The sequence below is a fragment of the Lepisma saccharinum genome, chromosome 1 (assembly GCF_977018435.1).
Source record: "Lepisma saccharinum chromosome 1, izLepSacc3.1, whole genome shotgun sequence".
Taxonomy (NCBI): domain Eukaryota; kingdom Metazoa; phylum Arthropoda; class Insecta; order Zygentoma; family Lepismatidae; genus Lepisma; species Lepisma saccharinum.
The window spans coordinates 107229468-107331082 of record NC_139229.1 but is presented as its reverse complement, the minus strand read 5'-3'; the positions used below and the strand labels follow the sequence as shown (position 1 = coordinate 107331082).

General features: G+C 38.8%; 2 protein-coding genes across 4 annotated transcripts; one reads left to right on the top strand and one right to left on the bottom strand.

The window, feature by feature from the left end:
- Window positions 1-6324: 6324 nt before the first annotated feature.
- On the bottom strand, window positions 6325-43456 carry LOC145999142 (peptidyl-prolyl cis-trans isomerase D-like). Of its 2 annotated transcripts, XR_014443371.1 has the most exons (9): window positions 43249-43456; window positions 42756-42893; window positions 32645-32751; window positions 29617-29805; window positions 26538-26669; window positions 24761-24876; window positions 22598-22733; window positions 8920-9235; window positions 6325-7485 (listed from the first exon to the last, which is right to left on the bottom strand). XR_014443371.1 is itself a non-coding variant. In XM_083136080.1 (8 exons), the coding sequence occupies exons 1-8, from the start codon at window positions 43319-43321 to the stop codon at window positions 9017-9019; spliced, it is 1110 nt and encodes a 369-aa protein (XP_082992206.1). In that variant the 5' UTR covers window positions 43322-43456; the 3' UTR covers window positions 8781-9016. The 2 variants fall into 2 exon arrangements, 1 of the variants encoding a protein (XP_082992206.1); XM_083136080.1 differs by lacking the exon at window positions 6325-7485 and having other exon boundaries at window positions 8781-9235.
- An 18480-nt stretch (window positions 43457-61936) lies between these two features.
- On the top strand, window positions 61937-101331 carry LOC145999131 (AN1-type zinc finger protein 2A-like). 2 transcript variants are annotated; one of them, XR_014443370.1, is made up of 7 exons: window positions 61937-62181; window positions 65607-65649; window positions 66011-66194; window positions 67743-67894; window positions 71841-72012; window positions 73043-73176; window positions 94779-94889. XR_014443370.1 is itself a non-coding variant. In XM_083136068.1 (6 exons), the coding sequence occupies exons 1-6, from the start codon at window positions 62127-62129 to the stop codon at window positions 94995-94997; spliced, it is 825 nt and encodes a 274-aa protein (XP_082992194.1). In that variant the 5' UTR covers window positions 61937-62126; the 3' UTR covers window positions 94998-101331. The 2 variants fall into 2 exon arrangements, 1 of the variants encoding a protein (XP_082992194.1); XM_083136068.1 differs by lacking the exon at window positions 73043-73176 and having other exon boundaries at window positions 94779-101331.
- Window positions 101332-101615: the final 284 nt, after the last annotated feature.

Genomic DNA, 101615 nt, shown 5'->3' with positions numbered 1-101615 from the left:
TTTTCAAATATGCGCTCTAACGCATCAATGACGCATTTCCGGACCCATGTTCACATAATATTTTTTCATCGTCTCCATGAGAGGAATATGTTCCCCAAGTATTGACATATATTTATGTTACACCCTGTATGGAGACGAATATGTTCCCCAAGTATTGACATATATTTATGTTACACCCTGTATATGTCCTGTCTGTAAATACTCAGGCAGATAGATATCTGCTTGCTGTGCGCATGTCTTAAAATGTATAGTAAATTTGGTCTAGGTAATTCTTTTGCACTGTTATTCAAAATACAATGCTGCATCAAATGTTCAAAAAGGAGGCTGCAAATGAAATCCATATCCTTTGTTTCCACATTATAGGTCGATAATCAACAGTCTTGGTCACAAAGGCAACTCAATGACTAAAGTTTCTGTGGTGGTACATATTAGAGAAGCATCTTATATGTAAATGATACACAAGGGTTTTCTTATCTATTACAATGTTGGAGAAATACTTAAACTTATGCTACAAACAGTGTTTTATGTGAAAGGGGATGCAGATCTCCACAGCTGGTAATATTTAGACGAAGCATTCCCCCACCTGTCTCAATCTCACCTTGCTAAACCATAGGAGAATCACCCCAGCTACCCTTAAGGTTCAATAACATCCCCTTCACCTTTAAGGCAAAGTGTGACAGTTTCGCACCAGGCATGCACTTATTTCAGTATCATCAGAATGAACACTGCTACTAAAATAACAGTGAACAACAGAGTATGAATTCCTCCCCATGTAGCAAGTGGAAGCATCCTTTTAAAGTTGATTATTAAGCTGGATACGATGTTTGAAAAATATGATGAATAAGAATATTCAGAATCACATATCTTATCAGGGTGTCTACCAAAATAACAAATCCAAAATTCTTGACTTTTTCATGACTTTTTCTTGACCTTTCTCTTAACATTATTTAATCAGCCCCTGCTTAGGTATAATTGCAAATTAAGGAACATAGATATTTTTATTCACAAAGCTGGTTAAGATGAAAACTGAAGCTCTACTTTAACAGGAATTTTAGATTTGCTTTAACCCATCCGCTTACCTAGTCGTCGAATCGGCGGCCTGACTGGACGTTCGCTTCCCATACCTAGTCGTCGAATCGACGGGTTCCCGATTTTCATCACGTAGTTCCTTTTTCATTCAATAGATGGCAGAGGTTGTACGATCTTTCAAATCTATGACGTGTATGTTTGTGCTGCTAAGTTTTTCATACCATTTCAAGCGTGTTTTGTTCAGTAGTTTCTCATGTAAACAAACCTTCATTTGTTACGTCTTGCAAACATGTTGCATAAGAATGTTGTAGATGATTCTGCGATTGAAAAGTTGCTTTTCGATAGCGATGAATAGGAAAATGTGGATTTTGGAAGGGGAGATGAATACCGGGGTTCATTTTATGTTATTGAAATTGAAGAATGTAGTGAAAGTGAGGTAGAGGTGGCAGTGGCAGGAAAAATATAAAAGGTTGAGGAATGGAAATGGAATGCAAAGATGTGTGTGATCAAATTTATTAGGTGAGTTTCTAATTATCTTTCAAGTAAACTGCATATGTGCATACTTATTACTATACTTCCACTTCAATATATAAAATTTTTACGTAAATTGCTTGGATAGTTTAAACAATATTTGACATCTTGTCTTGCTGTGCAACCTTCACGGGAGATAGCCAAATTTAAATGGTATTTCATGGCAAAAAAATTGGCATTTAAATGGTAAGCGGATGGGTTAATTATTAATGCATGTAAAAATTAATGCTTCAGATTTCATCCTAGAGAATGGCCACATTTCATTACTTCATATTTTTACAAAACTTAACACATACAAGAATGTAATGCTTAAGAAACAATGTCAACATATCCTAACCACAACTAAATATAATTTTTAATTTCCAAATATTAAATTTTATCAAATCCCAGTACAGGTATATAACAATGAAAACTCACTATACTGTAAAAAAAACAGCAAAAATTCTTAACCACAAGCATAATTTCTTGACTTTCTTGACCTACCCGTTGATTTCTTGACAGTTAGACATCCTGCTTATGGAGAGAGAAAAAAATGCAAAATTCAACTTCAAGTTATGCTAATCAAATGGAAGTTTCAACTTTCCTGCCTGCTAATCAAAACTTTAAGTTTTCCTCTTTTCATTCATGTGTTTTTTCTGTGACATCCAAAGTGTGATATTCCCAAAAGAAGAGAACAAGTAAAATAATATTCCCTTAAGCGTAATGCTAAGTTTTTCCTCCTAATACCACCATCCAGCAAACACCCTGTCTTTCTCCAGCTCCAGCTCACCATGGGGAAAGGTCAGTGGGGGAGGAGCAGTTTAGTTAGGGTCCTCGCGTCTGGCTGGACACAAACTGTTCCTCTACACATCAACTGCTAATATGTTATTGAGGTCTGGCATATTGGTAGATTATTGAGAATTGAAAAATTTGTGCACTAAGGTAGGTAAAAAAAAAATCACACTTTATTGTAATAAATGGTTACAATGGAACTGGGTGCAATGTCAATTTAACAGGTCTGGTAACACAGTACATGGTAACAACATATTCAAAATGTTCAACATGAAGTCTTTATGAAGTTTAAGAGACAAAACTTACAAAAATTCCAGACTCTCATATTGAAAATGCACACACAAACAAAATAAATGCTAAAAAATATCAACCTTTGTCTCTTAAAAATATCTATGCAGGTTATGTTACAAAATAAATACACACATGACATAATCACATAATAAACAAATCAGTCTTTAAATTTGCACCTTGCTTTATGGAAGGTCAGAATAAATCAGACCAGTCTATACAGAAAACATCCTCTGGTGGCACAGCTAAGTAGTTCTCTCAGGGGTACAAATACTGTAACAAAAATGCAGAACATACTCCTTCATTTTGGTGTTGGTTCATAGGTAAAAGCGAATGATATCACTTTTAACACCAATTATGCATTATGTTTTGGTTCAATGATAAAATGAATTAAAGAAAAGTATAATAGTTATACCATAATTCTCAAATAGATTATTTTACATCTTCTTCATAAATTTACAATTGGGGAATTAAAGCCCCGTTAAAGTGTAAACTATATGATTTTGAAACAGCTGTAACATTTCAATTCTCCTATGATGAGGAATAGATGAAATCCATAAAGGGTACAGGAGATTACAGTTTTAAATTTCAACATATTGTAATCATAATGTAGGTGCTTACAAAATAGAAGTATGTAGGATAAATGTAAATTAAAAATAAATATGTTCCTACACCATCAGAACTGACCGAAAAATGATACCAAAGCAAACACTTACACCAGATAATTTTATTTTAAAAGAATGTTTTCGTGTGCTTCGTACCTACAGGCAAGGAAATGGAGAGTAGAAAGATATGTGGAGTCTCATTGGTAAACCTGCATTAGATACCCAACGACAAATACGGAAAGAATACCTTGCATAATTTAAAGATTTCCAGGTGCAAATATCCAAAATATTCCAGACTTTCTTTCAATTTTTACGTTGTTTTATTATGACTTATATCCTGCAATTTGGCAGTGTGATCTAAGGTATCAGGTATTGGGCTCGGCCTATGGAACGTGTGGAGGTTTGTCTCTCCTGGGGTTAGGTTTAACAACTTTTCTCCTGAGATTTTGGCCAGTGTATGGGACCAGTGGCCACCCACCATTGTGAGGAAGTTGGGAGCTGTGAATATGTAGTGTATGTAACTGGTCATGGAAAACCTACGACTGGGGGTTCTTCGTGCTGACCACATGTCACCCTCACAACTGGTTGGATGATCTCTCACCTCTGGTAGGAGTGAGGCAGGCAGTCAGTAGGCCATGTTCCTCAAGGGCCGTTGCGCCACGAGTTGTGTTACATTATGTTTATTATGACTTATAACAGATTGCCAAACTCCACGTTGCATACAGTTACTTCCCAGATTCATACGTAAATACATGACGAGCTACCAAGATAATTTCTAGCTTCATAAAAATTGTAACATACATAATGAAATTGAAATAGACAAGACTGAAGGAGCAATCAAATTAATTTATGCCATGTTAAACTCATATATGCTAGACCATTAGCTTTAGAAAAGTAGATATTTTCGCATTTGCTAGTATCCAAGATATCAACGGATCACTCTAGATCATTTGTTTCTCATAGCTTGACATGCAGGACACTCAAAGTTAATTTGAGCTCCTCTGGTAGTTAGTAACATGTGATAGTTGGTATGGATGGAATATGAGGGTATTTCTTAGCTTTTCTGATAACTTCCCTGAGTTTAGTTATTTTTATTTGTACATGCACGAGACTGAGAATGATTTTAGTGTAATGTAGGTTTACTGTTACTTTTGCATCCCAAAATTGCAGGTTCAAGAAACAGTCAACAGTTTCTTTCAAGATCACTGCAAGCACCTGCAGCATGTAGGCAAACATAAAATATCTGAAAATATCCTCACAAGCTACCAGCAGCACATGATTGATGGTTTTGTAATCCTTGCGACAAACTGAATGAATTATATTTAAGGGCTGATAAAAAATACTGTATTTGTAAGAACAGACTGGTTAAAACTGCTGCCTTAGCAGTGAATTCATAATACAGTGGACCGACTATTTTTAATTCAAACTTGGAAAATTCGAATTATTTGGTAATTCGAAAAGAAGTTTATTCCCCCTTTAAAGTCATATTCAAACCAATGTTAACATTCATATGTAATTTCGAACCTTTTATTTGGGTAATTCAAAGGCAACTATCCAGAGACAGTCCTAGCCCAGGTTTTGTGTGCAGTTTTTCATCCTTGAACCTCCCTACTAGCCAATGAGTTGTGAAGTCATCTTATGTGCCCTCAGTTATCACTTACGATTAATTTGGGTATGTTGTTCCCAACGTCAAAGCCTGGTACATAAAGCTTTCGAAATGGTTGAAAATTGAAGATTTATTGAATTTCAAGCAAATGTTGGTGATGGTTTGTTTCAGGCAAGAAATGAAATTTAAGATTTTGTTGACTGGGTGAAAAAAAAAAAATCACAAACTTCTTTGAGAACAGGTAGCTAATGTTCTTACACACGTATGTAATTTTGTGTGTTAGTACAGTGTACTTACTAAATGTGTTTCCCATTTAACTGGTAGCTTAATTACTATTGTGAAAGGAATTGTTTTTTGATTGCACTGTAGGACCATGCACAAAATATGGCAATTTTTATGGGAAGGACCAATGCATGTTCATTATGTTTGCATTGATTTTCTTAAATAATGCATGTTTTTGTTAATTCGAAATTTTTGTGGGTATTCTTGGAGTTTGAATTAAAGAGTCCACTATATAACCCTCAATTGACAAAAATTCTCACTTTTTCGCAGTTAGTAGGCACCTGGTTTCTCAAACACATCGTACTTTGGATATAAAGTTTCTAAACTTTATTTTCAGTCATGTGCTATTATGTAATTGAACACTTTCTTTTGAATTCCATTAGTTTACGAAGGCAATTAAACTCTAGACCCTTGAATCGTAGTTGAGCACAAACACCTGATGGTTTCCAAATGGGAATTTCAGGCAATACAAGTTGCAAATGCTGACCTTCCTGACACCATAATAATTGAGGAGTTGAATTTACAATTGAACTTGACGTGATGACAACTGAACTGAACTTGAAGTGATGCAAAATCTTGCAACTCTTAGCTAGGAAGTCTTCTTCATGGTGGAGAAGTCAAGGCAAAGATCTAAGGTTTGAATCCTGGATAAGGTATTGTTTGTCTCATCGTCACAATTAACAGACACGAGAAAGAAAGAAAAAAAAAGAAAAAGAAAGGTACCAAATATCAATCCTATCCCTAATCGGAAGACTTGTGTTTCAAGCAAGATGAGTCTACAGCTCACAGAGCCTGTGAGAATGTGACTACTGTGAGCAAACTGTTTTAAATTTCACAGTTTGGAGTTGCAAATTAAGCATACACTCTTAGGAACATTCTACTTCACTTTCTTTGGGACTACTTAAAAAATATTTTGTACACTAGAAAACACATTGTCGAACAATATCAAATACTGAATAACACAAGAAAATGAAAGCATACCAGAGAATATGCACAGGAGACAGTGTTGTGCTTTCAGAATCGATGCCAGCAGTGTATGTAGACCATTAGAAAGATGTATTGTTGTAGAAGAATTAAAAATATATAAGAGCCTATAAGTCTTCCTTGTTTGTACACTAGAATACTGAATTGGACCACTTTCGCTCAAAAATAGTCGAACGAATCTCTCAGGCTCGAGCATAATTCGCTCGAATATATAGATTATTGTCAATGGGACAATAATCGTACAAATATATGTGTAAAGTTTCAGCCCATAATTATCTATTCATTTTCATGTATTGCTATGTGTTGTAAAGATGGACTAAATTAAAATTACATTTTAACATGAAGATGATGACTATGTTCACTTCAGTTTCAATTTCACTGCATCTTTTACTTCACGATCCATGTTTGAAGGGCCAATACCACAGAAAAATTACGGTTACACGTGAACTACTGGGTTTCGAGCATATACTGATTACTGATTGTTTGAATGTTCGAGCATTATTCGCTCGAGCGAAGAAACTGTCCATTCCGTTAGCCATCTAGTGTCATCCATGCAAACTATTAGACGATCGAGCAACAATGCCTTGATGCAGCACTCTATTGTACACCATTTGTACAGCATAAAATATTCATTAATAGCACATGTGCTATTTTATTTTGTAAACCATCAGGTGGCACCGCACATTAACAGTTTTGTTCTCGCAGCAATACTTTAGGAGGCACTGTACAAGACAGCTTGGTACCATTACTTTTTCAGTTTATTAGAATACTGTATTCTACCATTACTTTGTACAACAAAAGAAAAACAAACACATGTCAACTTGACAGACACATTACAAAATATAAACATGTATCAAACCTAACTGGCAGTGATAATGTATTCCCATTTCTTATACTTATCTGCTACTATTTTTATATTACACTAACTAGCAACAACTACAGGATCTCATCTTCCAAAGAGACGTCAGTAAATGTATGCACACACTTATCATATCTTCACATACACGAAAGTTTAACAATATGTAATAACTACTTTGATAGTGCTAATTACACAAAAAAATAAGTTCTACCAACTGTCCACCCCAACAATATCGGAATGAAATATGGAAAGACGTTGCTATAAATTATTTGCATAAAATATATATGCATATAACTATACCATCATATATTCATATCTAGCTGAAAACTTCTATTCCACACATACACCTCAATGAACGCAATTCAGTTGCACACTAACATGCTCCTATACTCTGGCCAACACTTGTACACCACGCAGGTTTGGTTCTATATAGGTAGGAAGAATCTCTGTCACGTCACTCAGTTCATACAAGTCACTCTACATGCTACACACTTGGGTCACAAGGAGATGCAACACATTTCTCTGGGTACCTGAAAATGTTTTATAAAAAGACAATACAATTGTTATGTTATTCTTTGAACATTACTAACAATAAATTATTTGTTTTAAGTCCATAGGCTAATTGGGACTGAACCTTAATCACTGCATGCCTGACCAGGTATCAAACTGAAGACTCTTTGATTACAAGGTGAAGACATTACCACTATGCCACTGTTGAGGTCCTTATGTGTATGTTGTTGTTCAATGATATTCAAGTTCTTCTTGAGACTTACTTTTATTAGCATTATGAATTCTTCTATACACCTACATCTAAAGGTTAATAAATATATGTAACTAGGGCCTTCCCGATGGCCCAGTGGTAGCGTTGTCGCCTTGTAATCAAGGGGTCCTGGGTTCGATACCTGGTGGAGGAACATAGTGGTTCGGATCCCATTTTAAACTGTAGGTCCAGTCCCGATTAGCCTTACAGTGCATAAAGTGGACTTAAACACCAACTCAATTAATTAACTCAATATATGCAACTAGATGCTTCATTTAAGAGCTCCCATGTAGCTGAACAGTTAATACTACTGGCTTTAATAAAAACAATCCCAGGTTCGATTCCAGCTGGTAGGTCTAAATTATCAGAGTTAGCCCAGAATTGTGGTCTCACAAGCCACGTAACATGAGACTTAATGCAATGACCCAATTAAAATCTGCTTTAAAGGACTTGGTCCCTCAAAGTCACGTTGAAGTTTACTTTAGAAGGTTCTGATATATCGTGCCTTTGGAATAAGGTGAAGGTAAAAAAAGGTAAAGCTATGCCATGAAGGCACATAAGGTTGATTTAAGCCATACCGGAGGTGATGTGATCAGCATCACACTCCGGTCACCTTTACCACCTCCTCTCCACCAGGTAAGAGGCTGGGTGAGCCCCAGAGCAACTTTATGCTGGAACACTGCCAGAAAAACTTTGACCTAAGATCGTCTAGCCTGGGAATCAAACCTAGGCCTCTCATGTTCATTTCAGTTTTGCTTTAAATCCACTTTATGCACAGAAAGGCTAATCGAGACTGAACCTACAGTTTAAAGTGGGATTAAAACCATTATGTGTCTTTACCTGGTATCGAACCAGGTACCCCTTGATTACAAGGCAACAACATTATCAGTATGCCATCAGGGAGACCCTGGCTCTCCCATGTGGCAGTCAGATGTCTTACGTATTTAAAAAAAAAAGGTGTACATCAAATTTACTTTCAATTATTGTATCAAAAAAGTAATAACATGAAGATTTAACTCATAGCCTATTTATATAAATATTGGATCAATAAAATAATTTGGAAATGTCTCTATACAATGCCAAATCCATGTAATAAATCAGTACCAGCTGACAAAATTTTAAAAACCTTGTTACATATCTTATCTGTTAAGGAAAAATCTAAAGTGATGTACACAGATAAGGTAAAAAGAAAAGGAAGACTTACCACTACACACCCACACATCAAACAGCAGATTCATTCAACAAGTAGACTTTATAAAAAACAAACGATGGATTAGTCTGTCACTAACATGCATGTTTTGTTAATTGAACATCTTCTGGTAGCGCTTCTTCTCAATGACCAAATAATCCTTGCATGCTTTCTTAACGGACTCTATTTCTGATATAATGGACTTGTCGTTTGGGGCTAGAGATAGAGCCGTCTCTAGATCCTTCAAAGCTAGTTCGTATTCATTTAGACCAAAATTTGCTTGGCCTCTTCTGTACATTGCTTTGGCACAATTGTCTTTAATCTGTAGAGCCTGGAAAAGGTATTCAAACACAAGAAAATGCCATTATGAAGTGAAATTGTCAAAAATAGAGCCACAGAATGTAATATAATTATAGAAATACAAATAAATACTAAGTACAAAGATTTAAACTCATTCATATTATCTTCAACTTTCTTTTATGTGCCTCAAATTGTGCTTCAACCCAGTTAGTGAATGCAAATGTTCCCAGTGGGTAGTTGATTGTAATATTAAGTAAAGAAATCGACAAATGTCACTTAACACAAGACTATATTTGCCACTTAACACTAGTTTACTAGTTTACAGAGGGCGGGGCCTGTCAGGCCCACCACCTATATTTTTTTGATTTCTCAACTGTGATAATTTTTAAAAAAAATGAAAGTAAATTACATTGTTCCCTAGGGTGATTCCAATATTTCTGTATTACTTCTGTTCATAAAAACATAAATATAATGTAAATAGAAGGCAAAATGCACTAGATTGGCATATCAGTTGCCATCTTTGAATGTGTCTTATTCGAGACATTCATGCCAGTACAATTTGTTGGTAATTTTGTAACTACACCTCTACAAACAAAAAAAAACATTAAAGAAAAAATATTATGTTTTTTGAGAGTTTTAATGAATGGTAAAATATGTGTGTAACACTGATGCATTAATTGATTATTATGTATTTCTGATTAATAATGATAATATTTTTATAATTATTATAATTAATACATAACTGCACATATATTATTAAAAAAAGAAGCAGTGATTCAACATGGTTTCTTGAACTTTAATGATAAAAAAGTGTCACCCTGTGAGGACCCCTCAGGTAAGTATGTTTCTCATATGGCATAGGTAAGCTAGGGTTAACTACAATCACCATAGTAAACAGTAACAATACAAAAGAAAGGTTCAACATTGAATAAAGTTTGTACACTTCGCAACATCTTATTTGACTGCCCTGAAAAATTTCAGTCCGGAATTCGTAAATTTGGCAGCACAGCGCTTCAGAGCCAACTAAGAGTAGCCAACTTTGCAACATTTCTTCTTCCTGAATGAAAACGCTCTTGTATTTTTTTTTTCATTCTTTCACATTCCATCAAGTAAAGATACCCTAAAGCAGTAATAAAATATATGAGTAGACAAAAAACTGTTAAGTGGAAATACGAATGTTGAAAATATTTCAAGATTCTTCATTCTGAATTTGAAAATAGGAAAATGTATGTGCATTGTGAAACACTGAACAGGTTCTCATCCACCTGGAAAGAATTGCGGTCACATTTGAATGCAAGAAGGCAAATTTATGATGATTTTATGCAAAATGTTTAGTAAAGATACCTTGCACAACACCAAACGATTCTGCAAAGTGTGTCTTTTCCTTGGTTCTTGGCGAAAAATGGTTCGAAACTCTGGCACAATGTTTCTTCAACTGAGATTAACGTGTTTTACTGAGCTTTCTGTTAGTTATCTCCTGGTGTAGTTGGTTAGATGACAACACTTTCATTTTTTTACTGTTTTCGTCAAGATCGAAATATCGTAGGTTCAAATCCCACCCTTTCCTTATTATTTTTTCCTTTTTATTTACCGAGTACGAATTGTTATAATAATGTAATATAATATTATATGATATTACTGTAAATATTTATGCGATGCAAGCTCAGTGGCGGCGATTGGGTTTCAAAACTGATGGGGGGAGGGGGGAGGGGGAGGGCAAGGACAGTTTCTTTCCCTTGGTAGATAATGTTTAGCATAGTGCTGGGTCATCTGCCCCTCCGCACTCCATAATCGTCGCCACTGTGCATGCCTCAAGTAATGCTTCTATTAATGTATTTAATCTTTCAGTGATTGGCAGGATTTTAGAAAATACTTTTCCTTTCATTCAGCTGTTATAACCTAACACATATTAAGAACTTACATGTCAACTTTCTGCATCCGGAAATGCCGGACATAAATCGCATAAATATTAACGGAAATATATAAGAAGCGTAGATAAGCTTTCTCGTCCAAAGCCGTTTACTTCCCGACAAAGATTTTGCAAAGAAATAGGTTCGAACCCATGACCTTCCATTCCATAAGCAAACGATCCCCCTACACCACACAGTTCACGTTATTTTATGCACTCAGTTCGGATCCCACTTTAAACTGTAAGTCTAGTCCTGATTAGCCTTACTATGCATAAAGTTGACTTAAAACACCAAATCAACCAATTCATCTCCTTTCAGAGTGGGCCTTCTATGATACTGTAGTCGGCCAGCATCCGAAAATACAGTTCTGTTTCGCGAACACCAGAGTGTAATTGCATTTAATTTTGTGACTAATTTTACTTTAAAACTACAGATTAAAGCGATAATAGTGTTCAGAAAAAAACCTCAAAGCAGATCTTCACACAAAGAATTTTAATCCATTGCCAAACATTTCAGTTAAGAATAATATTATGCTTTTCCATTGACCGTATTTTTGAATCATGGTGAATTTGCTAAAAGGACCATGTCAAGAAATCTAAATATGTAAGTTTTACTAGTACATGCATTTAAAATGCACGAAACAACAGGGGAGGAGAAAAATAAACCTAAAAAATAAGTAAAAATGTAACAAAAACTGTTAAAAATACTGACAAATAAACTAAAAGCCAAAAAAAGGCCGAAAAATGAAAAAAATGTAAAATAGAAAGTGTTTTCCGGCTCTAACTGAAGGGAAACGGACACGATATCAGGTTTAGCATTGTTTTTAAGGGTCAGAAAAAAAGTTGATTTTTCATCAACTTCCGGACTCTAATTAGTAATTATGACCATTGAAAATGTTGGAGGTAGCTTACTTAAAATTTTCTTGCTGAGGGATCGTATCGTCCTATATCTCCACTTCATAATGAAGAAAAATATCAAGTTCATATTTCGAAAATGATTTGGAGTTTTCCACCACGAAAATATGTTTTTCATAGTTTGAAGTTCTTTAGTATTATCTTTCAAGGTTTCCATTGTTTTAATTTCACACATATTTTATATTTCATACGTTCCTCTCTCTTTTCATACAGTCTTTGGAAAAAAGCTGAAGTTTCTTGTCAAACGGGGTCTGGTTCAAATGACTCCTTTTCCTACTTTAAACAAACAACAAAATACTTCGTAACGAAACGAATGCTTGGTCAAAACACGGAATTTTTACACAATTTACAAAATATGACAAAACGCCAATAGACATGTTCATCATTTTTCCCTTTCAGCGTTTCTCGATTTTATCTGAATTCGTTTCCTCATGAAAATTGCCATGAGGAAATTTTAGATATGACATTATTTGTGAATTGGTTTCTTCAAACTGGTAGCAAATTTTAACATGAGCTACCTGGAGAAGAGGCAGCATGCTTGATTCTTACGAGGGAGGTTGTAGGTTCGATTCTCCCCCTAGGCAGGATTTTTTTCAGGAGTATATCGTTGGGTGTAAAGTTTATCCACCGTGCTAAGAAGTTAACATTGGTCTCTATTTCACGAGAGGAAAGGAAATAGTAAGAGAAAGTTATTTCGATGATAGGAGGAAGTCACATGCCACGTGGAATGCGCACAATCAAGTTAAATACAGCTAAGTCTGTAATGGTGGTATCGAATATTGCAAAGTTAGTGCGGAAAGTTTGATACTCGTACTTTCTGTTCAAAGAAGACAAACATTTTAGATACATAGCAGTGACGAATTAACGATCATTATGAGGTTTTGAATTTTTTGTTTGTCACTCACTATATAATGTAGCGTGACGTCGGGTAAGGTACGGGATCGAGTCACGCCGGGACGTAGCTCAGATAAATACTATAGGTCTTAAGTTTGACTTGGCTAACCACCTCTACCCTTAAGGAGGCTGATGAAGGATTGTTGGGAGCCTGTGTTGTTGAACGCTACTCACCCCTTGCTGTTGGTCTGGCCCTGGGCTTCTGGCGTCAGCGACGGTGACAGGTGTCCGCTGGAGAGATCGAAGATGACGATAAGAGACGGCAGGCAATTCGGCGACTTGTTTTATTCTTGCAGATTCTTCGGTTGGCTTAATCCGGACTGCTTATGGACTTCTCGCTTGTTGCCGCCTCGTAGTGTCGCGATCTCTCAGCAGGCCGTCGTCCTCTTCTCGTCGATCAGTTTGGTGGTGATATTGGAGCGAAGTGAGAGATCGATTTACTGTCTCCAGCGGTTTTATACATTGGATTTGAGTCATAGGTTGGTGGACTTTGTACCTCCACTGTGCACCTGGGGTATCCCTGGATGCAGATGGAAATTTACAGTGGAGGTGCACTCACCGCTGGCGAGGGCCGTTGCCTTGCTGAGTGTGCAGAGCCGAGTGGAAAATTCTGGTTGCTCGGCTCTGCATCCGGTGGAATGTGGGGTGAATGAGCGTTCAACTTGCGAGCTTCAGAGCGATGTTTGAGGCAAATTAATGTTTCGACTTTTATGCTCCCAATTCCTTCATCATTCCCCTGGCCAAGATGTATCCACTGTGAGTGGTTACGAAGCAGAGTAGAGATGGTTATGTAGAGTATATTTGGAAATAATAATTGAAAGTACATTGAGTAAAGAAAAATAAAAACCCTGTATATAATAATGTGGAAAAATAAAATAAAATAAAAAAAAAAGTTGAAGCTGTCGGCATAGCTGTACTGCATGGGTCTGGCTGCATGTTCAGCTGGAATGCTGACCGCTGGTGGTATGCTGAGTTGCAGGCTGCCTGTGGTCTGCTGGCTACATGTTTATGTGCTTGCTGCAGGATGGCGGCATGGTGTCTGGCTGGCTGCATGATGTCTGCATCGTGTGCTGCAATAAGATATCTGCTGGCTGGCCGGCTGCATGATGTCTGCTGCAATAGGAAGGCTCCTGGCTGGCTGGCTGCATGATGTCTGCATCAGGATGTCTGCAATAGAATATGTGCTGGGTGCCTGGCTGTATGATGTCTGCTGCAATGGGAAGGCTCCTGGCTGGCTGGCTGCATGATGTCTGCATGGTGTCTGGCTGGCTGCAATAGGATGCCTGCTGGCTGGCTGGCTGCATGATGTCTGCATGATGAGCCGCATGAGGACTGCATGATGTCTGCAATAAGATGTCAGCTGGTTGGCTGGCTGTATGATGTCTGCAATAGAATATGAGCAGGGTGCCTGGCTGTATGATGTCTGCATGGTGTCTGGCTGGCTGCAATAGGATGCCTGCTGGCTGGCTGGCTGCATGATGTCTGCATGATGAGCCGCATGAGGACTGCATGATGTCTGCAATAGATGGCTGCTGGCTGGCTGCTTGTACAGCTGCTCCAGGATGACTGCTGCGCCATGATAATTCCTCGCTGACCGACTGCTGGGTGACTGGCTCTATGCGGAACTGCCGAAGAGAAGCTTGAGAACGCCGTGAGTGTAGTATGGCCAGATGGTGACGTTGTGCAAGGGGGAGCCGACAAGCGTAGGGAAGGGGAAGTTATAATAAAAGGTGTTCGCCTAAGTGCGGAAGAGTAAAGGTTGGAGTCGAAGGTGACATAAGTGAAATGACAGGGGTGGGTAGACAGTAGCCATCATCGAAGGTGATACGTGTGGGAAGAGGAGGAGCTAAGCGAGTGGGAGTTGTAAGTTGACGAAGAGTGGGAGGGGGAGGTGGGGAATGTGCGGGACGTTGAGATATAGCAGCTACAGAAATAGGAGAACTAATAATAGGGACAGAACATGTCTTAGGAGGAGATGGGGTTCGCCGGTGACAACATGAACAGCAAGAAGTGTGACGTTTTAGACGTAAGTACATGTAGGTAATGCAAATACAGAGAAGCAGCAGAGCTATGAAAATTAAGAAGAGATAGGTGGTTGTATGAGCAGGAGATTTTACAAGGTCATGAGGGGTAAGTGCACGAGCCTTAGAAGTAAAACATAAGAAAAGGGGAATGTGGAGAAGTTTAAATTGGTATATGACACCTAGAGTGAGACATGTGAGCCAGACAAAAATTATAATGATAGGAAAATCCGCATGTCTGTAAAGTGGAGTTATAGGAGGGATGTCAAGAACTTTATATTGGGAGAGGTTAAGGTGAGGGATATGAAATGTCCATTGTTTATGATAAAGAGCCGTTGCATTCACAAGGGGGGAAATCTTATAATGGGTGTCGAGTAGAAAATTGGGATTGTTGGTCCAGGCAGCAGGAAGGATATGAATTGTTCGGTGGATGGTTGAATGATCGAAACCACAAGGAAAGATAGCATGAATTTTGATATCAGGGGTGATAAGTACATCTGTACGAAAAGCCACGTGTAACAATACTGCACCGGGTTCGTGAAAAGTGGTAAGATTATAATGTAAAGTGGAGCCATTAGCATAAAAAAAGGTGATGGTAGGAGGAGGATTAATTATTGCATAAACATTCAAATCTAATTTGACCACATCAGTGAGGTGGGATTCGTGACATGTGTAGGTACACCCATTCATCGTATCAGCCACGGTTGTTGCTTGAATCAATTTGGAAAAACAGAAATTGAGCCCATCGTGTCTTCCTGTGTGAGAAGGCAGAAGGCACAATTTCTTTCTGTGTATGGACCTGACAATTTTCAAGGTCTGTACCGCTAATAGTGACAACATTATGAGAATCATCAATGGCGATATACGATGGATTATGCGACACTACGCATGTTAAATTTTGATATGAAAAGGGGACAGGGATTGCTAAATAAAGTTTATATTTCTTCTGAGTGGAAGTGATAGGCACCTTCAACTCAATATTGACAGCATCAGCAGAAATTCTGCATTGGGACAGTGGTATCTGATAATACATGTCAATAAGGGTGAGAGGAATCGCTATATCAAATCCAGTAGGAAGAATATTTTTTTGAATCTTTTTCAAGTCTCGGTGCAGTGTTGCTTTAGATACTACATGTTCAGAGAGAAAATGATGTTTACAATTGTTAATGGTATTCTCATATTCAAAAAGGGTGAAAATTTGGCTAAGCTGTAAGGTTAGGGTCATAAATTCGATGAGATATGCCTGTGCTTGATGCGCATCTTTGATTGTTAAATTTTTGAGTTTATTAATTAATGCTGCCTGATTTCTAGCCAAACTATCAGAGTGGTTAGCATATTCAGTAAAAACATCCTCAATCTGATGTTGGAAAGAGTGAATTTCACCAGTTAAATTTTGATAGAAAATATGATTAGCTTGCAGTTGTAGTTTAATGTTAGATATCGTTTGTTTTACTTCATGAGCATTTTGGAATAAGGGTTCTAGTTGCTTAGTAGTGGCAAAATCACAGCAATAGTTAGCAATGCTACTTATAAAGCCAAGGAGTGCACGTTTTTGTCTAACTACGGAAGTGTTGGGAGTGGGTCTTGTGAAGAGGGAAAGGTGTGAAAAAAGGTGTGAATGAAAATTTTGGAGTTGGACCGCAAGTTTACATTGGTTGGAATCTTCGTCGCCTTTGTTGCACATGGCATTATGTAGTGTTGATGGGAAGTGCTGGGGTTTAGGCATTTCTAATTTCACATTATAGTAGATGGGGATGGTATAATGATAAGGGATGGTTCCTGGTAGTTCTTTCAGATAAATTCCCGAGATGATTTTCACATGTTCAGTCGCCGTGGTGACCGAAAAAATGAGGGAAAAAAGGGAAAGTAGTAACATTACTGCCATTGTCGGTAGTGAACCCTGAAAGGGACAAAGATACAAATTTAAAACTGAGTTTGCATAAAAAAAAATATGTATTAAGCATGAGATTTGTGATGAAAAAAATGTTTTCCGAGTTAGCTACTCAAATAAAAAGGTAAAAGAGCACTAATGATAAATTTGAAAAGAGAAGGAATAACAAGCTGTAATGCAAGAGATTCTCGAGACTGAATAGTTTATAATATAAACTTCTGCATTTTTATTTGTTTGTATTTTATTACCATTTGTTTACGTTTTGCGCTCCGCGATGTATTTGCTCGAGCCGAGGCGATTGCTACATCGTCAGCTGTGCGAGATTCGTCTACGGGTAGGTCGCGCATGCGCAGATACTTGTGCGAGTTTTTTTTTTTTTTTTACCATCTGCTTGCTGCAGACAGGAAAAAAAAATCGCGTTGTCTCAAGCGAGTGGAAAATTCACGTACTCAACCAGTAGTCAGTTGAGAGACTACGTTCCTGATTGGCCGTTTTTACTTTCTACTTCTATATTATTATTTTGTGGAATATTAAAAGTTTATTTTAGTCTTCGAACTTGCTTTTAAAGTTAATTCCCGACTCTTTTATGTGTACAGTATTTGAGGAGGAGGGAACAGGAAGAAGAGGGTACTATGTGAATCAAACTGTCGGAACTTCCGTTTTTACATGTGCTCGTTGTTGTGTGCGGCTTGGTGAAAAAATCGCGTTGCGAAGAAAAAAAAATGCGAAAATACAAGTATTATATTGACATGTGGGTGCGAAAAGAATATTTATAAAGTGTGAATGGACTGTGCAACGGTGAAAAATTGAATATTTAAGTGACAGACTCGTCCGAGTCAAGGTGCCTTGTTTTCAAACGGTGAATCGTGATAGCATCAGTTTTCAGTTTGCCACGACCATCGGTGTATTCCACCAAATAGGAATTGGCGTCGTTTTGTGAAATTATTTTCCCTTGAAATTTGTAGGAAGAGGAAAATGCCTTGGGTACGTGGGGATGAGGGGTAGTGTCCAAAATATACACTAATTGTCCAGGGGAGTAGGTTGTTTGTTGTGTCTTTTTGTCGGCACATTGTTTTTGCTGCTCAAATCGCTTTGCTAAATGTTTGTGTGCTAGTTCTCGAGCGGCTTGGAGTTGTTCTATTCTGTGTTCATTGGAGTGGATAGTGGTGTTGGGATTAGTAGGGAGAACAGCATCTGCAATTAACCTAGGGTGTTGTCCAAATAGCAAAAAATAGGGGGAGTTGTTCATGCCAAGATGTGTACTTACATTGTGGGCATGGGTCGCGCTAGCCAAAAGTTCATGCCATTTACCTTGTTTTTGTACCACATAAGTTTTCATGATGGATTTCAAGTAGTGAAAAGATGATTCGACGACACCATTTCTGAAGTGGGCAGCAGTATCAACAAATTTTAATGTGACACCAGTAATTTTGGATAATTCCTGTATTAATTTGCTACAGTTCGGGGAGCTCCTGTCAAGCATAATCGTCTCTGGAAGACCAAAAATGAGAAAAACATGCGAGACAAGGGCGTTAGCTATTGAGTTGGCATCATGGTTGGGAAGGGTTGTAGTTATGGCAAATCTGGTACAATTGTCAACAACGGATAGAAAATATTTGTGTCCTGTGTCAGAGGTTGAAGTCAGTGGTCCACACACGTCAATATGCCCCGCACCTCCACCATGTAGCGTGACGTCGGGTAAGGTACGGGATCGAGTCACGCCGGGACGTAGCTCAGATAAATACTATAGGTCTTAAGTTTGACTTGGCTAACCACCTCTACCCTTAAGGAGGCTGATGAAGGATTGTTGGGAGCCTGTGTTGTTGAACGCTACTCACCCCTTGCTGTTGGTCTGGCCCTGGGCTTCTGGCGTCGGCGACGGTGACAGGTGTCCGCTGGAGAGATCGAAGATGACGATAAGAGACGGCAGGCAATTCGGCGACTTGTTTTATTCTTGCAGATTCTTCGGTTGGCTTAATCCGGACTGCTTATGGACTTCTCGCTTGTTGCCGCCTCGTAGTGTCGCGATCTCTCAGCAGGCCGTCGTCCTCTTCTCGTCGATCAGTTTGGTGGTGATATTGGAGCGAAGTGAGAGATCGATTTACTGTCTCCAGCGGTTTTATACATTGGATTTGAGTCATAGGTTGGTGGACTTTGTACCTCCACTGTGCACCTGGGGTATCCCTGGATGCAGATGGAAATTTACAGTGGAGGTGCACTCACCGCTGGCGAGGGCCGTTGCCTTGCTGAGTGTGCAGAGCCGAGTGGAAAATTCTGGTTGCTCGGCTCTGCATCCGGTGGAATGTGGGGTGAATGAGCGTTCAACTTGCGAGCTTCAGAGCGATGTTTGAGGCAAATTAATGTTTCGACTTTTATGCTCCCAATTCCTTCATCAATAAATACTTATTAGTAGTTTCTTATCGAATCGGCCTTCGTTTCAATAAAAATTTATTTATGTTAATTAGCGATTTACTATTAGTTTTAGACGCATATGGTAAGATGGTGGTGAGGGGATTGACAAAAGTCATTACGAAGGAACGGACATAAAATTACCAATCTTAGCAATTTGAACTCCTTAAACGCTCTCCTTCGTTACAGTACTGCACTATGTTACTACTTAACATAACTGTATATCTTTTTTTAGTATATCGAAATCAAGTAATCAATATTATAGGTGTCAGTGAAAAGCAAACAATACATAACTTAAATAACATTACATTTTGCATCCTGAATACATATATGTGATTTGTGTGTTAACACAACATATGAACAATAACTAAAAAGAAAAGTTTTAACTTTAAATCCTGGTAATCTCCAACTTCTAAGGGGAAATATGCGCAGAAGGGACGTCCCTCAAGTGTGCATCGGATTCATTTTGTAAATATTCTAATATCAACGGTATCTGTTCAGCAAACAAAAAAAAAAAAAAAAAAAAAAAAGAAAGAGGAGAGGGTGGGATTTGAACCCGCGACCTTTCACGTTTGATGAAAAATAATAATAGCAGCGATATACCCTTAAAAACTTGTTGACGTTTATACAAAAATCCCACCTTCCTGTGTTTCAAGCACATTTTCTTGACATGTCGTGTAAAATATATGTTTTTGAGAACTGGTCGATATTATGCAAGGTATTGTAAATAAAATGTCGTATAAACTACTCACAAATTTGCTTCTTTCTGCACAAACTTGATGGCAATTTCCTCCAGGTGGAGAAAAACTCTAGTCAGTGTTTCAAACCCCCCAAATTTCAAGTCGAGCAAGCAGAATCGTAAATATCCTTCAAGGTTCTTTTTCCAATTTATTATTTCAGTTTGATTGTGTATTATAATAGCGGTTTATAGTTTCTAAGTTCATGGAAAGTGTTAAATTGAAAACCTGTCACCGCAGCGTTTTTCGTCTAGTGGAAGGACCTACTCAAAGTTGGCTACTCTCACCTGGAGCCGAAGTGCAATGTTGCTAAGTTTACGATTTCAGGACTTAGACTTCTTTCTGGGCGGTCAAATAAGATGTTGCGAAGTGTACAATAGAATTTTTAATTCTTTTTGGATTATCCAAAGAAAATAGCAATATACCGTATATATATAACTGCAAAATGCATTTCATTTAAAAGACTGTTGCATGAATATTTTTTTAATTACAGCAGGTTTCAATGTTAATTCAATCCTAATGTTAATAGCAAATCTTGAATAACACATACATGCGCCTGTAACTTCATTCCTCAAAATTTTGGATAATTATAAATCTGTCCCATTCCTAATGTAAATTATCTCCCAGCAACAAGTTGGTTCAGAAAAAGTAATGTACAGGGTGTATCAGTCGCTCTCAGCCTCTGATTTTTGCTAATAAAAATCGAAGTTTTTGTCATAATGTAATGAAATTTGCTATGGAAATACCTTGGTGTATGAGAAGCAAGGTGACATCATTGGAGATGACACCACAGTCTTCCTAGTCCTTGTGTGGGCATGTGCATACATCTGGGTGATTCTGCCGTTAAATGCCAAAACGGAGTCCATAAAGGCATGACGGAGACAATTTATTGCACAATTTGGGGTCCGGAAACCAGGTGCAAAGTCTTCCATTCAATATTTGGTAAAGAAATTGGGAACAACGGGAACGTTGTTGGATGTGTAGCCTCATCAAAGAAGTTATTGCGTAGACTGTCACAGCAGGAAATGGGAGTTTTCCACAAGCACATGTTAACGAGCTGTCAAAAAAGCAAAGCTGTATGCATATCGTGTTACTGCTGTGCAACAATTACAACCTCCCGACATGGTGAAATGAGTCAATTAAGAGACCACTTCCAACATGATGTCACCATGCTTCTAATACACGAAGGTATGTCCGTAGCAAATTTCATTACTTTATGACCAATACAGTTTGGTCCAAAAAAATATACCCACCTGAAGGTTTTTTGAAAGCACATGAGAATGAAAACTAACCTAATTCTATTGAAAACAAGGACACAGTATTTTATTGTTATTTTATTATTGGATTGAAACATCTTATTATACACTAAGTTTTATAACATATCAGATAGGGGGTGCTTGAGGGGGCACGGAAGAAAATTAAGGGGTGTGCCATGAGGTACGTAGGAGATGTTATGACTATAATAGCACCACTGTTGAGCGACTTTTACCCTTAGCGGTTTCCCCCATTTATGAAAGGCTGAGTGTGTGTCCCAGATTGACTTATGTAGGGATATACAGGGTCATCCGTTTGGGATGTCAGAAAAGTAAAACGCTATTAACTAGAAACTATGAACATTTATTGGTTGTAAACGGTACATACATGTGTAGGAGAGTCGGGAGTTTATGTCACACTCGAAAATTTGGCATACCACACGACACACTGAGCACGTTGTTGTGGTGTAACGACAATCTTCACTTCACTCTGTATCAACACTGAACACTGAGCGTGCACGTACCGCCTCTATACATGCCATCTGCTGATTGCACTATGAACTACTGCTGCGTTGTCTCGCGGAAGTCATTGTTGCAAACTCTCATCTTTGCCATGTACATTACCGCAAATTGCATCGATACATATACATTAACATAAAAGCTACAGCGTTATACTTTTCTGACATCCCAAACAGATGACCCTGTAGATGGGAAAATTCCCACCTAAGATTAAAGACCCCGAGAGTCGAACCCAGGATCCTGTCTTGTGGTCACATGCTCTTATAGAACACAAAATGTTGTGACAAATTTCACAAATATTGAAAAATATAATGGATAGTAGAAGAAGATAATTGATGATAGAAAAATACTACCTTGTTTTCAATAGAATTAGGTTAGTTTTCATTCTCATGTGCTTTCAATAAAATCTTTGGGTAGGGATATTTTTTTGGACCAAACTGTGGTTTGATTTTTATCAGCGAAAATCAGCAGCCAAGAGCAAGTGAAACACCCTGTATATCCATTCCAAAAACCTAGTAAGTGTAAAAACACTTTTCCTGATTTTTTCACAATTTCCAGGAAAGTAGAAACCCTCAACATTATAGTGAATAATGTTTTTTTCCAATACAGCACATATGACAGTTTGTTATGTCACATGTTGATGTAATTTAAACCAATTCGAACCTGCATTTTTCGGTTCAATTTCTGCAAACAATATTAATAGCGTAAGACAATATTTGAATATCTCCATTAAAAAAAAAATATTTGTACCAAGAGCTTTTAATTCTGTTCTCACTTGGTGAACCTTAAAAAATTGAAGATAGCAAGCTAAAAAAATATGAAAAAATACAAAACAAACTACTCACCTTATTACACAAGTCAAACGCTTCACGATACTGTTGGAACTTCAGTTTCACAGCTGCCAAATTGAGAAGGCATGAGAACTTCACGTCATTTATGTCGTTGGAACTAAAATTTTCTGCTTGTTCCAAGGAATGAAACCTGCATAAAAAAGTGTACAATACAGAAAAATAACTAAGGAGAAATTGTTTTGTATTTTTCTTATTTGCTATTTGCAATAATGAGCATAAGCAATGGTTAGATAAAATTGATGAAGAGAGACTCATAAAACACACATGACTCAAACCCAGAAACTTCGGTAGTGAGATCAAAAGTTGATCACTTCATGTGCTCAGCCAAGTTAGCACAAGGAAATGGAAAGGAAAAATATTGAAAATAATTGCAAAACATGCAGTTACATAATACACCAGTATAATTTTACTGACTGTGAGTGATTGAAGTCAACATGAATGATCCTTGTCTTGACTCAGTTAAGTTTGGGTGTTGGGAGTTGAGGTAGATAAATCTGACACAAGAATTACATAATTTTCCAATAAACTTGTATAAACAGGGGTGGAAACTGGTCAAGTGGTCAAACTTATTGATTCAACTGACCAAAATAACAAAACATCTGGCCAAATACTACCTACTCATATCAATAATTTGTCATCCTACAAGTAAAAGTGGGATTTTATTTTTTTAACAATTATTATCTGGCCTCCACCTTCCTCATAATCAGACACTGCAATATTTTTATTAATGATAAGACAATGTTTTCACTATTGTACAAAATTATGTAGGCGATGAAACAATTATTTTAAAGAAATAGCACGTGGTAAATATTGAAAGGCAAAACATATGTTGTCTTTATATGAAGTTTGTATTTGTTTTTTTTACTGAAAACAATATTATTAATAAACTATTTTTTGTCTATAGCTTTCTGCACTTTCTTTCTTACTCTCTTCTTCCATTGCTTTCTCCACTCCTTCTATCATGAGCTGTGCTTTGCTGACTCCCACCATGTCTTTCCTCAGCAGCCTTCTGCTGCACTTAGCAACATTTGAGCAGTCATCCTCCTATCCAGTTCTTGTCTCAGCTTCTCCAGTTTTGTTTCCTTCCATTTCATACTATTCCCTTCATCAGGTTTCCTAATTCACCTGCCTTCTCTTTTCAGTCACTTCATTTGGCCCTTGCCTCTTGTATTCAATACCACACTGTTCACGGTAATGAACATTAGCTGCTCCTGCCATCTGTAAGAGCTCAGGTGTGATATTAACAAGGTATACCTTTATCTCATATACATGGTATAAAATAACATAGTGAAAACATGGTCGTCAGACAGTAACATTCGTGGAATGTCTATCGGTGCAGGTATGAGTCTCGCAACTCAAAGATGATGAGAGAGGGGTTTTCCATCACTGCCAGGGTGAATGCAATGCAATTGCGAAATGCGACAGGACAAAAAGGGCTGGCAGTGATTGGAAAAGGGTCAGATCACTTTGAGAGGAGAGCTGAAGATCTTGAGAGAGAGAAGGTTCGAGAGACTGCATGCCCAAACATGGTAAGTCCAATCTTCCCTTGTGTCTGCAATTCTCAATCACTAAGGTTATGGGTCTATAAACATATTCCATTTTTGTTATTTAATCTGGTCAGGTGTGTACCTCAACGCAGTCCTTTTGGGGGACATGAGCAAGCGAGTGCCAAGCCATTACAGCTACGACACGCATTAGAAATTTTCAGAAAGCTGATATTCAAGAAATGCTCTCATTACTGACAGGAAAAAATGGTAAAATAAATACGTCATAGCTTTAGTCGAACTGAAAAAAATCATCATCTCACTGGATAGTCATAATGGAGTTACAAAATCACATATTGCAGTTGAGCAAACAAAAAATACTAAATTTAGTGGCCATTTTTCACGTCTGTATAAAATTGCTGCTGCATCATCATCTCTTGATTTTTCTATTCATAAAATTCCTATTCACCTTGTTGCTGAACATATTGGTAAGTTGAAGAATTTTCAGTTTGACAGCGGTTACAAATGTACAAAGTGAAAACATTAATTATGGCAACAAAATGAAAACATGTTAATCCATACAGTAAGATCAAGTATATCAATTCAAATCCATCAGGAATGTATGGTATATTAATAATTATACCATTTACTACAAGTAACTGGCCATACTTACCACTTGATATATCGTAATGCCTTTTTATATTTGCGATTTGCATTAATAAAGTCTCCTTTGGCAAAGTAGATGTTTCCAGAATTTTTTATGTTGATAATAATGTTTCTTAAATTATCCTGGAAAAAGAATACAATTTTTTCAGCTACAATATAATTTAAATAATGTTCAAATTCTCTGTTCTTGGAAGTGATAAGCTTGACTTGATTTAATGCTACTTATGTGTCCTAACCTTTATTGGATGATAGCCTCTATCACAAATTGGATGATGCAATTTGAGATTGGAAAATTAAGAAAAAATTAGGGCCGAGCCAACATCAATTTGAATTTTAAAATTTCGGGTACATCAGCACTTAGGCTATTTTGTACCCGCCACATTATACAGGGTCCAGCCCCTTACCAGAACTAAAATAACTGTAATGCTGTGTATCTAAAAATCTTAAAACATTCTGACTTTGGTTAAAAGCTGAGGTTGTAAAGAGGCACTTAGTACAAACAAGGACAAAACACACACAGTCCAAAGAAGATTCTACCGGCCGTAGGTCCCGATGCCAGAGCCTTGTTAGTCTGCAAAATGCAGTCCAGGGTGTACTATGTGTAAGTAAGGTTGACAATTGGGTGTACTACGTGGAAGGATCATCCCTTACACCCCGCCAATATCAATGTATTGCGATCATTTGGTATTTAATCACCAATACTGGTTAATGTTTTTGTGGAGTCAGCATGCCCTGTGGAGACCACAAAAAAGGCAGGTGGCACTTCAATGGAAATTATGTCGAACGCATAATTTTCATTATGGATTACGTGATCAAATAATTATCTCATGTGACATTATATGTTTGCTTGAAATGGTATAGTTCCAATGAAAACATATATAAACAATAATAACCGTGACATGGCACGACAGCCCGTGAGCCAGGGCCTACTTACTAACACCCTGCCTCACTCCACCTGCCGAGGTGGGAGTTCATCCAACCAGTTATGGGGTGGCATGTGGTCAGCACAACGAACCCCCAGTAGTTGTTGTAGGTTTTCATAACTGGGTTACGCTACTCATTTTGTAGCTCCCCAATATCCTCATGACCGTGGGTGGCCACCAGTTCCATACAAAGTTGAAACCTCAGGAGAAAAGTTGTTACGCTTTCCCCAGGAGACTCGAACCTGCGTACGTCCCGTAGCCAGAGACCAAAGCATGATACAGACAGCACGGCCGCGGTGCGGGACTGAAATAAAAACATGTATGTCAAATTTTATAAACATTCTGAACTACTTTAAAGCAGCGGTAGCTCAGTCTTTAGGGCATCTGGCTACCATCGAAGAGGCAAGTGTTCAATCCCTGACAGGGGAGAACCAGGATTATTTCCACCCATTCAAGCAGCTCCGGCATCCACCCAGAATCATATAAAGTGGATACCTGAAGGAAACTCCTGGGGGATAAAGATGGTCAGGGGTATAGTGATCACATCACCCCCACCTTTTGCCATAATTAAGAAAGTGTGGGATCCTAACTCCACACCCCCTTTTTGCCTTCATAGCATAGTGCAAAGCACAGGGGAGCACTTTACTTTTACATTAAACTGGTTTAATTTCAAAGTAGTGGCATTGCTATCAGTGAGGACTGATATGAGTATTTGAATTGGTATTGTGACATAGTGGTATCAACTCAACCGTAGAATATATGTAAATTAAGATTTACACTTCTGATGTTAGCATTATGCTTTACAGCGAATGAGGATTCTATTTTTCAATGTTCAACAAATATAGTGTTAAAAATATTTACCTCATTAAGTTGCTTTGTTTGGAAGTCTGCATCTTCTGGCCATGGAGGATAAACATCTTCTGTTCCATCACTTTCACAAATGCCCCAATCCCCATCAGGCTGCAGCTGGCCACAGTCTTCAATGACACAGGGCTGCAATATAACTATCATATTACATCTATATTTGAAAACTAATAAAAACTATGTATAAAATAAGTAACTCAACTGTAAACTTAGTCATTAATTCTTATTTGACTTGAATTTTGTTTTAAGTACACTTTATGCACACACAGACTAAGTGTGACTGGACCTACAGTTTTAAGTAGGAACCGAAGCACTATGAACCTTCACCAGGGATTGAACCCAGCATGCCTTAAGTGAAGGTGACAATGTTACCATTGGGGAAGGCAGGTCAAGCTTCTGAAATAATGTTAATGTTTAAAATACTGTTCGTAATAAATCTTGTGCTCTTCACTTCACCAGCGCATTTGTAAAATGCATATGTACAACTATGATAAATAAATGGCAAATCATTTTATCTTCTAGTGTGCCCTTTTCTTCATACAGGGCCACCAGTCTATTGGACACATTAGTTGAAGGTTATCACATTTCACTTATACTAAAGATGATTGATAAAAATTAAATAAAACATGCTGAAATATCATACTGAAACGTACAAGCATGTGTGACTGAAATTTACCCAGGCAGTGTTTCTATAGCCCTGCTAAGCACAACTAACGAAGTCTCACAGTTCATTCAAGTTCCTGCCGTTGGAAGAGTACACTGGAAAGGATGGCCTCAGACTCTCATTGAAAATGATAAAAAAATATATTTCAAATTCGATTGGGTAATTTTTACCCATACATGCATCATTATGGGTTAAGTGAAAATCATCCAGTTTTGTCATATTTTCTACCACCAAAATTCCTTACCAGAAAAGGAATCTTCAACTTTGGTTCAGGTGCTACGAGAAGTGCCTATCACAGATAATGGTGGATATATCAAAGTTGAAGATATCAAAATCCTGAAGTTGCAGTTAATTGCCTTCCTCTTAGTTTTAGTAGTCACATATCATTATTCAAGAACTTTCACAAGGAGGTGACTCTTTCGTAATTTAGAAAAAATCAACATTATATTTTTATTTTTAAAATAACTTTATACATATTTATATAATCAACTTCGAAGCCCTGAACACAAGCAAAGAGGGACTGCTGGCAAAACTGAACCCAACAGACTGAGGTTGCCATCTGGGAAGGGGCTTTGCAAAAATTCACGGGATTCTTGCAGTCTACAAAACTAGATTACAGACTATTCATACTGAAGATAGTTTTCACAAAAAACCTAAGTGTCAGCTCAGCAGTCAGGAGTTTTAGTGGTCAACATCTCAAGCACCAACGTTCCCAGCCATCCAAAGAAACTAAAAATTACAATACAAAAAAAAAAAAACAAAAAAAAAACTACATGGTAAGCTTCACAAATTCAACAACTACAATACAGCTGCAATTTTAATCCCTGTTTATTCTAAAGCTCATATGCATACACAATAGTACCCACAATTTTCATCAAATGGGGGGGGGGGTCATTATGACTGGAAAGGGAGCTTATCTTATGTCTTCTTAATAGAGCAGCCAGTCCTGTCTTTAGCCATTTTCCCTGGACCTGATGTTATTTTTGTTTTAGAAATGCTGGACTAAAGATATAAATGGGGCAAAATGCACCAACCCTTCATTGGGCATGTCACATTTATTCTGTCAAAAAAGTACCAGGAATTGTTAAATAAAACGCACAATTTTCATTTATTCATCAATATTTATTTTGTCTCCTTCAAAGTAAGCCCCACTTGATACAACACACAAATGCATGCATTTTTTCCAGTCTTGGAAACACTTTTTATAGGCGCCTTCAGCTCCTCCCACGAATTTTGCTTTATGGCTTCAATCGAGTCAAAACGGGTACCCTGGAGAGGCAATTTTAGTTTTGGGAACATAAAGAAGTCACACAGGGCCAGATCTAGTGAATACGGTGGTTGATCGATGGCATTTACTGTGTTTTTGGCCTTAAATTCGGTCACAACTGTCGCTCTATGTGATGGCACATTATCGTCGTGTAAAATCCATGAATTGTTCTTTCACAAATCTGACCGTTTCTGACAGATTTTCTCATGCAAACGCTTCAATACGGCCAATTGTATTCTTTACTGTCCCTCTGGAACGAATTCATGATGCACCAAACCATGAATATCGAAGAAAACAATGAGCATCACCTTGATTTTTGACCATCTTTGACGTGTTTTTTTTGGTTTCGGCTAGTCTTTTGTCCTCCATTCTGATGACTGTTGACTTGTTTGCATGTCAAACTCGTAGACCCATGTCTTGTCACCAGTTATGATGCATTCCATGAATGTGGGATCAGTATTGGTGCGATCCAGCATGTCTAAAGAGACCTGCTCACGGTACTGTTTTTGAAGAAAATGCAGCTTTTTTGGAACAAGCCGTGCAGTGACGCGTCTCATGCCCAAAATATCCACCAAAATCGAACGAACAGACTCATGAGAGATGTTAAGGTCACTAGCTCTCTCTCTTAAGCTGGAATGGCGATTATCAAGCACAATTTCCTTCACTCTTTCGATGTTTTCATCACTTGAAGAGGTCGAAGGTCGTCCAGAACGAGGCATGTCTTTGAAGATTTCTCGGTCCTCCTTGAATGCTTTGTACCACTCGTAAGCCTGCGTTTTTGATAACACTGATTCACCATAAGTCTTTTCTAACATTTTTAGCAAGTCAGCACACGAAATTCCATTTGCAACACAAAATTTAAGGCAAACTCTTTGTTCAATAATTTCGTTCATTGTAAAAATCGGGATACACTACTGAAGTGGACTGATTCAACCAGCTGCTGTAAACAAACTGGTTGACAGATCGCACTCATGTTTGGCATAGTAATTAAGTACAGTGCTACCAACTTACAGAAAAAAAATATTTTTAAAAAATCATTGGCGAGGGCCTTTTAAATTACAAATTCCCGGCACTTTTTTGACAGAAGGTATGCCCTCTATGTGAATTCCCAAAATTTCAGTGAATATGTAAAACTTTTTACTTACCACAACTGGGCAGTCTTTCTCGGTCTTCACCTTCCCGACATCAATTACCACACCAAGGCCTTTTCTTACTTTACCAAAGACAACATGGCGACCATCCAGGTGTGGACAGGGCACTGTTGTGATAAAAAATTGAGAGTTGTTGGTATTGGGCCCTGAATTAGCCATACTCAGCAATCCACCAGTGTCATGCTGAAAATAGATTTTACTTTTTAAAAACAGTTCATCGTTGCACGACAATAATAATGATTGTAATAACACCATCAATTTGATCAGTTATTTTTGTCTTTCCTTGAAAGAAATGTTGATGACTTGCAAACAAATTACAAATTCTTAATGATCAAGCATAATAAATGTAAGAGGGCTATTTTTTTTTTCAACCTCCAATGGTGCCGCCAGAAGGCCCGTGAAGCGCTAGGAAGCGGGGTGTCCCGCAGTGTGATTGGCATCCCCCCTGCACCACCACTGCCAAGGCTAACGCTTCAGTTGAAGCTGAGCGACAGGCATGTAGAGATGTCTGCTACAATCGACTCTCCCGCCAAGTGTGAGGTGCGTAGTGTGATACAATTTCTACAGACATAGGGGCACAATGCATCGAAAATTCACCATCGAATGAGCTGTGTGCTGGAGTGGCATGCTGTCTTCGGGCATTGTCTTGCTTCATGACAATGCCCAACCGCATGTTGCTGCATCAACCCAAGACCCTCTTCAACAAATCCACTGTGAAGTGTTTGATCATCCTCCCTATATCCCAGACCTGGTACTGTGACTTCCCATCTTTTCCAGGCGATGAAGAAGTGATTGGGAGGATGGTGCTTCCACACCAATGCAGAGCTTCGGAATACCTGGCTCAACAGACACGTGGCACTTTTCTTTGCAGAGGGTATTTATTGGAAAGCTGGTGCATTGGTACGATAAATGTCTGATCTTCTTGGTGATTATGTTGAAAAGTAGACTATACGTGTACGTAACTTTTGTAAATAAACCCATTTTGCTATTCACTGTGGATATGATTTCATGCCCTATTGGAGGTTGAAAAAAATATCCCTCATAAGAACATACAGATGTGCCAGTTGTGGCTCAGACCATATCTTAGTTAAAGCCACTCTAAGATGCCATATAGTGAAAGCTAGAGCAGATGGTGTTTCTAAATCTCAAAAACTCAGCATTGATAAACTTCAAGATGAAGAGACAAGTAAACAATTCAGATCATCATTATCAGCCAAACTACAGATCGAAGATCACCCTACAGAAGACATAGAGGATAAATGGGAGTCAATGAAGAATAAGGTCAAGACAGTAGCTAAGTTCTTGGAACAGGCATTAGGAAGAAGAAAAAAAAATGGTTTGATGAAGATTGCAAGGAAATCGTTGAATTGAGAAATAAAGCATACCATGCATGTTTGAGTCGACAAACAAGAATGAAAAAGCATGAACTAGATAGATGGAATAAAGAGGTACATACAATATGCCTGAAAAAGAAAAGGAAGTATATAACAGAAAATAATTAATATTGGAGAACAATTTAAGTCCAACAATATATATATGGCATATAAAGAAGTAAGATCAATCAAAGAAGGATTTAAAACCAGAACAAACTGTTGTAAAGATAAGGATGGGCTACTTCTGGGAGATAAGGAAACAATCAAACGTAGATGGAAAGAGTATTTCTCTAGACTACTAAATCCAACACAGTCAGTGAATGCCCACAAAGAAACTAGCAGGAAAAATGAAGACAGCAGAGCTATGGAAAAATGGAGGGATCAAACTCAGAGAGACACTGTTTCAATTGATAACAGAAGTACAGAATTGATAAGAAATGCCTAAGGACTGGCAGAGAAACATAATTTGTCCAATATACAAAAAATGGGGACAAATTGGAATGTAACAACTATAGGGGTATTTCACTCTTATGCACACCATATAAAATATTCACATCAATAATAAGGAGATTGGAACCATATGCAGAAATAATCATAGGAGAATACCAGATATACCAGAATAACAAATATCGGAGAAGTCTTGGGAAGGAAACATAGATGTCTTCCAAATCTTCGTTGACTTCCAGCAAGTTTATTACTCCATAGATAGAGATATGATAGGCCATATCATGAGAGAATTCCTAATACCAGAGAAGTTAGTCAGATTGGTAGAACTGACAATGAAGAGTACCTTTGCCACTGTATGCATCCAAGCAGAATTGGGAGGCTTCCTTGAAGTAAAGGAAGGGCTGAAGCAAGGAGATGGACTGGCCCCACTCATTTTCAACTTGGTGTTGGAATACGTTATCAGCCAGCTACAAATTGATACCATAGGCACTCTACAATACAAATCTACACAAAGAGTTGGATATGCAGACAATATTAAAATCATGGGTAGATCACTAAGAAGAGTAAAGGAAGTCTTTAAGGACCTGAATGAGGAAGGCAAGAAAGTTGGACTAAAAATAAACGAGAATAAGACAAAGATATTAATCCAGTCAAGGAAAAGAAAAAAACTGTGAACAGAACATGGTAATAGGAAACTGTTATACAAAACACTCATTCGTAGTATTGTAGTATATGGATGCGAAGCATGGACTCTTACAGAACAAGCTGCTAACAAACTCGACTCATTTGAGCGTAAAACCCTCCGAAGGATCTTTGGCCCTATTCACTAACAAGGAGTGTGGAGAATTATATATAATGACAAAAATTTACAAACTTTGTAAGGAAGTACCTCTCTCCATATGCATAAGAATAAAAAGACTAAACAGGGCTAGCCATGTAGCTAGGATGAGCACTGGATCCCGAAGAAGATGCTGGGAGGAAACATGGGAGGAAGAAGACCTGCAGGAAGACCAAGGATCAGATGGGAGGGTAGTATCCAGAAAGATGCAGACTCCATGCAGAAACTGGAGAAGAGTAGCCCAAGACGGGACATTCTGGAGAAGAAAGTTGGGAAGGCCATGGTCCGAAAACAAGCCGAGGCACCATAGGTAACAGAGAACTTTTGAAGATTGTATCAAGTGTCAAATACTATTAACACCCACCTGAAGTTTGAAACTTTCATCTTCAAATGTTGTGCCGTAAATGCTTTCACCTCCTGTGCCATCAAAATTAATTACATCTCCTCCTTGGATCATGAATTGTGGAATTGCTGTAATAACATATAACTAGTTATTTGAGGAAAAACAAGGAATAATAAAGCCAAGAAGTAATTACACTTATTGGGTAATTCAGCTCAAGAAAGTAGAAAAGCACAAAAGAATATTTATACAATGAAAAGAATTGAAGGCTATTAGATTCCTACTTTTCACACAATTTTCACCAGTGATATTTTAACCCTGCATTAGGTATACAATTTTTCTGTGACATACTTAAGGGTCATTCCACGTGAAAGCACCTGGAGCAGGTTGCTTCAGTCACAGATTGAATAAGTTGGAAATGCATTACTATGTTGTTTATCCACTTTAATTTCACAGAAATTGTACTAAGATCACAGTTTTTGTCCAGAATGCATATGGGTCAGTCCATACCGAATGGTTCAGCACTGGTTGTTTGGCCATTTTTAAAATTTTCAATATTTTTGTTGTTCTAACCCAGTGGCGGCTCGTGGTGATCCAAAGTGGAGGGGCGATAGCTCACAAATTCGCTCTATTGATTTGCTTTATTTTACTTCGCCTTTTGTGCCACTTTTGGCTAATTTGCGAAGATGGGGATGAGTGATATGATGAAATTGATGAATGGACACTCACAAAATCTATGCCCAGGCCGGGATCCCTAGCGTCGTAGCACGATGTGCTAACCACTCCACCACGGGGGCCGGCACAAATTTGCTCTACTAGTAATGCGAGTTTAAATGATGAATTTCGTATAACAGCCAACGTGCTAAGAAATTTATACGTTTGTGTTTACCGAATATCATGTTTTACACGTTTTAAATTAATAATTATTTAACAGTAATGCGAAGAAGATGGAAGAAGAAATAGAATTCTAAGAGATTTAGTCGTTTAACAGAAGAAGGGATATTAATTTTTACACAACTTGATAAGCACAATGACGAATATTTACGTACATTGATCGTGAAAATTCCTAGTAAAAAGTTACACAGAAAATGTCTCCTGTCCAACATGACTAATTGATATGTGAAATAGGGCACCAAAATAAATATCTCACTGGAAAGGTGATATCTGCTTTACCAGAAGCTCTAAAGTAAAAACTTCAAACTTACCAGAAATCTTCAGACATGCTTGTAACTGAAATTCATCCTTCTGTCCTTCAACGCGAAATTTGCAAGTGAACTCACGACCTCCCTTCTTTGACACTTGTTCTAGATTCAAATTCGGACTAGATTTTTTGTTTATTTTTTCATCCAGAGTTCTGACTTCTGGTAGGAAAACTTCGCACCAACAATTTCTCCACACTGTTCATCGCGACAAATGCACAACTACCGAAAAAGCTTCACTTCACTTTTCCATGAAAAAGGAAGAGTCCTTTTAATGCTTCGGGGTTGCCAGATAATTTTGCCAAATTTTAAGAAATTTGTAGTTTACAGGTTCCTGTAGCGACTCTTGGTGAGTTTAAATGACGAGTTTTAATTTATTTAACATCCGCCTTGAAAAGAAATTGGAGAACTTTGTCACATTATCAGGAATTTTTTCAAATGTGCTAATCAAAACATGTATTTAAAAAAATCTACATGATGTACTCCACATCATTGTAATCCAAATGTACTTTTCACTAAATTCAGAAAAAATACAACGCATATAGCTACACGATAATTTTGCGTGTAACAAGAATCTATAGCCGACTTCCGTGGCTAGCATACGGGATTACAAAGCCAGGGCTCCTGGGTTCGAATCCCGGCATGGGTATGTGTGTTCTTTGTGAGTGCCCCTCCATCAATTTCATTATACCATCATCACTCATCCTCATCGTCGTGATTACCGAAAAGTAGCAAAAAGCGACGATAAATAACAAAAATCTGTACTTTTTCAGTTAGCGACATTTTCTTTCCTCGTTGGAAATTGCGTTATTTATTGCTCTACTCTTGTCATAAATGAATAAGATTATGGAATACAGAATATTTTTTTTCAACGGTTGGTAATTTTCTTTCTTACGTTAACTTCATTGCTTCTGGCAACTCTTCATTGTTTACCGTTCTCCGAAGAGAGAGCCAGTTTTGCCTAGGGGGTAGGTTTCGGACGACAAACCCTCCGTCCTCCCAGCCACAGATCCCACGCGTGTTATTCCCTCAGTTCCTCGCCTTTTACCCCTCGCGACCGCGCCTGAGAATGCTCTACGTCTCGTAAAGTGGGAGGACGGCACCCCGCCAGATTTCTCTCGAAGTTCCGTATTCGCCCGCACGGTGGCGTGCAAACTTCGCAATTGTCGCGGAAGAATGAATACAGAACCGACTAACCAACGATCTATAAGCAATGGAATATTTGCAATTCAGACAATGTAAAAGCTAACATATAAATGTTAATGTAATGTTTGTTGACTTGCGGTTGCACACGGCAGTGCGGCGTCCGTATCGTCCTTATGACCGGCCGCCCCTGTTCTAACCCCTATGGGTAGTCCAAAGCAGGCATTATTTTTTTCTAAAACCATAATCACAATATTCCACATAGTTTCCAAGATATGACATGTTTTGTGTCATATGGTATGTTGATTCGTCCACCCAATTTCTGAAAATCATCAAGTTTTCAAAAAATTGTAACTTTCAAAATATTTGTTGGACAAATCTAATATTATATATTTATCATATTGGACCAAGTACATATTAGTAAACAAAAATTGGAAGCAAATCCGTGACTATGAAGCAACCTACTCTGGATGATTTCACGTCGAATGACCCTTAGACACATTGTCACCCAACCCTTTAACTGTCTTTAAAATATGAAATACATTGTGAAGCATACTGCACTTTTGTGTAAGTGAACACACTTTCTTTATCTTTGTTCTGAGCTCAGCCTCATTGTTCTGCTGCACTTCTAAGCAATGAAATATAAAGTTAACATCAGTTGCATGCTTGGGTGGCGGTTGTCAACCATACACCTAAATACAACTATAGCAGTGTCATGTTCAACTTCTGACCAGTGGTCACTTTCACGTTGAATTTTGTCACTTACACACACATTCTTGTCTCCTTCATTAACCAGCATCTGCACAACATCTGATTCTGCTGTACACTGTGTTTTGTCATTTTTCTTGTTACATATTTAGGGATGATATATACTCTTTGCTTGCTTCGACTAGATTCGACTGCAGGTGGCGTATATATTCACCCAGACGTTAAGAACATAACAATCACATTAGGTGAGATTATGCTAGCTGTAGTAAAAAAAAAAAAAAACAGTAGCAGAAGATTAAGACAAAAAGAAGAAGAAACCGAATATAAGTTAGACATAAGTTGTCTGCTCTCGTGTGGTGTAGAGTTCATGCATAAGAGAAAACTGAAATGTGGCTCAAAAATTATGTTTGTGTGATGCAGACATTGAGATGCACTCGTTTCAAAAACTTCCACACCAGAAACATTTATTCTGCATGAGCCTGAAGTACATACATGCCGACATGCTATGTATTATGGCATTTTTTCGTAGTATAACTGTATTTGCATATTGTATTATTTAAATCTGTTATGATACATGAAAGCAAGTCTATAAAAAAAACTGCATAAAAGAAGAACGAAGGCAAATACTGCTTTTATTTCACTTAATTTTGTTCAACAGAATTCTGCTAAAAATCCTAGTAAAGAACATTCCACACTTAAGGGATTGTATCACATCGTTAGAAGTGCAGCAGAACTACGCAGCTGAGCTTAGAACAAAGACAAAGAAATAACATTCAGCTACACAACAGCATGCATGCGCAGTACAGTCCAGTGTTGCATTTTTGCAAATGAATATCGATGGGAACCAAGTCATACATGTACCTAACGGGGGGTTTATCAATTTTGGAAATTAACATGTTGGATAGAATAACGTAAATGGATGTGTGAAAGCCAATACTGGCAATGTTACCAATCCCTGAAGATACCAACATGTTAATATTTTATCTATATAACATTACTCATAGTAATTTGTATCAACTTACGTTTAGTTCATCTAAAAAAATATTCATTATTGTGTGTTATTTTCTTCCTCTTGGTTTATTCGTAACAATAAGAAATAAGGATCTAATGAAATATATGAATGACACAAACACAAGATACACCCATGCCACACCTATGGTATGGAGCTTTACACTGGCCACTTTTGTTGTGGAGGCCATTTTACTGCCATGCATGTAAAATATTCTTAGATTCATTCAGTGGCGACTATAAGGGGAGAGCCGCCGTGTCATGGCACTACCCTCATAAGAAATGCATGCCTCGCCAATTCTTCAATTAATACACTTAGTGTTTACAGACAATGAGATTCGAATCTTGCAGTCAGCCAACCTCATCGCGAGCTGTTTTGCACCTTCGCAAGGCAACGGTCCGAGAGTTGGCCAAACCTAGTTGACACATGTACAGAGGATTGAACAAGTCTCAGCGGGGAACATGTTGTAGTGGTAGGTAGAAACCAACCGAGCCCATTTTCGCTTGGCACATAAAGAAACTTTTGCAGTGTTGATATATTGCCACCTTTAGAGATAAGTCACTAAATATGACTGATTTGTAAGACCCATTGGGGAAGTAATTTGTGAGAAAGATATTATCTACTTTTCTGCCTACTTTTGGAAAAACAAACATAATATCTTTCCGAAGTTATAAGTTATAAGGGCCATCCAGAGTTTTTGTTTTGTTTTTGTTCCTTAAGAAAATATATATCCCTTCCTCTCACCTATTCTCCCCTATGCACATATGTTGCAACTTGACGACGAAAATATATATTGCAAAAGAAATTGTGGAAATGTCAAAGGAAACTTGCATCACCATAGAATTTTTTTACTTTTATATTTTTTAAAAAATACACAGAAAATATATAATTATACATGTATGAATTTTGCTTGCAGATAGAATTCAATTTGTTGCATTTCAATTTTTAGATCCACATTTGATCCACACTAGTTTTAGAACTAATCATATTTTAGTTGTTCATAACACTGGTTGTTGATGTGCCTTGTTGGTGTGAAGGAATTAGAAACAAAGCAAAGCGACAATTCAGTGTTCAACTTGGCGTCTGTAATTGTGCTTTTAGGGAAGTCTCCTGTAGCATATAAAAGATAGGATAGTGAGTGAAGATGAATTGGATTAGCACGTTATTACTTATTTCCTACATAGTTTTCCAAGTTGTGAAACGATGATAAATTAAAAGTTAAACATCTTGACCAGTGGTGCAACCACAAGGAGGGGGTGGGCATTGTGCTGTTGTTTTCTCAATTTTTTGATTACATTGGCACAACCCATCATAGCAACCGCCGCCTACCACTGGATTCATTATGTCCGAGTAGAAAAATGTAATTTTGCAGCAAAACATATTTGGTTTATAATTTCTAATACAGAATGAAAATTTCTATTTTTTAACATAAATCACAGGAAACCAGAGTTATGAATACGAGGGCCACTATTTATATTTTGAGCCTTGGCAACACTGATTGAAGTTAGGCGCGATTTGACGTTTGCACGGAATCGTCTGGCATTATTGACCATAACGTACTTCAAATGTTTTGTCAATAGCTTCATTTGTGTTGTTTATGTTGCCTTGGAGATTGCGCGACAACAATAAAATGGAATTAACTCGTGAACATTTTCGTGCGATGATTTTTTACGTTTTCGACGTGGATTATCAAGACAAGAGTGCATCGATCAACTTACTTCCACATTTGGCGATGAAGCTCCATCCTTTGCCACTGTGAAATGCTGGTATAACGAATTTAATCGTGGCTGCCATTCGCTCACCGACGAGATTTGCAAAGGTCGTCCAAAATCAGTTGTTGTTCAAGAAAACATTGATGCTGTGCAAAACCTAATACTGCAAGATCGTCATGTGACATACTGTAAGATTGAGGCAACCATAGGCATTAGTTCCACCAGCATATATAAAATATTACATGATCATTTAGCTGTGAGAAAGGTATGTTCTCGTTGGATCCCACACAATTTGACAAAAACTCAAAAAGACGCTTGTGTCAATTGGTGCAAACAAATGCTCAATAAATACAATTGTGGTGCTTCAAAAGACGTATATAAGATTGTAACAGGTGACGAATCATGGATATATGCATATGAGCCAGAACGTAAACAGCAGTCGACTGTATGGGTGTTTCAAGATGAACCCAATACAACAAAAGTTGTTCGCGCTCAAAGCACATCGAAACAAATGGTCGCCTGTTTTTTTTCGGGAAAACTGGTCATGTGGCAACTGTGCCTTTAGAGGAACGTAGAAAGGTCAACTCTGAATGGTACACAACGATTTGTTTGCCAGAGGTCTTCAGTCAAATACGGAAAACAAACAAACGCCGTCGGATCATTCTTCATCAAGACAATGCCAGCTGTCACACATCTCGTCTAACAACCGACTTTATGAACAGTCAAAAAATCGAATTGATGGGTCATCTGCCGTACAGTCCTGATTTGGCACCCAATGACTTCTTCTTGTTCCCGAATGTCAAGAATAAATTGCGTGGACAACGATTTTCGTCGGCGGAAGACGTCGTTGATGCGTTCAAACACCATATTATGGAGGTGTCTCAAGAAGATTGGAAAAACTGCTTTGACAAATGGTTCGAACGAATGCAAAAGTGTATTGACCATAAAGGAGAATACTTCGAAAAATAATAAAGCAGTTTTCAATGCCAAATTCCTGTTTTTTCATTGTTAGGCTCAAAATATAAATAGTGACCCTCGTAGTGTATGTTACAAACATCACATGCTACCCAGATTCTCACACGACATCAGCTAACACAGGTACTTAACTGAGCATGTATTTGTTCTTTTAAAAGCAGCAAAGGAGACAGATTTGGAACGTAGAACACAGAAAATTAAATACATGATTTAGGTCGAAAGTGAAAAGCAAGTGTCAGAGAATAATCAAATGGTGTTTCTAAATACCACGGAAGGTATTTTTTTAACCTCTACGGCTATGAAACTTAAGTTTTTTTGATATTGAAGTTCCTTACGTATGTAGAGTCTAAATGGCTTTATCAGGGTTATCTACACATTTTCTTTCTCTTGTTATGATAGACTTGTGCAATTGGATAATTTGCAATATGTTATTTGTATGACATATTGGTGGGTTGGAGATTTCAGACATTGGAAATGTTTTGTGTGACAATGTTATCTTGAGGAACATAGTTCACATTTCTCTTCGTAACTGCAGCCCAGAATAGGGGAGGGTTGTATTTTCTGAACGACTTGTGGGATGGGATAATTTTGCAACTTCTTATTTGTATGACGGTACGGAAAGGGGAGGGTAGTATTCTGTGGAAAAGGACAAGAAAGACTTTTGACATATGACTTACTTCTCTCTTGACCTGCAATTCAGCCTGCACTTGGGATAAAGAGGTAAGTTACCTTTTGAGGTTTAATTTCAGCCTTATTTCAGTAACAGTATGGTATAGTGAAAACACATTTCACTTGTATATTTACTAATTATTTACATTTGTACTTACCTGTTATGCATAGCGGAACATTTTTGAACGTGGGATTTTGCTTTTCTATCTGAAAAAAGGGTAATTTTTCACATTACAAGTATTTACTGTTCGTTGTTAATTTGCTTTCGTTACACACAATATGGCGGGCAACTCACGTTGTCTATAGTCAGCTGATATGCAGTGTTTCCAAATTTATTAACTGAAAAATGCCGCACAAACTATTCACAGAAGGTTTTTAAGCGAAAATTAATCCACAAACCATTCACGGAAGGTTAGGTTAGGCAAACGTAGAAAATTAAATTTGATAAAAAAAGCCCGCTCACACATCAACTTGTAAAACAACCGCATGGTTGCAACACTAACAGGGGGTTACATAATGGAATGCACGGAACATTTAATTCACATAGTCTACGATAATGGTGGCAAGAGCTATCGTGCATCGGAGATACATTAATGTCGAAAAAACATGATTTACCGGCCGAATAAATTGAACGAAGGGAGAAAACACTTCCACGAGCTTCCAAAAGTCTACAGAAACTCATTTCCGTAAGTAGTCTCTTGTAAATTTGAAGAAATGTGTTTTCACTATACCATACTGTTACCAGTTCCTGAATGTAGATTTGATCCATTTTAATGTGAATGCGTTTTGTTTTCTGCGAAAATCTCTGTCCGACACGCTGTTTCTGCTCCCGCCATTTGCTTTTTGCATGAGAGTGCAATGTTCCGTGTGTTAAGACGATGCAACCCTGTAGCCAGTGTTTCAGCCTCGCAGTGTTTTCACTAGAACCACCTGTCGAGTTCGGAACAAGCTATTTTTCCAGAATGGATGTCACTTATCGCACAACATTGTAGCAACATTGTGTTCGGACGTCACAGGAGAGAGCTGTTTTTACAATTTTTCTTTGTATTTATGCTAATGGAACCTAACCTAACAGGCCTAACCTAACCATGTAGGCATTCCTCGTCTGACGTCAATATTCAAGGTTGCAAGATTGTTGTGCGTAAAGGAAGAGAATTAACGAATTACGAAAGAAAGATGGTTCCGACCCAAATGGTTGTCACTTATCGCACAACACTGTAGCAACATTGTGTTCTGACGTCACAGGAGAGACCTTTTTCATGTTAGGCAATACAAGCTAACGCGTCTCTTAGCGAAAATAATAATTTTTCTTTGTATCTATGCTAATGGAACCTAATCCAACAGGCCTAACCTAACCACGTAGGCATTCCTCGTCTGACGTCAATATTCAAGGTTGCAAGATGGTTGTGCGTAAAGGAAGAGCATTAACAAATTTCGAAAGAAAGATGGTTCCGACCCGAACGGGTGTCACTTATCGCACAACACTCTAGCAACATTGTGTTCTGACGTCACAGGAGAGACCTTTTTCATGTTAGGCAATACAAAGGTAACGCGTCTCTTAGCGAAAATATTATTTTTTCTTTGTATTAATGCTAATGGAACCTAACCTAACAGGCCTAACCTAACCACGTAGGCATTCCTCGTCTGACGTCAATATTCAAGGTTGCAAGAGTGTTGTGCGTAAAGGAAGAGCATTAACGAATTGCGAAAGAAAGATGCTTCCGAATTGCTGTGTATGGACAATGAACGTGGTAAATCGCAAGGTTATTTTACAAGTTCTACACGTAAATGCGACGTATTAGCATAATTTCAAATAGGGGCACGAAAGTAGATATTTTCCGGTGAACGAGGTTGCACCACTGCATAAATCGACAAAACACTCTCAGAACGCCCCCTAAACCAGTATGCTATCACGGCCATAATGTGTTACAGATTCGAAACAACAAGTAACAGTAAGTACTCGTAAATAGAGAAAATAAACATTATCTTAGTTAGAAATGCATTATTTCGCCTTAAGAAATGTTCCGCAACACGTTAGCAATGTAAAGAAGTCCGAAATATATGATTTGTAGGTGTTTCACCCATACGATAATAGTACCCAGGAACTTCCAAAACGCTCAAGAAAATGATTTCCGTAAGTACTTTCTCCTGTAAATTTGAAGGAATCCGTTTTACCCATACGATAATGTTACCAATTTGAACACAGCAACCACCTAAAAAAAAAAAAAAAAAAAAGGTAAAGTGCTCCCCTGTGCGTAGCACCACGCCATGAAGGCGTATAGGGGGTGTGGGGGTAACCACCTTGCAACTTCAAACGGCTGTACAGTTGTAAATACTTATGGTACTTGTTTACTATCCTTCGGACACATTTATTTATTTTTACAGAAGAAACTACTTACCGTAATAAGTTCCTGTAGCATTGTCGAACATCGGGAAGGGGTTTTGTGTGATGTGGGAATGTTTCATAGCTGAAATTTATGTTGTTCGTTGAAAATTAATTCTCCGACGGAGAATAGCTAGACCCACGAACCATTGGCGCGTGGATAGGTTAGTTCTGTTCTACATTCAAATATAGAGCGTTTTAAAAGTAACGCAATCCAAAGTTTGATCGCCTGCAACATGAAAACCTTAAGAGATATTTTCACTGGGTTTTCTCCATTATTTTTTTAACCCAAGATACTTCATGACCAATACATGAAATGCATGATAAAATAGCTTACCTCTATGAAAAACACATCCTTTGTAGTGAAGAGGTTTACCCAGTGACCCAGTACCTTTCTCTCCAGTGCAAAGTGCACGGAAGTTTTCACACGTCTTGGGAGCCACATCTGCAAACAATTCTAATACGACACGACCAACTGGAAAGAATAAAAATCACAGACTATGTAACTAAATACTAATAATCCCTGAAAAATTCTCAGTAGATGGAGAATTGTTTAAGAACAGGTTGCATGAAACTAGAGTGTCAAAGAAACCGCACTTGTGATTGCACGTTATTCTATAATAGTTTAGTTTCAAGAAAACAACAACTACCAATTGCAGTGACTGATATAATGATTCAAGCAAACATTTTCTGGGAAACAGAAGCTTGTCTAGTCAGCATGAACAATAGGATCTGAACGAATGTGACTATTTAAAACGTAAAGATTGTTTTTGGCATTCCATTCATTTGCCTGTATCTTACTGGCAGCACTAAAAATAGTTAAAACTTACTTTTCTCTTCTCCTACACGAATATCTAAATAAACTATAGGATTATCCTTTCCTTTCTCTTCTACGGCATCCATTGTATACAACGGATATGACGTAAAAAATCAATTTTCTGACATCATGGAATGCTTCTGGTCCGTTAAATAGTTGCTATACTGTTGAGACGCTATGCTACATTTCTTCAACCTTACGAGGCTTTTGTGCTTTAGCCATTGCTGAATACTGAATCTGAATGACTGATGGGCAGAATCGTTTAGTAAGTTGATCCGGATCACGCAGATCGGGTCACGAAAATGATCCGTTCATTCGACTCGGTCATTTCGTTCATCTCGATCACGGTTCCCACCACGGACCGACGGTTCCCTTGTGAACGAGTGTGCTTTTGGAGCTTAGAGGATCTCTCGGTCAGCGTGAACGAAAGATCCGCATCTCAAAACAAACGAAAGAGACTCTGAGCTGATAGGCAAATCTTTCACAGGTAGTCGGAAAGAGGAGAGGAAGGAAAGAAGTACCTGAAGGAAACAGCTTTGATTATTTAACTACAGAGGAAATACATTTATCTTTTTGCTTTTGTTGGGAACCGACAGTTACAACATTGGAAATATTTATTGGTCTCTGTCAGTGACGTGCAGTGACGTCGACACTTGGGGTAGCAGTCAGTGGCGTGCTCAAGGGGGGGGGGGTGTTGTGGGTCACACCCCTCCTCCCTTTAGGGCCAGTATTCCTACAAAAAAGAAGAATGTCAATAACAGAAAAAGATTGCAAAATTATGAATGAGTACTAGAATAAAGTACACGTAACCCCCACCCACATTTGAAAATAAAAAAACTATTTGATTTGACTCTAAGCCAGAGATCCTGGGTTCGAATCTCGGATTGGCCATTTGTGTTCTTTGTGTGTGTCCCTTCATCAATTTTGTCGTACCAAAGGTGGCGGAAAAGCGAAGTAAAATAAACCAAATTGAGCAATCAATCAATGATTTGATTTCATTTTTGTTACTTAGCGTCGCTTTTTTGTCACATTTGGTTAATTGCGAAGATACGATGAAATTGATGAAGGGACGAGCACAGGGAACGCAATGCCTGGTTCGGGGTTCGAACCCGGAAATCCTGGTGTCGTAGCGCGCTGTGATAACCGCTCCCCCACGCTTGGTTGATTTGGTGACAGGTAACAAAACACAACACACTTTTTTGTAGTTTATTCAATTATATTCATTTGACTTTTTGAGTTCTGAGATACATTTTTATTCCAAATTACTTCATTATTCACTGCAACACATAGGACAAGAATGCGCACTCATCACGGGTTCGAATCCTGGCCTGGATTGTTCATATGAGGTCCCTTAACCAATTTCATCATATTATCACTCAATCCTCATTTTCGCGATAACCAAATGTGGCAGAAAAGCGAAGTAAAATAAACCAAACCAACAACAATATGAACACGCGTTCTCTTGCCCAAATAAATACATCCGTATTTATGACTTAGAGACCAAGAGTAGTATATTTAAATAAAACACTACTAAAACGAGAGCGAGAGAGAGCCTGAGCATTTGTAATTTAATCATTATATATTCCATATTTGAAAAAAAAGAAAAGAAAGAGAGCATAACATCATTGTCTGCACATAACACGTTCCCATTTCATAAATAATAAAACTACATCCCATATTATACATACGCACATATTGTACAACGTGTAAAAGGTTGTGTAAATACAGAGAACATAAGTACTGCAGAAAATTTTACCCTGTGTTCTTTAGAGGATTTACAAAAAAATTATGAGAAACCAATCCCCTATCTGTTCTATAGGAGATAGACTGGGGGACCTGAAAGCCTGCGCTTTCAACCATTGCAGCGGGGAGCGAGGGGACAAGAGAGGTAGAGGTAGAAATCTTCCTTTTCTTTCTACCTGGAAACTGGTCTGGCGGAAGAAGAGCGAGCTAGGGTATCCAGCCAGTTTGCCCGCGGAGAACACCGATGGACGAGAAGCGCGTGGTAAAGAAAGTGTTGCGTATGAGCTGTGGTGGCTTTAACAAGACAATAAATATTGTGATTTGAATATAATTCGAGATGTGAGATTGATTGATCTATCTCTGCTAGACTAGCTACTCCTCAGTGCACGTCACTGGTCTCTGTTATAAATAAAAATGCGAACTTATTCCCGTGTCACGCCCTCATATAGAGGAAGGGTGTAGAGGTAGGGCCCCACATATTTTCGATCTCGGCCATGTTGGAGGTGAAGCGATGAGCATCACGTTCCACGGTTGCCGAAGGCATATCAGAGGTTATGTGAATTCCAACTTCATGCAGGGACATTGTCGGAAAAAATCCCGGGAATCGAGTCCGGCTCTCCCGTGTGTCATATTAATTATACATAGGCACCGTAGGTTTTCTTTGTCGCGACAACACCAGATAGCACGGAATGTTGTCAAACTAATTATGAGTACATACAATGATTTATGTTAAATGTAGTTTTAAACATGAGTTTTAAAAAACATGATTTAAACAAAACAAAGTTGTAACGACCGCCATGTTAGGCAGATTTAAGTTGTATATTGGCATTTACCTTATTCGTATACTTTCAAGTTAAGAACTTGGATTAAATTATTTATACTTAATTGTTTTTATAATTCATGTATATATTTACGTTTTATCTTATGTTATTATTATTATTCGCGTATTTTTGCAACATTTATTCAGAATTTATAAGCTAATGATTATTCCAAATAATATATGCAACGTTTTCATTGTTTTTCAAGCACAAGTTAAATACATCTCTTCTTAATATCAATCTTTGTTCAACAATGTACAAGATTGAAGTAATTTATCTTCGTTATAAACTAAATCTTATTTAATCATTTTTATGTGCAAAAGCAAATATGATTTATTGATAAAATCAGTTTAGTTGTTTGTATACAATTTAATATTGTAATATTACAGTATGTAACATTGTTATTCGTACACATAGAATTTCCGAGGAAAAAATGTTATATCTACTAGTAAATATAATCATTTTCATATGTAACTGGAAATTAATGTTAATGAAGGTTTCACCAACAAATGTCAATAAAAATGTATGTTCAAAGTGTATAAACAGATCGTATAATTTGTGTGAAAAGAGAAAACCACGCTGTTTCATGCAACATTGTTATTCGTACAGGCAAGAGTTTCAATCTTCCTCGCATACAGCGCCACCGCTATTCGGGCGATTTCGTGCAGTTTGCAACTTCGTAACAAGTTTGAACATGCAGGCGCGCTCCCCGTCAAGTAGCATGCTGGCGTAGGTATTGTTGTAGGCCTATCGTCTATCTATCAGCGTGTTCGAAATGGGCAGGTGAAGGAACGTAGTTCCGATCTGAAGGATGTTGTTATAAATTTGGCCCTTAGAAGTTATTCGTTAAGAAAAATTGGACAAACAGTCAATAAATCACACTCCTGAGTTCAATACATAGTAAACAAATTTAGAGAGGAAGGTTCAGCACAGAATGTGGCGAGAAAACCAAAAGAGAGACGGTTGAATAAACGTGGTGAACACTTTATTTTAAAAAGAGTGCGAGAAAACCACCGACTAAGTGTTCCACAGTTACGACCGTTAGTAGAAAATGTTATTGGCAAGATGATGTCCGATCAAACTGTCCGACGTGCCTTATGGAAGCATGGATATAATGGCAGAATACCACGAAAGAGGCCGTATGTAAATAAGGTGAATCGCAGGAATAGACTTTCATTCGCAATAGAGCACATCCACAAGGACCAGGAATTTTGGGATAGTGTCATATGGTCAAACGAGTCCAAGATTAATATATACGGGTCAGATGGGATAAATAGGGTCTGTAGAAAATCAAATAAAGACAATGATCACATTAACACAGTTCCAACAGTTAAACACGGTGGTGGGTCATTATTGATTTGGGGCTGTATGTCGTCCAAAGGTGTTGGTACCATCCAGTTTATTGATGGTATCATGGAAGCATATGTCTATTTGGACATATTGAAGAACAATGTAAAGCAGAGTGCCGCTTATCAACAGATTCCAACAAGACAATGACAGTAAGCATAAGGCGCGAGTTAACATGAATTGGCTAATATGGAATGTGCCCAAACTACTACAACACCAGCTCAAAGTCAAGACTTAAATCCCACTGAGCATTTTATGGGCAACATTGAAGAGGCGAGTCCATAAAGCAGGCGTCAAGTCCAAACAAGAGTTGAAAACTGTTGTGCAAGCCGAGTGGAATAAAATAAGCTCTGAAACATGTCGGAAACTGGTTAATTCTATGAAGAACAGGTGTCAAGCAGTAATTAAAGCCAAAGGATACGCATCAAAGTATTAGAACTGTCAGTCAATTTGAACTGAATACCCTTTTTTATTTTATATTATTAAGTGTACGAATAGAAAAGTTGTATAAAAAATGGCATGTTTCTCTTTCAGTTTCATTTAATTTATTATTGTAATTGGTTATACAGAATTTGGGTAAGATTTTATATTCGTAATGATATTAGTTATTGAATTGTAAAGAAACAATTTCAAAAGAGTGTATTTCCTTTCAGATATTAAAGCATTTTCTTTGAAAATCCGTGTGTACGAATAAGAATGTTACATACTGTATAGCAAAGTATTAGTAGTACAGTGTGCCCGGTTGAACGCCATTAAGTGAGGATCAGTTTTGCCAACCCACCCCAAGAAAATTTCACCATGTGATATTTTACAGGCGAAGCTAACCTACCAATAGGAGTTGGCAACACTGACTAGTTGCTTCACAACCCTTTTTTTAAAAAAAATCATGATATTTCACAGGCGAGGCTAACCTACAAGTTACAAGTTGACGGCGTAACCTTCTATAAGATGATAAGTATGCAGTAAGATGAAGAAGACGCTAACTGGCAATAGTGGTGTTAATGCTTCCTCCTCTCTACCCCCCCCCTACCGGGCCTCCTCCCTTATGGCGCAGTGGTAGCCTTGTATTCAAGGGTTCGATACTCGCACAAGTGGTTCTTGAAACTGTAGGTCCAGTCCCGATTAGCCTTACTTACAGGGGCTCTTGTAACGCCACGGGGCGAAAACATGCATACTTCTGTTTTTCCACATGTATGTATGTATGTAATTCGATTTGTGGAGAAGGGGGCCAAAATTTTGAACTTACGGCTTAATTAATCTGCATGCATGCTTAATGTTTGACTTTTTTATTTCTAGTTCGACATGAGATACACACAATTTTACTTTTTGAAGTACAGTTAATATTACCTAGTACGGGTTAAGCTGTGACATACAACTAGCGATCGACATGACCACCTGACACGCAGACAGAGAGAGAGAGGGTGAGCAAATTCAAAATGTAATCTATCGTGAATTAAACTAGCCTCCCTCACCCACCCACATATAGCCTTACAGGTGACTCAAAGGCAGAAAGTGGTGCATGGCGTGACAGGTTTATCTATCGTGAACTAAACTAACCCCACCCACTCATACATACACACTATGCCTTACAGAGTAAGGCTGCTTTATCACTTGTAAGGGAAAACATACACGATCTATTGCAAACTAAATTAACCTACCATGGACACACACACACTCCAAGCCTTCCAGATAGGGTATAAGCAAATCACCTCCTGCAATTGTATAACGGGTAAAATTAACCTACAGCTAGCAACACTGTTTGAGCTGCTTTCGACGAGCCAAACTTACACTTTGCAAATAGGCTCTACAGCTAGAAGCTTGAAACAGAGTATGCCAACTTACCTCATGTAAAAACATTAATTCTTACGGTTTTCACTGGTTAAGCTGTGACATACAACTAGCGATCGACACGACCACCTGACACACATACGGAGAGAGTGAGACGGCTTATACGCAGTTTCTCCTACACATGTACTGGGTTTAAAATGTAACTTGCAACAACTATTTCACTCACCTCCTAACATATAATAAAATTACCACAGGTTTTTGATACTTGGTGCCAGAACATGGTGGTTTCAGCCCGATTATTCTATTTGTGCATGATGCCTGCATTTGGAATATTTAATTCTTGGTTTACGGTATTTTGCGTGCTTCAGTAACCTTGCAATCGATTCACGGAAGCTATGACGTGTATTTCCTGTTTCGCGAACATACGAGAACATTTCACAATAGATAATATATTGCAAGAGCGAGTTGGTTGTGTATATAAATCTAAGTTTTGGAAATGGACATGAATATAATGTCAAAAATTATTGCATAACTTAAAACATTGACATTTATTGCACTAGCAAAGGTAAATGTGGAATGCCCCGGCCCCTCAGCTGTTAGGTTAAACAGCATCACTAACAGCAAGCATTGTCATATGGACAAAAAACAGATCTACGAGGGGTGATCGAAGAAAAAAAAGGTTACAAACCCTATTATGGCGTATGTGTTAGACATACCTGGAAGATCAACGCACCTGATGATGGAGGGCACTCAACACTAGTCCTCGATGTAATCAACTTTTTTTTTTGTTCAAGCACTTGTCACAATGGTAGATGAGGTTTTCCATACCGGTTGCACAGAAATCCGCGTCAAGTTCTCGTAGCCACCGTGAGGCAGCTCTTTTGACATCATCACATGTCAGATAATGGTGGCCAGCCAACCAAATGGTAGTCCCAGCTCAGCTGATATTGAGCTTCTGTCCTCACGAATACACTCATCCACAAGAGCACAGTTCACGTCAGTGGTTGAGGTACTGGGCCTACCGCTGTGTCCAATGTTGTTATTAACAATACTGGTCCGTCCTTCTTTGAAGGCACGACACCACTTCGCTACATGTTGCCTTGAAATTGGCTTCTCCCCATACACCTCCACAAATCTGCCTACGAATGTCAGCAGGTGTAGTGTTTTTGGCCCACAGTAACCGCACCACTGCCCTCACTTCTACTCTTGACCAATTTTCTAGACGAGTCACCATTTTAAATGTTCGCTTCTCGGGTATACATGGTCAGAATCCGAAGTCCTCAAACTCGCAACAAGTCAAACATGTTATAATTTACACATAAATTGTTACAGTGAATAAAACAAAAGTTATATGCTTTGTAACCTTTTTTTTCGATCATATATAACCTGTGCTGTCTTGCAAGTCTCTCGAGTGAAGGAATATGATGCCACTATAAACTGTCCACAAAATATGCAGTCCCTGGCATGAGATGGACGAGGCTTATGAACCTCGACCTATACAGTTGTACAATGGATGTTCTTTTTATTAAAGCATAGCGGTGTGTTTTCAATATCAGCGCAACATGCATGCAAAAAAGGGAGGGGGAGACCAAATAAATGGATAATTCTCATTTCGATTTCAATACATTTGCTAGTCACGCTATGTAGAAGGACACTGGACGATGGCTAAAAGCGAGGGAAGGAGAGAAATGTTACCTTTTACTTCTTTACCTGTGTGTGATGAAATTGTGAGGCTGAAAATAATTTCGAAAGCAGTCTCGAGCATCTTCGCGTTCAGCCATTACACATGGAGAGCGCAACGGTATTGTCCATGGGTGGTTTTTCTGAATAGACATACATATCAGTTTTGCAGTCTCCAGATGGGACCGGAGCTTTTGTTTTATTTGGACAAGAGGATTCAGATCAATGCATGGAAAGAAATAATTTTACTCCACTGCCTCACTTGTATTGAAGGCGCTGTGTCTTCCAATAGCACACCTCGCGAGTGCTTACCTGCATGTATGCAAAATATAGTTAATCTCCGATGTGAAGCGAATGGAGAGTTTGTTTTTGCTGCTGTGATTAAATACTAAACCAAATCTTATTACATAACTTTGAATTATATTTGTTAATTAGATCTATATTATTTCATTGCTGTAGGTGGTCCATGTTATGTGCAGGAGAATTTCTTTTAAAACATGTCTTGTTTCTCGAACCTGTGGTCTGTAGATTTGCTTTTGTTGGCAACAGAAACAGAAAAAAATGACACCATGTTATTGTATACTGATATGGGTGTATACTGTAATCATAACAATTTTCTAGTTAAAAATCTATGTCGATTGGGGAACTTGTCTGTGTTGGGTCTTATTAACAACTTCACAGCTGTACCTGCACAACTCATCGACTACAAGGCAACAATGTTAGGAAATGTGTGCATGGCTCCGAGAATACAATTTAAAATCACTAATGTGGCATGAACCCCCTTCACTTGTGTGTATTTGAATATGCGAAAATTAGGCACTTTGAATAAAAAAAAAAAAAAAAAAAAAAAAAAGAAGCGAAGCTATTTTCGCTAATGGCAACGATGAGGATGAATAATGGTTATTTTGATAAAATTGACGAAGTGGGGGGCACGTCTGCTTCGAAGTGCATTACCCCAACAACTACAATTGTCCCTCCTCCCCACACGAGGCGGTTAACAGAGGTGTACTTTTGTCGGTCTACGACTCTGAGGGCTTAAGTTACTATGTTTACCTATAGCTGCACATATTTAAAAAATGAACCCGAGCAATAAAATACTTATCCTGATCTAGGTCAGATAACGTAGTGGTAATCCCACCCCTGACGTCGGATAGACTTAAATGAAATTAAATCAAATTAAATGAAATACTGTTAATGGAAAATGTGTCGTTTCTATAATGTTCAATATAGAAATCAGATGACAAGAAAAAATGTTGCGGGCCTCGACCCAAACACATATATGATCAGACAGGATGTCAACGATGCGTTCATAACTAACATGTGAGTATTCAAAATTCAAATAGTGCAGTGGGAAACAACCAACTAACTAACTCTCTAGGCTTCTTAAACCCGACGAGGACAAATACAAGCCCATCCTGATCTGTGTCTACTCACTATTTTTCCATCCTAACCGATTTTGCTTTTAGGTCCATTCGACCCCTCATGGTATACGAGCCCCCCCCCCCCTGATGGTGGAGGAAGCGAATCTATTCCACGTTGGCATTTTTAATTGTTGCCAACCTGAACTTTCGCTTACTATCGCTAATTAACATTGATGTGTTATATAAATTATCAGTTTTTCTTGTGCTATTTTATGTTATGAGTTTGTATTGTAAGTTAGAACAATCTGTTATGCTGCGCCTCGCGCTTGAGGTAGCAGTTGAGGTCTTGCTATTAACTGTGAAGGCGGTGCGCGGACTCTCGTGTTAAATAAATTGCTTATCACTGCCTGCGAGCGTGCAAGACCCAACAAATTATAACTTTTAACATGTGCGAATCAGTATGTACGCGCGCGATTCGTGATTAAAGATTTTGGACATTTTAATTATAAAGTATTTGGAATTTTATTTACTGTCACGTGTCGCAATTCGGTGGTTTCCTTCATGGAGGAAGGGTGGATCGTCTTAATCCCCATCCCTGGGTGAGAACTGGGGCTCCCAACTGACCAGCCGGAGCAAGGAGCGGTGTGTTGCCAATTCGAATCTCCATACCCTGGAGTTACGAGTGGTTGCACGTTGCGTGGAATTTTGTGACCCCGCAACGTGGGGTATTACAAAGTCAACCTTTTCCCAGTAAATTATAGTTAAAGTTTTTAAAGAAAAAAATTCTCATTTTTATGGGTACAGTGGCGACAAGGACAGTTTATTTCCCTTTGGAGATAAGGTTTACCATACTGCAGGGTAGGGGTATTGTAACCGTACATATTACCACTAATATATTTTTTACTAATTATCTTAAGTATAGGTATATGCATATTCATATTATTTATTTAAGATGCATTATGCTCATATGCCCGTTTAAGGAAACTTCTTCTCGTGGGAACTAAGCAGATTCTTGTCTCCAAGCTCTGACCTAAATTCCACATCTTCCTTTCAAAAGGGTGAATCTTCTGCCCGTCATCTCCCACCTTTGCAGAACAATAGTAGTGGCTATTCCGGCCCAAACTTTCACCACCACCTACCATGCTTGGCGACAGCCGCTTGCTGTTTTTCAGCCAAAATAGATCCCTCTTCTGAGATAACGTTCATCAGGTTGGGTATGTCGGTAGCCGACAGTTTCTGGAACCTTGGCCTGCATGACCCCGTGGTTCAAAAGGAAAGGGCCAATCAGAACTTGCCCCTTTATGTGGAAGTTTTAGGAAGAATGGAAACCCGCGAGAGGAGAGAACAACAGTTTTGTGGACGATATAGAACAGGACAGTTCTGGACAAGTGTTGGTAGAGAAAAGTTCAGTGGAAGAGTTCGGGCGCGAAAGTTCATTGGATGTGCTTTACAAGACTTCGTGCATAACAGTTCGCAGTGCATTAGTTCAGTGCAGCATTACTCGTACGCTAAGGGATGCTGAGTGTGATCTAAGTTTCTCGCAAGAGACAATTTGTTTGGAATATTGTTACGTCGGCTGAGTGATATTCGAGTTGCCCGGAGGTACTCAATGTGCATTTGAAGCGTTACGCAAATGACTCATCCTGCGATTAGGCCAGACGCGGAAGCAGCAGTGCTCTGAACTACAAGTTGCGACTGTAGGACAAGCCAGTGTGACGGGTTCGCGTCCCGGCTAGCGTACGGAAGTGTGCGGGGAACTTTTCCGGTATACCAGGTTAGAGTCCCGCCAGTGGGCACCGCAGGTAAGCGGAGCAGAACTATATGTGCGCCGTACCCAAAGAGGAGCAGCGAGCAGTGTAAACAAATGTAAATAAAATGTATATAGTGTATACGACGTCTCTCCATAAGAGCCCCTTGATTCTTTCACCGAGATCTGCGGGATTTTGTTGTGTTTTGGTCCCTGCAAACTGAGTCGGCCGCGTTGGTGAGAATTATTGTACGTCAGCAATCTTCTTATTCGGCGTGGTCTGGCTATATTGTGGCTTCCAAAGGCGAGACGGCAACAATTTGAGTGGCGTTTCGGCTTGGTCGCTTACAGTGTGCAGGACAGAATGTTTTGGGTCGGGACGGGAAATTATTAAATCCTGACATTCGGGACGGGGAAAATTCTCAATTTCCCGAAATAGTCGGAAAATTTTCGGGACGGGAGGTGTTCGAAATTTCCCAAAGCTCTTGAAATCTCGAATTGTACACGTAATTTCCATCTGAAGTGCTTGTTTTTGCACTTCTGGTACAAAACCTAACAATTTCCGATAAGTTCCAGACATTTACAATGCAGAGAACGTCTAGAATTGACGACGTTTTAAAATGACCATTCGGAATTTCCAGACTGCTTGGGATCCCGAAAAGTCCGTAAGTCATTTCCGGAAGTCGGGATCGGGAAGGAAATTTTCTTTCCCGAGCCCGGTCCCGACTTTTCGGGATCCCGCACACCTCTACTGCAGGGACAAAAGTTGGAGGTAATAGCCCCCCTTTTTTTCGCCACTGCTGAAGTAGGTTAGGATTGATATTCATCTAAATTTCAAGAAACTAAATATTATAGAATTACTATCCTCGTCCTGGAAAAATCAGGGTGAAATATTTCCTGCTGCCTGAACAGTTTATATAGCAGAAAACAACCTCTAGTGGCATAATAGATTCTCCAGATCAATTTATCTTTCAAAGTACAAAATTATGTTACCAAAAGTAAGCATCTGCGCTTCATTCAGTTACACAAACTAATGAATCGTATCGCAAAAGAAAAAAATCACGTCATGATCAAAAATCACGCATTGTGTATTCAGATATTAGTTTCCATTTCTAGCTTCCACCAGTCTCAAACTAACAGGATGATACGAAACAAGGAACTGAGGAGTTTCGATTTCTACAGTAAAGCACGGGTCTTCTTGTAGCACAACAATTTTGCTACCTTGTGCATAGGGGAAAATGGGGTAGCCCCGGACATGTTCACACAGTGATGTGCTTCTTGGTAAGAAGATGCAAAATTGTTTTAAAACAAGCCTGAAATATTTATTTGGAATGTGATCTTTATTGACAAAGCAAAGTTATCCAAAGAAATGCAAAAAGAAGTACATAAACAAATGACAATACAGATCGCTACATTTTACATATTTTCACATATTGGCGGGTACCACCGGACACTTAAGATAATTGAAAAAAAATCATATTCTACACTTGGAAGGAATAATAAGAACACCTACCCAGGAAGTTTACAGTGATCACATATGTAGTGGATATCAGTTGATTCGATATCGGTGCAGTTGTCATGGGCCCAGCCATCGCAGGATTGACACTGAATCCAGCCTTCATTGAACGTTTCACCGCAAATGATGCATTCAGTTGTGCTATCCTGTTCGTCTGGTCGTATGTCCACTTTGTTATTGTCACAAGCAAGCTGATCGTGGCCCATTAGCTTCTTGCGTCCTTTCTTTGCTAGTACATGTGTTGAGGTCACCTTTCTTTCAAGTTGCTTCATATATGGTGAAGATGTTAGTATCTCACTCACTGCAGTTCTTCTTGTTCGTGACGCTAAACATCTCTTACGATTTTCTGGTAATGGTGATAACTTTTCAATAATGGAGAGCTCTTTGCTAGTTGATGGACGAGGAGATTCAGGTTCCTCGGTGACATGTAGAGAACGTGGATCCACTGCAGACGACGGAGAAGAAGCAGCCCTCGTTGCCTCCACCGCTGCTGAAGTTGAAGGTTCTGGGTCTTCACAGGTTTGCGGAGTGTAACATATTTCAACGCGAGTCACGTTTGCAGGCAGGTAGTCAATGTCTGTGAATATATTACGGTTGAATGGATATATTCCAGTGCACGAAAATCCATTGAGAGCAATGTCCATGCGACACATCTTACGGTATGCCTCTGCAACAAGGTGTGCTACATCATAAACGGTTATCTTTACTCCATCATTCTTGCGCATCCACATCGAACAAGCTTCATTGTATGCTCCTTTAAACGGTTTCATAAAAGACCTGTCAAGGGGCTGAGTCTTGTACGTGGTATGTGGAGGAGTACTGAGCATATGAATACTGTGATCCCTCGCATATTGGATCACTTTCAAATCCTTATGACTGCAATGTCCGTCAACAAGTAGCAGAACTGGAACGCTATCACACAGTGTCAAGAACTGCTACATTTTGTCCGGTGTTACCCTCCAATTGCCTGTCCGGGGCTACCCGACACGTGCCATTCGACAATAACATGCCTCATATTATCACACAGTCAAATATATACTTGCGGTTTCACACACGATTTGTTCAAACCCTAACCAGTACACTGACAACTATTTGTGTTTCATTTACTTACCTTTATAATAGCAATGACCTTTCTTAAGTTACTTCGGGTCGAACACCGCATACGCAGAAACAGAGCGGCTTGCAGTACGTCCGCTATTCTTCACCGATTAACTCCTACTACTTGCACGTGCAGGGTAGAACAAAGTCCTTTCTTTTTCTGCTGATACAGTATTGCTAGCTCATACCGCAGTTTCGGAACTCACACTGTCCGATGGTACCCGATGTCCGGGGCTACCCGATTTTACCCTACATAGCTAGCCTGCCTAACCTAACAACGTAGGCATTTAGCATAAAATTAAAAAGCTTTCTCCCGTGACGTCAGAACACAAGGTTGCTCAAGTGTTGTGCGATAAGTGAGCCCTGTAAAGCACGGATTAATTGGCACAGATTCAATGAAGAAACAGGGTTGCCAAACAAAAAAATTATCACAGACTATAAAATATCTACCACCAAAATGTGTTTTAAACACTTGTAAAAAAAACATTGTTTTAAACGTTTAAAACATTTGTAAAAAAACTAAGCCGTGTGTTTTAAACGTTTAAAACAAAGTGTTTTAAACACTTTTGTTTTAACATGCCAACCCTGGTCATAATAGATTCTCCAGATCAATTTATCTTTCCAAGTACAAAATTATGTTACAAAAAGTAAGCACCTGCGCTTCATTGAGTTATACAAACCAATGAATCGTATCGCAAAAGAAAAAATTCACGGCATGATCAAAATCACGCATTGCGTATTCAGATATTAGTTTCCAGCTTCCACCAGTCTCAAACTTACTGGACGGTACGAAACTGAGAAGTTTCGATTTCTACAGTAAAGCAGGCGTCTCTTTCTTGTTGCACAACAGTTTTGCTTCCTTGTGCATACATAGTTAGCCTACCTAAGCTAACAACGTAGGCTTTTAGCCTAAAGCTTTCTCCCGTGACGTCAGAACATAAGGTTGCCGAAGTGTTGTGCGATAAGTTAGACCCGTAAAGGACGGATTAATTGACACAGATTCAATGAAAAGACAGGGTTGCCAAACAAAAAAATTATCACAGACTGTAAAATATCTACCACCAAAATGTGTTTTAAACCCTTCTAAAAAAACATGTTTAAAACTCATTGTTTTAGACGTTTAAAACATTTGTAAAGAACAAAGCCGTGTGTTTTAAACGTTTAAAACGAAGTGTTTTAAACACTTTTGTTTTAAACATGCCAACCCTGTTGTCAATCCCACTCGCACCCCCGTCATTGGTTTCAGCTTCTTTTCGCTACAACTTCCTTTCCTTATGGCTGCAGGCTTTGTTGATCAGTTCCTGCATGCCACAGAAAGGAGGGTGGGTGCGCGCGGAGGGATCCGAATCTCAGAGATCCGGATCCCAAGATCTTCTCCCGGTCGGTTTGAACGAATGAGCCATGGAAGAAAACGGGCCTGTCAGTCATCTGTGACCCGTGAACGAAATATCCGAACTGAGCAGTGAATGAGTTTGGTTGATGCGCGGAGAGTCGACAGAGTGGCCTTGTGATTTTATTTAGCCTCTCTTCTCTTTCACCCCCCCTTCTTCTGCTGGCTCTCAACTTCCCTCCAAAAACGCTCCCTTTTGTTTTAATTTCGCCCATTCCTAATGTTCTATGCGAGAGTAGTGGATTCAGGGTTGTGGCTGGAGCAATGCAGATGGAGTGACCCGCTTGGGATGAACATTCGCCCTTCCAAAGATCAACAAGAAGAGACTTCTTACATTCCCCTTCCCCTCTGTCTCCCTATTCTCCTTACCGTGAACGACTTCGCTTGAAAAGTGGACTGGATCTCTTCGTTCACAAGACTGATTCGTTCATTTCGAACGGGTCGTTCACGAACGACACATCTCTACTGAATGTGAATAGAATCACTGAATCAGCGAACAACTGTCATCGACATCCCGAAACAGCAGCTCGTATTAAACATGAAATCACTAATCAGTAATATCGTTCTATTGTTAAAATAGGATCACCATATACAGGGTGGTGCAAAATTCCGTTTACAACGCTTGGGAGGTGAATCGCCAAGTAGAAACAAGGAAAAAATGCCATGTGGAAAAATGTCGAAATCGGCACCGTTCGCGAGTGACAGGCGTGCGAAAATCGCCTCACACCATGTGTAAAGCACAATAACTCAAGAAGGAAGAAAGATATCAATGTCGGATTAAAATAATACAAAGAAAGTCGTGTCTGACGAATACAATGGTGCAGCAATTGAGGCCCAGTGTAAATTGCGCAAGGAGATTCTCAAAGAAAGTGGGGAATCCCCTGATGGAAAATATAGGAAATTTACTACTATTTTCAACATAATGTTGAGATCGGAATGTACGCAGTAAAAAATGACGACGTATGTCCACATGTCCCACTACTGCTGGGACACCGTCCCAAATGGAAAAAAATACCGGAAAATCATAAAAAAATGTTTTCAATCCCTTAATGTTGACACACTACTTTGCAGTACGAAAAACAAAAGTTAAACAATGGCTACATGACGTCAGGCTGTACATACTACAAGAGAGCTCCCCAAAGAAAGTGGGTAATTCTCGAAGGAATGAAGACGGAGAATGGCGAGATAACGCACACAATGGCATGTAACATTTCTAGGCACAGCTCATCTTGAAGGGATTCCATTGAGAAGCGAACAACCTCCGCACATGCAGATCGATGGTATGAAGTACAGCAATCTCCAGCACTATGAGGTGCTGATAGGGACTCACAATCACCGGTATACTCAGAGACGTTGTTGAAAATGTCCGCTATTGACTTCAAGACAAAGGTGGCATCGGCGAAGCACTGATTGTCTGGTACGGTCAAATACCTCTGGCATGTCACCAATTGTCCCAGCAGCGGCACTAACACGAGCAACGAGGTCCTGAGCACTTTCCACAGGAGTTTCATACACGAGCCTTTTCATTTCTCCCCATACAAAGAAATCCAGTGGTGTGAGGTCGGAGGAACGAGGTGGCCACGGTAAAGGTCCACCCCTGCCAAGTCAACGATCGCCGAGTAAGGCCCTGGCTCCCCGGTTGAAATGTGCAGGGGCGCCGTCGTGTTGAAACCAGATACGTTGTCTACCTGCCAGTAGCACGTTTTCCAAAAGTTCGGGTAATACGTCATGTAGAAATACCCGATAATTCCCACCACACAAAGTAGAGTGCAAAATGTACGGGCCTATCAAGTGGTCACCTACTACGGCACGCCACACATTCACTGCGAACCTATGTTGATGATGGCGCACAATGATTGCATGCGGATTGTCCATATCCCAGACGTGGCTGTTGTGGCTATTGAACATGCCGTCCCTGGTGAACATTGCCTCATCGGTCCACAAAACTATTGTTGGGAAATCTGGAATGGCAAGAGTTTCTTGCACGTACCATTGGCAGAAATCCATGCGTAGGGGAAAGTCCGTGGGCAGTATGTGGTGCACTTTATGCAATTTGTATGTGTGCAATCCCTCCTCCTGAAGAACGCGGAACACATTGCTATGGTGAGTTTGTGGCGTACGAGCAATGACACGTGTGCTGGTGCCAGGACGGTCTCGTATCGCGCCCGCAACACGTCCTCTTCAAATTGCACAGTGCGGGGTCTTCCACAATCCCACCTACGGGGTAGTAGAGATCCAGTTTCACGCAGTCGAGCATCAAGTCTTTGAAAGAGTGCATGTGCTGGTAACTGGCTATTGGGAAAGCGTTCGTGATACGAACGCCGTGCTTCACGGCTGTTTCGGTTTGCCTCTCCACAAACGAGATGCATATCAGCAAGCTCGTGGGTAGAGTACTCCGCCATTGTCCTGTTCGAGAACTGCCCAGCAACAGGGGCACTTTCCCTCCGAGTGACGGATCACAACTACCGTCATTAGCACCCACGTAATGTCACACAGGTCCACGCAGTTGTTGCAAACCGAGAAAGAACACGGGAATACGTACTCTACGTACAATATTCCTTGGCGCAATTCAACCAGACTAAACTCCACGCTGCGACACGCAGAACAGACATGAAGAACAACGGTCGACTACACTCTGTACGTAGTATCCACCAACGCTAATACGTAACAGGTGACCTACAGTTCCAGCGTCTCTAGTGGGGCTTTCTGTATCAATTAGCTGAAATCAATCTCAGCGTAATCTGACGGCATAGCGTCATTATCGGGTCAATTTCCTATTTCCCGAGTGTGGGACGGTGTCCCAGCAGTAGTGGAACATGTGAACATACGTCGTCATTTTTACTGCCTACATTCCGATCTCAACATTAACGTTATGTAGAAAATAGTAGTAAATTTTCTATATTTTCCATCAGGGGATTCCCCACTTTCTTTGAGAGTCCCCTTGCGCAATTTACACTGGGCCTCAATTGCTGCACCATTGTATTTGTCAGGCACGACTTTATTTGTATTATTTTAATCCGACATTGATATCTTTCTTCCTTCTTGAGTTATTGTGCTTTACACATGGTGTGAGGCGATTTTCGCACGCCTGTCACTCGCAAACAGTGCCGATTTCGACATTTTTTCACATTGTATTGTTTCCTTGTTTTTACTTGGCGATTCACCTCCCAAGCGTTGTAAACGAAATTTTGCACCACCCTGTATTATTTCACATTTGAGAAGCCACAAACCACATTATCTCCACTGTAAAACGAGATATTTAGGAATCTCGAGCCCCCTTCCCATCCTCATCCTCTGGAGACACAGACTGGACTCTGGAGACGTGCCAAAAAAAAAAGAAAAAAATCCGTCCCGCCCGACTGAAGGAAATGATTTCCGACTTTTCGGGATTCATAACAGTGAGGAAATTCCAAATGAGTATGTTCACGTATGTAAACGTTTTCTCCTATGTTTGGAGAAAATGTATTGAGTTCGAGATTTCCATTGTCCGGAAATTTCGAGCATTTCCCTACCTCGTCAGGAAATTTCTATTTTATTCCTCCAGAACGTTGGGATTTAAAAAAAAATCGGCCGAGTCTGCTGCCACGCACGTGTCAGTAGTAAGAATAAGCGTCAAATTTGCTCCTGCCACGTAAGTCTGCTAAGAGGATGTTACAAATCTTAAGAACAGACGAAGACGAGGAAAATGCAAGTTTATGATTAGTGGGAATGAATGTACAGGTAATTTAGAACCTTTTTCTTTAGAAAGCATTTAGCGATATTATTTTAATGCTAACATAACCTAACCTAACTATGAGAGCATTTGGGTTTATTATTAGAAGAATGCTAAGGGACCTAATCTTAAAACATTTTTGTGAAAGTAATCGCTAGAACTTCACCGTATGTGTTACAGCATAGGTTACAGACGTAATTGCATACATAGCATGATGAAATCACGATAAAACAAAGACCGAGTCTGCTGCCACGCAGATCTCTTTTGAGGTTCCAGCAGACACTACCAAAAATTTCTGTCCTGTCAAGTTGCCACTATCGCCAATGGCAGCTTTTCTTTTCACCCACGCGATGCGATTTTCAACTGATATTTCAGTTGTGGTCACACTCAACTCTTCGTTGAAGACAACGTTCCTGGTAGGTGCATTGAGTTGCTTTGGATGCAACCAGTCTAGAGACTACACCGGATATTGTGATTGTGATTGTATCACAAGCAGAAAACAGCTGCGTCACGCATTTCTCAACACAAAGTTGTTGCAAGTGAAATCTGTGCACTATATAAAGTATTTGATGAGAAGTTCGTATTTGTATTCTGGAAAGGATTGGAGTATTGATGTTGGTTCGTGACATATGTACTGTGTGAATATACATATTTCGTGTGAAAAGACTAAAGTCGTAATTTTGGATATATTATGGAGTTTCCTGATCTAGGGCAGAATTGCTCGTTTGCAATTTGCAATAAACTAGGTGAGAATAAGTTAAGATGTTCGTCAAGAAGTAGTAAACAATACTGAAATGTTCAGATATCTCTCTATATTGAACACAATGCATTATATTGTATTCAAATCATAATTTATGTGTTAACTTGTTGTCTCTGCATATTCCAAAAACAACCTGTAGCAAATAACATTATTCATCAACTGATAGTTCACGAGCCAAGTGACACAAATCTACCATTTTATAATGCATGTAACGGCGGGGGGGGATATTGAATTCTTGTTCCATAAGAAGTGAATTGTGCATCAATCTCGTTTTTCTGCAAATGCAAATTCTCTAATATTCAACATTTTACTTCATAAAATTACGGACCTACTTGTGATTGTTGAGGATACTGAGTAAATCACAGTTTCAATATTATGGTATATTCGAAATGCTCAGTAGATTTTGCCTTTGTTTACTACCTTCAGTATTCTTTGAGCTCAAGTTGCAATTGTTTTATTCCAAATTAATCCTGCGGTACTATTATCGTATGAGGGAAACACCTACAAATCATATATTTCGGACTTCTTTACATTGCTAACGTGTTATTTTCGAATATGGAACATTTCCTAAATTGAAATCATGCATATCAATGTCTATTTCTTAGATTTACGAGTACTTACTGTTACTTGTTGTTTCGAATCTGTAACTCATTATGGCCGTGATAGCGTACTGGTTTTGGGGGCGTTCTGAGAGGGTTTTGTCGATTTATGCAGTGTTGGGTAATGATAGTATAATCCGGAGACGGATTTCTTAAAATTTACAGGAGAAAAGACGAGAAAGTACTTACGGAATTGCGTTCTTGAGGACTTTCTGAAGCCGGGGAAATTGTTTTTTAGAATCGTGCAACGTATTTTGCCTGTAAATGAGGTATTTTTCGTCAATCATGCATCTCCATTGTACAATACCTCGTGCTGCCATTACCCTCTAGAAAGTACCCCCTCTCCTGGCGTTGTTCACTATGTTGAAGTTAGAGCTCTGACGTATGGCTGAGAGCCATGTGCGTGCACCCACCTGTTTGTCATTCCACCATGGGTACGGCCATACCCCCTGTTGTTTCACGGACGCCGGGGCGGTATGAAGGCAGAACGGAGCCGGATTAACATCCTTTGGGGTAAACTTGTTCTTGAGCATATTTGTTGCTATGCAACTTCCACGTTGCAAAGTTCCAATTGAAACACTTTGGAGATTTATAAGAGGATAAAATGCCAAAACATCCTTCCTTTTGTTTCGTTTTTATTTTGCTTGCTGCTTTAATCGACTGTCAACAATCACGCGGAACCTGTCCTCTAACGTCAACAATCCCTTATAAGATCCATTCTCACTTTTACGAATTAAATTGTCGGTAGTAAGACTTTAAACTTTCCAGGTGCTGAATAATGAAAAGATTCTCTCGGGCTATCGACCAGGTGAGTTGTGGAAAAGATTCCAAGCTTTCGAGAGCTAACGTCGCTATCATCTTCAGGGTAGAAGTCTTCTTGAAAGCTTGGAATCTTTTCAACAACTCACCTGGTCGATAGCCCGAGAGAATCTTTTGAACTAAATTGTCGGTGTTTCTTTTTCCGTTCACTGCTTCAGAATGCAGCAGGTGCTGTTCTGAAGGGCTACTGGGCGTTTTTTTTTAACATTTTAATAATACTCAACAATAAGCGGAACAATAAACATTTTCTTGTAAATACTTTGTAGTATTTATTGCTTCCCTTCGGATACTCAGTTGTGGTCTGGTAGTGAGTGAATCACATGCATTAGAAGAGTACGTACTTAACAGGTTTTCCGTTTTTGCATCCAATGAAAATGAGTACAGCAAAGAAAAAAACTGTCGGGGGCAAAACAGGAAAAGGCAGAGAGAAAGGGACTTGCGTCAGTCTACTTTCATGAATAATTTTCTGAAACTTCTAAATCAGGTGATTTATTGAAATCATTGAAAAACAGTCTACTTCTAGCGAATCGTTTGTGTACACATTTCCCGAACAGTATCATAGTGAAAATTTTTGTGCAATTCGAGTTTCAAAACTTGAGATATTGACTCTTGAATTTTGGATAGCATTAGTTATGTCAGTTTTAGTGTTTGTTTTTGTCTTTGCTTCTCTCCTGGCTTTTTCGTTTGAAATTACAATAAAATATTGCTGCAAGAATTGGACATTTCTTAGTAAAACTACGTATATTGTTAGGTACAGCTAACAACAACAAAACGAAACGTGAGTTATTTAAACTCAACTGTTATTAACCTTGGTATTTTTAACATGCACAAACATTTCAGTACAAATAGAGGGAAATTAAATAAACCTTATGGCACCATCTGCTTAGAGTGTAAGGTGGATTGTAATATTTTGGAAAGGAGGACAAATCAATGATCGATCATAAGTTAACTTTCGGCTTTCGGAACACATATTGAAAAAAATATTGTATGTAATACCTCGTCTCATGTAGTAGGTTTTATTATAACATACAAACGAAATTGACAATATAGAGGTATTAATTATATTATTTATTAATAATTAAATGTTAATAGTTTCGTCAGAAGCATATAGAACTATGCCTGTATAATATGGGATCCTTTTACTGGTGCTGTATATTCCAAAATGTTCTTACGTTAATTATACTGTATTAGTAATAAACTGATAAAAAATTGTCATACAGATACTACATATAAAATTGATAGAAAAAAATTAGTATAATATTCGTACATTCTACTAGAAGAGAAATCCACGAGCAGATGTTATTGTACAAAATTATCAGTGGTTCAACGGAAAAGCAGGAAGTTTTAAATTTATTGAAATTCAATGTGAACAAAAATAGGTAGGTTACGCACTTAGGCAAAAATAGGTTTGCTTTTGTACTTGCTTCGTTTTTGCAGTAAATTGTGCATTAGTCACGTCAATTGGTAAAAGTATTTTAATGTATAAAAGATGTGAAATTGTGTAATCGATTTTCGTTCTGTATAAGTTGGGGGGGGGGGGGCACTGTTTTGCTTACCGTACCCCTTGTTCACGAATCCTGCAACCGCCAGTGACCAAGTGAGATGTAAATAATGTATCATATTTTTAAAAGCTGATAACTATTCAACCAAGAGCTATTGAGGCTGATGGGAAATTTCTAAAACTAATATTAAAAAAAAGAAGTTCTTCCAAGGGGAGAAGTTTCTTATTCCACAAGAGCTCTAGTAGTAGCGTATGGACAAACTATCATATGCATACATCCTATTATAAAGAAATATTCTTTGTATCGAAAGGAATTGTATGTGTTACATAACTTAAGTATGGTGGTCAAGTAACCTAAGCACTTGGACCATCACAATATGAATACTATCTATCATATGTTGTTTTTTAATACATGTACATACATTCTACATTGGAGTTGATATTTTAGGATGATAGCTGTACTTTGCATTTGATACAATAATTTTGTTTCAGATTTTCTGCCCATGAAGTGTGATGCTTGTGAGGAGGTATTTTGGTAAGTTCATATCATATTTTCATTTGTTATTAATTTTATCATTGCCATTAAGTTTGTACTTGTAATGGAATAATGTTGAAGTAGATAAAAAAAGTCTAGCACCAACTATTTACCAAGAACTAATCTTAAAGAAACTGTCATTCATCACTGAATTACTTACTACACACTAAAATGAGGTAAATATTTGTTTTCTGTAACAATTAAATCATTGCATTTGTAGTTAAATTTAATGAGAGTTGAATAATGCTTTGTAAAACTGCTTATAAGTCGTAAAGAATTTCTTTCAGTTCAGTTAAAAAGAAACTAAACATTTCTCTCTCTCTCTATCTCTCTCTCTCTCTCTCGCTCTCTCTCTATCCAGCCATGAGCATTTTTCCTACCAGAATCACAAGTGCCATTCAGCCTACAAGAAGAACGTCCAAGTGCCTGTGTGCCCACTATGCAACAAGCCAATCCCTGTGAGCAAAGGAGAGCAGCCTGATATAGTTGTTGGGGCGCACATTGATAGTGACTGCCAATCGGATCCAGCCAAGTCTAGAAGAAAGGTAACTAACTTTCTTGTTTGTATATAAATTGTTTGCAGATCAGTGTGAGTATTTTCCATGCTCAAGAATTTGCTGTTCATACATTTTTGGACATAAATGTCATGGTTCAAAAGAAGGGAGGAACAATATTTTTATATATTTATTGTTTGTTATATTTGTACCAAGAATATAGATGGACATGGAAGAGTTGAGGGTAGGGGAAAGTTTCAAATGTCTAGGAAGCATAATTGAGAGAAGTAGAAGAATAGATGAGGAGGTAAATAGAAGAGGACAAATGGGTGGTGGACTCTATCAAAGCATTTGAAGATTAATATGGAACAGGGATGTACCTATGATATGCAAGAAGGCAGTTGCCCTCGCACTGTGCTAAACCTTATCTGCGAAGGGAAATAAACTATATTTGCCCTCCCCCTGTTTTTGGAACCCAATCACTGCCACTGCAAAAAGGTAATATATAACACTTATTATGTGCCAATAATTATGTCTGGAGCAGAGACTTGGACAATGACAGAGAGAGACGAAAGAAAGATGCAGGCAGTGGAGATAATGTTTTTAAGGAATATATTGGGGAAGACTAGAAGGGATAAAATAAGGAATAATGAGAACTGACAGAAAGTGGGTGTGGTGAAGCTTCAGGATAGGATAATCAGGCACAGATGAGATGGTTTGGACACATGAAGAGGATGGATGCAGAAAGACCACCAGTAAGAGCTTACAATGCACAAGGAGTGTGAATAAGACCAAGGGGGAGACCAAGATGTCGGTGGAAAGAGCAGATAGTGGAGAGTGGTAGGGGAAGAGGACAAGATTGGAACATCATGAAAAGTGAGGACCAGATGAAAATAGAGAGACTTGACTTCTATGCCGACCCAGCCAGAGGCAGGAAATGGCGATGGATGATGATGATATTTCATAATGACACATGCTCCATTCTGCAGACATTTATTTCTAATTGGGGGTCATTCCATGTCAAATCAACCAATGGTCAGAACCTTGACATCTCAGAAAATTATATTTTTTTACAGTTATAGTACAAGTAAAGTTGATAAAACTAAAATTTCAAGACACTTAGTTTTTGAGCTATTGTGCCTTTCAAAAAACAAAAAATAAATTGAAATCTTTAAACAGCTGTAGATTAAAAACTGTTTGACCTAGAGAGCTCAAATTTGTATCAATCTCTTCTGTTTATAACTAGCTTTAATTTGAAGTCCAACAAGACTGTACTATTTGAATTTTGTAATTTTGCAAATACTCAGATTTTTTTTTAAAAAAAATAAAGTATGTCCCTTTATTTTTTTACAAAATATATGTTTTAAAGACTTCAATTGACTATTTGTGTGTGAAATTTTATAATGGGACACCAAATTTTGGAATTATAATGTGCATGAAATTTGCTAAATTTGTTAACTTCCGTGTTAAAACTGTCACAGTAAACTGAGTGCTGGAATTTTTAAATCAATTTATATGTCATTAAATGTCTTGCACAAATTATTAGTATTCTTATAAGCATAAAATAGGATGGGTAGCTGCAGCTGTACTTATTTTCAGGTCTTCACCAATAAGTGTTCACTGAAAGGGTGCAAGCAGAAAGAAGTAGTGCCTATTATATGCAATGACTGCCAGAAGACATACTGTATAAGGCATCGACATCCACAAGACCATCAGTGTGCTGGCCCACAGAAAGCTTCTTCAAAGGCTGCGTAAGTGTTCATTCCTCTCAGCTCTTTTGCGCCATGATCTCGCACATGGCTTTCTAGAGCGGTCCCTTGATTTTGTGGTTTTTAGGGGACTCCCGTGAGAAACCTGAAAAATGTAAAAGTTGTAAAACTGTACATGTTGCATCAATATTTGGCATACACAGGAGATGTACTATGTAGAAATTTGAGTGAAAAATACAGGCTTGACCAGGACTTAAACCTTCGTCTCTACTTCTCTTAACATACTGTGTAATTTCTCTACCAACTGACCTACCATGCCAGCCCTGGCTTAGCCTGATTTTTTGCTGTCGCTGATTTACCTTTGTGTAATTCTCTTGTCAGTCATACTGCAATGGGATCTGTTGCCGTCGGAACACTATTGACATTAACATTGTCTGGTTACATTGCGATTTGGCATGTAGGTAGCTTTGATTGATTGATTGGCTTTATTTTACTTTGCTTTTTGTGCCACTTTTGGCAATTTGCGAAGATGGGGATGAGTGATGACTTGATGATATTGATGATTGAACACTCACAAACATCCATGTCCAGGCTGGGATTCAAACCCAGGACCCCTGGTGTCGTAGCACGATGTGCTAACCACTCTGCCACGGGGGCCGGCGTCATGTAGGTAGCAACACATCAAAAAATACAATGCTCATTCATGAAAAATTCATACAACCTGTTCTGTCGCAGATTAGAAAATGCCTTTAGCATCATAGATGTTTGATGAACTCCGCATCTTTGATTTCTCCATTCAATCTTGACAACCAGGACAATAACAACAGCTGCTTATTCCAGTGACATTTTGGATATTTGGATAGTATATTTGATGGCAGTGAAATATACATTCACAACGGCATGCTGGTGTGAAAGGGGCTTAAGCATTGACATAAAATGGCTTGAGTTCGTCTGGTTTTGGTCCGTTCAGAAATTTTGCCACATCAGACTACTTAAAAATATGATTATCCTTTATTGATTGGCCATTGTGTTCATACATTAAGAAATGTTACGAAAATCAATGCAAATGTATCATATGGCCTTTATGTAGATACATTACTGTGAGTGGTGGCCGCGGTGGCTCATTCGGTAACGCGTCTGACTACCATGCTAAAGGTCCCGGGTTCGATCCCCGGCCGGTTCAAATCCGGGAACTTTTCTAACGTTGGAAGCGGCCCCGGCGCCCACCCAGCGTCGAATAACATGGGTACCTGGGGGAAACCCTGGGGGGTAAAGGCGGTCAGGGGCATGATGCTGATCACACCACCCCACTCACGACCGGATCAAGAAAGTGTGGGGCGTTACCCCCACACCCCCTATACGCCTTCATGGCGTGGTGCTATGCACAGGGGAGCACTTTACTTTTTTTTACTTTACATTACTGTGAGTGACTGCTACAATATTGAAAAAAACAGTAGACCAGCCTCCAGAATTAGCTATAAGTAGATGACGGGGCAAATATATTTTTTAAGTTGTGAAATAAAGTAAATTTATTATTTTATGTAGGTCTGAGCCTGAGTCTTACCACTTTCAACGGCTACTCATACCTAGACCAGATTTTAAAGGGATTCCTTTTTTATTTTTCAACACAGATCGTGGAATAAATAACAACAGTATTGATAATTATCTTCCACCAACAAGATTACATGGTTTTGATTTCCCTTTTTCAGCCCACATTCCCTTTTTTTCCCTTTTTTAAATACATTTTCCTTTCTGATCCCTTATTGACTAGTTTTTCAGCCTACATTCCCTTTTTAAGAAACATCGTCCTTGGTACCTTTATTGACAAGAAATTAAATATTTTATACAACTGTATTTTTCCTACACAAAACATTCAGCAGTTGTCTCTTGGGTCCATGAGTGATGAGTGTACGTTGCAGCGATTTTTGCAATATGATCTGGGCTTAAGCAGTAAAGAACACATTGTAAGCAGCATGCCTATTAAGTTGAAAGTGTATGTAATCTGCTATATTTAGGCTTGTGAAGTTTATTTAGAATAGTTTTTACTTTACTGTGTGACAGTGACGACAGTATTGAGTATCAGTGAAATGTGAAAGCCATGTATAGTCACGGACACTTCTGCATTGTAGCAATTCCATTGAAAGTAAATCAGGCCATTACAACCCAGAATTGTCTGTAACTGTACAAGTGGCAGCAAGCTATGGAATGTGGTAAGTTGTTTCAAGGAAGATTTGATCAAAAGAGATGGTAAGATTATTCGCCGTACTTTATCTTCAAAAAATGAAATGAAATAGGATTATAGTTTACCATATGAATTTTATATATATTGTGCTTTCAATTAAAATAATATTTTTAGTGGAGTGCACAAATAAACTATAGTTCCTTTTTCATTTCCTTTTTTGGCAATAATTTCCCCTTTTTTGCCCTTTTTAGAGTAAAATTTTTCCCTTTAAAATCCGGTCTCTACTCATACCAGTGCCGATACTCTTAATCAATTTGTCTCTTTTTCCTTAAAAATATTTAACAATTTAATCAGAATATTTAAATACCTCTGATGTAATCACAAAACACAGTTTTTCTGTGCAGTATTAGTGCCAAATCAATAGAACTTTGAATTTTGCATTATTTCCTTGGTAATTAACCTCTGGAAAAGCATTGAGTGCCATTTTTGTGGACCTGGGGTGGCTACTCACCGGGAATTCTTATGCAAATATTTTTTTTCGTAAATTAGTAAATCCCGTAAAATTTGTGACTTGTGTTTGCAGATGTATTTTGAGTTTGATTATGTAAAATGGCAAATATGAATTCCACATTTTTAATTAAATATTTTAAATATATATATACCATTTAATTGAATTGAATTAAAATTTTTAGATACATTGGAATCACGGACCCTTTATATTGTTAATATACAGTGCATTTGTTTTGTCTCCGGGCCGAGATAGCACGTGAACAACTTTGGACAACTCGTATAACACAGGTTAGTACTCGTTATGCAATATAAATATAATTGTCTACATGGTAAAGATATATGCGTAAATAAGCGAGACGTTACGGGACGAAAATCCCGCCATCTGCACCATGTCACGCGCTATCTCAGCCCAGAGCCAAAACAACACACTGTATATTTGTGTGTATGTGTGTCGGTGGTGAGAGGCTTAATTCGTAATGTTGAAATACAGAAATCATCTGCTTGTACCTTTGAAATTTTGGAAAGTTCATCTTTAAAACCGGGAATTGTACTTGAATTGAATCTTGGTACAAGAGTGGCTGCCCTGGGATCCCGTCGAAGACCAACCTGCCAGAAAAGTATTGGTAAACAAAATGCAACCTCTACTATGACCTCTTTATCAGCTCAGCCCTAGGCATATGAGATTTTAATTTTTTTTTTATGAATTTCACCACATTTTAAGCATATTCTGTGAAAATCATACATTTTATGCTCTTTGAGTTTAGCATGCTCAGTAGCATTCTGGCAAAAGTAATATTTTATGTATATTCTTATCACAATTGATATACATAGTGAAGTTGCAGGTTGCTATTTCAGAGCCATTTTCCACGTAACGATTTTCCAACATTAAAAAAAATCCTGACCCTAAGGTCTTGTGAGAACAGAAATTGCTTGGGATGTAATTCTGTTGGCAAGTTTGATTGTGATTGAGTTTCAGTAAATCATTGTAAATAATAGGAATAGTTCTTGGTTGGCTGCCTCTAATTTTCTCCTGTATTTTATTAGTTGTGTCCATGTTTTGTTTTTAGTCATGGACTCAGAAGATGATGAATTAACCATCACCATATGTCAGGCTTTAAAACTACAAAGGGAATATTCACTCTTGATTATGCTAATTTAATATCTGCTCACCTGAAGATATTTTGTAATTGAATGAAGCTCTGTGGTGCATGTATTGTAATATGGTGTGAATAAATGTGTGTTTTCAGGAATAGTTTTTAAAAACTCGTATTTATTTAGTAATATGCCTCATTTCAGTGAGGCAGCAGTGTCTCGTCAGAAACAGACTGTAGGTCACGCAGCAAAAGTTCCATCCAGTAAGACTGCTCCTCCAGGAGCTAAATTCAGAGGAGCAACTTCTAAAACCTCTGTCCAACCGCAGGCGACCGCAATTCAGGCAGCGACAAGGGTTGCTGTACAAGGAAATATGGTAAAGTTAACACCTACCTCACATTTCAATTGCTCATAGTATGTCAGTTATCTGCATTTTTATTTTCCTGTTAAAATTTTAAAATCCTGTTAGTGTAACATACTCTCTTCGGACTAAGGTTTTATGAGTCTCGTTTATTGGAAATCTTGAAAGGTCTGAATCACCTGATCAAAGAAAAATTTGACAAGTTTAACATATTACCAAAAAGTGACAGTGTGTATGGCAAGAAAAAGAAATCGATAGACCAGCGATTTTGCCATCACAAGGATAATGATTTTCTTTCCATAGGAAGTTGTAGGGTATATTAGATATACGAAACAAGTGTGATGTAGATGTATTTTCTCGGAATTATAGTCTAAATGTAATCAGACACGAGAGCAACAGTGTGAACATAGTGTGTGTGCGTGTGTGTGTGTCTGTGTGTGCGTGCAAAAAGACTATGAGATATTTCTTCAACTCCTAACTGTACAAATAAGTGTACATTAATTAAATCAATTAGCATGCAAGGGGTACGTAGTCAATTGTCTCCAATACCACTTTTGACGTGCATAAAACATCTTGATGTTGTGATAAATGCATATTGAAATTGTTTAGTGTGTTCTCCATCATAGCATGAAATATAACTCTGCCCATGGAAAACATAATTCCAGTTAGAGCTATTGTGATTTGAAACTGGCACTGAACTAAAATTATTACAAAAATAGTAATAAATGAATCCTAACAACACAGATACGTGACTGATCAGAAGAGTCAGTGAAAGTTAGAACAGCAAGTTTTTTTGTTGATTTTAAATAAATAAAAGAATGTACGTTCACTTGTTAAGATGTTTGATGGTACAACGTGTTCACATTACTTCATTCTTTGTATCAACATACAAAATCTAATATCTCGGGAGTATTTTCAGCCCATATTCATATCATAGCATTCAGTAAAAACAACTCATTCAGCATATTTATCTAATCATTATCTTAATTATATGATTATGTAATTATCATCTGTCTCCTTTTTTTTTCTTTTTCGATTCTTGTAGCCTTCCGATCGTCTTCACTACTTTCATATAATTCCTGAAAAACGAGAATATTCAATTGTGTGTGTGTTGTTATAAAAGCACTTTATCTTGACTTCGTACCATACAAGAAAAGTTCAAAATTTAGTTTGCAAAAGGTAAATATAATATGTATTGTCTATGTGTGTGTGTGTTCTTTTATTCACATTTATGAAGCACTGAGCATGCATGATTTCCTCCCCAAGCACTTTAAGACAAAGTCAGTTACACTTTTGATCTTTGCATTAATCATATGCTTGAATGTACACTCATGCTCATAAATTAAGGATAATGCAGGAAAATGTGGAACCGTGTACAAATAAAACGTTGGTGTGCATTTTGTAGTGTGAAATCACGTTCGGGTACCATACCAAACAATCTGCAGTGACTGTGTCCTTGGGCAGGTGTCTGGTGGCACTGTAAGCAGACCAATGACTCACAGTTGCGACTCGGCTGGCTAGAGTTCGGTGCCGAGGGGACGTGTGCAGTTGTTTTCAGACGTGCTAATGGTGACTGTGTGTTGGGATTGACGCAATGAACACATCTTGATGACATAATGAGGGGCAGGATAATAGAGTGACTAGAGGCGGACCAAACATAGCAGAGGGTGTCACGGGAGCTTCAAGTGCCACAAAGTGTCATCTCACGATTATACCAACGATTCCATGAGACAGGCAACGTGTCACGGTGTTACACCAGTGGACGTTAAAACGGTGTACAACACCATGAGAAGACAGGCATCACATCAGTGCCCGTAGATGCCGACGGAGTACTCCAGGGGACCTTGTCACTGCTGCCACTGGAACAGTTGTTTCCAGACACACTGTGTATAGACAACTCAATAGGGATGGTTTATTCGCCCAGAGGCCTGCAATTTGCATTCCACTGACCAATATGCACAGAGGAGCCCGTAACGCCTGGTGTTGAGAACACCATCCATGAACAATGGACCAGTGGTCCCATGTTCTTGTCACAGACGAGTCCCGGTTTCGTCTCAACAGTGATTCTCATCGTGTAATCATCTGCTGTGAACCAGGAACCAGATACCTTCCCGCTGACATCCTTGAAAGGGACCAGTATGGAGGTTATGGTGTGGGGCAGCATAATCTTGGGTTCATGTACACTTCTGCATGTCTTCGACAGAGGCACTGTAACAGGTCAGGTGTACCGAGATGTCATTCTGCATGCCTATGTAGTCTTCTCAGGGGTGCAGTGGGTCCCACGTTCCTACTGATGGATGACAATGCATGGCCACACCGAACTGCTATCGTGGAGGAGTACCTTGAAACGGAAGACATCAGGCGAATGGAGTGGCCTGCCTATTCCCCCAATGTCAATCCCATTGAGCACGCCTCGGCCAACGTGTCTGTGCAGATTACAAAACTGGACTTATTTTTTTAAAAAAGTATTTAAAAGGTAATAACAATTCATATGAATTACAAACAAACAGGTATTTATCTTCATCTAAACTACAAAATTGGACTAATTTTTTTAAAGAATTTAAAATATAATGACCATTCACATGAATTACAAAAGAAACTTACCTTTCTACGAACGTTGGTTCTCATTTAAACAAGAACTGTTATCTGCTCAGGAATTTTGTAATTATTTTTTCATTGAAGCCCTCTATGTTTCCAATGTATTCTTTCTCTATTGTAAGCACTGCCAAGGCATTGAGTCTGTCTTGTCCCATTGCATTTCTTAAGCAGGGTTTAATATGCTTCAATGTGCTGAAACATCGTTCAGATTCAGCTGTTGCCACTGGAGTTGTTAAAACTATGTTTGTCATTTTTACTGTTTCTGAAAAGGTATCCTCTAAATCATTTTCAATTAAAAACGAATGCAATGTACTGATAGAGTTTATGTTTTTAAACTCTTCACTACAATAAAGAACACGAAGTTCACTCTTTAGTTTTCCCTCTTCTATGAAGGGATAATATTTGGCACAATTCTTACACGAATCATCGAGAAAATCAGACTTCCTCCAGTCATTGAATTTTGCAGGGTCATCTAAATTGAAACACTCCAAATGTTCAGTTGCCCCAAATCTCTCTTCGGCTTGATAAATAATTATATCGAAGCACTCAATAGTGCATGCTGTTTTGTTAACACTGCTTTTTCTTTTCTTCGAGATGTTACACAGAACAGAATTATCATCTGAAGAGTTAGCCAGTTTATTCCTAATATCACTGATGTCAGCAACAAATTTGCGAAGATGTTCCTTTACGTGTAACATTGTTGTAATTTTATTCTGCAAAATATTGTAAATTATTTCGACGAAGGGCATTATCCTGTTAGACACCCAAGAAAAAATGAATTCCTCATCTTCAAGGAAATGTATTAGTCCAGTTGCTTCCCTAATTGACACAGAATCCCATGAGCCATCTTGCTGAATAATTTCCAAACACTCTATCAGGGCTTCCTTGCACTGGAAAACAGACGACACTACCCTACTCTGGAAATTCCATCTTGTTTGGCATGTTCGCGGTAACCGTCGATGACATACCTCCTGCAGTAAATCTGTTTTCTTACTAGATGAAGAGAAGAACGAAGAGAATGCAGATAAATTGACAAAGAAAATTCTGATAGCTGTGATGGTAGAGCATACTTGTTGCATTATGAGATTGAGTTGGTGTGCACGATAATGCACAAAATAAGCACACGGATAAACATCTCTTACAAATTTCTGGACTCAAAGCCGTACCCCTCGGAATGCAGATCCACCATCATACGTTTGAGAAACTAATTTAGCTTTTAGTTTGTACTGCATCTAATATACATTGGGATATCCCTGATGCAGATCTGTCAGTCAGTTGCACGAAACTATGAAAATGCTCTACTATTTGAGAGCACTGAACAAAACGAATCACAATAACCAATTGTGTCTTATTGGAAATGTCGCTGGTTTCATCAGCTTGTACAGACACAAACATAGCTTTGTTTACATCCTCCTGGAGGGCCTCACTGTAAACCTGGTACATACAGTGTAACAACTTATTTTGTATCACGGCTGATGTGTATTTATTTACTTTGGATTCCTCTAAATGTTCATGCAAACTGTTATCTAGCTTAGCAATCTCATTTACTAAATCTAGGAAGATGCCTCTGTTTAAAGATTGTTCTCTTTCGTTATGTCCTCGTGGAGCAAGTTCATGTCGACCACAGAATTTTAAGCAATCAATAATTCTATTTAATATATGCCTATTTTTTCGGACTAATTCATTGTGCCTTGTAATTGACAGTCTATATCCTTCATCGATTTGTGTTCGAACATCAACCTTTCTAAACAAACTCAATTTTAACGAGTTTCCAATGTGCGAAGAACTAGTTTCATGTGACTTAATTCTTTCAGAAAGATGTTTGAGATCACTTATACCATGAACTGTCCATGAAGCATCACCACCAAACAAAAGAGTTTTTTCTTGATCTCGCTAGCTGTTGTACCAGTCTGCATTGAAAGAGTGTGATTGTGATTTGTGTTTTTGTATTAATGTAACATTCGGATGGTCAGCACCTAATTGTTTAACAACAAGTTTTTCTTGGTCACTCAATGTCTGAAATGGTGTTGCCAACAAGAAATCCACTTTGTTCATAGCGAATAAAAGCCACCACAATGCTACACTACAACACGCGGGATCGAACGAACGCGACGCGACGGAACTAGCCCCGAATCAACACCCAAACCCATTGCACTCCCCCCTTCGCTCTCTCTGCTAGCATGTGACCTTCACTGTAGCGTAGACCACGCCTTCCTCTGCGACGAGCCCTGAGACCGATAACTGACATCAATGCCGCTAGGAGCGCTGTCGTATCCATTGCAGCAGACGATGAACTTACGTGGATAAAAATCGCCTTTTAAACGATTGTGTGATAGTTATGTATTATGGTGATAGAAAATTACGTCAATACGTCCATTTTTCTGTAGGGGCTAAGCCCCGGAAGCCCCAAGACAAGAATGGAACATCATACCCCAACAGCTGCTCCACAACATGATCCAGAGTATGCCAACCCATTCTACTGAGGGCCTCCCCGATGGTGCAGTGGTAGCGTTGTTGCCTTGTAATCAAGGGGTCCCGGGTTCGATACCCGGTGGAGGCTCAAGTGGTTCGGATCCCACTTTAAACTGTAGGTCCAGTCCCGATTAGCCTTACTGTGCGTTAAGTGGACTTAAAACAACAAATCAATCAACAATCAATGAACCGTTCTACTGCATGTGACAATATGCATGGGCATCACATACCATATTCAATCCTGTGTACATGCTCAAAAACCAGTGGGAGAGCAACTTACCATTCCCCTGGCGTTGTATCATATGTGTCCTTTGGCTTCGTTCGCACGTTTTCGGCAATAAACGGAGCATATGGATGTGTTTCTTGTGTGTTCCACATGTGTCTATGCTATGTAAACTAGTTTGGTGCAGTGCCGCTCCTAAAGCTCCAATTATCCTTAATTTATGAACATGAGTGTAAATGCTGTGTATGTTTGCATGGTAGAAATTGGTTTTGTGCTGCATATTGTACTATATGTGTATGAATAATACATTATTTTTACTTTTAAAATGTACAAAATATATATATATTTTTTATGCATTTTCTGTTAAATCTGAATAAACCTTTTCATTAATTTAAAATTAAACTCCGTGGTGCAAGAGCCATTCGAGGTCCTATCGGTTTTTGATTGGGTGATGCATGGTCATTACACCGAGCCCCATCACTGTTGCTTCTTCTTTTCAAGTAGCTTACCGGTCGGTACTGAAATTTTGATGGCTTGCACCAGGAATTGAACCCAGGACCACTCATATCAAAGATGAGAGCTATACCAGCATGGCTACATGAAATCCCTGAACTTATACTTACTAACTAAAAATATACTTTGAAGATGCTACCTATGTCCCAAAAGTAGTATTGGAGACTGCCTTAACGACCGATTACAAATGCCTAGCTGAAGTACTTGATGTTTATTGAGCTTAAAACATATCAGCACAATCTATGCCAAGAGTTTCTTAAGTAGCACTTTAAAAACAAAAATAGCAAATGCCTTTTTTTTAATGTTAGTTTGACAATTCAGCACAATATACTACACAGTCTTTAAAATGAACCGAACTCCTCATGAGAAAGAGAGTACAGGCGGATATATATACGGCAGCAGGAGGCTTCTCAGATCATTCGCTGATAAAATGACAGACAGGAAAGGCTCAGCATGTTTGAAAGGTGGACCATAGTAGGATGCTCCATAGGAGGCATGAGTATACGTAGCATAGCTGATGCGTGACAGGTCCCTAAATCAACTGTAGCCTTTGTCATCAAGAAGTGGAAGGAAAAGGGACACTGCAGCAATGCACCACGAAGTAGAAGACCCACGAAATTGGACGACAGGGACAGGAGAGTGCTGAAGAGGGAGATTGGAAGAACATGACCCGTCCGATGCATCCGATTGCAGAAGAGTTTCAAAGTGCAACCAATTTGACTGTTTCGACCAAGACACTTCGCAAGGAGGCCCATGGTCGAGCCGCTGCCCACAATCCCCTGATAACAAAAAAATAATAAATGGCAGAGACTACGCTCGTGTAAAGAGCGAAGAAACTGGACGGTGGAGCAATAGCGGAAGGTCCTATGGAGCGATGAATCACGCTTCACAGTTTCGAGGTGTGGGTATGGCGATTACCCAGAGAATATCTGTTACCTGAGTGTGTAGTGCCTACAGTGAAATATGTTTGTGGCGGCATCATGTTCTGGGGTTGTTTCAGCTGTCATGGTGTGGGTCCACTGGTACCAGTGTATGGCCACATGACGTCTGCATCCTACCGAGATATTCTCGACAACTCCATGCTCACCACGTTGTGGCGTTTCTATGGAAACGAAGAGTGTGTCTTCCAGGACGATAATGCGACTTGTCATGTTTCCAGGGCTACCATGGAGTGGTATGCAGAAAATATTGTCAACCGACTGGATTGGCCTAACCTCAACCCTATCGAATATCTATGGGATGAACTGGAGCGCCGATTGAGGTCGCGATCACCTTGCCCTTCTACACTTCCAGGGTTGGTGACTGTACTGCAGGAGGAATAGCATAATATTCCACTCGGTGTACTACACGACCTTGTGGCCAGTTTACCACAAGTGGCTGCTGTTATCGCTGCCAAAGGCAAGAAAACTAGTAGTATCCGCTGTCATGTGGTGTCCAATGACTTTCTTCCACATAGTGTATAAGTGTGTAGGGCATTATTATTTGAAAATAGATCCAACAGTAACATTATCACAAAGCTTCATACAGCTTCTACATATGCCTGGAAATCTGGGAAAATTTGGATCAATCAGGGACATCAACCTATATATGACCATTAAAAGATCTTGATATATTAGATTTGGATGTTCATGCAGTGTTATAGATTTTTCACTAATTTAAGGACACCAGATTGCTGTAGCAGATGTTTATTATCCATTAGATATTTGCAAACTATTGCAGCTGTAACCTGTGGCCATATTTATACTTGAGAAAATAAAGGGTTATTCTAAAGGAACTCCCTGGTTTTGTGATTTTATTGTGGGAAACTTATGGAGCATATGGTCATTATATGAGTGTGCATCTGTACCTGAAATCCACAAGTTTTTATTTGAATAGTCCCGGACACCATTGATTCCACACTTCGCCGTTAGGAATGCAAAATACAATATGGCGACAACTGGATAGATTCAAGTAATGCAACAATTGCGAGCAGTATGGCTTCATTCGTAGATATTGTGAACAAGTCTCCAGACAGTTGAAGCTCTCGACTTGCCAGATTTGTTGATTTCCATGGGCTTCATTGGAAAGCTTTGCAGACCTGGTCTACAGTCTCGTTCAACACTGATGGTTGGTCACTGGATTTCCCTTTTCACAGACATTCCATACCCACAAAATATTTGTACCAATGACGAATGTTTTTCTCCGTTGGTGCCTCTTTCTGATTTTTCGCTCTCCACTGTTGTCGTATGGTTGAAACTGAATTTGTTCAGTGGAAATTGCAGGACATTGTCTTCTCCTCTCCAGATGCCGACAAGTTGCATTGCACGCTGCTAGCAGCGAATTATCGAACCAGCGATGTGTGGGACTATTCGAATAAAACCTTGTGGACATGAGGCACAGATGTACACCCATTCAAATATAATGACAATAAGATCTATAAGTTCCACACAATAATTTATGAAACCAGGGAGTTTTTTTAATAACCCTGTATTGTAAAGCTTGTTTCTTAGACCCTTTGTGTGTAGTTTTATTGCCTTAGGCAATTACAAATTAACAAGTTGAAGTTAAGTCTCTGCTGGACCTTTGGCTGATGTCATGAATCCATTTTCAATTTTTCCTCTCCTTTCGAAAAATCAGTATGATATCCAAAAATCTGAAAATTGCATATATATAGAATATGTTTAATAGAATTGCATGGCAACAAAACTATTAAGAATATCTAGACCACAGTAAAAGGAAACCACACAATGATTCAACTTAATGCTCTAGAAGTAATTCTAAGGAAATATAATTTTTCAGATTTTGGAATATCATAGCAATTTTTCAAAAGGAGATGGAAATTTGAAAATGGCTACCTTGGCCAAAGGTCGAGTTGAACCTGAAGGAGACATTTTTAATCTTTATCTGAAACACAGTAGAAAGGAAAACGATGTACAGTATTTTGTAACTTTTCAGGAGTAAAGTATGGAAATGCATTTCCTTTTGCTTTTACTGGCCTTTTTACAAAAAAATGTATTGCAATAAAAATCTAACGTTGTATATTAGTGACTAGAGCTGAGCCGATACCACTTTGAACCGATACCGATGCCGATACACTCACCGATTCCCACCAATACCGATACTTGAAATTTGCAATAATTAAAATTTGTTCAAAACATTGATCAATAGTGTCCTTTCCAATTATATGCATCAATTTAGCAAGAAATTTGGTTTAGAATATTCAAGAATTTAGTCAGAATATGAAAATAGATGTTATGTATTCACAAAATACAGTTTCTCGTGCAAAATAAAAAGAAAGTTTGAATTTTGCTCAATTTCCAGGATAATTAGACTCCGCTAAAGTGGCATTTTTGCAGACCAATTTGCCGGAAAAGTATCGGCTGGTATTGGTAGATGAATTCCAACCAATACCGATACCACTGGTATCTGCCGATACCAAAGTATCGGTATCGGCTCAGCCCTGTTAGTGACTTATAACATTTACAAGGTGTAGATTTATTTGCAAATATCTTGAAAATTAGAGTTGTGAGTGGGGAACCATACTTCTGCTAGGAATGGCCAACCATGCACAGGCATAATTCCATTCAAACTAACAAGTTTTATGTCTCATCATCCGGAAGAGTAGATTCTGTTTTGTTTTTTTCTCCAATGTGTGACATCCTTCATTATTACAAAATAACACAGTAAATGTTAGTATTGTATTGGTTTTTATTTATTCTGGTTCCTTGGAACTTTTTCATGTTACCAAGGGGGGCAGGGAGCACTGCACCTGCTAGTTTGCAATAATTGACTGTTTGGCCAGCGAATGACGGTCACTTTTGTTCCATCCTTCGATAGCTCGGGTAACCACTACAGAAAAACTTTTCCCAGGGGCAAAAAAGGTATCTGCTCATTGAATCTTTCAATTTGTGTAATAAGCCAAAGTCCAGTGGACTCATGTCTGAACTGTGTACCAACGAAGGTAATATTTCCCACTTGTATCAGTAAATGGTGATATTTTCATGCCTTTTTTGTTGATTGTTGCCTTAGCTGGAACAATCAGGAAAAGGAAACCACTGCATGAAAATGGAATTCAAAGCATTCGAAACAATAGAAACTTTCCACCAGTAAGTCTTGTTTTGGACTTGACTGTCAAAGGAACGGAACTTAGCACACAAACTGTTTGACGAATTTTAAGAATTGGTAGAAATACTCCATTAAAGACACCTGGGAAGAAAGGAAAGTAGGCAAAGAAAAAGAAATGTGATGTGGATGATTTTGATTGTGACTACATACGATGCACAACATAAAACATGAATATGAGTGATTGTGTTCCTACCATAAGTGATATTTAGAAACAAGTCAGGGGAGAAATAAATTTTGCTTTGTGGTAATTTAGAAATATTTATACCCAATATTCATTCATTCATTCATTCATTGTTTTCTGCCTAATTGGCAGGTTTTTCACTGCAATCTCCAGCTTTCCCTGTTCTCTGCCTTACGCTTCGTAATAGCATACGACCCAGTTAATTTAATATCATCCATAAGCTGATATCTCTTTCTTCCACGGACTTTTCTTCCTTCAACCATTCCCTCCAAGGCATCTCTTAGCAGGCAGTTCCTTCTTAGACAGTGTCCTAACCAGTTTCTTTTCCTCTTCTTGATGGTCTCCAGTATAGATCTTTTTTCACCAACTCTTTTCAGTACAGCTTCGTTTCTTACCTTGTCCGTCCATTTTACACGCTCCATTTTTCGCCATGTCCACATTTCAAAAGCTTCGAGTCGTTTCTCTTCATTTCTTCTCAACGTCCAGGTTTCTGCACCATATAGTGCTACACTCCACACAAAACATTTCACTAATCTCTTCCTTAGACCTATGTCCATGGGTCCACAAAAAACATTTTTTCTTCTATTGAAAGCTTCTTTTGCTATTGCGATTCTCATTTTCACTTCTTGGTTGCAGCTCATGTCACTGCTTATAGTGCATCCGAGGTACTTGAAGCTATCCACTTGCTGGATTCTTTCACTGTTTGCTCTCACATTAATATTCCTTGGTTTCCGTCCTATAACCATTGCATTTGTCTTCTTTACATTAATCTTCATTCCATACTGCTCACAGCTGCTGTTTAACTCTTCTAACATACTATTTATGGTTATTTCGTCCTCAGCGAATAATGCCATGTCATCAGCAAATCTTATGCAGTTTATTCTTCTTCCTCCCAATTTGACACCTCCTGTACCCTGGAAACAAGTTTTCACTATATCTTCTAAATAGATATTAAACAAAGTAGGCGATAGGCAGCATCCTTGTCGTACTCCTCTTCCAATTTCACAGCCTTCTGTCATTTCGTCTCCTGTTCTCACTTTAACTCGTTGATTCATGTATAAGTTGCTTAGAAGTCTTCTCTCTTTCCAATCTACACCAATTTTCTTCAGAATTTCTAAAAGTTTAACCCAATTCACTCTATCAAAGGCTTTCTCCAGGTCTACAAATACTACAAACACCTCCTTTCCTTTCTCTAAATATCTTTCCCCAATGGTCCTCAGTAAACCAATTGCATCCCTTGTACCTCTTCCTTTCCTGAAACCAAACTGTTCTTCCTCTAACTCGCCACTGACCTTCGAGTATAGGCGTCTGTTCAGAATTCTTAGAAGAATTTTTGCCGAGTGAGATATCAAGCTGATTGTCCTGTACTCAGAACATTTTCTGGCATTGCTTTTCTTCTGCAGAGGTATCAAAACAGTCTCCGTGAAATCTTGTGGCCAATCCCCTTTCTCATAGATTTCATTGCATAAGTGCAGTATTTCTCTTTTTCCATCTCCCAGGCATTTGATAAGTTCAACAGGAATTTCATCAGTGCCCGTTGCTTTCCCATTCCTCATTTCTTTGAGTGCTTGCTCAAATTCTTCATTCAGGATATAGTATCCTTTCTCATCATCAGGCACGTCGTCTTCATTTTCTACATTCAGACTGTCTGGGCGATTCTCTTTCTGGTAGAGCTCTTCAACGTACTTTCCCCACACATGGGTTTTGTATATAAAAAGAATGAGGGCGACAGAATTTTTTTAATGGAAAGAAACAACATTGTTATTAGAGGAAATAATTTTCTATGGACAATGACTCGATTGCAAATAGCTGGCCAACATGTTAAAACGTGGATGAATTCCGGCCATACCAAATTCAAATTATGGCTCGGGGGTGACAAACCACTCCCTGTGAAGATGCCTTTAAAAGTCAAAGGGTCATCATCATTCATGCAGGTTCTTTGTCGGGCTTTGTTGCAAATCCCTTGCTCTTGCTTAGGTTCAGGCCTATGAAAGTTTATCACAAGGTAATGGATAGGTATAAAAAGTGGTTCACTAATCAGCTACTTCCTAACATTCCTCCAAATTCCTTAATAGTAATTGTTAATGTTCCATATCATTCTAATGAAACAAAGCACCCACATCAAAATCTAGAAAAGACAAACTTTGTTTATGGCTACAGAAGCACAATATTTTTCAAGATGCAGATATGACAAAACCACAACCACTTTTCAAGCAGTACAAAATTGGCACAAGTGACACAGCCATACAATAGTGAGATTGTCAGCATACCATTGTGATTTTAGTGCAATAGAACTCATATGGGCCCTAATCAAAGGATACATTGCCAAATGCAACATACAATGAATGATATTCAGCGAATAACTTCCCCCCAATTCATTGCGTGAAGTCATGCTCTGCCGCCATATTTTGGGCACACAGACAGATCATGCATTGAAAACATGCTGATTAAGCATTGTGCACATGATCTTTGCCGAAGCGATTCAACGTATAATTATCATGATCATATAAGGAATGTGTATGTATAAAATATCCCAAATTTCTTGTTGTAAGAAGGATTCTCATGTGCTTTCCTTAAGCCCCAGCTGGATGTTGAAAGAAATCCAAATTTCGAGGGTGTCGTTAGTTCCATTCTAACAACAGTACCGAGGGAACACTAGGAAGGTGCTGACGTCGCTTTCAAGAAATTCCCCCTTTTCCCAGCCACAAACCCTCCCACATTCTTACCATCGTTACGCAGTTTCAGCAACCCGAACTCGCTACTTTTACGATCTGGCAGGGAGGGGGAGAATGGAATGGGCATGCCCACTGGCCATTGACAGATGTGTGCCGGAACCCTGAAGAATAACTGTTTTCCTTTCCTTAGTTGAAAGAAAGCTTTCACATCGTCCTTTGAGATCACCAGCCTATGCACTGTGAAGCTGCATGTTTATTTTTGTTTCCGTCGGTACATTCATTTCATTAAGTAAAATGGCCAAGTAACATAGATTATGTAAAATGCCTAAAATATAAATTCTGCACTTTGGAATCAGGATTCTGTTGTTACTGTTCTCATGCAAGAAGCTACATACTTTGTGTTATCAGGGCCTCCCCAATGGCATGGATGGTATAGGTGACATCGTCGCCTTGTAATCAAGGAACCCCGGATTCAATACCCGGTGGAGGCATGTAGTGGCTCGAATCCCACTTTAAACTATACGTCCAGTCTTGATTTGCCTTTCTGTGCGTAAATTGGTCTTAAAACAAGTTGAACAAACAAACTTTTTTCTATCAGTTCACAATTATTTTTGGCTGTGCTCTAATAGTTGGAGATATTGATAAGTGTCCAAAATGGATAGATGCACGTAAAGAGTGAGGTATTTGCAAAATTTCCGGCAACTACTCTTGAAGCATCGATATATTATAAATTGTACATATATAGTCTCCCCACAGTAACCAAATATTAGGAAGCAGATGGAGGACTTCCCCTTCCCTTTCAAATAATATTTTGTACATAACCGCCGAACTTGAGACCTCTATTACTCAAAATTAGTCTGTTTGATACCCGGTGGAGGCACATGGCACAGTGGTTTGGATCCCACTTTAAACTGTAGGTCTAGTCCCGATTAGCCTTCCTGTGCATAAAGTGGACTTAAAACAACAAATCAATCAATCAAGATTAGTCAAAAGCAGGCACGTATCAAGAAATATATTTCGGGGGGGGGGGGGGAGGCCGAACCAAGTCTCAGAAATAATAATAATAATAATATAAATGATGAAATTAAGTATTCACATTAGATTAATGACATTAATTAAATGTGTAATTTAATTAATAATGTATTGTTTCTTGAATAGGCAAAAAGACGGTGTAAGAACAGGGATATAACAGCATGTATTCATTATCTTGCTTAGGTGTAGTCAATATCGCAAAAAAATGAAATTTGAAATGACTGTCAAATGGATCAAGAATCGAATATTTATTGAATAACAAAAAGCATGTTAGTTCCAGTGTGCATAAATCATCTTTGATACTGGCCTTGACAACCATATGTTCCCAATATAATTGTTGCCTTCCAATAAGTTTGGCAGAAATAAATAACCTTCGATTTTACAACAAATACTAAAAACGTATATTTTCATTATTTAATTTCAGTGCTTGATACCCTGGCACTGGCGTACGAAGTATTAGATATTATAATTATATTTTCTTATATATTTTCTTTTGGGGGGCTGAACTTGTGAACTTGGATGGTGCATAAACAGTGGCGCTGGAACATTTTTCATCTGTAAGGTGCAAAATTCGTCCGCCATATTACAGGGTGAGCAGAAAGTTGCTGTCCCCAATAAATGAAGAATACTTGTTTTGGGGAAAGCGACTTTGTGCGTACCCACTGTCTCTGTGTGTGTGTGTGTGAGTGAGTGAGTGAGTGAGTGAGTGAGTGAGTGAGTGAGAGAGAGTGAGAGAGAGAGAGAGAGAGAGAGAGAAAAGTTGGGGCATGGAAAATTCCATTTTAGAAGAGCACACACAGATTTCCTGTTTTTTTTTTGTTTTTTTTTTTACATAAACAACATTTTTTTATGGTTATTTTAAAAACAGATAATTCCAAAACATATAAAGCTCGTTTTGTGCTCATTTGGAAGAGAATGAAAAGGAAAATCAGAATTTTGTCATTTGAAAGTAGCAAATATCTATTAATTTTAATGCAGGATGTCATTTGAAGGGGCAATAGGAGGGATTTCCCCCCCCCCATCTTGTTTTGAAACATCAAATCTCTGGATATGAGTGACACATCTCAACCGGGGATCATTATTTCCAACCCACTTGCAAACTATATTGTACTTATGGTGTTCCATTTGAATTCAGTTAAGTTTACCACACCATAGCTACATACAAAAATATATCTCTATGCAATTTATGGTGACTGTGTACAGTGACACCAATTTATATGGGTCTGTGGAGCCCCGAGCCCACCCAATAATTTATGTGATTTGTGAACTTATAATTCAAATTTTTGAGCCCACCCAGCGTTTTTGAAAAATTGACACCCCTGGCTGTCTCTTTTAGATGCCATGTATTCGGTATTTTTTCAGACTTCTGGTGTTTCACAAGTACTCTTGTATCGAACACTAAAACTGGGCAGTGTTTCTGACGTATGTTGAGACGCTTGGTCGTTTAATCTTCTTCGAGAGCTTGTTGAGATCTGTAGTGTTTTGTTGTGTTTTATAAAAATAAGTCGAGGTGGTGACTGATCGAGGAATACCATACGTTTGAATGCATTGTTTTCAATCTTCATTGCACAATATGAATAGTCACTTTGAAGACAGGTTTATTTTTGCATGTAGTCCTATTAAATGCACACACATGGCATTTAGATGATTAAGAACGTGGATTTTATGGAAACATGTCAGGAAATATGTCATGTCAGCCAAAATACATTTTCACCTCACTCAAGGATTATGGGAATTCAATTGAAATTGTACCAATATCTACAGCTGAATGTGAATGCGGGTTTCGCAGTGGTCTTCTCTCCTTTATGCCTTTATACTAGGGCATTTGTAGTTTCCTGCGCACACCCTCCCCTTTCACCTAACTGTTGTGTCAATGGGGGAAATAGGCGACGTGATTGGTCACTTGCAGGGTTGCCTTTCATACTCACCACAGCAGGCACTCAAAACAGCCAAACAGCCATTTCCATATTCTTGGAATGTTCCCTCGCTCTTACACTGTTGGAGGCTGGGAAAAATGCCAGCCCTGTTTCACAACTGAATGATTTTTTGTAGCTAGGATTTTGTCCCAAAACAGACCGCATTTTTGTTTGGTATGCTACACCTACAGTCCCTTTAATTGCCTGGGAAGTACAGCGTTTAACAATGGAGAACTCCTCATCCAATCAGTTCGCTCCACATTTTTCCAATTTTGTGATGCAAGCTGGAAGGTGGCAGGTTGACACCTCTTGCTTTTGCATTGCTTCTTTTGCCGATCGGATTCGTTCATGAGTCTCAAACCTTGTGGTGAAAATTAAGGGTCATTAAAGTTATTTTTGAAGTTAAGCGAATTGTTTAAAAGGCGTTTTTCAAGTGAAAATAGGGATTTTAAGCATTTACAGGAATTTATAGTTCATTTAGACATTTTTAGGTCATATAGAATTTCAGTAGAGGGGTGCTGTGTACATGAACCTCAAAGATCTATAAATAGCATGCGTTTAGGACGTAGCACAAAAGATAGGTATATACAGGCACGTCGCCTGATAATGTTCACATGAGCACATGAACACTCATGTATATTACTTACGTGAAATTTAAAAGATTTCGTAATTCCGCGTTGCACAATTTAATGGTTCAATCCTATTAATTTCGAAGATCCACTGTCTTCATTCACAAAAGGGTACGGCGTTTGAAGCGGAGATGGTACCGCGTCAGTACATTGTTTGTTCCCGGGCGGCGGTGGTTGCGATTTTTCCCGTTCGGCAGCACTGGCACGCGCATCCTGGTTTGCGTCGTCTGCTTCCTGTTGTCCGGTGGCGTTGCCAGTTGGGGGTTGGGGGGCTGGGCCGTGTTGCTCGGTAATGTGCCGTTCCTGTTCTCCGCGTGGCTGGAGGGGGGTCGAGTATGTGTATAGCATCTTTTCTTTTTCAGGTCGGGGATCTTTCTGAGGACAGGGTGCCAAGTTGGGTGTGCTTGTCCATTGTCCAGGTTTAGTGCTGGTTTCTGCTGGATGATAGCGTGGGTTTCTTTGATGGTGTTTTCTATGACAGAGCCGGTTGGGTGAAGTATGGATATGGAGGAGATGGTGTGGTTGGTGGAGTGGAGGTGTTGGGAGAGGCCTGATTTAGGTGTGTCGTTTTTGGAATCTTTTACATGTTCGTTAATCCGTTCTTGGACGGTGCGGATGGTTCTGCCAATGTAGGTGTTGTGGCATTGGCATGTGGTCTTGTAGACACCGGGGGATGCAAGTTTGGGTAGGTAGTATCTCTTGAAGTTGGGTAGTGCCCTTCCGATTTGGGATATGGGTTTGTGTGCTACTCGGATGTTGAAGGGTTTGAGGGCCTTGGCAAATTTTCCAGATGTGGTGGGGTGGTATGGAAAGGCGATCCATTTGGGTTTAGGATTTTGGTTCGGGTTATCTCTGTTTCTTGGATGTCTGAACTGGGTTTCTGTTTTTGCGCACCACATGGATAGTTGGCGCTCGGTGTAACCGTTGTTTAGGCCTATTTCCGTTACGCACGCGATTTCATCTTGCAGATCATCTACTGTGCAGCTGTGTGTGAAGGCTCTTCTGTAAAAGTTCATCCATACTCCAGCTTTCTGTTTTGGTGGGTGGTTGGATTTTGCATGGATATACTGGGTGCCCGAACCTGGTTTCCTGTATACGGATGTGACGAACTTGTCTTGGAGTCGTCGGATGCTGAGGTCGAGAAAGTTGAGGCGGCCATTTTGTTCCCTTTCAACGGTGAAGTTTATGTTGGGATGTATGTTATTGCCCTCAATAACATACATCCCAACATAAACTTCACCGTTGAAAGGGAACAAAATGGCCGCCTCAACTTTCTCGACCTCAGCATCCGACGACTCCAAGACAAGTTCGTCACATCCGTATACAGGAAACCAGGTTCGGGCACCCAGTATATCCATGCAAAATCCAACCACCCACCAAAACAGAAAGCTGGAGTATGGATGAACTTTTACAGAAGAGCCTTCACACACAGCTGCACAGTAGATGATCTGCAAGATGAAATCGCGTGCGTAACGGAAATAGGCCTAAACAACGGTTACACCGAGCGCCAACTATCCATGTGGTGCGCAAAAACAGAAACCCAGTTCAGACATCCAAGAAACAGAGATAACCCGAACCAAAATCCTAAACCCAAATGGATCGCCTTTCCATACCACCCCACCACATCTGGAAAATTTGCCAAGGCCCTCAAACCCTTCAACATCCGAGTAGCACACAAACCCATATCCCAAATCGGAAGGGCACTACCCAACTTCAAGAGATACTACCTACCCAAACTTGCATCCCCCGGTGTCTACAAGACCACATGCCAATGCCACAACACCTACATTGGCAGAACCATCCGCACCGTCCAAGAACGGATTAACGAACATGTAAAAGATTCCAAAAACGACACACCTAAATCAGGCCTCTCCCAACACCTCCACTCCACCAACCACACCATCTCCTCCATATCCATACTTCACCCAACCGGCTCTGTCATAGAAAACACCATCAAAGAAACCCACGCTATCATCCAGCAGAAACCAGCACTAAACCTGGACAATGGACAAGCACACCCAACTTGGCACCCTGTCCTCAGAAAGATCCCCGACCTGAAAAAGAAAAGATGCTATACACATACTCGACCCCCCTCCAGCCACGCGGAGAACAGGAACGGCACATTACCGAGCAACACGGCCCAGCCCCCCAACCCCCAACTGGCAACGCCACCGGACAACAGGAAGCAGACGACGCAAACCAGGATGCGCGTGCCAGTGCTGCCGAACGGGAAAAATCGCAACCACCGCCGCCCGGGAACAAACAATGTACTGACGCGGTACCATCTCCGCTTCAAACGCCGTACCCTTTTGTGAATGAAGACAGTGGATCTTCGAAATTAATAGGATTGAACCATTAAATTGTGCAACGCGGAATTACGAAATCTTTTAAATTTCACGTAAGTAATTTTAAACCGCGTTTACCGCAACCACCATGAACTCATGTATATGTTTTAAATTACATACATATTAAATGCACACACATATATTTATTTGAAAAATCCTTCTTTGATGTTCGAGTATATACACACAATTTACTCTGACACGTCGTCTTTCACGTCTGATAACTTTTTTAGATAGTTGGCAACACTGACTCCTGCCATGTTCTACGGATTGCGTTGAACACAATTGCTGTGCGTGTTGCATCAAACTGGCAGCTAAGGGCTGTTGGCCACTATACTCCGAAAATGTTCACTGCTTTGTGCGAACACATGGTGGTGCAAGCCCTGATGCAAGCGGCAATACATCTTGCATTCGGCACCAGAGTGCAGCATATACAAGGCATGTCTAGGAGGACTCAGTGTGAATCGCCACACCCTGGGGCACCGTGATTGGCTTACAGGGGCGCTGCAAAATGTTCCAATATTTTCACTGAATTGTTAGTCATTGCTATGAATGTTTCAAATATGTGCTTATTTAGTACATTTTTACATATTAAATTTTTCTGAATTTGAAATACGTGTTTAATTTTTAACTTAAAACATGCAATCTTACAAGTAACTGAGCGTTGCAAGTGTTATAAAGGGGTATACATTCTGAGCGCCATGGAAAACTCTTGAAACACTAAGGGCACCGTGAAGCAAAGAAGTTTGGGAACCCTTGCTTTAAATGGTCGAAAAATCAATCTCTCTGAACCATGGCTAAATTATGCTAGGAGAAAAAATATGAAACACGAGGGAAGAAGGAATATGAGCATTGCCACATTGACTGACACTTCAGTCATAAACATCGCAACTGAGTTATTGTGAGAGGGGGGACATTCTGTATAATACCCAAATATCTTAATACACAAAATACATTTTTTCTGGACTAGATGCGTCCTCCCCTCTGTCCCGCTAACAGTGCACGTGCTTTCAATGCTGAATGAATGTAATTTCTTAACAGAAAGGAGATTGCAAAGTATGGTTGTCTTGCATTGTACATACCTGAGATTACATGTTATACTCATTAGTTTGCACTAGCCATTACTAATTGTAAATTACGTAATTAAAAGGGTATTAATTGAATAAAAAAAATCTTGTATTACTTCAAATATAGCGTGATTTGGGGGGAAATTGTTGAAAAGAAGTTGAACTGTTATTATTACTTTTTCAATTGAAGATGAAGTTACAAGGGAGGGGAGTAAATCTCCATTGAGTATAAAAATTTTATTGTGAATACCCGTATGTGAAGCGCATGCGACACCACTGGGTGTATATACCTAGAAAACTGTTCCCTAGTAATGATGTCAAGTTGAATATCATCCATTTAAACTTTTGGCCATTGAATCTTTGTTAAAAATAGCAGTAAATAAAGTAAGAATGGAGAATTGGAGCAAAGTTTGTGCACATTTTCAAGAAACCGAAGAGTTCTGTTTCACAAGAGACTGACTAATGGACAACATTATTGATAGAATTGTCATTGATCTAATTATGGACAATAATGACAATGAAGATTCTCAAGAACAAAGATCCAACAGGTAGAACAATAATCTCAGAGTGCAACCTCTGCTAAATTAAGATAAAAAAGTTTGTAAATTTCATTGCTTTTTCCATTCTACATTCTAATTAGTTATTTGGATGATGTGTATATTTGTGCATTCCCACGTATCTTAATCTCAGCCTGGCCTTAACTTATCCTGAGGTGGATTTCACTCGGTGTACAGTGTCAACATCATGTGGTTTTTGCTAGAAATGCCGATGATCGGCAAGTGCAGGGAAACATTGACAGTTTGTATCAAATGCAGTTTATTTATCTCTTTGGTTATGTATTTCCAGTTGGTTTCACATTTCTTGCATCAGAACAGCAGCACTTAAGTGACTGGCTTTACAAATATCCAGCCATCACACACTCATCGCGAACTAGCACATATGAAATTTTTGCATAAAATCATCAATGGTAAAATTAAAACTGAATTTCTAATCAATCAATTTAACTTTTAGCCACCTGACGGTCGAAATTTCGACCACCACATGTAAACCCCTTAATGTCAGATGGTTGATATTTCGACCAGCAGCACGCAACAGCAATTAACGCAACCAACCTGCAATGTGAAGCTCTTTCACAATCCCACTACAAGGATCTCCCTTCTGCAGTAGTCTGTCTTCTATGGACTTTCCTGCCTATTTAATAACTTGCCTCCAAACAATTGCATTTACTTGCTGGAACACAGTTTCCTACAGTTGTTAAGAATGTATTGTAACTTTTTAAATATTTTTCTGTACCACATTATATTGATTTGGTTTTGTTGTTGTTTTCAAGTATAAAATTGCCATTCAGTACTGTATCTGAAACTTTATTTAAAATAATAAATAAATATACTGGTCAAAAAAAGTTTTGCATATAACAAAATTTTTATTTTCTGCATCACAGAAGCCACACATGTCGATACCTCCGACTAGGGCAATGAAAGCACAAAACACAAAAGATAGTTAAAGAAAATTTTGGAAGATATAACCAAAAACACAAAGTGGTTTTCCCAACCAAAGTAAGATGCAACCAAAAGATCACCAATTACCAAGGTGAGTAAACCTATCAGAAACCCCTCACCGTCTAGTCAGTAACGTGTGTGGCCTCCACGAACACGTAGACATTCTTGAACACGACGGGGCATGCTGAAAACCAGGTTATCCAATGCATGTTGTGGAAGTTTGTCCCATTCCTGAATGGCAGAGTGTATCAGATCACGTAGGGTTTGTGGTGGGTGAGGGCGGTTTGCAATGGCACGTTTCAGAAGGTGCCAGGCATGTTTGATACAATTCATATCGGGGGAGACTGCTGGCCAGTCCATCTGGCGGATTGCATGCCTTCGAAGTAAAAGGTCCACTGAATGGACACGGTGAGGACGGGCATTATCGTCCACTAACGTGAATCCTGCACCAACATCCTGTGCAAATGCCCTAACGACGGGTCGAAGAACACTGTCCTCGTATGTCTGTGCATCCATAGTGCCCTGTATGTGAACTAATGGCATCCGACGACGCAATATGATTCCTGCCCAGAACGGTGCCAAACCACCCTGTTGCTGGAAGCGTTCCACCATGAACGATTAATTGAAACGCTGCTCATTTGCTCTCCAGACACGTATAGTGTTGTCATCGGGGTTCAGACTAACCCCTACTTTATCTGTAAATAGTGTTTGTGACCAGTGTTCCCAGGTCCAGTTTTCAGGTTGTCTAGCCCATCTTACGCGTAGTGCTCTATGTCGTGCAGTGAGTTGGGGAAATTTCAAAGGTCGACGGGCATCAATCCCTATATTGTGCAGTCGGTTTCACACCATTTGGGTGGACACCATGATCCCTGAGGTCTCACGGACCACCTTCTGGAGTTGGGTTGCTGTGGACGTAGAAGTTCTGCGAGCAGAAATACGGATATGCCTGTCTTGTGCAGCCGTTATTTTTGCGTGGTCTTCCTTCTCTGGCCCTATCTGCTATTGAATGGGTCTCCTCGAATTTCTTCCACATACTAGAAACGTCACTTTGATGACAGCCTACCCGATTTGCTACGTCCAGTTGCTTCATACCTTCCTGTAGTAGAGTCACTATTATGCTTCTATCCACTGCCGAAAGTGTGTTTCGTGGCATTTCTAAAATGTAAACTCACACCATGACAACCATTACAACCTTCCTTGAGACGTCCAGTGCTTTATACTCCCCCTTCTCACGAACTGCGAGACATTCGGTGGGTGAATTACGAGGTTAAAACGTGATACATGCTTCACAACCTGGCCACAGACATGTACCTGCTCTTTTGTGTGTTGAATTGGCCTTCGGTTGATGTGTGCGCTTCAAACGTATGGAGATTTGTGGCGTCAGTGATGTAGAATATGAAAAACTTGCAATATGCAAAACTTTTTTTTGACCAGTATACTTATATTGATTTTTTACGACAGTAATTATTACTTTTATTGTAAATTTGGGTGGTTGTAAATCATTAATGTTCTGTCTTGTACTTTGTATAGAGCGAAGATGAAGCCTTAGCCCGTGCACTCCAAGCATCTTTGCAGGACACCCCTGGAAATACAAATCAACATTCACCACAGGGAATGCCAGTTTTATCCCAAGAGGAAGAAGACCTGATGTTAGCACGTGCAATCGCTGAGAGCGAGCGAGAACAACGAAGAATGCAGCAGGTCCCTGGGAATAGCGGCTCAAGCCGTGATCGTTGTTCTGTTTCGTAGAAGATGCCTGCACCGAGACAGCAACACTGATGCTGTCGTTCACATAACTCAACCTGCATCTATCATAAGTCACTTTTATATAGTCATTGTTATCATTGTTCATGTTATCACTTTTTACATTTTATTCCTATTGTATGATATATATAAAAATACTAGTATCACATCTAGATTATTAAAACAAGAAAAGTTGTCCATGGTTGGACCTGTTTTCATATTTAATCATTCAATATTTTTGTGCATCCAATTCAGTTGGATAATGATATTTTGCACAAACTGGCAGTGTTTCCAACCTAAAAAAATATATCCTATTATGTGACGATGTTATTTTCTTCATTGTTTCTTATCTGTAAAATATTCATCCCGACACATAGTGAGACGTAACATGAAAGACCAAATTAATTAATTAATTGAAAAGACAATTATATCATCTTATACAGGTTTCTATTTATTTTGTATATATAGCTTTTAGATACAATTTTAGTGAGAGTTTGAGTTCTGATGTTACAAATCCGAAAATGATTTGAAGAATGGTGTTGCATTCGAAATGATTGTGAAAAAAAAAGAAAGTGGTATTGGGTAAAATATAGCACAATTTAATACATTCAATTAGTTATATGTGTAAATAGGACTTTAAAGATTTCACATTAATACAGTAATATATTTCTGTAGCTAATGAAGGGAATGTTGCTTATCAAATTACATTTTTTGTACAAACCTACTATGGTATCATTTTTTCAAACACATTTCCAAGAATTTTGTACCTATTTTACTTCAGTGTTTTTGTCTAGATTGTATTAAAAATACATCAGCTTGTGATTATTTATTCTTTGTTGCTTTTATAATTGTATTCAGTAGATGTTAAAGAATTATTACATGATGTTAAGTGCCAACGAGACTGATGCTTAAGCCCTAATCACATTGCCTAATTATCATTAGCTTTCTGCAGCAATCAAACAACTTAAGAAAGTGTACCCATCAAACATAGGTATATCTGTCATGGGGTAGGGGAGATCCATTTACAATTTACAGGTTTTGGAATTTCTGGATTGACATTGGCATAAATCATTTGTGCACCTAAAAATAAAATCCTAGGTGTGCCTATACCATCATGCTTGCATATGAAGAACTCACAATTAATTCTGTACATTGAAATAAGTGATTTGTATACTTCCTTAAACCAAACTTATTTTTATGTTAAGAGGATAAAGTGCAGTTTCAAGTGTGTCAACATTCTTTCAAGTATTAAGAAAATAAATTTAAAAAATAATACGTACTAGTTGTTCCTATTCTGAAATTTCTTTCAATATTTTAGCCTCGTTTTGCAGGACCCTCTGAAACGTCGAAATAAATTTTTGAACAGGAACTCCTCATCAGTACTTCTTTATTTTGTGTCCTTCTTGTGAAACTGTGCTTATGTCAATATTGAAGAAAGTGTTGCAAGTATTACAAAAAAGATTGTATTTCTCGTTACATTGCTGTTGTAAGCATATCTTGAAGTCAATTATTATGCTAGATGAAGCTTATTGAAAATATTAATAAAAATATGTTTCAACTCCCATGTATTTTGTATGGAGAATGAAATTACATGTAAAAGTTCTGAGGGAACTGACAAAAAAGAGAATGCTTAACAGTTTACAGGATTTAAACCCTTGACTCAAAATTTTATTGAAATCCGTCCATACCTTATGTAAATCAATGAGAAAATCTAAAGTAATGCTTAGTTATAAATAGAGCCAGGATAGTATGCAAATGCATATTTTAGAGCCAACAACCATTACTAAAATTGTATTCTATGTCTGTGCTTTGAGTATACTGTCTTCTATCCCCCTTCTGCCAACCTCCGTGGCAGAGTGGTTAGCACCACATGCTACAATGCCAGTGGTCCCAGGTTCGAATCTCTTGTGTATTGGAAAGGAACAGTGGCTTCGCAACTATGGTGACCGCATGCAAGATTCTATGTAACAATGACCAGTCTATAGATGATCATAAACTTGTTACCTTAAAATATTGTCCAATCGTACATTGTGAATTAGAACAAGTTTTTTCTTAGTATAAAAATATTCTTGTGCAAAACAGAAGGGAGTTTCAAGATTGAAGATATGAGAAAATGTTGTAATGAAGTGCATTTATGCTCTGTAAGAAATTTTTCTATCATTTATATAACAGCAGTGTAAAGTAAATGAGAATAGGTGGAAACACTCAGAACTGCAAATTTTACATTGTTTACCTGCTAAATCGTATGAGCTGAAAAAAGAACAAGTACAGTACATGTACAGTTTTTGCAGTAACTGATAGAAAACATTTAAAGAAGTTAAGGTGTTTTTCTAAAGTGCATATTTGCATGCACATGCGTGTCCTAGTTATAAATATGCTATTCAGCAATAGAACTTGCAAGTCTTTCAAATGCTTTAAAAGCAACACATTGGAGAGCATACTTTTTTTTATTGCATGTGATGCTCTAACATTCTTTCATTCTAGCACCATGCAAGTCCTCATTTCAGGTAAAGATGAAGGATGCAGGAAGTATTCCTAAACAAAAAATAACCTCACTAATGAAAACCTATTTTGTAGTTGACATCAAACTATGAGATCTAGAAACATTGCTCTTGTAAGCACCCTACAGATTCCTAATTCCAATACGATCTTCCATTTCATTATTTGGCTGTTATCCATTGCTACTGTAGCCCAACACAGTCCATATTTCAATTGGTGAATGCTAATTTCTTCACTCACAAAACACCCATACCAAGACTGGGATTCGAATCTGGTACCCTTGCTGTCATAATGCACTGTGCTAAATTTTGCATATTTATTTATTTCAATTCTGTCAAACTGTGTCCGAGAATTAGAATTAAGAGAACTCTGAGTTCTAGTTTATTGATTTGCCCTCATGGTTCAGTTGCAAGTGAATCTTTAATTATTAAGCTACATGAGCATATTCTAGTCCTGTGTACTTTGAGTCTGTCATGTTATTCTTCAAACTTACTTCTTTCCATTCATGGTCTCTGTGCAGATTTATTATGTACTAGAGTACTTTCACAAATACAAAGGCTGTCACAGAGAAGGTGAGACAGATTTTTTCCTGGCTTGGCAACACTACCTATGGTTTCGGCACTAGTCGCATCGTGTAGGATGACTCCTTCTGTTTCTGTAGCAAGTTGTCACATGTTGCGAAACCACGTTAGTGAGCATGTGTGTTGATTTACGTGGAACGTGTTTCGTTTACCCCTCCAGGTTTTTGTGTATAACATTGCTTTTCCCGATGAGTATTCAAGATGAACAGCGACATGCCAAAAAATTTTGTTGGCGTTTAGGGAAAAGTGCTGCAGAAACATATGCAATGTTTCAACAGGCATATGCCGATCAAGACAGACTGAGTAAAGCCACAGTATTACCAAGGAGTCATTGAGACTGTGCCAGCACGTAGCAAAAAAGAGGCCGCATTTGAAGAACTCCTTCATATTGCACCACAATAACGCATGCCTGCATTGCAGCCTGCGACTTTTGGCTATTTCCACTTTTAAAGGCCGCTTTACGTGGTGGTCATTTCATGACGAACAAAGAAGTGATCATCGCAGCGAAAGTTTTCTTCTGTTCGCTACCTGACGACGAATTTTTCAAAGACATTCACAAAGTGGCAGGAGCGTATGGACGCTTGCTTAGCTGTCAATGATGCCTATTTTGAAAAAGATGTACGTCTACTCAATATGGCTGATTCTGAATAAAAATTTTGTGGTTTGTAATTTTTTTGTTTCATTTTCATGAGACTTGGAGGGGTCCATGTACATGCTTGTCTTTTATCTGCTACGCAGTCACGACTTTTTGATCTATTACGCTCATTCTGGTATCAATCGGCAACTAATGAACTAAATTTTCACCCTTGTGCATTTGCTAGCCAATGGAGGTTGCTGTTTTCCTATACAGGAATTAGTCTCACCTTCTCTGCGACAGCCTTTGTACATGTGTATTGTTCCAACTGCCAGACTGCATTCTCGGGAGCAAGCAAGCGAAAACAAGTCTCTGTGCAAGTGGTGACTTGAGAGGGCTCGACCAATTAATGCATGAGGGGACCAGCTGCAGCTACCAACTGTTTTAGCAGCAGCAGCACATACTGCTTCACTCCACCCACTCAATTTCTTCCCCTTCTCTATGCTTTGTGTGGCCTTGCTCTTTAGATTCCGGGATAGAGTATAGCTCCTGTCTTCAAAACAGACATTCATTCAAACACAATTCACACACTTTACCAAAGTATCACATACTTTCCCCATCCTCGCATACACTTTGCAAAAATTATGCATACAGAAGTCAGACCTAGCACTTTAAATATGTGCCATGGGAGGATGGGAAAGAAAGAATAAAGTGAAGATGCGTTCTTCAAGAAAATACTGTTTGGAGGGAACAAATACATGTGTTATTCAGACCAGAGCAGAGGTTCCCAAACTTTTTGTTTCATGGCACCCTTAGTGTTTTGCGGCACCAAAGTCATAATGTAGGCCTAGCTAACATTTGCAACAGTTAGTATGGTTAGGTTGCTTGCCGTAAGTTAAAAATAAACACACATTTCCAATTCAGAAACATTTTATATGTAAAAAGTAATAAATAAGCACACATTTGAAAGTAAGTGTCATTTCACGGTGCCCCTGTAAGGCAGCCAAGGTGTCCTGTGTGCTGCCGCGGACACTTTGGAAACCACTGGACTAGACCAGGCAAGCGGCCTGGCGTCAGCGATGTCTTTTCCGGTGAACGGGGTCCGTGACAGTCTCATGCTACAGTCTGTTTTTTTCGCTCTCCCTACCTTCGCTCTCTTTCCCTTTCTGTTGACGTTGCAGACTGACGCCAGTATAATCCTCCCTCGGAAGTTGTGTTGTGCCGTGTGTGTGTGTTAAAGATTGTGGCTTAATATGGCACCACAAAAGTTTATATTACAACAAAGGATTTATCTTGTCGAGTGTTACTTCGGAAAGAGGAATTGGGGAGAAGTGCGATGACGTTTTGCAACGAAATTTCCTGGTGTTCCTGTTCCACATAGGACCACTATATTAAACCTCGTAAGAAAGTTTAGAGTAACAGGGTCAGTTCTGAATACAAGTGGAAAGAAAAATGGGGAATCTAAAAAATAAAGTATGCAAAGACAATCCGCACACCATCCATGAGTTAAAAGAGAGTATTGTACGAGAAATCAGGAGAATTACAGTAGATGAACTTGCACGTGTAAATGCCAATTTCCTTCAGATGCCAGGAATGTGTTGCAGCAGAGGAACATCATTTTCAACACCTTCTGTAGTCAAGTTTAGTACACAATATGAAAACTGTAATTCTGATAGCCGACTCTATCGACTGTCGTGGACCCCGTTCTCTGAGAAAGACAAGCGCTGATGCCGGGCCTCTTGCAGCCGAGTCTCGTAGCGAATGTCATAGAATGCTCTGTACTTGTGCCTCATTAGGCTAACCAGCTGATTAGGAGATGCAAAGGATATGCTGTATATATGTTTTGGCATATAGGCAAACAAGTTTTCTTAATTTGATTTTGCTGTGAAGGCCTTGTTTTGGTCCTAGGAGCCCGTGGAGATCGTAATACTTTAGCCTTTGTGTATGCAACTGTACACTACAGATTCATCACTACCACTGACAATTATTTTATCCATCGTGTAACACACTCAAAGTGTTAGTACTGTGTGGTTTACCTTTTTCTGTGATATGTACCCTGATTACAAATAAAGCTGTATCACCAATTTAGTTTCTTGTATTCAAAATGTGATAGCACTTTCAGAAGAAACAAATTGAGTAAATGTTTCAATAACGTATAGACCTATAAATATTTTGGAAGCATAAAGCTCTGTGTGGTGCCATGTGCCACACACCCCTAATGACAACCCTGCCCAGAACCTTTGGTAGCATGATCATAAGTTCAAACTATCCAACACACTTTGCCACTGGTCAGCAGCTCCTTTCACATTTGGGCTTTTGTAATTTAAAATGTCATGATATAATACTGATAAATGTTGCAAGTACAAACTTGATGAAAATATTGATTGTATCTGGCACTAATGAATGTATCATGCAGAAGTTTCCATCCTCTATAATCGTCACTTGTAGAAACTTATAAAAATATGGAATATCTTTTGATTTTAATGTACTTTTGTATTCTATTAATTTTATTTCCTAGATGTAAAGTATATGAACTATATAATTTATTGAAAGTAAAACACAACTCTGTCCAAAAATTATATATAATAATATTCATACTTATTAAGTTTTACTTGCGTGTAAAAGAACATGAAGAAAGCTATGTAATTACTATTATTATGATTTTTAGTAAAGAATTAAACTACCTGTCTGAAATATCATGATTTTACTCTTACCACAGGTAACTGCAGTTACTTTTTACGTTATTGGCTGAACATGAATAGGTATAATAAAAACATGATGAAGCAATTTTACTGGAATTTTGTGTTTTTCTTTCAGAGAAGGAAAGTAGCCTCAAAAATTCAGTTTTCTATCTTCTGACCATTAATCTGAAATTGTAAAAACTAGAGGTTTCCTTTTCCCAACTTTTCTTTCCATTCGTGTACAGGCTTGTTCATAGGCATAACTTGTTGGGGCCAAGGCATGGCTCTC

What these genes read in the sequence shown, in the direction of transcription:
- LOC145999142 (XM_083136080.1), bottom strand. Translation starts at nt 43,321, where the DNA reads ATGGATGCCGTAGAAGAGAAAGGAAAGGATAATCCTATAGTTTATTTA. An exon ending in TCGTGTAGGAGAAGAGAAAA is followed by an intron (nt 42,894 to 43,248) that starts GTAAGTTTTAAC and finishes TATTCTTTCCAG; the next exon opens with TTGGTCGTGTCGTATTAGAA. An exon ending in ATGAAAGTTTCAAACTTCAG is followed by an intron (nt 29,806 to 32,644) that starts GTGGGTGTTAAT and finishes ATCTATTTTCAG; the next exon opens with CATGACACTGGTGGATTGCT.
- LOC145999131 (XM_083136068.1), top strand. Translation starts at nt 62,127, where the DNA reads ATGGAGTTTCCTGATCTAGGGCAGAATTGCTCGTTTGCAATTTGCAAT. An exon ending in CAGCCAAGTCTAGAAGAAAG is followed by an intron (nt 66,195 to 67,742) that starts GTAACTAACTTT and finishes ACTTATTTTCAG; the next exon opens with GTCTTCACCAATAAGTGTTC. An exon ending in AAAGCTTCTTCAAAGGCTGC is followed by an intron (nt 67,895 to 71,840) that starts GTAAGTGTTCAT and finishes GCCTCATTTCAG; the next exon opens with TGAGGCAGCAGTGTCTCGTC.